The 119,320-nt window shown below is 41.7% G+C and overlaps 3 protein-coding genes across 3 annotated transcripts in view; 1 reads left to right on the top strand and 2 right to left on the bottom strand.

The window, feature by feature from the left end:
- LOC117368373 (zinc finger protein 271-like) overlaps positions 1-12,706 on the bottom strand; it is an 18,029-nt gene extending 5,323 nt beyond the window's left edge. Inside the window, exons 1-5 of the mRNA XM_033961965.1 lie at positions 12,492-12,706; positions 10,527-10,653; positions 5,737-5,850; positions 5,492-5,605; positions 747-907 (exon numbers count right to left, since the gene is read on the bottom strand). Coding sequence (XP_033817856.1) covers positions 747-907; positions 5,492-5,605; positions 5,737-5,850; positions 10,527-10,653; positions 12,492-12,515 — 540 coding nt within the window. The 5' untranslated portion in view covers positions 12,516-12,706. The remainder of the gene's footprint in view (positions 1-746; positions 908-5,491; positions 5,606-5,736; positions 5,851-10,526; positions 10,654-12,491) is intronic.
- Positions 12,707-25,706: 13,000 nt separating this feature from the next.
- Positions 25,707-91,020, bottom strand: LOC117368577 (vomeronasal type-2 receptor 26-like). Its single transcript, XM_033962308.1, has 7 exons — positions 90,983-91,020; positions 75,398-75,595; positions 65,696-65,987; positions 52,894-53,682; positions 37,797-38,003; positions 33,705-33,831; positions 25,707-26,611 (listed from the first exon to the last, which is right to left on the bottom strand). The coding sequence occupies exons 1-7, from the start codon at positions 91,018-91,020 to the stop codon at positions 25,707-25,709; spliced, it is 2,556 nt and encodes an 851-aa protein (XP_033818199.1).
- A 156-nt stretch (positions 91,021-91,176) lies between these two features.
- Positions 91,177-118,570, top strand: LOC117368576 (vomeronasal type-2 receptor 26-like). The gene is made up of 6 exons (XM_033962307.1): positions 91,177-91,394; positions 93,649-93,940; positions 98,107-98,874; positions 108,324-108,551; positions 116,564-116,690; positions 117,675-118,570. Exons 1-6 carry the CDS (start codon positions 91,177-91,179, stop codon positions 118,568-118,570), a joined length of 2,529 nt encoding a protein of 842 aa, XP_033818198.1.
- Positions 118,571-119,320: the final 750 nt, after the last annotated feature.

The following is a 119,320-nucleotide window of genomic DNA, read 5'->3' as shown; positions in this document are numbered from 1 at the left end:
ATTTTATAGACCGGGTCATCAACCAAAAGGAGCTCGACTCGGTTATCAGTAGTTTACACATAAACTTGACAAGGAAAAGTAGGCCTAGAGTAGTTAAGTTTCCAAAATGTTTAGCAAACAAAAAAGTTTTTAGAGCTTTCCGGAAGAAAGCAAAAGGACCTAAACTTCTTAATGTAAGCGGTAAAGCATTCCAGAATTCGGTTAATTTTAAAAGTAAATGAATGACTAACCCCCTCTTCTACAAAACCGCGCTAGCGGTTTTTAGCGCAGAGAGCCGCGCTGAATGGCTCACGCTGCTCCTGACGCTCTTTGAATTCCTATATGACAAAGGTTAGAAGTCAGGGGCATAATTATAACCAGGGCTGTGGGGTCAGAACCATGGAGTTGGAAGCAATTTTGGGTAGAGTCGGAGTTGAAGTCAGTAAAAAATGTACCGACAGACTCTAGGCTTCAAATTAGAAAAACATTATAATATATGGCAAATTTATCATTTACATATATATCTTGGATCTAAAGTACTTGTATACAGCAAAATATATTTGCCACTATTTTACATGCAGAGCAAAAAAATTTAAAGCCTTATATCAGTAGATGTTGGGGGGTCGGAGCTGGTGTCGGAGTCAGAAAGTAGAAAACTAAAGTCGAAGTTTTAGGGTACTGACTTCATAGCCCTAACTCTAAGACCTCGTTCTCACTGTGCCTGGCCCAGAGCAGGCATCTTTCTTGTAGGAAAAGTTAAGTCTTACCTCATAATTAGCTTTAATCCAAGCTTCATCACGGGCTTCGTGCAGTTCCTCACTTGGGCCTGTGGTGGTCAGATTTCCTCTTTCCTCAGATCCCCGAGGGTCAGTCCCAAATTCCTCTTGCCCAAATCGGAACAAAATGTCAGGCTTGACATTGTGGGAGCCTGTTACAGGGAAAATACAGTACAATAAGTTTTTATGTTTAAATGATTTTTATTATTCCAGCAGTAAGAAGCCAATACAAACAGTAGTACCATTCAGGAAATAACATTTTCAACAATATAATCAGTTCCCCTCCCCTCCCCTCCCCAAGAATCCATGGCCAGTCCAACAGCTGAGAGTGGGAATAAAATCTTAAAGATTCAAAAGTCTACTGCGAGCACGCGGTGTGAGGTCCTGCCAGAAGTGCTCCCACACCTGACAAAATTTGCGACCCGGGCCAAGAGTCAAGTCTCCCACCATGCGTCTCTCCAGTGTTGCGTGCACTATCATTAAGGATCTCCATTGTGCATATGACGGGGGATCACGGGAGAGCCAGTTGGCGAGGATGGCTTTTTTTCCCCATCAAAAGGGCTCTGGAGATAAATGCTGACATTCCCCCGGGTTTGGGCAAGGCTATATTATAAAATCCAAATAACGCCCTCGGTTGCGGAAGCCATCGCCTTCCCCAAAGCGATGTGGTATATAGGCCAAGATGTCTCCAAAACTGTTGGATTGCGGGGCAGGCCCAAAACATGTGACTCAAAGATGCGTGAGCCTGATTGCATTTCGGGCATGAATGCGACGCAGTAATCCCCATCCGGCCTGCACGTTCCGGTGGAATGTAAAGTCTAAGAACAATTTTCAATTGCATTTCCCAGTGAGTAATATTGGGTGACACCTTCTGAATGTTCTTCGGGACCCGTTGTAACTGTTGAGCAGTCAACTGGCAAGGCAAGTCCTCAGCCCACGCTGTCGCTAATATATCCAGATTACAATAAGTTTTTAAACAGTTACCCCAGAGCCAGGAAAGAAGGGTGCATCATCAGAAACTTATTCTAGCAAAACCCTGATCATTTTAATACTTTCCCCAAGAGCTGCAAACAGCTCTGTTGTAGACACTGCTACTGCATATACAGTATAGTGTATATGGTGGAAATTAATTTATCAGGAGCTCTTTTGAAACAGACTGCTCTTCATCTTGTTACTATAGATCGGAAATCAGGTTCTGCCTGTCTCCACCCACTGGAAATCTGCTGTAGCAATATGACTGTATGAGACAGAGGGCATCGAAGACAGAAAACAACATAAGAATATAAGAACAGCCTTACTGGGTCAGACCAATGGTCCATCAAGCCCATTAGCCCGTTCTCACGGTGGCCAATCCAGGTCACTAGTACCTGGCCAAAACCCAAGGTGTAGAAATATTCCATGCTACCAATACGGGGCAAGCAGTGGCTTCCCCCGTGTCTTTCTCAATAACAGATAAAGTCTCCTAGTCTTTGTAATTTTTGATGGCGTAAAAAATCGATCCACTTGTACCCATTCTACACTATTCAGGATTTTGTAGACTTCAGTTATATCTCCACTCTGCTTTCTCTTTTCAAAGCCCTAACCACTTTCCTCAAATGAGAGATTCCAATCTTCCTCCTACAATCTCAGGTTCTGAGCTCCACTCCAGTCCCCCAGGTTCCGATCTCCCAATCCCTTCCTGGACCCACCTAAATCCCCTTCTACCTCTGGGACTCAGAAGTGATCTCTTGGGACTACGCAATATTGGTTTCCTTTCACTTCTGTCTGTCGGCTCTGGGTTCAAAATGGTGGAGCTGATTCCCTAGTGGTAGTCTCGCGGTACTACCCTTAGGGGGGTCAACCTTCCATATCAAGGCTTCTCTGGAGAGATGAAGAGTACTTTTCCCTACTATGAAAGGCTGAATCCTAGCAATAGTCTTGTGGAATTACTGGTTAGTGTCAGTGGTGCCATTTTCAACCTGTAACGGGTGAGCAAGAATGTTTAGACAGGTTCCTGGAGGAAATGTCCATAGTCTAGTATTGAATCAGACAAGGGGAAGTTGATCGGCAACATGGAATGTTGCGACCATTTGGGTTTTTGCCAGGTACTTGTGTCCTGGATTGGCCAACGTGAAGATGGGATAATTGGCTAGATGGCCCAATGGTCTGACCCAATACATCTATTCTTATGTTCCTATAAATAATTGGATATATAAGTTTGTGTTCTGCCCAGTTTTTAAGTGCGATATCAGTCACTCAAATATTTTGGTGTCCCTGGGAGTGATTAGGAAGATTAAAGTCAGATCTGTCTGAGAGAGGAGGAAAGGCAGGAGTCCGTCTGCTGGATGGCTTAGTGAGGTCTCTGAATGCTGCAGAAAGAGGCCTGTATGTCCCCAGTCAGCCCAAGGCACGATACCAGTGCTATTATTAAAAACAGACGAGCTTCCACGATAGGATTGATTTTAGTTTTTGGTGGGCAACTGTATGTGCAACATATAAATCTGAAAAGATTATGGCAGAACGTTTAGGGTTTATCAAATCCTTTAATGGGGTTTGGGGGTCCATTAACTAATTTTGTCACATTATAATTAAAGTGATTCTTTATCCTTTATGTTAGATTCCTTTGCACATCCAGGGTGGGTTGGAGGGTGGGGGGTGGAATATTTATTTGGTAGAATAAATTTTTTTTTTTTTATAATATTGATAGTATAATGAAACTATTGGTATCTCCTGCAGAAAAGGAACGCTATTACAAGTTTTTGGCCCGGGCGTATTTTGCCCCAGTTCGAGCCTATCGGGCACATGTGAGTATTACTGACAGTTGCCCGAAGTGCGCGGCCCCGAGGGCCTCTTTGGGACACATGTTTTGGCTATGTCCGGGCATACAAGCTTATTGGAAACGTATTTGCCTACATGTTCAATCCATTTGGAACTGTACCTGGACACCAACAAACACTTTTCTCTTTACGTTGAAATTTATTTTCCGTCCAGGCGCAACAGCGTTTGTTCAAAAGACTATATTCATGGGCCTTAAAACTATTCTCCAATGCTGGCTGTCCTCACATACCCCAACTGTAGCCCATTGGCGAACGCAGATGATTCAATTGGCGGGATATGAACGTCTGGCCATTGCAGACATGAACTCTAAATCAGGTTCATTATATTGACGTCGTTGGATGCCTTTTTGTGCTACTCTGACACCGGTTGTACGCAGTAGACTGTTGAATTGATGTGCTAATTTTATGGCTGTTCCCATGGGAGGGAGTGGGAGGGTGGGTGGGTGGGCGGTTGGGAGATTGACTTGTTAGAGTTGGAAAGTGCTGCCTTGACTCTGTTGCTGGATTGCTTGATTCTTTGTTTTGTTACTTATTTAAATGAATAAAAAAGATTTAAACATAATATTGATAGTATAATATACATCATTACTGTTTATAATTAGGTTAAGAAGGGATTAAAAATTGTTTAATGTAATAATCCTGATGTTAATAATGAATTTTCATATAGTTTTTCTGATTTTTCAATTGTATACATTATAAAGTTCAAAATATCAATAAAGAAAGTTAAAAAAAAAACAAAAAAAACAAAAAACAGACGAGCATGTGTGTGTCTGAAGAGCAAGTACGTGCATCTGTCTGCCTGCCTGCAGCGTTACATGGAGTATGTTTATGTGCATCATTCAGAGAATGTGCACACATGTACCATATATATATTCGAATATAACCTTACATCCCCTCTCCGAAATTCGAGCTCCTTCCAACTCTTCCGAAAACATCTGAAAACTTGGCTTTTCTCAAAAATGTAACACCTTCTCCCTCTCTGGTACCCAAAACCCCCCTTTTTTCTCCTTTACTCTTAACCCACAACCATCCTTTGGAGTTCCATTTTGTCTTAGTCCTGTAAACCGTGCCGAGCTCTACGATCGTGGAGAAGATGCGGTATACAAACCTAAGGTTTAGTTTAGTTTAATATAAACTGAGATTTTTTGGACCAAAAATGGGGGGGGGTCTTGGTTTATATTTGAGCCCCCAATCGCTGAGTCACTTTTGTCCTCCCCCGATGACCAACACTACCGTCCTATAAAAACTCAACCTTCCCCTGATAAAAGGTGCTACTTTCTTCCACAAACCCCTCTCCAGCACTAGGCTTACCGTTCTGGTGCTTGAAGAAGCCGACACCAGGGTTCTGTGCCAGGCCGGTGCGGGGCCTTGAGCTTCTGCGCTTTCTCAAGGCCTGCCACTTCCACTCTCTCCCCTTACCTGCCCCTCTCTACATGTTCCTTTACCTCTTTCCACACTCATGCCTCCTCTTTCTTCCTCCTCCATCCCTTACTCACTGGCCTTTCCTCTCCACCTTCTATATCTTCCCCAAACCCTTTGGTCTCCTATACTTACCCCTTTCCTTTCCACACCAATACTCTTTCTCCTCCCAGCCCCAATGACAGCTCAATAATCAGAGACTACTCTTGCTACACATCAGCCAAGAACGGGGCAGGTTTGTCTGCAGCTGGCTGGACACTGAGGCCAAACCATGATCACCCAAATATCAAATTTTGGCTTATATTTGAGTCCAACTTTTTCCCCCTTTTCGGTTTATATTTGGATCAGTTTATATTCAAGTATATCCTGTATATGTTTCTATGTCTTTCGTTGGTGGGGACAGTCATATAAAAAGAGTTTCCCTTTGCAAATCTGGGCTGGAGTGGAGAATAAGAGCTTCTTATTACATTACATTAGAGATTTCTATTCCGCCATACTTACTTGTTACAGGAGGGTGGATCTGTTCAGATGGCTCTGATTTAGGATGCTCCATGAGGGGGAGATCTTCCTCTTGCTTAACACTCAGTGAAAACACAGATGTTATAATTGGAAGGCCTGTTATGAGAAAGACACCAAAGATATGAGAATACTAAATTTTAAGTCTCCAAATCTTTGATGTGAATGACCCATCTCCTGTGATCCGAAAATGCAGAGCCTTACAAATTCAAAACATTTATAGTACTTACCCTTCATGGGGTCATTCGGGCTTTCTTCTCCCTCCCACTCAAAGAGTTGAGTGGAATATTTCTCATCTTCCTTTTTAAACTTGAATACAACGTTAGGATTAACAATTGAATAGCCTGTTAATAAAAAAGCAGGAAAACCCATTTAAATGTATATGCAGAACCATTGCGGATATTCCATCTGTTTCCTGACAGTGTGTACATGGAGGAGCGTATATGTGTGTGTACATATATCTCGGGGTATCTGTATTGGCCTGACAAAGCTTGGAAAGAAGAAGGAGCTGTGGCTACCATCTGATTAAACCTTGGAAGCTTCTGGTAGTCACTTCTGTTTATGAATCTCCACGATGAAGGCACTGCTGGTGCCAAACTAATCTGTGATATCTGGTTACCGTCTGAAGAAATTACACATTGTACAGTGTAATTGACTGCTGTACAGCTAACCTATCATGCGGAAAGGGACTTGGGAGTTCTCATCCGGGAAGATATGAAAGCTGCCAATCAGGTGGAGAAAGCTTCAGCAAAGGCAAGACAAATGCTGGGTTGCATCAGAAGGAGCTTCATCAGCCGAAAGCCTGAAGTCATACTACCGTTGTACAGATCCATGGTGAGACCTCACCTGGAGTACTGTGTCCAGTTTTGGAGGCCACATTACAAAGGATGTGAAGAGAATGGAGTCGATCCAGAGAATGGCCACTAGGATGGTCTCAGGACTTAAAGACATCCCATATGAAGAACGTCTGGCCAAACTGCGCTTATATTCTATCGAGGAGCGCAGAGAAAGGGGGGACATGATAGAAACATTCAAATACATCACGGGTCGAATTGAGGTGGAGGAAGAAATCTTTTTTCTTACAGGTCCCACGGCGACAAGAGGACATCCGCTAAAACTTAAGGGGGGAAGATTTCATAGTGACACCAGGAAATACTTCTTCACCGAACGGGTGATTGATCGATGGAATAAACTTCCACGCCAGGTGGTTGAGGCCAGTAGTGTACCTGACTTCAAAAGTCGATGGGACAAACTTGTGGGAGGGCTACAAAGATGTGCATGAAAGAGGGGCACTAGGGAGGGAGGGAGGGCTGCTGGCCCTCTTTTGCTGTCATACTCTATGTTTCTATGTTAGAAAGACGTGATAGTTGAGAAGAAGACATCTGAGAGACAAGTCCTCTTTCTGGTCTTCTGTGCCAAATTTTTGTTGTATAGAAAAGGGAGACACATTCCAGCTAGTCTTGCAAAAAAACATTTTGTCTTATAGCAAAGTGAGGCGTCCCTCTATCGTCCCTTCTCTTCAGTGTCTATCTATCCTCCCTGGGAGCTCATCTAAAAAGCTTAAATGTTACCCACTATAGCTACGCTGATGACATTACTATTGTCCTCCCTGTCACCTGCCTATCACTTGCAGAGATTCAAAGAAGGGTGAATGTCACATCAAGTTAAACCTAAACACTGAACCCCCCCCCCACCCCCGAAGTTCTTTCTAGCCACCTCTACCCACTGTACTTTGGACACCCTAACTCAGAGGAAATACCTTTCTCATCACCCCTTCAATTAGAATCCTGGGAGTTCACCTTGATAGACAGCTATCTATGATAACGCAAGTGGACCAAGTTGTACTAAGATCCATAAGAAAATTATTTGATCTTGCACCTTTCCAATTACTAGTCCAATCACTAGTGTTAAGTCTCCTGGATTACTGCAATATTTCATATCACACCACAGGCATTTGCAGAAACTAAGTATCATCCATAACACCACAGTAAGACTAATCATTAACTTGAAAAAATTTGACCACTTAACTCCATTTTACCAAAAACTCCATTGGTTTCCTGTCGAGGGAAGAGTTCTCTTCAAGTCTGGATGCCTCTTCTACAAAGCACTACATGGTCTACTGCTTACTTAAGAGCGGAGAGCATAGCTGGTTTTAAGAAAGGTTTGGACAAGTTCCTGGAGGAAAAGTCCAGAGTCTATTATTCAGAAAGACATGGTTTTAATAATAATAATAACAATAACAGTTTATATACCGCTGGACCGTGAAGTTCTATGCGGTTTATAAGGTTTAGGATTGGACATGTTCCTGGAGGAAAAGTTCACAGTCTGTTATTGAGAAAGACATGGGGGAAGCCACTGCTTGCCCTGGATTGGTAGCATGGAATATTGTTACACCTTGGGTTTTGGCCAGGCACTAGTGACCTGGATTGGCCACATGCTACTGGGCTAGCAGTTTTTAGCACAGAGAGCCGTGCTGAATGGCCCGCCCTGCTCTCGACGCTCATAGGAACTCTATGAGCGTCACGAGCAGCGCGGGGCATTCAGCATGGCTCCCCGCGCTAGAAACTGCTAATGCAATTAAATAGAAGAGGACCTTAGATTACCGCAAATTGCTTCTCTCAGGTCTGCCACTCAAACCTCTCTCTCCCCTTCAATCCGTCCAAAATACTGCCGCATGTCTTACGTTCCACGTGAGCCACCGTCCTCACGTTACCCCTCTCAAGTCATTTCATCGACCTGTATTCGGAAATGGATGGGGGAAACCAAACTCCTCTTACTGACCGACAAGTGCGTTCACTCTGCAGCCCCTCAATATCTCTCCTCACTTATTCCCCATACGCTCCCCTCGTTATTGTAATGCTTTGTATCTTTGGTTTACCGAAATGTCCAGGCTTTACGGGTTGCGCAGAATGCTGCCGCACGTATTATCATGTGGGCTTCGAAATTCGATCGTGCTACATCAGTGGTACGGGATTTCCACCGATTGCCTATTAGTCCACGTGCTGAGTTCAAGGTCCCGTGCTTAATTTTTAAGCTTGTGATAGATGACAGTCCGGTGGTATCGTTGTTGCATTTTTATCAGCCAACACGAGTATTAAGGTCAATGGATAGGATGTGTCTGGATGTGCCAGCTTTGAGTGTGGTGAAGCCCGCTGGGCACCGTAAAATTGCGTTGACGGGGGCAAGGGCCAATGTGCTGGAATGCGTTGCCCTTTGAAATAAAGCAAGCGTCAGGTATTTGGCAGTTTAGGAAAACAAAGTCATTTTGACCGAGCGTTTTCTTCACGATTTAGTTTCTGTTAGATTAATAACAAAATTGCAAAAGCAAAACTAGTTGTTTTAAGGTTTTATAGTGAATTGATTTCAGGGACTTTATGTTTATGATTGCATCAGTTTTCTACTTTATTTTGGAACATTTTTATGTACAAAAATCTTTACACTATATGATCCACTGCAATTTTAATTTTTAAGCTATTGAACTTGACTGAAATGTTTTTTGTACAATGCGTATCACTTAATACACCTATAACAGTTTTAAATTAAGAAGTAAAGATTCATTAGCTTTGCTTAACAATACAAAGCTCAAACATTTGTTTAGCCACATATACAAGGGATAATCCTTACTCATGTCTGATTTTTTTCTGCTTTGTTTGCATTTTCACCATACATAGTTCAGTTCTATCACCATGCTTCCCTTCGCCTTTAAAATGTTAAGTTGTATGTTTTTGTGAGTTTATTTTTATTTTGATGGTTGGATATGCGGACTATAAATTGTTTAAACAAACTCAGTTCATTGGGTAAGTCCCACCTATCCGCACCCTTCTCTTCCACTGCCAACTCCAGACTCCGTCCCGTCTATCTTATTATGCCTGAGTCATTATGTCAGGCTCCGTCTCTAGCTGTATTCAAATCTAGGCTAAAAGCCCACTTTTTTTGAGGCTGCTTTCAATCCTAACTCCCACGCGTCGTAAGATATCTATGTCCATCCAATCGTTCTCTCTGCAAGAAACTCCCCAACTCCTATATGTCCTGTCCGTCTGTCCAAATTAGTTTGTAAGCTCTTCTGAGCAGGGACCGCCTATTACATGCTAAATGTGCAGTGCTGCTTACGCCTTTCAGCGCTACAGAAATGAGGAACGTAGGGAGAGGGGAGACATGATCGAAACATTTAAGTACCTCACGGGGCGTGTCGAAGTGGAAGATGATATTTTCTTTCTCAAGGGACCCTCGGCCACAAGAGGGCACCCGCTCAAACTCAGGGGCGGAAAATTTCATGGCGACACCAGAAAGTATTTCTTCACAGAGAGAGTGGTTGATCATTGGAACAAGCTTCCAGTGCAGGTGATCGAGGCAGACAGCGTGCCAGACTTTAAGAAGAAATGGGATACCCATGTGGGATCCCTACGAGGGTCAAGATAAGGAAATTGGGTCATTAGGGCATAGACAGGGGGTGGGTAAGCAGAGTGGGCAGACTTGATGGGCTGTAGCCCTTTTCTGCCGTCATCTTCTAGGTTTCTATGATGGGTCATTTGGCCTTTATCTGCCATCATGTTTCTATGTTTCTATAATCAGAAAGTTCTATGACATCACAATGCAGGTGTAAAGAGCCTTAGCCTATAGGAAGAGGAGATGCAAATGTTAAGAGCCTTAGCCAATAGGGAGAGGAGGAGAGAGTGGCTGCTGCAGACACCAGAAAGTATTTCTTCACAGAGAGAGTGGTTGATCATTGGAACAAGCTTCCAGTGCAGGTGATCGAGGCAGACAGCGTGCCAGACTTTAAGAATAAATGGGATACCCATGTGGGATCCCTACGAGGGTCATTAGGGCCTAGACAGGGGGTGGGTAAGCAGAGTGGGCAGACTTGATGGGCTGTAGCCCTTTTCTGCTGTCATCTTCTATGTTTCTATGGATATGGGATGGCATCAGATGTCCATGGGACCTGGGGTTTTTCCAGCTCTGATAAAACATTACCCATTCTGTAACATAACTGTACAATAGATGACAGAGAAGGCATATTTACCGTGTGACCTGAGGATGCCATGAATCTCCTTGATGACCTTCTTGTACATCTCTTTCTGCCATTCTCCCAGAATATCCCACTCCATCTCCAAAAAATAAGCAGCGACATCCCTGAACGTGACCGATACCTGGAATAACAAAATAGGACTCCCTAAGACACAGTTTTGTATAATACACTTTCCCCCTCTTCTACGAATCCACGCTAGCATTTTCTAGCATGGGGAGCCGCGCTTAATGGGCCCGCGCTGCTCCCGACGCTCATAGGAGCTCAATGAGCATCGGGAGCAGCGCAGGCCGTTCAGCACGGCTCTCTGCGCTAAAAAACCGCTAGCGCAGTTTCGTAGAACAGGGGGTTTGTTATATGATTTCTGTCAGTGACATCAGATCTTTAGTACATTATATGGTATGAAGAAAGCTCTGTTTCCTTAAACAGATTTCCTGGTCCTTCAAGAAACACTGGGCATCGCTCATCTTGGATGATTCAGCAGGTGGAAGGAGGAGGAGGCGGCAGCAGGAACTGAAGAGGTGGGAGGGGGAGAGGTTGGTGAGTTTGTGCAATGGTGTAGCAAGAGAAGATTGTGCCCAGGGCAGAGTGGCGGCATAGCTGTGCCGTGCACTCCCCAACATTATCAAACCATGCGCCCACCATGATGCGCCGTGATGCTCCCATAATGCATCTTTTTCCGCGTCTCCCACCCCTGGACCAACTCACAAACTCACAGATCAAAGTGTTTTATACTTAATGCATGCATACAAACATAAAACCCACACTAAACATCATATATAATAAAATGCTACAGCGCGCATGCGCTCTCGAAAATTCGTGCGGTGTGGCGCTGTGAGGTGTGTTTCAAGGTAAGCCCTGCAGCAGAATTCAGAGGGAAAACATCAGGGCATAGGCAAAATAAAGAGACAGTGCTTCTTCTCTGCGGCCAGCTCCCCCAGCGGACTAAAAATTCTTCCCAAAAGATACTTCTGTCCAACTCCAGCAACCATTAGGTTAAAGCAAACATGGAAGAACTGCCCAAGGAAGCATTTTCTTTAAGTGCTGGCACCCTGCATACAAGGGGGGGGGGGGAGAGTGTGGCGCGGAGGTTAAAGTTACAGCCTCAGCACCCCGAGATTGTGGGTAGAGAATGACATGGGGGACACATTTTTCTCCGTCCCCGCGGGAACTCGTTTTCTCGTCCCGGCCTCATTCCTGCAAGCTCCGTCCTCATCGGCACAAGCCTCAAACGTGTTAAAATCATGTGTTCGAGGTTGGTGTGGTTAGGTGTCAGGTCAAAAGCGCGCCAGGACAAAGGCGCGCCCAGACAATTGAGCGCAGCGCGGAGGTGTGCGCCGCTCAAAATTACTGTTTTTAGGGCTCCGACGGGGGGTGTGTGGGGGGGGGACATCGCGCCGCATTGTGGGGGCGTTGTGGGGGGTGTGGGGGGTTGTAAACTTCACTTTTTCCCTGTTTTTAGGGAAAAAGTTAAGTTTACAGTAAAATGTGGAGGGTTACAACCTCCCAAACCCCCCATAACGGTGGGGGGGGGGGGTTCCCCAACAAAACCCCCTTCAGAGCCTCTAAAAACAGTAATTTTGAGCGGCGCGCACCTCCGCGCTGCGCTCAATTGTCTGGGCGCGCCTTTGTCTTTCGCGCCGTTGTCTATGAACCGTGTGGTTAAGGCAGAACTTACAGGGAAGGGACAGCAACAAAACTCGCAGGGACGGGACAGGGAAATTGAGTTCCTGCGGGGATGGGGACAAATTTGTGGGTTCAAACCCATGCTGTTCCTTGTGACCTTGGGTGAGTCACTTAACCCCCTCCCCCTCCTTAGTTCAGGTACATTAGATAGATTGTGAGCCCACTGGGACAGACAGGGGAAAAATGCTTGGGAACCTGAATAAATTCACGTAAACCTTCTGAGCTCCCCTGGGAGAACGGTATACAAAACTGAATAAATAAGAGAGAAGAATGTACCAGATCAGAACCCAGGGCAGACATTTTCCTGCTCTTTTCCCTCTGAATTCTACTGCCAGGATGGATTCAGGCTGGAGATGCCCCTGTTTCTGGAAAGATGAATAAGCCAGGATCAGCCTGGGCGGATTCCAGGTCTCGGACCAATTCCTCCTCTCTCTCCCTCTGCAGACCTGGGACTGGGTTTCTGCAGGAGTTTCCAGTTGCTGCTTTTTGTCCTAAATCTCTTCCTCTACGCAGACAGCAGAGCATGCTCAGAGCTCTTCACCACGCCCCCTTGGTGAGGTCATTCAGTAAATCCTGCCTCCTTAAGGTGGATCTCTACAGCTAGCAGGTGCAGGCAGCAGGTCCCATGCTGGACGAACTGATTTTTTAGTCCGCTTGCATCTATGTGGCCTCGTACATCTGACCTGAATCTATCTGATAATTCTGGATCCGGTTATAGTGGGGTTGCAGTGTTTTCAGATCTGAAATGTGATTAAAATCCAAGTTATTTTATTTACGAAACATCATACACTACAAAAAAATCAAAAGTCGTGCACAGCAACGGCAGGTTGTAAAGCGGTTCAAAGTGTTGAGAATGACTTGGCCCATCTCCAAATCCATCGGCAGGGGTCAAGTTAGTCGGGGGCACCCTGTGGCTCAGCCAGAAATGCCTCAAGCTCATCCAAAGTGTCACATAGCCTGGCCGGGAACAGGACCGTAAAGCGAAGTCCCCTGTTGCGCAGCTCCAAGCAGTAAGAGGCCAGTGCCCAATGGTTGGAAGCAATGGCGGGTGAATAGTCTTTAAACAGCAGAAGCTTGGCCCCAACTCGCTCCAGAGATCCTGCTTATAACTTCCTCATGTAAATGGCACGGTGTCATTTTAGAAATCTCTACATGCATGTGCCACCAAATATAAAGTGAGGCTGCTATTTTTATTTTTCCTTAATCTGTATGTGGAAATATACCATAATTAATTAAGGAGAAGTACACCCTAAGTCCTGGCCAAAACAAGCACTTGCCTTTGAACTGATATAAAACCCATATATACGCCATTGTGGTAGAATTCAATAGAATGTGGGATCTCTCAAGGAGAGGAAGAAATAGTTGATGATGCGGATGAGTAGACTGGATGGGCCATTTGGCCTTTATCTGCCATCATGTTTCTATGTTCTATGTAACTCTTGGAGGGTCGGGTTTTGCCCATGGGCCATAGGTTGAACAAAGCCTGGTTTATACAATACACATCTATTTGTGTACCAACTTTATCTAGATGCCAGCCTTGAATATCTGGATTTTATAATTATGGCAGCTAGCATGAAAAAAAACACAACCCATTGACTATCAAGGCTGAATATTAACCCAGTAATGATCAGTGCCCAGGAGCATGCCATATTACGAGGATATCACTCACCAGTTTGGTTGGAGACCTCTCCCTCTGGACAGCAGATGGGCTTTCCTTCCTTGGTTAATTTCCTGAACCCAGGAAGACAACTCAGGCTGCATCTGGACTGCGGAGGAGTCTGAAGATTGAGAATAAATCTGAATCACTTGAAGTATACCTGGATTGTAAATTTCCAAGTGCAGCATTATATTTCTCTCTAAATATGAGCCAATATGAGCTAGAGGTGGCATATTCTTACAGGTGCCAGAGAGGCCAGGAGTGATGGGGCATCTCTCCTGACTGCCCTCCTTAAACCCCATTCAACCACAAAAAATTATGAAGGTAACCACCAGGGGGGTTTGAGGGTCCATGGGTGTGGAGGTTTGGGCTATAGATGAATTTGGACCATAGGGGGAGAACTTCATCCCAGCTCTGCATGGTCTGAAGCTCCTGGATGGTTAAATGATCCCAACAATGAGGTGAGGTTACTCTACTATTTGTTTTAAACCCTTGTTTGATCTACGGTATATTACCACAAGTCGCATTAGACAATTTATATAGTAATGAGATGCAAAACATGCATTCCATTTAAAATCCTTTGTCTAACCTTTAAGACACTTCATTCCAGTCATCTTCCCTATCATCCGTGGTCATCCCTTACACCCCTTCCAAGTCCTTTGTTCCCTTAATGCAAACCGTTTGATTCTTCCTAACCCGAAACAGATCAATTATGAAACTACGAGAACCACAGCTTTCTATTTCATTGCCCCAAATCTTTGGAATGATCTCCCTCCCTACTTCTGTTTAGAAACAACCGTTTTCAAATTTAAGTTTTTATTGAAATCCTATTTCTTTTCTATGACTTTTAACCTGGAAGCCACTTAAGATCATTTCCAAGGAGTCCCAGGTCGGTTTTGAGTTCACAAGACCCAGAAGGGGCCTACGATAATTGGTTTTAATTGGTTTAATTGGCATACTAATTGGCTGTGCCAATTAAAAACCAATTAAAAGGTCATTAAAGAAATGGAGGCACCTAAGGACATCTTCAAAAATAGCACCACAGCTCAATAATTTCACACCATTTATGAGTAGGCAAAAGAAGCAAGTGACATGGAAGGGCATTTTCAATATGATGTCTAAATCCGAGTTTAGATGTTTTGTGGAAGATGCACTGAAATCTAGATCCAAATAGACATTTTGCCGTTTGGTAAAATGGGCATATCATGTTTTTTTCAAAAATGGATGTGTTAGTGTTCAATGTATCTACCTTTTTGAACTATTTTTGAAAAAACCATATCCAAAATAAAAAAATGCACCAACCAAGCTATTGGGATGTAAGAGGGGCCAGAGCAGTGGGGCTCCTTAAGGGGCACTGCAGTGAACCTTACATAAAAAGTCCCAGGTGCACCTCTCACCATAAGCCCCTTATAGTGTCTGGGGAGCCCTTCAAAGCCACCCAAAACCTACTGGTTGAAACTGTACACCACGCCAATAGCTCTTATGCCAACAGGTGGGTAGAGTGGGATTAGGATGGGGTTTGGATGACTTATAATTTCCACTGTAAGTGTGTTGGTTAGAGTGGGATATGGGCCTGGGTCTCCATTTCACTACACAGCCAGCAGGCTACTCCAAGAACCTGCTTGCTGATTTACTAGGACTGGCCATATATTGGCATATAGGCAGGCATGCACTGTTTCATTCACATATTTGGGGTGGGGGGAATGTGTGTGAAAAGGAGTTAGTGAGCACCAAGAACGTGTGTGTGTGTGTATGTGAGGGGGGGGGGGGGTTGGAGTGTCATGCTTACATTCCTCCAGTGGTCATATGGTCAGTTTGGATAACATTTTGATACTTATTTGTTGTTATAACATTTCTAGCCCCAAACAACGAAAAAAGCGCTTATTTCTCTTTAGATTAAATGCTGTAATGGGTCCTTGTGAAAGTTTACCTGTAAACATAAACTATTTACTGGAGTTCAAATGATGCTTTCCCTAGTTTTTCAAAATATGAGATTGTCACTTGCTTCCTTTTCCCATTGGAGGGCAGCACTGAGTAGTCGTGTGTACAGTTTGAATGATAGGGTACATTATTTGAGTAATAGTTTGTACTACTGATCACATTGCCCAAGACATGAAAAAGTTTAAAAACACCAGAATAAAAGAAAAAAAAATGAATAAACCATAAAAGTGGGGTTTTTTTTTTCTACAGTACACAATTACTTCCTAAATTATCTCTTAGTAAACTTAGCCGTGCCTCAGAGACTGAATCATCTAGCAGATATTTTTGTATTGCATCTCATCAGTCGAGCTCTCATTCATTGGCAGCTGGCAGGTGTTTACATTTTAAATAACTTATTTCAATATTCTTTTTTAATTTTTCAAAATTTTTTAAAGAAATAAATATAAAGATTATTAATAAGATAGTGCAAAACTTCAAAGCACTTATCTTTCAGTAGTCAGCACTGGTTCCCAACGGGGCCACCGTTTCACCCGATGTGGCTTCCTCAGGGGAAATAAGCAGTGCCTGAAATAAACAGTTTAGTTTGTTACATTTATTTCTTCCTTACATGGTTGCAAAAGTCTTTAAGCATACTTAAATGAAACATTTAGGTGAAATTTAATGAAGTAACTTACGGAACCAGATTCTCTTATGTCCTCCGTGTAAAGGGGTTTTGAAAATGGCGACAGACTAAAAAGAACGCTCAGGTTTTTAATTAGTGTAGCGCCGCTCCCGGTGCTTGCGTGCATACGTATAAAAACGTGAAAAACGTCATGTTTTTTTCGGAACCATGTGACCCAAGGAGATCCATGGGATCTTGGGCCTTCATTAACTAGAGACAAATATTAACTTGGTTGGAATGCTGGTGCAGGATACAATAACAGAAAAAGATGAAATAACTCAATCACTCTGTACAGTTATTGAGTGGAAATGCTATTTTGGTGGGCCTACAGTTATGTTGGGTGGACCTTCTCAAATTACCCCCACTGCCGCCTCTTCTTCTTACAAGTTCAAGTTTATTGGGATTTTATATACCGCCTATCAAGGTTATCTAAGCGGTTTTACAATCAGGTACTCAAGCATTTTCCTTCTTACCTCCTCTTCTTCTATAACTGGATCTAGCTTTTGCTGCCACCCTTTCCTGCCTACAGCCCAGTAACTCCCCTTCCTGGTGTGCCCCATCTCCTGGGTGGCAGCAGCAACATAGATCCGCTACTTGTGCTGACCCCGCAGGTTTAAGGTTACCAGATTTTACAAATATAAAATCTGGACCCATAGCCTCACCCCCTAGGCCCACCCTGTTCTGCCCAAGCCATGCCTCAGCCCTGCCCCCCCAGCCTCGTCTCTTGCTCAGAGCTGTGTCAGAAGGGCTTCTGTGTATGTGCAGATATGACATGATGACATCACACATACGCATGCATTTGTGTGACATCACTGTGCTATATCCATGCGTGCGCAGAAGCCTTCCCGACGCGGTCCTGAGCTGGAAGCTTTTTAAAATCCGGACAATGTGCCTGGTTTTGAAAAGCCATCCGGACACCTGAACAGTCCTCTAAAAAAGGGGACATTGTCCGGGTAATAGCAGACATGTGATAATCCTACACAGGCTGCCACATCCTGCCAGAAAGAAAGAGAAAGTGACATCGGTGAGGGCAGGGCATAGCAGAGGGAAGTCTTCAGGGCTGGTGTAGGCAGATGATGTGCATCATTGCCCTTACCTGCAAGGGTGATGAGGTACACCTGGAAGGGGAAGGTTTAGCGAGAAGGAGGAATTGCTGGACTGTGGGTCGGCAAGCTGGGCAAATGCTGGGCCCAGATGTGGCAGAGCGGGGAGAAAGGCAACCACTGCTGATTTGTCTTGATTGGCCCTTAGCCAATAATGGGTTGACCTGTGACCTCCTCATAGCTTCGCCACTGGAAGAGACATGGAAGTTGATGAAGAGAGTGAGGGAGAAAGGAAAATGACAGAATTCAGGTCCTCAGTGGAGGTATAAAAGCAGTCTAACCATTATCTCTTCCAAAACTTACAGAGTCAATATTCAGATTGTAGGACAATTGGCCTGAGTGGAGGAGTGGCCTAGAGGATAGAGCAGCTACCTCAACCCTCAGAGGTTGTGAGTTCAATGCCTACTGTAGCCCCTTGTGATTTTGGGAAGTCTCTTAACATTCATTGTCCCATGTAAACTGCTTTGATGGTATAAACCACCCAGCAAAAGCAGCATATCAAGCCCCTTTACCTTTGAGATTAAAGATGGTGCCGACCTTTAACTTAATCCATAGAGTCAGTGCTATCATCTGTATAGGTTAAAGGACTCAATTTATTGATGGAGTGATGGCCTTACTGGAATTATTCATTGAGCTTAGACCTGCTGAATAAATCTGTATCAAGCAGATTTGTATTACTTATTACAAAGCCTTGTGGTTAGGGATCAAATAGGTGGGGTGCAGGATGGTATTAAGGGGGATCCGATTTGCTCTGCTACAAAAGGTGTTGGATTGTCAAGGAAGGAACACAATAGTCACAGACTTCCTTCTGACATATTCCGCCTATTCAGAACAGGAAGTTACATCAGCAGGACGGTTGTGGGGCTGGTGAGAGCAGTGGGTATGAGTCATCCTGCACTAAGGTTACCTTATGGCTCCAAAAAAGGTGGATGGATTGAGACATCTGGGTTTTACTCCAATTGCTTTCAATGGAAATAAAACTCAGATGTCTCAATCCATCCTCCTTTCTTCCATTGTTGGTTTTAGTTATTTATATATCACTTATCAATTGTCTAAGCCACTGTTCTTCAACCGCCGGTCCGTGGACCGGTGCCGGTCCACAGAAAATTTCTGCCGATCCACGCAGGGCCGGCGAGATCAAGTCAGCAGTTAAATTTCCTGCCAACTGCGGTTCCTCCCGACTGCAGTTCCTGCTGACTGCTGTTCCTCCCAGCCTCAGGCGATCAAGACAGGCTGCCAATGTTGGGGCCTTCCCTCTGTGAGTCTCGCCTGTTAGGAAACAGGAAGTTGAAACAAAATAGGCAGGACTCAGAGAGTGAAGGTCCCAACATTGGCAGCCTGTCTTGATCGCTGCCCCTGCCAAGTTGTTGAAGAGGGGCGCGGAGAAGTTGCAAGTAGAACGGAGAGAACTGCAGATACAGGTACAGGTGGAGGGAGATGGTCAGCGTGTGCGAGCAAGATCCTGGGAAGCCTTCACAGTGGCTGTCTCCCCTCCCACCAGCTCTCCTACTTGCCAGGGCAGTGATTTACCGGCAACTTCCTGCAGCAAGTACTGAGAGTTGCTGGAAGGGGAGGAAGCCACTGTAGGAGGCTGGGAAGCTGCTGGATAAAGGGATAGCTGTTACTGGACTGGAGGGAGTTAGAAGGAGAGATGCTGCTGGGAGGGGAGGAGGGAAAGAGATGGGAAGAGAGTTAATGTTGGATAGAGGGAGGAGGGAAGGGAGAAGGAAAAAAGGAAGGAGGGAAGGGAGAAAGAAAAAAGGAAGGAGGGAAGGGAGAAAGAAAAAAGGAAGGAAACAGCTGGCAAGGAAATTACAGGAGGGGAAGGGGTCAGGGTGGAATGGAGAGATCAGATGAGGGAAAGGGGAGAGATAGGAATGAGAAAGTAGAGAGACATTGATGCTGGAAAGGGGGTCAGCAGAGAAATGAGAGAGGGATAAAGATGCTAGATCTGGTGTAGGAGAGATAAAAATGAAGAAGGCAGTGAAGCTGGAATGAATGATGTAAAAAGGAAAGAGGAGGCATAGACTGGATGGACAGGGGAGAGGGGCATAGAAAGAAGTCAGATACATATGGAAGGGGGAGAGGGCAGACATTGGATGGAACGGGCAGATGCTGGATTGAAGAGACAGGGCAGACGCTGGAAGGAAAAGAGTGAAAAGAAGATGAAAGCAGAAACCAGAGACAACAAAAGGTAAAAAAAAATAATTTTTTTTCTATTTTGTCATTAGAATATATCAGATTTGAAATATACATCCTGCTAGAGACATAACTGGGGACTGCAGTATTCTGTTAGCATGATATTTCTATGTAGCATTCTATAATAACTTGGCTTGTTCAGTTTTCTTGATAGTAGAGGGGATATATGTGAAGGGGAGGGGAGACAGGGGTTTTGTTGGTCCGTGCTCTGTATATTTGTATTTATAAAATCACAATTGTTCAAAATATTGTTTCTTTTTATACTTTAATAAAATATGTTCAATATAAAATCATAACTGCGGCTTGTGCAGATGGGATCAGATGGTTTGCGGGGACCGAGCTCGCGGAGATGGGGCGTAAACGGGGTTTTTTAATTTTAGTCCTAGTAGTTTGCCGGTCCACAAAATAATTCTTTTATTTCTGCCGGTCCACGGGTGTAAAAAGGTTGAAAAACACTGGTCTAAGCAGTTTACATTGAGATAGTCATTTGTCCCTATCTGTCCCAGTGGGCTTACAATCTATCTAACATACCTAAGAACATAAGAACATAAGAAGTTGCCTCCACTGGGTCAGACCGAGGTCCATCTCGCCCAGCGGTCCGCTCCCGCGGCGGCCCATCAGGTCTGCGACCTGTGAAGTGGTTTCTGCCTATTTCTATAACCTACCTCAAGTTATATCTGTACCCCTCTATCTCCTTATCCTCCAGGAACCTATCCAAACCCTCCTTGAACCCCTGTACAGAGTTCTGGCCTATCACATTCTCTGGAAGCGCGTTCCATGTGTCCACCACCCTCTGGGTAAAAAAGAACTTCCTAGCATTTGTTCTAAACCTGTCCCCTTTCAGTTTCTCCGAGTGACCCCTAGTGCTTGTGGCTCCCCACAGTTTGAAAAATCTGTCCTTATTCACTTTCTCTATGCCCTTAAAGATTTTGAAGGTTTCTATCATGTCCCCTCTAAGTCTCCTCTTCTCCAGGGAGAACAGCCCCAGCATTTTTAACCTGTCAGCTTATGAAAAATTTTCCATACCATTTATTAGTTTAGTCGCCCTCCTCTGCACTCCCTCGAGTATCGCCATGTCCTTCTTGAGGTACGGTGACCAGTATTGAACACAGTACTCCAGGTGCGGGCGCACCATTGCGCGATACAGCGGCATGATGACTTCCTTCGTCCTGGTTGTAATACCTTTTTTGATGATGCCCAGCATCCTGGGACAATGGAGGATTGAGTGACTTGCCCAGGGTCACAAGGAGCAGTGCAGGGCTTGAACCCACAACCTCAGTAAAACCTGAATCTGTCCTCTTTTCTCTGGAGCTTTATGGTAACCCCTATTACTGGGATTGGCTAGGCTATGCTGAGCAGAGGGGGAGGAGCAATGGTTGTCTGGAAAAGTGGTGAACCTAGTGGATAGATATGATTTGACAGCAAGTCATGCAGTAACTCGGTTATGTTATGCTAGAAAATTTAGGTTGCTGTAAATGATTGACAGTAGGATGACACTGGGGGAGAAGAGTTGAGTTTTTTTTTTTTTTCTCTTCTTTCCTTTCTTAAATTTATTAATAATTTATCTCTTACAAGGTGCTTTGGTTTTATAATACCCTTCCTATTGTTTTTTCCTTTTTTTAATCATACCCAAATATTGTAACTTTTATCCCCATGCCTCAAACTCATGTATGTTTTGTTTTAAATTTGAATTTATTATGTAAGTTTCTTCTATCTAAATTGTAATATGTACATCGCCTAGAATCTGTAATAGGCGATTCATCAAAAACTAAATAAACTTGAAACTTGATACAAGTAGCTGCAATAGGGAACAGGAGGTCTTTGGTGGCCTGAACCCTCTGCCAGAGAGAAGTGGGTTATCCCAGACTGGAATTTCAATCGGGGGCTGAGGAAAAAGAAAAGCAGCTCTTGGTGGTTGAGCAGAGTTTAAGTGAAAGCTTTGGGAGTGGGAGAATGAGCCTCCTGAGAGGGGAGACCTGTTCAGGAACAGAGTTGGGTGAGGAAAACTGCACCTGTGTGTGAGAAAGAGCAAACAGGGAGGTTCGGTTGTGAGTCAGTCCAGCAACAGGGGAGAATCCGAGTGGGATGCTTGCCTGGTGCTAGTGCAGCAGCCCTGGATTGTCTTGCTAGATGGGAAGGGATTGGTGGAGAATGAAGGACTATTTGGACTCTTGTTAATAGCTGCACATTGAGGATTAACTCTTACATTATGGGTGTCCAACCTTGGCCCTCAGCAGATCGGGTTTTCAGGATTTCCCAAATGAATATGAATGAGATCTATTTGCATGCAAACAGATGTCATGCAAATTCATTGGGGAAATCTTGAAAACCTGACTGGATTGCAGCCCTCAAGGACAACCCTGTCTTACATGAACAATATTCAGGATTTATCCCAATCAAATACTATTACCTTCGAGTACAGACTTTGTTGTTTGCTGATGTTCTAGTAAAATATTATAAATTTAAAATCATTTCTGGAATGAGTGCATAGAGAGGAAGAGGAGGTGCCTTTAACCCAGCCCTGGCCTGCACTAAGCTTGACAATCAGAACTCTGTTTAATATATCCTGGTAACCATCCCAAAGAGCTTGGCTAGTGCCCCAGGACTATCCAGAAGGGACCAGGGTTACACACAGATTATCCACTCTTTCTCTTCCCTTCTTTATTCCCCTTCAATCAATTTACTGATCCATTCTCTTGTTACTTCGACCCTAGACTACTGTAATGCGCTCTACCGAGGCATAACCCAGAAGGAAATCCGTCGTCTCCAATTATTACAACATCCCGCTTTTAGCTGGCTCGGTGAATTGTTGCCCTCCCCCTGGGTGGGGGTTCAGTTTTGCCTTCTCGAGCTGCGTATTGGGGCGATACCCTGTAGGCCCCTTTTTCGTGTCTTGTGGGTGGAGGGAAGGGCAGCTATGTCTGCGGAGCTCTGCCATGGCCCTCATTCTGTGTTCCTTTCCAGTGCTGGAACGCGTAATTTTCCTTACATCAGTTCAGCTGGGTGGGGGTCCGGTGTTCCAAGGATGGATCAGTAGGGCTAATGAGATGTTGTGCTTGTGTAGGATGGGTGACCTGCGGTTTAGGGACAATCTTGGGGATTGCATGGTGTGGTAGCTTTCTGGCTGGTGAGCTGGCTTGGTCCGTGGCGGATGTTCTGGTACTGCAATAGTGGTTGAGGTGGCATGGAGTTGTGGGTGACGGATTTGGTTTGCTGGATGGATGGTGAATGTGGTATCTTGTGTTTAGGCTACGATTCCTGGCTGTTTTCTGTATGGGCCATGTGGATTTCCTCGGTTGATGGTAGAGCTGCCGTTTGGTTCAAGGTTCTTGCATTGGGATGGTTTTCCTGCTCCAGAGTTATTTCATCTGGGTTGGTTGTCTACAGAATTGTGTGTTTGTTTGACTACAGGGTGCTCTGGAGAGCCCCTGCGGCTGGCCTATCCTGTGAGTGGTATGGTGTACCTTGGTTTTTCTGGTTTCAGTTCCATAGCATGTCTCACTTTATGGGTTTCTGGGGATTTTCTCCCTTTGGGAGTGGCTGTGCTATATGCAACAGTTGTATGGTCTGGAGCATATTTGCCCTCTGCTGATTCATGGAATGCCGCACACTACAGTCTGGGGTTTGTCATCCTGTCTGGTTTGAGGGGGAGTTCTGAGGTTCACATAGCTGAAGGAGAGTGGCTGTGGGATGCTCGAATGCTTGTTTTGGATGGTTGTTATCTTTGGGGACCCTATGTTGCATCTTAATTGTTTTTTGGGGGGCCTGTAAGTTCTTACAGGGCTGTGGTGGTAATCCCGAGCTACAAGGTTTTGGCTCATCAGAAGATGTCCACACCCAGGCTCATCTGGAGCTGAGCGGTTACTGGGAAGGGAGCTCAGGGGAGCAAATATTCTTTGAGGCAGATGACCTGGAATGGGGGCATGGAGGTCCATGCCTACCCCAAGCTACACTATATTCCGGAAAAATCTGAAAACCCATCTTTTCGATACTTAATCTCCTCCTTCTCTCGATCTCCCTCTCTCTCTCCTACTTCCTCTTTCCCCCTCCTACCTTCCCCGTCCCTCTCCTCCCCCACTCCTCCCGACCCTCTCCCCTCTCTTTATGTCGCCTTGAGCCTGTATAGGTATGCGTGACGCACAAACAGAAGATTTGATTTGTCAATAGCGCAATGTTTGTAGCTCGGGAGGCAAAACAATTGTTAATTGTTTTTTCAATTATACCCTTAATAAACAAAACTGTGGCCTGAATTTGTCATCAATATAGTGTCTGTGGTCTAATGAGTGTAGTCGCTATAGCTGAGGTTGTCTAAGGCTCGGTTTATCAAAGATAAAAGCATCAGTAATTAGGGGGTAAAGGAAGTGGAGGTGGGGTGGGGGTTGTATGGGTGCAACTCGGCCATTCCAGATCCATATGTTAATCTACAAAGTGGCTACCCCGGTCAGTTTGAACGAGCAGTTCTGCAAAATCTATTCACTTCCTGAGACAACTTTCTCTCCAGCTCTCTTTCATTACGCCAGGGTCATTTTTATTCAATATTTAAACTCTCCTAGAGTAATGATCCAGCAGCTAGGGAGTTCCATATGTGAACATATATTGCCTGTTTATCCTCAGAGAAAGCAAAGATACTTACCTGTAACAGGTGTTCTCTGAGGACAGCAGGCATAAATTCTCACAACCTATCCACCTTCCCTAGTTCTCTTTTTCTGTACTGTTGGTCTCATGCATTGATGCAAGGTGGGAAGACACCAGCATACGAGGGCACTATTCAGAAATTTAAAGTGACAATACATTTGGCAGTGTCTGCACCAGGCTTCGTTAATGACATCACTTATATGTGAGAATATATGCATGCTGTCCTCGGAGAACAACTGCTACAGGTAAGTACCCAGCTACCTAGAACTTCAAGTTCAAGCTACGTAGAACTGTCTCCCACTTAAGTAATCTTTCTTTTTAGATTTTCAAAGCTAAGGTAGAAACATGACTTTTTAAACAAGCTTATAACGCCTAAACTAGTTTAAGGGTTAATACCCTATCTCACCATGCTTCTGCTCCCTAAATCCCCCTTTACAAAGCCACGCTACTGTTTTTAGCATCGACCATGGCGATAAGAACTCCGATGCTTATAGAATTCCTATGAGTATCGGACATCTTACCTCCACAGCCGGCACTAACTCCGCTAGTGTGGCTTTGTAACGAAGGGGGTTAATTTCCCTGCTCTTACCCAATTTTCTCCTTCATTTTCCCTTTGTGCGATTAATATTATCTTGTAGTTTTGATAGAACCTCTCTCTTATTTGGGATTATATTCTTACTTTTTTTTTAGGTTGTAAACTGCAAGTTTCCACATAAATAAATAAATGAAAAAATATTCAAACTGTACCAGCATGTCAAACATTTTCAAAACTCACAGACTGTCATTCACTGACTTCTTATCTCTGTTGGGGTGTGTGGTTTGTTCATTCCAAGGTCATTTCCAGACTTCCTTGTTTATCAGTTTGTTCACACATTCATGCTAATAAGATCTTTAATGTTCTTTAGAATGTTTTATTGTATGTTTACAGATATGAAGGCACTTTTTTTTAAATCTAGATTGTTGAGGAAAGGACAGAACCTGTTGTTAAACACAATAGATTTATAATATAATTTTGCTGGAGTGCATGTACAGTGGAGGCAGCCATTTTGGAAATATAGAAACGAACAGCACTTAGAAGTGGAAATGTTGATTTCATGACTTGCCAAAGTCCCTTAAGAGAGACTCCTTAGGAAAGTAGGGTATTGGGATGCAAGGTGGTGTGCTGTAGTTAATTGCAAACTGACTAAAAGACATGAAACAGAGTAGAACTGAACTGACAATTATCTACATGGAAAAGGGTCACTAGTAGAGTGCCTCATGGGAAAATGTTGAGACGATCCAGCATTTGTACAATACTATTCATTCAAGTTTTTTGTTAAATATTTCCTGCTGTTCCTATCAGGTTTCAATAGAATAATGTAGCACTTGGGCATAAAGATACAGCCCAGCAATCCAGCACTAGAGGCCAGAATAGCAAATATCTCCACTGCCACCATGTACTTGCCTTTGGTGCTCAGGTAAGTTGGGATGAAGGAGACCCAGACACTGCAAAACACCAGCATGCTGAAGGTGATGTACTTGGCCTCGTTGAAACTGTCAGGTAGATTTCTTGCTAGGAAAGCTACAATGAAGCTGACACCAGCCAGAAATCCCAGGTAACCCAGAACACAGTAAAATGCAACTATTGACCCTTCATTACATTCAATTAATATTAATCCAATTTCTGATTTCATATTAAGATATGGGAATGGGGGAGCAGTGAACAACCAGGCAAGACACAGAACAGTTTGAATAAGAGAACAGCAAAGGACTATCATAACTGAGACCCTGGAACTCATCCATTTATGGAGCTTGCTTCCAGGCTTGGTGGCATGAAAGGCCGTGACCACAGTGATAGTTTTTGCTAGTACGGAGGAGAGAGAGATGGAAAACGTGATCACAAAAACAGTCTGTCGGAGAAGACAAGTCACTTTTTTAGGACGTCCAATGAATACCAAGGTGCAGAGGAAGGAGAGCATGAAGGAGATAAGGAGAATATAGCTGAGGTTCCGGTTGTTGGCTCTCACTATGGGAGTGTCTCGGTAATAAATAAAGATTCCCAGAATGACAGCAGTGATTAAAAAGAAGACAATGCTGATAAGAATCAAAACTATGCCCAAAAGCTCTTCGTAGGACAGAAATGTTATCATTTTGGGGATGCAGGCATCTCTGTTTGGATTGGACCACTGGTCCTCTGGGCATGTTGTACAGGTATCCATATCTGAGAATGAAAAATATTGTCTCATTAATCTCATAAATAGTTTGAGTTACAGGACTACAAATGAACACTTGTCCCTTATATTAAAGCATATTTCAAAATCAATGTTTAGCAGATAGTAGCAAACATTAGACAAGTAACAATGAGTTTCCTGCAAATCTTATCCTGTTAGAAGTACTTGAGCCTGAAATGTTCATTTTTTAAAGGATGTAAATATATCGGAACACCACTTGCTCAACCATCAATCATATCATGGAAAGTACTGAACTAAGTTGAAAGATACCCAAAAACCTGATATCTTTTAAGTTATGGCAATGAGTTTCAAACACCCTTCACCTTACGGTGTTTACTGGGGTATGAATCTCATCACTAACTCATTACCATTCTTATATCATTCTTATAGTTGTTTGTTGATGGGATGTAGGGTGTTCCACTAGGACATGGAAAGGTCCATTTTAAATTGACCACTGAGATCACAGCTGACACAGATCAGGACATAGGTGTCAGAACGGGGGAGCCACAGGGTCTGTGGCCTTCCCAAAAATTGGCGGTGGCTCTGCTCTCTCACCTACCTTTTCTTTTAGCTGCTTTAATTTTAAATTTTTAGCATGTAACGTATTATTCTTTCCTCCCTCCCTCCCCCAGCAGGACCTTGCAGCATAGTAACATAGTAACATAGTAGATGACGGCAGATAAAGACCCGAATGGTCCATCCAGTCTGCCCAACCTATTCATTTAAAAAATTTTTTTTTTTAGTTTTTTTTTCTTCTTAGCTATTTCTGGGCAAGAATCCAAAGCTTTACCCGGTACTGTGCTTGGGTTCCAACTGTCAAAATCTCTGTTAAGACTTACTCCAGCCCATCTACACCCTCCCAGCCATTGAAGCCCTCCCCTGCCCATCCTCCACCGTGCAAGTCTGCCCAGTAACTGGCCTAGTTCAATATTTAATATTATTTTCTGATTCTAAATCTTCTGTGTTCATCCCATGCTTTTTTGAACTCAGTCACAGTTTTACTCTCCACCACCTCTCGGGAGCTCATTCCAGGCATCCACTACCCTCTCCGTAAAGTAGAATTTCCTAACATTTCCCCTGAATCTACCACCCCTCAACCTCAAATTATGTCCTCTGGTTTTACCATTTTCCTTTCTCTGGAAAATATTTTGTTCTACGTTAATACCCTTCAAGTATTTGAACGTCTGAATCTTATCTCCCCTGTCTCTCCTTTCCTCTAGGGTATACATATTCAGGGCTTCCAGTCTCTCCTCATACGTCTTCTGGCATCTCTCTTCATATCCTGACTCCCCCGTACCTCCTCCCCAGTTGCTGTTATTTTAAATCTTCAGGTAGCCTCAGTGTCAATGAGATCAACCTTCTGCTGTAGGCCTGCCATGAAAATCTTTATTCAATTGCGACTTTCTGTTTCTGCCTAGGTGGGCTGCTGCTGAATGAAGGTTTCTGGGGCAGACTGAAAGTAAAAGGCTGATCTAATTGAGGCAGTGTCTGCCCAAAGATTTAAAATAACAGCGACCAGGGAGGAGGTGTGGAGGAGTTGGGAGGTGAAGAGAAATACCATGCTGCAGGATCTTGCAAGGGGGGGGGAGAAGAACATACACTAAACCCCATGGATTGGGGGTAGGGGGTTGGGAAAACAGGGAGGACAGATGCTGCATGGGCTGAGGGTAGGGGGTTGTGAAGACAGGTAGAACGGTTGCTGGGAGGGTAGATGCAGGGAAGGACAGATGCTGCATGGGTGAGAGTGGGTTGGGAAGGACTCAAAGAAGGAAGAGATGCCAGATACTGGAGAAGAGTGATGGAAGGAGAGAGAGAGAGAGTTGTCAGACCACTTAAAGGAGAAGGGGTGCTGGGAAGGGAGAGAAGGGAGATACTGCCAGTGGGGGAGGGAATAGGAAAAGAGAATTGTTGGACATGATAGTGGTGGAGAGGAGGGAAGGTGAAATGTTACACTGGGGGAGGAAAGATGACTCAAAGAAGGGAAAGATGTCAGATTCTGGAGAAGGGATGGAAGGAGAGAGGAAGAGGAGGACAGACTAGAAGAGAAAGGAGAGATAGATGCCAGACCAGGGAAGGGAAGGAAGAGAATGAGAGAGATGCCAAACCATGGGAGAGGGAGGAGATGGTGCACAGCAATGGATGTGGCAAGGAAGAAAGATAAAAGAAATGCTTCTTATAAATAGATGGGAAAAGGGGTGAAGAAAGACAGAGAAGATGGATAGATAGATGGGAAGGAAAGACATGTAAAAGTAGATTCTGAAAAGAATGCAGAAAGATGGAAGAAAGTTGAATGTTAAAAGTTAATGCCAAAGATGGATGTAGAGCAGAAAGTGTAGGAGAGAAAAACAGCAAATGGATAAGAAGGTCCTGGAAACACAGAGCACAGACAGAAGGAAGTACAACCAGAGACTGGGAAAAGATGATAGAAAAATAAAATCACCAGACACCAAAGGGAGGGAATATGATTTTATTTTTAATGTGTCAGTCTTGAGAATTTATATCTGCTGTTTATATCTTGCACTGTTCATGAAGAAATTAATTGCTTTCCATTTCTCTGGTGTTATAATGCAATGTAGAGTCTGGCATCTTAGGGCTTCATTTGCATATATTAGTTCTTTTATCTCCCCTTTTAGAAAACTGTAGCATGTTTTTTTGCGCCGGACATAGCTGTAACTTTCCCCATGCTCTTAAAATTCCTATGAGCATCGGAGCTGTTACCACGGTCAGTGCTAAAAACGACACTATGATTTTGTAAAAGGCGGGGGTTAGTTTGTGGTCTTGTATTTGCATAGGGGTTATCTGTGTTCTGCATGTATGACCAAGGCCAGGTGTTCTGGTGGGAATGAATGCTATGAAGCATACAGTGTAGTTTAATTTTGTGGTTAACCATTATGCATTGTTACTATGATTATATTGTGTGTATGCAGTATATGAAAAATGAATAGAAACAATAGCATTACAATTAGCACTATTATGGGGGTGGGGTCTGGCACAGAGCTTGGGTGGATTCTGGGGTGGAGCTTGGGTAGGGTCTGGGGTGGAGCTTTTGGGCCCCCCTAAACAAAAAAAGTGTTCTGCTGACAACGGATCAGGACATGCTCAACTCTAGCAGGGTTTTTAAAAATAATATATGTTTTTATTGAAAAGTGGTAAAGAGAACGCATACATGAAATTCAAAACAATCACAAAATACCTTGGGAGGGGGAAGAAACAGGGAGAGATGAGGGCTGGGTTGAGGAGCTTGGGAGGGCTGGGGGGTGAGGGGGAGTTCCATCTACCTTAGCTTAACAAAGAAAAGCCTCCACAGACTCCAACTAATCCAGAACACCGCGGCCAAACTCATCTTCTCAAAAAGCAAATTTGACCATGCCTCTCCACTCCTGTCCAAGCTGCACTGGCTTCCTGTCATCTCCAGGGTCCATTTTAAATGTGCCTGCTTAACCTTCAAGATGCTCCACGGCATCCTTCCACCTCTTATTCCTCTATCCTGGAATTCCTCAAATCCATTCTCCACCAGATCCACGCAAAAATTAAAACTATCCGTCCCCTCCTCAAAGGGTATCTCCCTCGTCGGTAAACTCGGGTCCTCCCTCCACTTCAGAATCGCTCAGCTCTGGAATAGTCTCCCTTCCCCTCTCCGCAACTTGAGCCCCCTTCTACCATTCCGTAAGCTTCTGAAGACTTGGCTCTTCTCCAAAACGTAACCCGTCCCCTCCCTATTATTATCACACCTAACCTCTCTCTTACTTACTTTTATAAACCCACTGGAGTTCCGTTGCTTCCTATCCATGTAAACCGTGTCGAGCTCCACCTGTGGAGATGATGCGGTATATAAACCCAAGATTTAGATTTAGATTTAGATTAGAGTATGTTGGCTATGCCCTTGTAAGGGGACCGTGGAGAATGGGGGCTAGCATGATTAATTGTGTTCATAATTCAAAAAATTTGGTGTGTGGAGAGTAACGCATCCTTCCTACTCTGTCTTATCGTGACCTTAGAATTACAGGGTTCTAAGTGACAATTTTCTGTATTTTTAACTTCCGGGTTCTAGCTGACATGTAGATGTTACAACACTCATGAGGATTTATTGCAACTTAACCATTCCTTCATTTCATAAGAAATTACATGGTTCTATGTACAGAAATTAGTCTATGCATGGGATTACAAGGTTCTAACTATGAGCCAACTTTCGGTACAGTTAGAACCTGACCTGTTTCTTCTTGTCTTCATTTGCTCATTATGTAATTCTTTGCTGGGTTTTATAGAAAGCTCTGCAGGAGATAGACATAGGGGATGCCACTGCTTGCCTTGCATTGGTAGCATGATTTGTTGCTACTATTTGGGGATTCCAGAATCTTTCTACCCTTTGGGGATTCTGCGTAGAATGTTGCTATTATTTGTGGATTCTGGAATCTTTCTACTCTTTGGGAATTCTGAATGGAACGTTGCTACTATTTGGGGATTCCAGAATCTTTCTACTCTTTGGGAATTCTGAATGGAACGTTGCTACTATTTGTGGATTCTGGAATCTTTCTGCTCTTTGGGAATTCTGAATGGAACGTTGCTACTATTTGTGGATTCTGGAATCTTTCTATTCTTTGGGGATTCTGCATGGAATGTTGCTACTATTTGTGGATTCTGGAATCTTTCTTCTCTTTGGGAATTCTACATGGAATGTTGCTACTATTTGGGGATTCCAGAATCTTTCTACTCTTTGGGAATTCTGCATGGATTGTTGCTACTATTTGGGGATTCCAGAATCTTTCTACCCTTTGGGGATTCTGCGTAGAATGTTGCTATTATTTGTGGATTCTGGAATCTTTCTACTCTTTGGGAATTCTGCATGGATTGTTGCTACTATTTGGGGATTCCAGAATCTTTCTACTCTTTGGGAATTCTGCATGGATTGTTGCTACTATTTGGGGATTCCAGAATCTTTCTACCCTTTGGGGATTCTGCGTAGAATGTTGCTACTATTTATGGATTCTGGAATCTTTCTATTCTTTGGGAATTCTGCATGGAATGTTGCTACTATTTGGGGATTCCAGAATCTTTCTACTCTTTGGGATTCTGCATGGATTGTTGCTACTATTTGGGGATTCCAGAATCTTTCTACCCTTTGGGGATTCTGCTTATAAGTCTGCGTAGAATGTTGCTACTATTTGTGGATTCTGGAATCTTTCTTCTCTTTGGGAATTCTGCATGGAATATTGCTACTATTTGGGTTCCTGACCAGTACCTTTGACCAGAATTGAGCACTGTTGGGAACAGAAATGTGGGCTACATGGACCATTGCTCTGACCCAGTAAGGCTAGTCTTATGTTCTTAAGTAGGGAATTAGAAGGGGATAGGGCAGATAAATTGAGGGACTAAGGAGAGAATGACCAGAAGAAATGGGTGCTTTAAAGTTGGTTAGGACCTAAATGCAGTTTTAAAAAAAGAGGGCTTTCGACCTGGATTTCAATACTGCCAGATATGGAGCCTGACACACCGAGTTAGGCAAGTTGATCCAGGCATAGGGTACAGCAATGTGAAAGAAACAGTGTCGGGAGTTGGCCTTAGAGGAGAAGGGTTGCCTGACTAACAGAGTTCTCAGGGCAGATTGTAGACAGAGATACTGAGGAGCGGCAGAGTGAATACATATGTACGAGTCACTACGAAGAGTGTGAACTGAATGTGGAAACGAATGGGGAGCCAGTGAAGGAACTTCAGGAAAGGGGTAACGTGAATAAAATGACACTGGTGGAATACGAGATGTGCAGAATTCTGCTTAACCATGTCAGAGCCTCTCCCACCCAGTTAAGAAGCACCAAATACTGGGTTCACTCATAGCTTATATCAGGCTTGTCAGGGGCCACATTTTCTATTTCGGAGTGGAGGAATAGCCTGGAAAATGGGTTGGCTACTTTTAGAAACAGGATGCTGGTCTTGATGGACCTTCGGTCTCTCCCAGTATAGCAATTCTTATGTTCTTAATGGTTAGAGCACCAGTCTTTGATCCCAGGGAACTGGGTTCAATTCCCACCACAGCTCCTTGTGACCTTGGGCAAATCACTTAACAAAAAACAGAGACAGTACTTGCAAATAATCTTTACAGCACTGTTTTTATCTATTAGCACTATAGAAATGATTAGTGGTATTAATTTTCAGAGGGCCACACCATGCGTGACTACACGAACTCACAGCGTCAAACCTCGGTTTGCGAATGTTTTGCAAGACGAGCAAAATATTCCGCAAATTGTACCTCACAAACCGAGCGTTGACTCGATTTGTGAGCCCGCCACGCGATCCAGCATCCCCTCCGCCCCCGTGATCTGGCATCCTCCGTCCGCGCGCCCAAACACAATCCCTTACCCTGATCTGGCACCAGCACCAATGCACAGGACGTGCTGGTGCCGAAGATTCTCTCTCTTGCCTGGGCTGGGCCTTGAGCATCTGCGCATGCCTAAGGCCTTCTGGTTCTCACTCTCTCCAAGATTCTCGGAGATCTCAGAGAAAGCAAGAACCAGAAGGCCTTGAGCATGCAAGAGGGAGGAGATTCGGACTCCGGCTACGGTATGTCCTGTGCGTTGGTGCTGGTGCCTGTGTCAGATCGGGGTAAGGGATTGGGTTTGGGTGGGTGGGGGATGCCGGATTGCGGAGGGGGAGGAGGGGGGAAGCCATGCTGGTTCAGGGGGGCAATGCCGGTTCTTGGGGAGGGAGGAATTCTCTGGCAGGGGGTGTGTGGAGCAGCAGTGGTGGCCTCAGGAGTGGGGGGTAAGGTGGAGCAGCACCGGTGGCATCAGGGATGGGGGAACGAATCAAGCGAGTTTCCCTTACTTCCTATGGGGAAACTCGCTTTGATATACGAGCAATTTGGTTTACGAGCATGCTTCTTGAACGAATTATGCTCGTAAACCAAGGTTCTACTGTACATCTATTTGTATACTAACTTTATCTAGATACCAGTCCTGAATATCTGGATTTTATAGTCATAGCATCTTGCATTTAAAAAACAAACCAACCATTGACTATCAGGGCTGAATATTGACCCAGTAATATTCAGTGCCCAGGAGAATGTCATATTAAAATGATATCACTCACCAGTTTGGTTGGAGAACTCTCCCTCTGGACAGCGGATACAGTCATAGCAGCAGATAGGCTTTCCTTCCTTGGTTAATTTCCTGGACCCAGGAAGACAACTTGGGCTGCATCTGGACTGTGGAGGAGTCTGAGGATTGAGAATAAATCTGAATAACTTGATGTATCCCTGGTTTGTAAATTTCCAAGTGTAGCATTACATTTCTCTCTAAATATGAGCGAATATGAGCTAGGGGTGGCATATTCTCAGAGGTGCCCGAGAGGCCAGGAGCGATGGGGCATCGCTCCTGGCTGCCCTCCTCAAACCCCCCCTCAACCACCAGCAATTAGGAAGGTAACTACCAGGGGGTTTGGGGGACTTTGGACCATGGGGGGGGGAGGGGGCAGAAAACATCATCCTAGTTCTGCATGGACTGAAGTTCCTGGATGGTTAAATGACCCCAACAAAGAGCTGAGATTATTTTACTATTAGTTTTGAGCCCTTGTTCCACCTGTGGTATATCACCACAAGTCGCATTAGGCAATTAAAATAGTAATGAGATGCAAAATATGCATTCCTTTCATAACCCTTTGTCTAACCCTTAAGACAACCATACAAACTATAAATCAAGAATCTACAGGGGAACCAACACAATTTCTGAATCAGGAAGAAATACTCTACACTGCAAACATGAATCTCCTTCTGATTTTACTGATCTGCCTGTTAAGTGGCAACATCAAAGATGTCAATTCACTCCACCCACAATTGCAACCAATCAACTACCCTGATCCATCTATTTTATACATCACTAACCCACAAGAAAACACAACAAATCACATTAACGCTATCTCAAATAAAAGAAGACAATGAACCACTACCTCTGTCGAACCTACCACATCCGCATCTATTCCCTGTGCATATCTCAATACTAGATCTGTCAGGAATAAAGCCTTCCTAATTAATGATTGGATCATTAGCAAGCAAATAGCCTGTCTTTTTCTAACCAAAACATGGCTACTATTGGAAGATGATCCAATAATAATTGACCTCCTACCAGACAATTTCAAAATCCTTACGCTAAACCGCCCGGGAAAAAAAGGAAGAGGATTAACAATTATTCTTAAAGAAGGCTTTGAGTTCGAATTACTAGATTCCAAAGTGACTGACCAACTAGAAATTTTAGCTTGCAAAATCAGCAACTGTCAGTTAGAAGAATCCCTATCCTGCATATTATTCTATGTCCTACCAAAAAGCTGGCCAAAAGCCAAAGAAGACTTCTGTGAATTTGTCATACATAATTCAATTAGTCCTTCCTGCAGGAGATATAAACATACACTTAGATGAAGAGGACAACACAAACGCGAAAGACTTTAAACACTTTCTATCCCTACTCAACTACAACCTCCCTTTACCCACACAAACACATGAAAAAAGGTCATCATTTAGATGTGGTAGCCATGTCCATTAAAGAAATCCAAGACCCTGTCATCTCTCTACTGAAAGGCTCCGGGTGCCACGATATCTGGTCTGACCATTTTACTTATTATTTCAAGTTAATCTGGTCTTACAGTAAAACTAAAACATGTCCAATGATAAAAAGAGAACACCACACAAGAGGCTATATTAATCCAGAAGAATACTGGTCACACTACGAACAGCAAACGGAGGTAGAACGAATCGATTTCTGGGATTACTGGACAATAACTAGCACATCCATTCTAGATAAAATTGCCCCCAACGTAATAGCAAAAGCAATGCAAACAAATATAACAAATGGTTTGACACCGAACTTCTAAAAACGAAACAACTAGCCCTCGACGAATTAATCCTGCCCTGGATAAAGCAGCAGATTTCTGCCACTCAATGGCCACGTATTTGGTCTTGGAGGATGACATGTACAGCGTCAGCATCTATGAGACAAACTTGGTTTTTTCTGTTGCATAGAGTTTTTTGGACCCCCAGTTTGTTTGCAGAAGTTAGACAGTTCAAGATCTAACAGATGCTGGCACTGTCATCTTGAAATAGGGACACTGGATCATTTGTTGTTTTATTGACCTTTGATACTCATCTTTTGGAAATCAATATGGGGGTCAAATTAATTTGATTTTGGAGTCTTCGATTCCGTTATCTTATGAGGTACATTGTTGTCACCTAAACCTCCATTAGATAGATAGAAAAGCAGACCACTTGCCATAGTAACTGGGATAGCCATGCAAATGGTGACTGGAAAAATTGGGATAGTCTTAACTTCTTTTGATGGAATTCTTTATGTTTATGCTATAAATATGAAAAAATGAATGCAGAAATTTCATGTAATAACAATAATAATAACTTTATTCTTTTATACCGCCATAACCAAAAGTTCTAGGCGGTTTATACTAAAAAGAGCTGGACATTCAGCAAAATACGATGGGAGGGAGGGTACTCGGGGAAAGCAGCCAAGAAAGAGATCTGGGGGTATTGGTGGATAACACAATGAAGCAGGCGGCACCATGTGCAGCGGCCTCAAAAAAAGCGAACAGAATGTTGGGCATTATCAAAAAAGGTATCACTACCAGAACAAAAGAAGTTATCCTGCCACTGTATCGAGCAATGGTGCGCCCGCATCTGGAATACTGCGTCCAATACTGGTCGCCATACCTCAAGAAGGACATGGCAATACTCGAGAGGGTCCAGAGGAGGGCAACGAGGATGATAAAGGGTATGGAGAACCTTTCATATGCCGAACGGTTGGACAGGCTGGGGCTCTTTACCCTGGAGAAGCGGAGACTGAGAGGGGACATGATAGAGACTTATAAAATCATGAAAGGCATAGAGAAGGTGGAGAGGGACAGATTCTTTAGACTAGCAGGGACAACTAAAACAAGAGGTCATTCAGAAAAACTGAGAGGGGACAGATTCATAACGAATGCAAGGAGGTTCTTCTTCACTCAGAGGGTGGTGGACACCTGGAACGCGCTTCCCGGAGAGGTGATAGGACAGAGTACAATTCTGGGGTTCAAAAAGGGACTGGATGATTTCCTGGAAGCAAAGGGGATAACAGGGTACAGATAGAGGTTTACCTTACAGGACATTGAGCGAATAGGGTATGGATATTTTAGGTTAGGTAGGGAACACTTTCAGGTCATGGACCTGGGGAGCCGCCGCGGGAGCGGACTGCCGGGCACGATGGACCCCTGGTCTGACCCGGCAGAGGCAACGCTTATGTTCTTATGTTCTTATGTACAATAATACAGAAAAAAAATGCAAATATTTGTAAAATAGAATTTCAGTATAATAAAACTCACTAAGTAATAAACTTATCAAACAAAGTGGTCTTAATTATTTATTTATTTAAATTAACATGGGGTCCATTGACAAATTTTGATTTGTTTGTTTGTTTTTTTATTTTTATTAAGGATTTAAAAATTATATCCAAGAACAAACTTGTTTGGGAAATGCAGAATGAATTGTACAAATAGGAAATTCAAACAAATAAATTAATCCATAAGGCTTTCTTGACAAATTTTGTTAACATTGATAGCTGGATTATCCTATTCGATTTGCACATCCAGGGAGGGTGGTATTATATTTTATTGTATTAATTGCCCAAATGAAAGAGTTCGGGTTCTTGAATAGGGTGTGTGTGTGTGTGGAAATGTTTTGTTTCAATGATTGTAAGTGCTGTCTTGAAGTGAATTATATGTATAATTCAATGCATTGTTTTCGTATGGAAAATTAATAAAGATTTATAACCCCCCCAAAAAAACACACCCCACTGCAACGTGTCTGTCTTGTTTTATTCTAAAAATGGATGTGTTGGTGTTCAGTGTCTATCTTTTTAAACCATTTTTGAAAAAGCATGTCCGAAAACAAAAATGCACAAAACAAGTGATTGGGATGTTGGAGGGAGAAGCAATTTTAGGAGACCTGACATCCCGACATCCCTGAAGAGCAGTGAGGTACCTTAGGGGGCTCTGCAGTTAACCTCACATAAAAAGCCCCAGTCTTGTAAATATCAGCCTTGGTATTGTTATCTTTATTTGTAATTAGAAGCATCGTATGTGTGTGATTCAGTGTCTTCCATCTTGTTTTTGTGTTACTCAAATCTGACCTGTGTAAATGACTTGTCCCACTCGATCTCCCTTCTCATTGATGGTAAAATCCTTTCCCGGTGGAGCAAACGGGTTATAACTTCCAACGATTTCACTTGACCACGCGCCACTGGGCAGAACGATCATGTTTACAATATCATACCCAATGGTGATATCACCGTTCTCATCAAAAGAGATTTCCTCACCCAGAATGTTCTTAAAGTGGAGGTTCTTCAGATAACGATGAAGCTAATGGAAAAGCAAATTAATTTTAGTGAAATTAATTGCAGGGATACATTGCTAACTTCAAGGACATACAATCTGATCCCGAGTTTACGAATGGGTTTCCTTTAGAAGCAACATGAAAACAGTGAAGTGTTTTCTTACATGTCATTTCCAAAATTAAACTATAGAAAAAAACTGCACTGGACAAGTTGGTCAATTTGTATTTAATTTCCAGCCAGTTTGGTATGTCCTTAGTTTAATCATCTGTTTGGTTCATCTTTGGACTTAAAACCATTTGCATTATTCACACAATGGGAAAAAATAATTTTGCACTTAAGAATGTAAGAACATAAAGAGTTACTGGGACAGACCGTAGGTCCATCAAGCCCAATATCCTGTTTCTAACATTGGCTAACCCAAGTCCCAAGAACCTGGCAAGATCCAAAAAGTAAAACAAATTTTATGATGCTTATCCTAGGAATAAGCAGTGGATTTCTTCTTCCCTCTTTCTCTCTTGTCTTCTTCCCCACATCCATCTTAGTAATGGCTTATGGAATTCCTTTTAGGAAGTTATCCAAACCTTTTTTTTTTTAATTTTGAAACCCTGCTAAGCTAACTGCTTTTACTATATTCTCTGGCAACGAATTCTAGAGTTTAATTTTCTTCTGTTTGTTCTAAATCTTCTGTTTAGCAGCTTCAATACATGCCCCCTCCTCCTAGTAGTTTTGGAAAGAGCAAAAAAGTGACTCAAATCTTACCACATCTTCTCACATCTCTCTTATAGAATAGAATGCTGTGTAGCACCAGCATTCACATCCAGCTTTTGTTATGAGGATTTATACCAGATGTAAATTTTGGCATATAAATTGTGGGTCTCTGGCATTCTATAATACTGTGCCCATCTTTAATGAACACTCCAACCTGCCTAGGCTCTTCCTTTGTCCACACCCCTTTTTCAGTCACCTGCTGAAAACTTTGAATGCACATATATGTTCAAATGTTTTTTATTGTTTCAACAGTAAACACTCAACACAATCAGCAGCATAGTTCAGTAAACAATGATGCAACTACCCCCACTCCCCTTTTTACAAAACTACAATAACAGTTTTATTTATTTATTTTTTTATTAATTCTTTATTCATTTTCAAAAATACATTAAGTGTTAAATATATTCATTCATATTAACAATAAATACATCACTTACAAACAATCATTGATATATTTCATAAATTCTTATCCCTTCCCCTTTCCCATCTCTCCCTCCCATATATTCCATTATCATATAAAACATATAATAATAAACTTCCCCCCTCTCCCTCTACCTTAAGTTGATAAATATAAGGGAAACAAATTCAAATTAATCTTTACAATAACAGTTTTTACCGCAGGGAGGCACGCTGAATGCTCTGCGCTACTCCAGATACTCATAGAAACTCTATGAGCATCGGGAGCAGCATGGAGCATTCAGCGTGCCTCCCTGCACTAAAAATGCTTTCACAGTTTTGTAAAAGTAGGGCTATTTATTTAAAAATTTATAGCCTGCATATCTGACAATTCTAAGTGGGTTATCACCTCACTATTGATACTAATATGAAGCACGTATGAAATATATTTCTATTTTTTTGTAAGACGAATGAACTGTTTGTGAAGTACAGGGTTTCAAGACTAAGCTGGACATGTTCTTACTAAACTGGGATGTACACAGGTGAGGCAGGACTCATTTTAGAGCACTGGTCTTTGACATGGGTGCCGCCGTGTGAGCAGACTGCTGGGCACGATGGACCACTGGTGTGACCCAGCAGCGGCAATTCTTATGTTCTTATGTGTGTGGGGTCGTGAATCAAGTAAATTGCAGACTGGATGTCCGTGTTTAGACATTATTTATAGAATTTCCCTGTAAGTGGAATTTCCATCTATTTCTAAACATTGGCTTCATCCTTTGAGGATGACCAGTGCCACCGCAGCAATGCAGTTCCAAGACTTCAAAAGTGGTATAATGACCCTACAGAAGAAGTAGGCGAAAGGGCACTAAGAGAGGCATGAAGAAAAAAAAGTCACCCTCAGAGAGACAAGAAACAGATGAAATCCCTTAGGCATGGACCAAAGATTATCACTTATCACAGGGTCTGACCCTATCAACCCTTACTTCCAAGGTAGTATCTGCCTCCTTCTACTACCTATAACAACTAGAACCCATCCGCCATTCCTTCTCTGAAACAGACTTCACCCAGATGTTATATGCCTTTGTACTGTCCCGCCTGGACTATTGCAATGGTCTCTACATAGGTCTATTGGCCAAGGAACAACACTGACCACAGAGAGTTTAGAATGCAGCACTGAGACTCCTACAGAATCTTGGCCCTTTCAGCCATATCTCCCCCCACACTGAACCAGGCACATTGGCTTCTAATACACCAACGCTCCATCTTCAAACAACTCATGTTAGTCTTTAAATGCTTCCACAGCGTGACCCGTGACTACATAGAAAGGAAGTTCCCAATCTACCATCCTCGGCAGCCCCTCTGATCACAACTTGAACTCAGACTGTCCAACCCTCCAGCAAACCACCTCCACCTGGAAACAGCCCAGAAGTGATCGTACTCATACAGAATGCTTAAACTATGGAGCCAACTCCTTGCTATCAGGCGAATTGAGAACCTACCGCCCTTCCGGAAGGCAGTAAAGATGCTACTGTTCACGAACCAACATGCTCCCAGTCTGAAACTTTAACTGGCCGGGAACCAGCGCACTTTAGCTCAGGGCACCTGAATCTGTCAGCCCAAACTGTGCTCTTATCTATTACAGCCTTGCAGATACCACTTTATTCCGGGACCAGTGGGCTAAGCGTCTCTGACCGCTAGGTAGTGGTCAATGGAGATCACTCTGAGGAAAGAGAACGGAACTTAAGAACATAAGAAATGCCTTCACCGGAGCAGACCTTTGGTCCATCTAGTCCGGCGACCCGCACACGCGGAGGCCAATCTAGGTGTTCCCTGATGAAGACCTTATTTACCTGTATCCCTCAATGTGATTTGCAAGGAAGTGTGCATCCAACTTGCACTTGAATCCCATAATGGAGGTTTCCCTCACAACCTCCTCTGGGAGAGCATTCCAAGAGTCCACCACTCACTGTGTGAAACAGAACTTCTTGACATTCGTCCTGGGCCTGTCGCCCCTCAATTTCAGTCCATGACCTCTTGTCCGAGTTACATTTGACAACGTGAATAACGATGCTTCTTGCTCTATTTTGTCAAAACCTTTTAGTATTTTAAAAGTCTCTATCATATCCCCTCGCAGTCTTCTCTTCTCAAGGGTGAACAAGCTTAGTTTTCCGAGGCATTTTGTAGCTCAAATTTCCCATACCTTTTACTAGTTTCGTGGCTCGCCTCTGCACCCTTTCCAGCAGGGTTATATCCTTCTTTAGGTAAGGAGACCAGTGTTGGATACTGTACTCCAGGTGTCTTCTGACCATTGCTCTGCAAAGCGGCATTTTGATGTCCGCCGATTTACTCGTGATACCCTTCTTTATCATGCCCAACATCCTGTTGGCTTTCTTTGCCGCCGCTGCGCATTGAGCCGACGGCTTCAGGTTCCTATCTATCAGTACCCCCAGATCCCTTTCCTGTTTGCTCTTGCCCAATGTCACACCTAACATTTTATATTCATGTTCCCTGTTCTTCGTGCCCAGATGCATCACTTTGCATTTTTCTATATTAAACTTCATCTGCCACTTTTCCGTCCATTTCTCTAGCTGGTTCAAATCTCTTTGGAGTTCTTCGCTGACCATTTGTGACCCAACTGACAAGCATAGTTACGTGTCATCTGTGAACTTGCTTATATTACTTGTCGTTTCCTCTTCCAGGTCATTTATGAATATATTGAATAAGATTGGCCCAAGAACCAAGCCCTGGGGCACTCCGCTTGTCACCTTTTCCCAGTTTGAAAACTTCCCATTTATGCCTACCCTCTGCAATCTGTTCTCCAGCCAATTGCCTATCCATCTTAGTATATCCCCTTCAATTCCATGGCTTTGTAGTTTCCTCAGAAGCCTAGCATGTGGAACCTTGTCGAATGCCTTCTGGAAGTTCAAGTATATTATATCCACCGGTTCTCCGCTATTGATTTGTTTGTTCACCTTCTCAAAAAATTGAAGTAAATTCGTCAGGCATGACTTCCCCTTCCTGAAGCCGTGTTGACTAGCTCTCATCAGGTCGTGATTTTCCAGATGTTGCACTAGGCTATCCTTAATTAATGCTTCAACCATCTTCCCAGGAACCGACGTAAGACTCACAGGTCTATAGTTGCCTGGTTCTCCTCTCGATCCTTTTTTGAAGATTGGGATGACATTCGCTATCTTCCAATCGTCTGGTATTCGCCCAGTTCTAATTGACAAATTAGCTAGGGATTATAATAGCTCTCTGATCTCCACCTTAACTTCCTTTAGCACTCTCGGGTGAATTCCATCCGGTCCAGGGGACTTGTCACTTCTTAGTCTGTCGATCTGATAGTATATCATGTCCAAGTCCACATTCACTGTGGTGAGGCTATCCTCAACTACACCCTTGAATACTTTCCGTGGTTCGGGCATTGATGCAGTGTCATCCTTGGTAAAGACAGACGCGAAGAATGAATTTAGCCTATCTGCCATCTGTTTGTCTTCCTTGATGTACCCTTTTCTTCCTTGGTCATCGAGAGGGCCCACTGCCTCCTTTGCTGTTTTTTTCCCTTTTATGTATCTAAAAAAGGGCTTGAAGTTTTTAGCTTCCTGCGCTATCTTTTCCTCATAGACCTCTTTGGCGTCTCTTACCACCTTGTGACACTTCTTCTGGTCGACCCTGTGACTGTTCCAGGCCTCCGTCGTTCGTTCGCGTTTCCATTTTTTAAACGATTTCCTCTTTTCCCTTACAGCGTCTTTCACCCCTTTAGTTAGCCAACTGGTTCTCCTTTGTTCTTATTTTGCCTTCCTTTGGATATCTGCAGAATGTAGAGATTCTGCGCTTCAGTGATGGTATTTTTTAGTAACGACCATGCTTGGTCGACCGTTTTGATTTTGGCTGTCCTTTTCTTGAGCCGTTTTTTAACCATGGTTCTCATGCTTTCGTAATTCTCTTTTCTGTAGTTAAAGGTTGTGGTTTGAGTCTTGGTTCATTTCCCCATCCCGATGCCAATCTTAAAATTGATCCTGTTGTGATCGCTCATCCCTAGTGGGGCCGTGACTTCCACGTCTGTTGTCCTTCCAGTTATGCTATTTAGGTTGCGGTTCCTCTTGTCGGTTCTCCCACCATTTGTTCTAGGAAGCAATCTCCTATTATCTCCAGGAACTTTGTTTCCCTGCCACAGTTTGAGGTTCCTAGGTTCCAGAAAGTTGAAGTCTCCCATGATTGTTAAGTTACCTGTTCTACATTCATGGTTGATTTCCTCTATCATTGCTGTGTCTGTTTCTTCCGTCTGTGCTGGGGGTCGATAATAGAGGCCAATTTTTGTGTCTGCTCCGCTCTGTCTTGGAATCTTTATCCAGAGGGACTCCAGTTTATCCTTTCCTTCCGTCATCCCTTCTCTGATGGACTCTACTCCTTCTTGGACATACAAGGCAATTCCTCCCCCTCTCTGCCCTATTCTATCTCTTCTGTATAGTTTGTATCCCTGCAGTACTGTATCCCATTCATTTTCTTTATTCCACCAAGTTTCGGTAATTCCAATGATATCTATTTCTTCTCTTCTTGCTATTTCTTCCAGTTCCCCCATCTTGTTTGTCAAGTTTCTGGCATTCGTGTACATACATTTGAGCTCCCTTTGTGTTGCTTTCTTGGACTTATTAGTCTTCATAGCCCTTTTTGTATGTTTTTGCGCTCTTTCTCTGTCACTTTCGAATTCAACATGATCTTCCCGTTTATCTGAGCAGTTGTTTGTAGATCCATCTTGGGGATCACCTAATGTCCGGGCCATCGACTGGATGTCAACTGTCGACTCTCCCCTGTTCCTTATTTAAAAGCCTTCTCAATGGTCTTCTTCATGTTTTCAGCCAAGACTCTTGCTCCTTGCTTGGTGAGGTTTTAGGCCGTCGTTTCTACAGTATCTGCTTCTTCCCCAGAATGTCGTCCAGTTGCGCGCAAAGTCGAATCCTTCCTTGTCGCACCATCGTCTCATCCCAGCGTTGGTTGCTCGCATATCATCCTGTCTCTTACCATCCGCTCTCGGTACTGGGAGGATTTCTGAGAAGACCACTTTCACCTCCCTGACCTTCAGTTTTCTTCCGAGTGAGCGGAGTTGGCCCTTCATTTCTTCCCTGTCGTACTTCCGTCCGCTCACATCGTTGGTTCCCACGTGGATAATCACAACAGTGTCCTTTCTCCCGCGCTGTCTATGATCCTGGTGAACCTGCTGGCCACATCCTTCACCCTAGCAGCAGGCAGGCAGGTGACCAGTCTATCTTCCCTTCCTCCTGCGATGTGGCTGTCCACATTGCGTATGATGGAATCTCCAACGATGATCCCTGTCTTCTTTATTTGGGTGTTCTTAGGAGATCGTAAGTCTGTATCCAAGGTTTAGGGGGTGAAGAGCTTCTGTGCATGAAAGAGGAGCGGAACTTTCCAGCACAAGGAAACTGATTTGCTATCTTGTTATCACCCAAAAATGTCTTATCACACAACACTGCTAATATCATGACCACAAACTGCTCTAGAAACACCCCCTCGCAGAAAATCTTGTCAACAACTAACTAACTTGCACAGATTTTATTCCCTTGTTTTGATTATACATGTTAGACTTCTTTTTTTTTATGTTTCTCCCCTCTCCCTTTGTAAATAATCTGTTTTGGAATTAAGTTTGAATTAAGGGGGAGATTGTGGCGTAGTGGTTATAACTACAGCCTCAGCACCCTGGGTTTGTGGGTTCAAACCCACACTGCTTCTTGTGACCCTGGGCAAGTCACTTAAACCCCATTGACCCAGGTACATTTGATAGATTGTGAGCCCACCGGGACAGACAGTGAAAAATGCTTACGTACCTGAATAAACTCATGTAAACTGGTCTGAGCTCTCTTGGGATAACAGTATGGAAAATTGAATGAATAAATAAATAAATTTAAAAAAAAAATTCTTTATTGATTTTCAAGTGATGACAGTGCAATACTGAATGTATAACAAATAAAAAAAAAGCACATTTAACTTACAGATATTCAAAGTAATCATTTTCCTCCAACCTCTTTTACTTAATCAATAATATAAATACACTTAATCTTCCAATACCCCACTCTTATTTAAAGTAGTAATACATTCCACCCCCCTTCCCTCCCACCCTGGATGTGTATGGAAATCAGAAAGAAAATAAAGAGAAATGACAACTATATAGAAGCAATAAAAGCTGTCAACAGGCCCCACACCAATTTACGGTAAATACCTTATTATTCCCTAACATCTCAGCATTCATTTTTTATATTTGTAGCTGGAGCATAAGTTTTCCCACCAAAAAGGGAAGTTGAGGCGATCATAGTTCTTCCAATTACGTGTAATCATCTGCATGGCAATCCACGTCATAATTAAGAAAAGCTAAACTAAACTAAACCTTAAGTTTATATACCGCATCATCTCCACGGATGTGGAGCTCATCACGGTTTACAAGAACTTAAAATATAGGAAGAGAAGGGGGGGGGGGGGGGAAGGGTTACATGAACTTATCAATAGAAGAGAAGAATAAGGGGATAGAATTACATTTTAATGAAAAGCCAGGTTTTCAGTTGCTTGCGGAATAATTGGAGGGAGCCCAGGTTCCGCAGCGGGGTAGAAAGTTTGTTCCAAAGACCTGTGATTAACTAGGTCTCAAAACATGAAACAGACATAATGGGGACAACCAATCAGGAAGATGATCCATGAGCTCTGGAAGGACCCAGTCCATACCCTGACGCATTATATAGGCCTGATGGTACCTATAAAAGTTTGGGAAATTTACCCCACCTGCCACAATTGATTTTTGTAAAGATACTAAAGCAATTCTAGCAATTTTTCCTAGCCAAACAAATTTAGTAAGTATACTATACAGTTTCTTATAAAAGGACCCCTGAAAAAACTCTGGTAACATACCCATTCGGTAGCAAACCACAGGCAAAAAATCATCATTTTAACTGTTTGAACTCTCCCCCACCAAGACAGATGTAAAGGGTTCCAATGCTCACACATTTCTGTAACTTTCAGCAATAAAAATTTTTCATTTACTTTCATCATCTCTTCCACAGTTTTATGCATCCAAATACCTAGATATTTTATACCCTCTTCTGTCCATATAAAAGGGAATGAATCAAATAAACCTTTTGGACAATATACATTTAGTGGAAGAACTTCCGATTTATTCCAATTTATTTTATATCCAGAAAATTTACCAAATCGGTCAATTAAATCCAGTAAATGCAGGATGGTAGTTTCAGGATTCCTCAAATGAAGTAAAATATCATCTGCATAAGCAGAGACTTTATATTCCCGACCTGCATAAGGAATACCCTGTATTTCCTCTGCCTGTTGAATGGCCAACAGCAAGGGTTCCAGTACAATGTCAAAAAGCAGAGGAGATAGCGGACACTCTTGTCTAACTCCCCTCTCCAGGCAGAAATTTTCTGAAAAAGTATTATTAATATACATTCTAGCAGAAGGGGAACTATACAAGGTTTGAATCATTTGTATAAATCCAGAACCAATACCAAACCAATCCATTGCTTGATACATAAAGGTCCATTCCACACAATCAAAGGCCTTCTCTGTATCCAAGGACACAGAGAAAGCCGGATCTTCCATGGCTTTTGTTAAATTTAGCATGTGAAAAGCCAATCTGGTGTTATTTGAACAATGTCTTTGAGCAACGAATCCCGTTTGATGCAGACCTATAATATAAGGGAAAGCCTTTGCCAAACGCAGAGCCAATAGCTTGGCAACAGTTTTCCATCTACATTAATCAAAGAAATAGGCCTCTAATTTGAAACCAACGTAGGATCTTTATTTGGCTTCGGCAAAACTATAGTTAAAGATTCTGCCAATTTAACTGCAATACAACCTTTAATTAGTTGAGCCTGATATAAATTTAAAATATGAGGTAATAGGGTAATTTGGAAAGATTTGTAAAACTCTACAGTGAAACCATTACCACCTGGAGCAGAACCAACTCCAAGGGACTTCAATGCTGTTTGAAGTTCTTTCATTAATATAGGCGCCTCAAGAGTTCCCCTTATATACTCGGGAATTATTAGTCCCTTTATTAACTTTAAGAACTCTGTACCCTCAAGTTTTTTATTTGAATAATGCTCAGAAGAATATAAGGCTTTATAATATATCAAAAATTGTTTTAAAATATTTCCAATTTGAGAATGGGTTTCCCCCTTCTCATGTACAATAGCAACAATCTTCCTGCTTTATTCGAGTTTCCATAATACAGAGCTTTTGGGAAAAAAAATCTTTCCTAGCCATTTGTGAGGAAATCTCATTGTACTTATATTTAGCTTTCAAAAGGGCTTGTAAATTAGTTTGCTCCCATCTCAAGGACAATTGTGATTCCAGATCTTTTATATTTTGTTCCAAATCAGAATATTCTTTTTAAGTTTTTTCTTAATGTCTATGCCAGATTTTGTAATCCGTCAAATCAATGAATCTGAAACAAAAATATAATCTATTCTCGAAAATGATTTATGCACATGGGAGCAAAATGAAAATTCCCAAGCATTATAATGAAGAATCCTCCATATATCTTTTAAACTACAAGATTGTACTAAATTATCCAATCCCATAGATTTCATAAGCTTTCTTGGTTGTTTATCCAACAATGGATCCATGACAGCATTAAAGTCCCTGCCACTATTAAATTAGAAGTGGCCAGTGGCAGAATCAACTGTTGAAGAGCTTTAAAAAATTCAGCCTGATTTGAATTAGGAGCATAAACATTAAGAAACTTCAGAATAACTTTTCCAGAGCTCAAGTCAACTTGAATCCATCTTCCCAAAGGATCAGCGCTGATTACCCTGACTGCAAATTGGCATTTTTTATGTACAAGGATAGCCACCCCAGCCTTATTCCCAACAGCAGGATCAGAAACACTATGTTTGACCCACTCACCCTCCAGCTTCGCCAATTCAACAGCAGACAACTGTGTCTCCTGTAAAAATATATATCTGCTTCTTGTTGTTTAAAAAATATTAAGAATTTTTTTCCATTTTTATGGGATTGTTGAGCCCATTAACATTTAAGGAAAACAACTTTAATGTCATGGATAAATTTTAATTGATTATAACCGTAGAAGATGAATCAAAAAAATTTATGTTTATATATCTCCAAAAATAACACATAAGTATCATTAGGCCATTACACATCCAGAACCCATTACAACCCCCTTGCCCTCCCTCCACCCCCTCCCCATTAGATAACATGACCACTTGGAAATACCCATATAGACTAATGAATAGAAGCTCCCACTAGATAATATTACACATTTCCTCACATTACCAGCAACTTAACTTTTTGAAAGTCTAATATTAAATATTATTCAATTAATATTTACCCTTGTTTATAAATATAATAAATAATTTGAATACAACCCATATTATACAGTTTAAATATTATCATGAATATTGATCTAACAAATTGATAAAGTTAAAAATAGAATATGAAACTCATTTACTTTTTGAATTTATATACTGAGATCCCTCTGAAACATCAGACTCAAAAATCTAAACTTAAAACCAACTATTATCCCCCTTTTCTTTTACTCACTACAACATATAAATATGTGAAATACAGAAATAAATCCAGAAAATGAACTACTATTATAAGTTAATGAAATTTCAAATATCAGCCTCAAATTTAATTTTAATTGGTTAATCAGAATCTGTGCTCATATACAGTAATTCTGACTGATTATCCAGCTCATAGTATCAATGCTTTTTCCATTTTTCTGTTTTGAAAAAGAGCCTCTTAACTGACCAGAAATGGCTCCTGGCCAGTTAAATTGTCCTTTTGAGACTAACTGCTAATTTTCAGCACAATCTATAGCGTTGCATATGCATTTCAGCGCAATAGAAATGATAAGTAGCAGCCGGGCCTATGTTTCCAGAAGATTTGCAAGGGCATCAGGCTGCCAAGTGGTATAAATTAATATCTGAATATCTGAATAAAAAACCTAAAACAAGCCTAAAAGACATTTGGAGCATTGAGATAAAGCAGCAGATTTCTGCTACTCAAAGGCCACGGATTTAGACTTGGAGGATGAGATGTACAGCGTCAGCATCTAAGAGAAAAACTTGGTTCTTTTCGTTACATATAATTTTTTGGACCCCAGTTCATTTGTAAAAGTTAGATAGTTCAAAGTCTAATAGATGCTGACTGACACTATCATCTTGAAATAGGGACAGTGGATCTTCTGTTGTCCTATTGTTCTTTGACACTCAACTTTTGGAAATCAATATGGGGACAAATTAATTTGATTCGGGAAACATCTATTCCATTGTCCTTCAATGTGGTAATCTGTGGGACATTGTTGAAAACTAAACCTCCATTAGACAAGTATAAAAGCAGGCTTTTAATTATTATGACAGGGATTGCCATGCAAATGATTACAAAAAATTGGAAAAATTGGGACAGGCTTAATTTTTCCTTTTGGTGGGAAACTTTATGCTTATGTTATAGATATGAAAAAATGAATTCAGATATATTGGGTCATAATAAATTATTTAATAATAATAATAATTTATTGTTTATATACGCCAAAGCCAAGTTAGTTCGAGGCGGTTTATAATAAAGAAGAGCTGGACATACAGCGAAAAAAAACAATGAAGTCTTTGAGTACAATATAGTGCAGTGCAAAATAAAAGAGCTGGAACATACAGTGAAAAAACAGAAACAAGAAGGCTTTGAGTGCATGACTGTTTGTATAGAGTGAGGTAACATTGTAGGGAGGGTTTGCCATAAGAGTGAGACAATAGGGAGCAGGTCGTACTGTGTGGGGTAAGCAGTGAAGGGTTTGGGAGATTTTGGTCAAAAGGAAGTAGGTCGAGAAGATTTACAAGAAGGGTAGGTCATACAGTGTGAGAAAGCAGTGAAGACTTTAGGCATTCCTGGTCACGAATCGGTTGAACAGGTTGGTTTAGATTAGTTTTCTGAAATTTAAAACAACATGGGGTCCATTAACGAATTTGGTTAATTCAGATTAGTTGTATAGTGCCTTTATTTTCTATTTGATTTGCACATACATCCGGGGGGGGGGGGGGGGGGAATATATTTTGTATTATATCTTGATTGGATATAGTGGAAGGGAGGGGGGAATATATTTTGCATTGTTATTGATCGAATGTAAGTACTGTTTATGATAATACTTGTATGAAAATTCTAATGCACTTTTGAACTTGACTTGAAAATTAATAAAGAATTATAAAAAAAGAAATGATAAGTAGCAGTAATAGTAGCGCTTTGCTGAAAATGTCCAGTTAGATCTAAACTCAAAACTAGTTTTTGGGGTGTTCCGAGGGTGGGGTTGGCTCTTGACCAGGTAATCAGCGACATTCGGCACTAAACCAGCCAAGAGAACTGCATAAGTAGGACCACATAAAAGTCAAGTTTATCTTTAAGCACTGCCAGGCTTATCCAGCTTAAGGTTGAGGACGGCGATGGTTTTGTTTGTGGTGGTCTCATGGGTTAGCTCTGACTTGTAAGATGATGTGGAATGGTCACTTTTTAAGATATAATAACTAGCAGGTATAAAATTTTGCACATTAAGTTGTTTAAGAAAAGGGCAGCGGACATCACAACGGTCGAACAAGCATGGTCCCTACTAAAAAATACCATCACTGAAGCGCAGAATCTCTACATTCCACAAATATCAAAAGGAAGGAAGAATAAGAGCAAAGGAGAACCGGCTTGGCTAACTAAAGAGGTGAAGGAGGCGGTAAGGGAAAAGAGGAACTCATTTAAAAAATGGAAACGTGAACAAACAACGGAGGCCTGGAAGAGCCACAAGATTCACCAGAAGAAATGTCACAAGGCGGTAAGAGACACCAAAAAGGTCTATGAGGAAAAGATAGCACAAGAAGCCAAACATTTCAAGCCTTTTTTTAGATACATTAAAGGAAAAAAGCCAGCAAAAGAGGCAGTGGGCCCTCTTGACGACCAAGGAAGAAAAGGGTGCATCAAGGAAGATAAACAGATTGCAGATAGGCTAAATTCATTCTTTGCGTCTGTCTTTACCAAGGAGAATACTGCATCAATGCCTGAAACAGGGAGAGTATTCAAGGAAAAAGTTGAGGATAGCCTTACCACAGTGAATGTGGATCTGGACATGATCAGATCGACACACTAAAGAGTGACATATCCCACGGACCAGATGGAATTCACCCAAGAGTGCTAAAGGAGCTTAAGGTAGAAATCGGAGAACTGTTACAATCCCTAGCTAACTTGACAATTAGAACTGGGCGAATACCAGATGACTGGAAGATAGCGAATATCATCCCAATCTTCAAAAAGGGATCAAGGGGAGAACCGGGAAACTATAGACCTGTGAGTCTTATGTCGGTTCCTGGGAAGATGGTTGAAGCACTGATTAAGGATAGCATAGTGCAACACCTGGAAAATCACGACCTGATGAGAGCAAGTCATCACGGTTTCAGGAAGGGGAAGTCATGTTTGACGAATTTACTTCAATTTTTTGAGAAGGTGAACAAACAAATAGACAGCGGAGAACCGGTCGACATAATATACTTGGACTTCCAGAAAGCGTTCGACAAGGTTCCGCATGCACGGCTTCTGAGGAAATTACAAAGCCATGGAATAGAAGGGGATATACTAAGATGGATAGGCAAATGGCTGGAAAACAGATTACAGAGGGTGGGCATAATTGGGAAGTTCTCGTACTGGGAGAAGGTGACAAGCGGCGTGCCCCAGGGCTCGGTTCTTGGGCCCATCTTATTCAATATCTTCATAAATGACCTGGAAGAGGAAACAACAAGTAACATAATCAAGTTTGTAGATGACACAAAACTATGTCGGGCAGTTGGGTCGAAAAAGGACAGTGAAGAACTCCAGAAAGATTTGAACCACCTAGAGAAATGGACGGAAAAGTGGCAGATGAATTTCAATATAGCAAAATGCAAAATGATGCACTTGGGCAGGAAAAACAAAGAATATAAAATGTTAGGTTTAGCATTGGGCAAGAGTGAACAAGAAAGGGACCTGGGGGTATTGATAGACAGGACCCTGAAGCCGTCGGCTCAATGCGTAGCGGCGGCAAAGAAAGCAAACAGGATGCTGGGCATGATAAAGAAGGGAATCACAAGTAGATCGGCGGACGTCATAATGCCGCTTTACAGAGCAATGGTCAGACCACACTTGGAATTCCGTGTCCAACACTGGTCTCCCTACCTAAAGAAGGACATAACCCTGCTGGAGAGGGTGCAGACATGAGCCACGAAGATAGTAAAAGGAGTGGAGAATTTGGACTACGTTAGTAATTTTATTGTTGATTTTAATTTTTTACATATTAAGAGTACACCTCCTTGAATGTTAGAATCCATGAAAATACATGAGTGCTTAGTTTAAGAAAGGGTGTACTACCTCAGTCTAGTATATTTTTCTAATTTAATTTTTCTTATTATTATTTGCCCATCATCCACCTTGGATCCCATTTGAGGACTTGAGTAGAGATTAAGCTTATATTTGATGTTTTTGATGTTTTATAATGTCTATTTACTCATTATCTTGCTGAATTTCCTTTTTGTACAAGTTATGCTTGATTATATTGAAAATTCAATAAATATATATATACAAAAAAAAAAAAAAAAAAGAAAGAAAATACTGAAGTTACAGAAAAAAGTAACCATGAGCAGAAAACACCAGCTCCTACTGTCTCACTTGTAGGAAGATAACTGGAAGTCAGAGGCCCAAAATCAAATTACCTTCCACGGCACGAAATCCAAAAATCTCTCCCTTTCTCCATTCCATAGGGTGGTATTTCCAGGACTAGATGTGATCATGTCATGCAGTGCATGCGCCAGGGCGTACACAGCATTGAAGGTGTTATAGCTCTTCTCATCATTTATGACATCACAGTATAAGACGATTCTACCTTTTTTGTTTTCGCTGCAGGATCTTTGGATGCTCTCAGGGCACTTGTCATTACACAGGTCCTTCCACCACTCCTCTATGTAATCATCACTTGGAAACATAGCAGGATTCACCTCACGGACAAATCTGTGAAAGCTTGGAATATTTTTCTTTCCCACAGTGAAAGTTAAGCCTTTAATCTTCTCACCTTCGTATGAGGCTTCCATAAGTCCCCATTCAGCAATGGTGATCCAAACCTTTCCTATTTTTGAGATGATTATTTGTGTTATATATTCTATGAAATCTCTATGACAATATAAAATAATCACTTTAGTTGAACATGATTTGATGATCTTTTCAATATTTATAATATGTTGAGGATGCGAATTCAAGGCGTGATTGAAGGTTTCAGTGAATTCGATGCAACCTCCACTCTTCTCAATCCCTTCTCTCAGGAACTGCACAGCCCTCATGGTGTTGTCATCATCAAGTGCAATTATACCGACCCAGGTCCAGCCAAAATGCTTCAGCAACCTGATTATCCCATCGCAAAGGTGAAGCTCATTGGGAACAGTCCGGTAGAAATTAGGAAACTTAACCGTGTCACTCATGAAAGGATTCCCTGAGGTGAAACTAATCTGCTGAAAAATAAAAGATTGAATTAATCACCACCTTTGGCATGTGAATGTATGTTACAGTCACTTGTCAAATATTTAGAAGATGATTATATTGTTAAGTGAAGCTGTGGCCTAGTGGTTAGAGCAGTTGCCTTTAGCACCCTGAGGTTGTGAGTTTGATCCTAGGCTCCTCCTTGTGAATCTGGGGAAGTCACTGCTTCTCCTGTTACTACTGTCAGGGCTCTACTCCGACTCAATTGCTTTGAGTCAGGAGTTTGCATGCAAATGATTTGCACCTCTGTGCAAACCATTTGCATGCAAAAAAGATAGTGAACCAATCACTGTTTTAAAATCGGCTAGGAATAAGCCAACAGCAATTGACTCCCTATATTTAGTGAATCTGGGCCTTAGTCGCTCCATTGCACCATGTACCACACTTTGATTGTGAGCCTGTCAGGGGAAATATATTGACAAAATATATTGACAACTGCTTTGGGTGATTCTTTTCATGGAAAATAAATAAGAGAGGAGAAGAAAAAGTATGAGATGAGAAAGCCAGCTGGAATGAAGTAGCAGAAGATCTGAACTGAACTCTTAGGGAGAGAGAGCAGAGTAAAATGGGGCTGGTTGCTTCTCTTTCTTAAATTCAATCATACAAAAGAACAATAAAATTAGAATAATAGCAGAGGTACTGTGTTTGCCCAAAAATAAGACCTACCCCAAAAATAAGACCTAGCATGATTTTCAGGGTAGGTCTTAATATAAGCCCTACCCCCAAAAATAAGCCTTAGTCGTAAGCAGATGCGCTTCCTCTGGACCCGCCCCCAAGAGAGGAGCGTCAGGCCAGCAGCAATCACAGGCTGCATTGCGGCCTTCTCTCTGGGGTCTTCTGTGTGCCGCGTTACTGATGATGTCATCAGTACACAGAAGGCCCCAGTGAGAAGGCCGCGAAGCAGCCTGTGAGTGATGCTGGCCCGACACTCCTCTGCCGGAAGGTATTTATGGTCGTGGTTAGCGGGGATCGGTTGGGAGGGAAGGATGGAGGGTCAGTGGAGGTTCAGTGGTTTGGCTGTGCGGCAGTGGTGGTGGTGGGTGCTCAAGGGTTCTGCTGCATGAGAGATGGGATGGAAGGATAAAAGTTGGGCAAGGGTTCTGCTGCACAAGGGATGGGTGGGAGGGAAGGATGGAAACTGGGCAAGGGCTCTGCTGCATAGGGGAATGGGAGGGATATAAACATGCAGCAGAGGGAAGGTACAAGAGGATGGGTGAGAGGGGAGGAAAGATGTTGCACATGTGGGGGGAAAGGAAAGAGAAAGAATTGGGGTGAAGGAGAGGAAGGAAGAGATGATCTTGTATATGAAAAAAATAAGCCCTACTCGAAAATAAGACCTAGTGCCTTTTTTGGGACCCAAATAAAATATAAGACACTGTCTTATTTTCAGGGAAACAGTAGTTTCTTTCTCAAGTTTCCCTCTATATGCTTAATTACATTGCCAAATACTTAAAATATGTATTCTTTGAACCAGATCAGTTAGAAAGACTAATATTACAGTAGATGTGGAAGCTAATATTGGAGCATCAGGTCTGGGTTAATTTGCCAGGAACTGAATGATAGGTTGTGACTGGTTTCGATGATGGGTGATTTTTTATTTTTCCTTTTTGTTTTGTAAGATTATGGGTTTCTTTTTTGCTTCCTTGCTGTGGACTTAGTAGTTTGTTATTGTACTTGTTATAGTGCTTATAGAACTTACCTTATTTTTCACTCCATAAGACGCACTTGACCATAAGATGCACCCACCTGTAGAGAAGGCTTTCAGGGGGGTCAGGCAGGCAGGCCTTCAGGGGGGACAGGCCTTCAAGGGGGGTGGGACAGGCCTTCGGGGGGGAGACAGGCCTTCAAGGGAGGTGGGACAGGCCTTCAGGGGAGACAGGAAGGAAGGTCTTCAGGGATGGGATGTAGGCCTTCAAGGGGGGAAACGTCTTCAGGGATGGTGGCACAGACCTTCAGGGGAGGGGGCCCTGGTGTAGAAGTGCACGGAGGGAAGGGGGGTTCAAAGAGACATGCATATGCCGGACTTTGGGGGGGGGGAAGAAATAATGGGTCTAAAAATAGAGGAGAGGGAGAGAGGTCATGGACAATGGGATTTAGGGAGATAAGGAACAGAAAGGGAGAGAAGTTGGACACAAGGGTTGGTGTGGAGATACTGGATAGGAGGGTAGTTTTGAAAAGAAAGGGAGAGATGGTGGACCCTAGGGTGGTGGGGAAGGAGGAAGAGATGCTGGATGAAAGGGTAGTTAAGAAAAGGTGGATCTGTGGATGGAGACAAAAAAAAGGAAAGATGCCAGCCCTCTGGGGGAGGGAAGGGAAACGGAAGGGGAGGACAGAAATGGCAGATGGATTGTTAGCACTGAGAAAGAAGAAAGAAGGAGACCCTGGCAAGCAAGTTATCAGAAGACAACCAGAGCCTGGGACCGACAAGATTTGAATAATGACCAGACAACAAAAGGTAGAAAAAATAATTTTATTTTCTGTTTTGTGATTACAATATGTCAGATTTGAAATTTATCCTGCCAGAGCTGGTGTTAGACTGCAAATGTGAGCTAGGATTTAACAGAGAGAAGAAAAGTCCTTTTTGTTTCTTTATTTTGTTTACATCACAGCGCCAGTGTGATTAGGAGAAGCCAAAGGGGGTGAAGAAGCTATAAAATAAACCCACCAGGATGTTTGAAAAAACCACCCAATTGGGCAGGAAAATCGAATCGAATCGAAAAACCAATTCAATAGGCTGAATCGAATCGAATCAAAATTTTTTCCCTGAATCGGGCAGCACTAGTAGGTATGTCTAGTGGCAGCCAGACAGCCAGCTCCCAGCCCCCAGCCAGTGCCAAGCCAGCCAGCCCCAAGACAGCCAGCCAACCAGCCAACCCACCCCAAGCCAGCCAGCCCCCAGCCAACCCCAAGTTAGCCAGCCAGTCCCAAGGCAGCCAGCCAACTAGCCAGCCAGCCCCCAGTCAACCCAGCCAGCCAGCCAGTACCAAGCCAGCCAGCCAGCCCAAAGTCAAAGCCCCTTCGCAGTATCTTTTTTTTGGCATCCCCGCAGTCCAGCGTACTTTTGCACTCCTGCCTCAGTTCCCCTGCTCTCTTCCAGCAGCGTCAGCAGCACAGCGGTACACGAGGCTGGCACGGACTTTTTGTGTGCCTGTAGGTCCCTCCCTGTACTCCGAATGGCTGCCTGTCAGTTCTCGTATCGTGAGAACAGGGCTACTGAGATGAGCACCTGCTTTTTTAAAATGATGCTGCATCATCGATGTATGTAAATCTGGACAAGCAACCAGTACATCCATAGACATCTGAGTACACAGAGGTGGATATGTAGCTAATTCTCTACAGATCCAACTAGATGAAGGCAGAAAGAAGGTGTGTAAACCATGGCATTCGAATCATTTATGCAAGGAAATGAACTCTTAGAGAAGACTGTTGGCGGTGGGACTGTACGTGGGAAATTTGGGCAGGATGCACAGTTACACAAGGAAATGATAGAATTCTATTATTTAGTCAAGAAAATCTAACATCTAGGCCAGTCTAAGTGACTACACTTTAAGGACTAAATTCTACATAGGGTATCTATAAACTCTATGCATTATTCTATAATGATGTAATATTTATAGAATACTACTTAGGCCTGGATTCTGTAAACAGTGACTAAATCGGTAGGCCATGGTTTTAAAGGCCTATTTTATCAGGCCTTTTATTTTCAATGAGGGGATTAAGTGACTTGCCCAGGGTCAGAAGGAGCAGCATGGGTTTGAACCCACAACAACAGGGTGCTGAGGCTGTAGCTTTAACCACTGCGCTACATATGATTCAGACATTCAAATACTTGAAAGGTATTAACATAGAACAATATCTTTTCCAGAGAAAGGAAAATGATAAAACCAGAGGACATAATTTGAGGTTGCTTCTATCTTTATTTTTAAACATAATTAATCTTATCCTATCAATTTTAAATCTTAATGTCTTTTTTATACAACAGGATGTACTCATTTTTTTACCATTTTGTATTTTACTGATTGTCCAGTTTTTTTCTCTTTTGTGGAAACCGCCTAAAATTCTTTTGATTAAGGTGGTATAGAAAAATAAAGTTATGTTATGTTATGTAGATTCAAGAGCAATGTTAGGAAATTCTACTTTACGGAGAGGGTGGTGAATGTCTGGAATGGCTCCCGAGAGAGGTGGTGGAGTGGAAAATGGTGACGGAGTTCAAAGAAGCGTGGGATGAACACAGAGAATCTAGAATCAGAAAATAATAAGAAATATTGAAGAACTAAGGCCAGTACTGGGCAGATTTGCACGCTCTGTGTCTGTATATGGCCTTATGGTCGAGGATGGGCTGGGGAGGGCTTCAATGGCTGTGAAGGTGTGGCTGGGTTGGAGTGAGCTATGATGGAGACTTCAGCGGTTGGAGCCCAAGCACAGTACCAGATAGAGCTTTGAATTCTTGCCTAGAAATAGCTAAGAAGAATTTTTTTTAAAAAATTTTTTTACAGTGAATCAGGTTGGGTCTTTATCTGCCGTCATCTACTATGTTACTAAGCTATGTTACTAATGGCGCCTAAGGTCTTCTCTGCTCCTAACCATGTCTACCTTCTTTCTAAAAGAGTTTTGATTCCGGAACTTGGAGGCACAGCATATGGCAGGTTGAAGTTTGAGCTCCCTCTCTTGGACTTATTTAGTAGGAAATATTTATATGATATCCTCTTATTTTATCATATTTGGAAGAATAATTTTTGAAGATGACTTCTGTTAAACAATAGTCCCAAGAGAATTTAGGAATATCTACAGTGAAACCAAAAAGATTAAAGGAAGACTTATAAACGGTCAGTGGAATATCATCCTCACTTGATGCTTTGGATGTTATTGAAATATTGGATAAATTGGAAAATATAAGTGTAACAATGGTGGAATTGAAGCAAGAAATAAATGAATTGAAAATTAGATATCATCAACCATAGAATGAACAAAATGGAAAACAGAATTGAGATTTTGGAAAAAACACAGATTGAAAATAAAGAAGATCATAAAAAAATGACTACACTGCAGCAGAGATTAATTGATCTTGAAAATTTTTTCAAGAAACAGAACTTAAGAATGTTTGGTCTTAAGGAAGGATATGAAGGAAAAAATATTATTTCCTTTTTGAAAGATACAATCCCAAAGATTCTTTCAATAAAAACAAAAATTCCTATTGAGATAGAAAAAGCACATAGAATTGGTACTAAATCCACGCAAGGTGAGCCAAGAACAATTATATTTAAATTACTAAGATTTCAACATGTTCTGGACATTATTAAAGCAGCAAATGAAGTTAAGAACTTTTCATATAAAGACTCTAAATTAGCAATAGTTCCAGACTTGGCTAAAGAAACAGTTATATTAAGACACAAGTTAGATAATTTGGTACAAAATTGTGTTTTACATGATATATGGCGAATATTTCATTTTAATGATCGGGAATTTTCTTTTTGTTCCCAGATTCATAAATCTTTTTCTAGAATAGATTATTTATTTGTTTCAAATTCCTTAGTTCAACAAGTAACGCAAGCTTCAATTGATCCAATCATTCTATGTAATGTAATGTAATGTAATTTATTTCTTATATACCGCTACATCCGTTAGGTTCTAAGCGGTTTACAGAAAATATACATTAAGATTAGAAATAAGAAAGGTACTTGAAAAATCCCCTTACTGTCCCGAAGGCTCACAATCTAACTAAAGTACCTGGAGGGTAATAGAGAAGTGAAAAGTAGAGTTAGAGGAAAAATAAAAATAAAATAAACATTTTAACAAGACAGCATTGATCTAAATACTTTGGAAGGTAGAAGAGAGGAGAGAAAGGAATAGAAGCAGAAGGGGGAGCCGTTGAACAGTAGAATTCTGGAGAAATTTAAATGATAGAAATAGAACAAAACAAAGACAAAAGGCAAAACAATAGATAAGATTAAAGATAAATCATAAGCTGATCATGGAGGGGTATGGATCAAAATAAATTTAATTGATCAAATGATTAATAAATTAAAATGGAAATTTGATAATACATTGCTTGCAGATCCCAATTTTGTTGAGAGAATTAAGTCAAAAATTAATGAATACTTTCAATTTAATAATACTGCAGATGTCTCTATAGAAACAATTTGGGATGCATTCAAAGCTACCATAAGAGGACAAATTATTTCCTTTTCAACATGTAATAAGAAACAAATTAAAAAACAATTCTCTAATTTGGAACAAGAAATAAAGAGATTAGAATCAAATTTAATGAATAAATGGGATAATTCTACTTTACAAGATTTATTAAAAATTAAAGGACAATATAATGAGATTTCTTCTACATTGGTAAAAAAAGACTTATTCTCTCAACAAACAATGCACTATGGAAATTCGAACAAGGCGGGAAGATTATTGGCGAATTATTTAAAAGTAAAAAAAAGAAGAGCAAAAATAAGGATGGTAAAAGATGAAAAAGGAAATACATCTTCTCAAACGGATGTAATTCTAAAACAGTTTTTGAAATTTTATAAGTCCCTGTATTCTTCTGAGCCTTATTCAGAGAAGGAAAAAGCAGGGTTAGAATTTTTAAAGTTAAAGGACCAAAAATTCCTGATCATATAAAAGAAAGTTTAGAGAAGCCTATATCACTAAAAGAATTGCAAGCAGCATTGGGATCCCTTAGAGTTGGATCCGCTCCAGGTGGTGATGGTTTCACAGTAGACTTTTACAAATCTTTTCAAATTACCATTTTACCTTATCTATTAAATTTGTATCAAACACAATTAAATAATGGCAGTATTAAAAGAACTATGACAGAATCAGTTACTATAGTTTTGCCTAAGCCAAATAAAGATCCCACATTGGTTTCAAACTATAGACCTATTTCTTTAATAAATGTAGATGGGAAAATTTTGGCTAAAACATTAGCTTTGCGTTTAACTAAGGCTCTTCCCCATTTCATTGGTATGTGTCAGACTGGATTTGTAGCTCATAGACATTCTTCTAACAACACTAGATTGGCCTTACATTTGTTGAAACTATCCAAAGATATTAAGGATCCAGCCTTCTGTGTTTCGTTAGATGCTGAAAAAGGTTTTGATCGAGTGGAATGGTCCTTTATGTAACAAGCAATGGAATGGTTTAGAATTGGATCAGGATTCATACAAATGATTCAAACATTGTATAACTCCCCTGTTGCAAGATTATATATTAATAATAAATTTTCAGAGATATTTAATTTGTGGAGAGGGGTTAGACAAAGTTGTCCATTATCTCCTTTGCTTTTTGATATACAGTCAAACCTCGGTTTGCGAGTAACCCAGTTTGCGAGTGTTTTGCAAGACGAGCAAAACATTCTGCAAAATGTGGTCTCGCAAACCGAGTGTTGACTGTATATCAAAAAGCAAAGGAGATAATGGACAACTTTGTCTAACCCCTCTCCGCAAATTAAATATCTCTGAAAATTTATTATTAATATATAATCTTGCAAGCGATAAGCACCCCCCGATAACCGGCATCGCTCCCCCCCGCTCGCAAAGGGCCCCCTCCCGCTCGAATTGGCACCCTCCCTCGAGATCAGGAACCCCCCGCCCGACCAACTTTAACTCACCCCCCCTTTGGCATCGGCACGCAACCCACAAGTGTTGGTGCCGCTTGAAGATCTTCTTCTTCCCAGTCTCTGCCGGCTTTGAGCATGCATCTGCGCGTGCTCAAGCCCTTCTAATTCTCCCTCTCGCCGAGAATCTCGGGTTCCCTGAATGGAAAAATCTTAATAATCAATATAGTTTAGAATTCCTATGCTTTCAGGCAGACTTACCGCACAGTGGTACAAATTAATATCTGGATTATTGAAAAAAAAAAAACAAGAAATGGTCTTAGAGATATTTGGAGCTTTGAAATTAAGCACGAAATTACGGCATCTCAATGGCCACGGATTTGGTCTTGGAGGATGAGATGTACAATGTCTGCTTCTTTGAGACAAATGTGTTTTGTTTTGTTTTTTTTGCTACATAGAGCTTTCTGGACCCCTGTTCGGTTAAAAAAATTAGATAGCTCTAAATCTGATAGATGCTGGCTTTGTCATCTTGAAGCAGGGACTTTAGATCATTTGTTATTCTATTGTCCGTATATATTAGAATTTTGGAAATCAATCTGGAATCAAATTAATTCTTTGTTAGAAAATCATGTGGCCTTATCATATGACACAGTTTTATTTGGTATAGAAATGAGAGCAAAGAAACAAATATCATCGAATAATAACAAATTATTGTTAATTTTAACTGGGATTGCCATTCAACAGATCACATCTAATTGGAAAAATTGGAAGGGTCTTAATTATTGCTTTTGGTGGAATTCTGTTTGTCATATACATAAAATGGAAAGGGTGTTAGCTGTCCAAAAAAGGTATTTTAACAAATTTCAAAAAGTGTGGAGGCCATTGATGGACTATTGTAAAGATTAAAAATATTCTTCTCTGAATAAAATGTTTAAGATATTAAGGGAGGGAAGGGGGGAGGGGGGGGAGGGAGGTGGGTATTTTTTGATTATAATTAAATTAATTCATCTTTATAAATGATTAAGGAAAAGATTTATTATATTAATTTATAAGAACAAATTATAAGATGTCAGTTGTATTTGAAAGGTAAAATGTTATTTATATTGATTGTACTTGATTTGAGTTGTGAAATGAATAAAGTTTTTGGGAAAAAAAAAGAGTTTTTAATTGGTTTTAAACACCGCAATTACCACACCAATTAAAGCCAATTAAAACCATTAAGTTAGATGCTTGCAGGCGATATCAATACATATAAGGGCACATAACTTACGGCGCCATCTACAGAATATAGCCCTTAATGTCTGGGAAATGAGACTACATTTAGGTGTGGCCATGTATACGAACTGAAAGTGGTGCAAATTCTTATGGTTAACTGGGCTTAGATCCCACCTTATTCGATAACTACCCGCGCAACTTGAAGGAAAGACCTATGTTAGCCCCTACTACAAACTGCTTCACTGGCTACCAATGGAGGCACGAATAATTTTCAAGTTCTCTTGCATATGTTTCAAGCTGGTTTGGGGACTAGCTCCTAGATACCTGCTACCTCACTTCACTCTATACAGTCCTACGAGACAAACCAGAAACAGCAACCTATTTGCATACCCAAGCATTACCGGCTGCAAATACAAAACCTTTTATGTACCAATCTAACAAACAACAACACTGGTTAGACAGCTACTTAAATGGAGCAAGATTGACATATAATGCCTTTAGAAAAGTCATAAAATCGGCCTTATTCAACAGAATTGTCACCTAAAAAAGTATCTACACCTAACACTACATATGTCCACTCCTGCTTTCAAGTCTGAAATGTCTAAAATTATATTTTGCTGCCTTTTTAAGACTCTGTTTGCTGTATTTTCACTGCCTTTTGTAAGATTCTATACGCTGTATCCCGGACCCTTTGTAAGATTCTATATGCTTTTTGTAAGTTTCTATATACTGTATCCCAGACTTCAACATATTGTAACTCGCTGACTGTCCAGCTCTCTTCAGTGTGAACCGCCTAGAAGTCTCACGACTATGGCGGTATAGAAGAATAAAGTTATTATTATTATTATCTACCAATGACCCTCCCATTTCTGCAGTCCCTTTTTGGACTCACAGGTAAAATCTAGGAATGGGTCGCAAAGTTTAATTTTTCACACTTTTTATACAATCTGGATGTAAATATGTTCATTTGTGGTCATTTGTGGTGGTACTTTCTCAAGAATAGGCTTACAATAGGTGACATTATAGAGTTAAGTTTCAAACTTATTATAAATTTGATTAATTGCTTATTCAAAATTCTAAACGATGTACAAATCAATAAAACTACAAATTTCTGGGGGAAACAAAACAAACGAATAGAACTAACCTGACAAAACATATTAAACAAAAGGAAAGGATAGGAAAAGAAATACAAGTTGTTGATAGCAAATAAGACACGTATGGGAAAAAAACAATAGGAAGGGAGAGAGTAATGTCTTCAAAAAAGTTATGAAATGGGATTCAATTGGGGCTCCTAATCAAGTTTTCTAGCTATCAAATGCTTTAACTTGCTCTTAAATCTGTACAAACTTGCATGCCTCCATGGGACATTATCAAAATTATTTTGCAAACTTATGTGTAGATTTGGCATGGCAAATACCCACATCTTCATTGAACTTCTGGTGGGGAGAATAGAGTATTTTTTCCTTTTCATGGATGAGGAAGGATTAAAAGAGAGCCAACGAGGTCTGGCAGTCTCTGGTCCAGTAGTTTAACCTCCAGGTATTATACCCAAAAGAGAAAGGACCTTACGAGGGCTAGGAAGTTTCCTCTCATCCTTCTTATAGTGAATCTGAGACAAATCAGGTGTAAATACTTCCGTGGAGGGGCATAATCGAAAGGGACGTCTAAGTCCGTTTACGTCCATCTTGCAAGTCGTCCAAAGTTAAAAAGAGCCTAAGACACATTTTCGAAAATTGTCTAATTATACGTCCTGCCGATCTGATTGTCCAAACTGCTAAATCGTCTATCTTTATACCTCATTTCCATCCAACTTTCCGTCCAAGTCCAAAACGCCTAGAACAAGCCCTGTTGGATGTAGGAGTGGTCTGCAAAGTGATGGACTGCACACCCAGACATGCCACCTAAATAGTGGGGTACCTTACAGGGCACTGCTGTGAATTTCACAAAAAGGGTGCCGTGGCTTCTCCTCACTACAGCTCTCTTATAGGTGACAGTGAGCCCCCCCCCAAACCACCTCCAGAATCCCCTAGACCCACTTATCTACCACCCCAATAGTCCTTATGTCTGCAGGAGCTACTTATATGCCAGTCAAAAAGGGTTTTGGGGGTATATAGGGCAGTGCACATGTTTAAGTATCAATGCAGTGATTACAGGGGCTTATGGGCATGGGTCCTCCTCTCTATGGGTCCCTAACCCACCCCCAAGATGACATGAGCTGCCTCTGAGCTAAACGACTAGGCTTTCCTATGCCAGGCGGCCAGGTGATGATGGTCTGGAGGTTGAAATTTAAAGTTGTAAATAAAATTTTTATGAGGGTGGGGGGAGATTGGTGATCACTGGGGTAGTGTTTGGGGGTCTGTTTTATGTGTTTGCAGTGCTTATCTGGTGAGTTTAGGTGGGTTTTTGTGACTTAGACCATGTTTTACATGGTCTAAGTCACAACGTCCAAGTTCCGTTGATCCTGGGCTGTATAACTTTCGGTTATACATGCTGTACGACTAAGTCTAAGCCAGCCCACATCCCGCCCAACTCCTGCCCTCGACACACCTCCCGAACTGCCCGTTTAGCTTTGGACGTTGAGCGGCACTATGAAGGCCTAGGTCATTTAGAAATACGTCCAAAACCCGTTTTTATTTTCGGTGCTTGGATGTTTTTGAGAAATGTTCATCCAAGTGCCGACTTAGGCCAGTTTTTGGACGTTTTTCTCTTTCGATTATGAGCCCCTTAGGCTTTGCAGAGCTCTCTACAATTTAAAAATGCACTTCCTTATCTCTAATATCTACACTTCATATAATAAACCTTTTAACCATCATGTAGGTAAGGGACATTTTAAAACAAATGATGGATGGGGTGAAAGAGCATGAATAAATCACTCCAAACATTGTTCCCACATTATGCATATTTACCTGAGTATTCTGGCCCTTACAAATAACTCGTTTACAAGACTCAGTGGTATTTTCTAATTCTTAAAGCTAAATTCCACTGTCTTGAGTGATTAATAACCTGAGCCCCCTTTTACAAAGCTTGACAGCACGGGATGACATGGTAAATGTTTTCACTCCTATAGGAATTGAATGGGCATCGGATCATTTGACGCGTAGCACTCGCCTGCGTGGCTTTGTAAAAGGGGACCTTGGTTTCAATTGGCTGAACGTTGATGTTCTATAAGGAAAGTTTGAAGAAGAGGATATGAAGTGAAATCAAAGATGCTCCCTGACCTGTGGGTAGTGGTATATACTGGAGAAGCTGTAAAACTCACTCGATCGCACAGACGGAAGACCTTCAATGACAGCAGCCAATGGACCAGAACTTTTGCAGCTGTAGTTTGGGACCCCGGTGTCCATTCCTGAAAATATATTTATAGCAGCTCTATACATTAATAACAAATCAGTATAAGGTTCACAAAAGTGGAATCCCAGGGTGAGATTGGGTAAGAGCTCCGAGCTGTTGTTAATCTCCTCCACCGCAGACACAAAAGCCAGGAAGTTGAAATACTTCAATGGTGAAAGACTTGAAGGACAATAAATGACAGATAATATGAAAAAATAGCATCAAAATAAAAGATATAGAAAGATATTAAGGTTAGAAACATTGCTCAAGGTTTAGCAGAAATTAAATGGGCTTTTCCCCCCATCTTTCTCCCTCCTCCCATATGTTTTCTATTCTTCAACCATGCTCTCAGCCCACAGCAGATAAATGCACATCCTACACAAATGTATACAGCCTTAATCACGGGATCCTAGCACCTCTGTGTTTTTGTATGAGCCAGCAGACGTTTATTGAGGAAGTGATAACAGGGATGCTATGATTGGAAGTACCAGTCAATGTTCCCTGATCTCACCAATGAAAAGAGCGCCGGACCTGAGCTTGAAATTCATATCCAACGCAGGTAGAGTTGTGTCCCAGACTGTGAGGAATAGGAAAAGATACATGGGAAGAAATGGTAGAGATGAAAGGTGGGGTAATGAAAGGGGAAAGATTTAAAAAGAAGGGAAGAAGTGATGAGATGGGAAGAGAAGATAGGAGAAGTCAAGCAGAGAGGGAGAGACAACCCCCCCCCCCCAAATGCTGACCTCTCTTGTACCCACACGATCCTCATTCTCACATCACAGTAAATACGTGTTTCTAGCTTTGACAACTTTTGCATCCAGAAATCCTTCTAACATTTCATATCATGATCAATCAAAAGAAAACTTGCACGCATATTACAGATAGGAGCTCATCCATGATGCTACTTACATGCCCTGTCCTACTATATTGGAGGAATATTCGAAGGATTCTTTTACAACTTGATAATAGTTCTTCGTAGTTAATGAGTCCCCCAATTATGATGTCTCCATCTCTATGGTATCCATAATCTGGTTGTACTGTTTTGAATCTCTTGAGTGTGCACTGACACTTTGCCTTCTTCGAAAGGATGTCACAGAGCACCAACATCAGAAGCAGCTCAGCTTCCATCTTTAAAATAACGAAAGATCTTCTGTGAAAATGCTCTCTCTTCCTCCTCCAATTGACCGTCTTAGGCATAGCATGGGATGCTTTATGGCTCCCGATAGTCTTCGCCAATTGAATATTTGAATGATAGATGCACAGAAGTAGATATCTGCATTTATACCAAAGGAGAAAGACAGTGAAATTACAATGCTGATGTTGAGATGACTGCTCTATTTCTAGCTGAGCTCCAACACCTCTGAGGACACCAGATGGTCTCTGCTGTGCCTTAATGCTCAGAGGTCAAGCCTTAAGGAACATCTGCTCCTGTCACCTATATTTACTATGAAAATACAGGTTGTTTCTTTTAAAAATAATCTTATGGATCTAGTGACTTAATTAACTAGAGAGAAATATTTATTTGATTACAATGCTAGTGTAATATAGCGCAATAACAGCGCAATATGATGCAATACAGTGATAACATGAAAAGACAAAATAGCCCATTCACTCTGCACAGTTATTGAGATTCTGGTCATATCTGTTTTTTTTGGATGGACCCACATCTATGTTGGTCTTCTCAAACTACCACCAATGCCGCCTCCGCTGCCACCACACTTTATCCTGCATTTTGCTTCTTCCCCTAGATCTGCCTTTTGCTGCCTCCCTTTCCTGCCCACAGCCCATCAACTATCTCTTCTGGTGTGCCTCAGCTCCTGGGTTGCAACAGCAAGGGAAGTTTGCAGAGCTAGTGCAGGCAGAAGATGTTCATTGTTTGGCCTGCTTACATGGGTGATGTGGTATACTGGGAGGGGTGAGGTTTAGAGAGATGGGGAGTTGCCGGGCTATGGATTGGTGAGTCGGGTAAATGCTGAATCCAGATGTGGGAGAGAGGGGAGAAAGACGGCCACTACTGGTTTGTCTTAGATGGGCCTGAGCCACTAATGGGACCCCCTTCACCTAACGTAATATAACCCTGTGGTATTATATATAAATACAAACAATAAGAATAGAATACCACTCCAGCAGACTCTACATCTCAGTATACTCAAATTATTCTTATGTAATTTTTATAGAAATTTAGTAATAAGTTTTTATAAGTTTTTTTTAAACAAATTTTTATATATATAGTTATCTAACCAAATGGCCTCAGAAATGGAGCCTACGCATAACGACACAGTCATCAACTGGAAAATCTGCGTAGTTTTTTTTTTTTTTTTTTAACCAAATGGCCTCAGAAATGGAGCCTACGCATAACGACACAGTCATCAACTGGAAAATCTGCGTAGTGTATAAGCTCCTGCTCCAATCATTGGCCTCTACTCTAACAACTTATTTACTTGCTAATTTTACTTAATAGAGCAGCCCCACACCTTATAGTGCTAAAGACTTAATGACATTAAATTGGGTACTCAATATCAGAGTTACTGTGTGTAAAATCCACATTTGAAAAACTCGACCAAGCAACTTATCTTATTAGTTGAGTGTTCTTCATAATCCTTCACCTAGCCAGAGATCACCCTTACCCCTCTCTCCCCCCTTGCAGGACCTGGTGCTTACTCACCCAGCAATGCTGTAACATTCCAGGCCATTGGCAGCGTGAGTGAAGTAAACACTTTGGGGATCATAATTGAAACGGAAATACGTCTAAAAACTGGCCTCAATCGATCAGTGAGACAGGTCGTCCAAGTGATGATAATCGAACTGGGTTTTAGACGTATTGAAAAATGACCTAGGCCTTCATAGTGGTGCTGAACGACCAGAGATAAAAGGGGCGTATCAGGAGGAGTGATGAGGGTGGGATTTGGGCAGGACGTGGCCGTCCTAGACTTAGTTGTTCTGCATGTATAACCGAAAGTTTTACAACATTGACAAGACGGAACCTGGACGTTGTTGACTTAGGCCTTCTAAAACCTACGTCACAAGAAGGTATCCAAAGTGACCAGATAAGCACTGCAGACAAAAAGCACAGACTCCCACACACTGCCCCAGTGATCACTAACCCCCCACCCCCATAAAAATCGTAATAACAACTTTACATATCTGCCTCCAGAACATCAGCAGCTGGCAGCCTGGCATAGGAAAGCCTAGTAGAGCTGCATAGAGGTAGCTTAAGTGGTCTTGGGGGGTGGGTTAGTGAACCATGGAGAGGAGGACCCAGGCCCATAAGCCACTCTAATCACTGCATTCATGGTGAAACATGTGCAGCCCCGCTCCTGCAGCCATAAGGGCTATTGGGGTGGTGAATAGGTGGGTGTAGTAGATTCTGGGGATGCTTTCCAAATCACAATCTTTAAAATGCTCTTCAGATCAGATACCACATTCATATAATCCACATTCCCTATCGTGTCAACTGACGAAACTCCAGTCTTGATGGACCCTCAGACCCACCACCGAGTACCTTAACTTCAAGTGCATTGAATCCTCATTGATCCTGCTGAAGTTATGTAACATATTTTATATATTTAAAGTTTAATATTTTTTTCTCTTATTTATTCATAATTAGAATTACAGGTACTTAGTTTTTAGTATCTCTCCTCCTTGGTCGCCGACGCGTTTCGCTTTACTTTTTCAAGGCGGAGAGATACATTGTGATATTAGCATTTGCATATTTTTTGATACACTCAGTAGCAATGCATGTATGACCGCCACACACACTCTCTGTGCTCATTAACACCCTTTAACCGTACCTCCCTCCCCCCCCAAATATATGAATGAAACAGTGCATGCCTGCCTGTAAGTCAATTTCAGATATTATGGCCAGTCCTACTAGATCAGTGAGCAGGTTCCTGGAATAGCCTGGTGGGTGTGTCGTGAACTATAGAAATGGAGACTCAGGCTCATATGACACTTAGTAACATAGTAGATGATGGCAGATAAAGACCCAAATGGTCCATCCAGTCTGCCCAACCTGATTCAATTCAAATTTTTTTTTTTTCTTCTTAACTATTTCTGGGCAAGAATCCAAAGCTGTACCCGGTACTGTTCTTGGGCTCCAACTGCTGAAGTCTCTGTCAAAGCTCACTACAGCCCAGCCACACCCTCCCAGCCATTGAAGCCCTCCCCACCCTATCCTCAACCAAAAGGCCATATACAGGCACATACTGTGCAAATCTGCCCAGTACTGCCCTTAGTTCTTCATCATTTAACTATTATTTTCTGATTCTAGATCCTCTGTGTTCATCCCACGCTTCTTTGAACTCCGTCACCATTTTCCTCTCCACCACCTCTCTCGGGAGCGCATTCCAGGCATCCACCACCCTCTCCGTAAAGTAGAATTTCCTAACATTGCTCTTGAATCTACCATCCCTCAACCTCAAATTATGTCCTCTGGTTTTACCATTTTCCTTTCTCTGGAAAAGATTTAGTTCTAGTTAATACTTTTCAAGTATTTGAATGTCTGAATTATATCTCCCCTGTCTCTCCTTTCTTCTAGGGTATACATATTCAGGGTTCCAATCTCTCCTCATACGTCTTCTGGTGCAAGCCTCCTATCATTTTCATCACCCTCCTCTGGACCGCTTCAAGTGTTCTTATGTCCTTCACCAGATACGGTCTCCAAAACTGAACACAATACTCCAAGTGGGGCCTTACCAATGACCTGTACAGGGGCATCAACACCTTCTTCCTTTTACTAGCCATGCCTCTCTTTATACAGCCCAGCATCCTTCTGGCAGCAGCCACTGCCTTTTCACACTGTTTTTCACCTTTAGATCTTCGGACACTATCACCCCAAGGTTCCTCTCCCCGTCCGTGCATATCAGCCTTTCATCTCCCAGTATATACGGTTCCTTCTGATTATTAATCCCCAAATGCATTACTCTGCATTTCTTTGCATTGAATTATAGTTGCCAGATATTAGACCATTCCTCTAACTTTTGCAGATCCTTTTTCATATTTTCCACTTCCTCTTCGGTGTCTACTCTGTTACAAATCTTGGTATCATCCGCAAAAAGGCAAACTTTCCCTTCTATCCCTTCAGCAATGTCACTCACAAACATATTGAACAGGATGTGCCCCAGCACCGAACCCTGAGGGACTCCACTAGTCACCTTTCCTTCCTCTGAGCGACTTCCATTAACCACCACCCTCTGGCATCTCGGTCCTTCTCCAGGATTCTCTGCCGTGAACACAGAATAGACGTATTTGTTTAGCACGTTTGCTTTTTCCTCATCACTCTCACATATCGGTTCCCAGCATCTTTTAGTTTAGCAATTCCATTTTTCATCTTCCTCCTTTCACTTATATATCTGAAAAAAATTTTGTCTCCCTTTTTTTTAAAAAAAATACATTTTTAGCCATTTGAGCCATCCAAACCCCATCCTAATCCCATTCTACCCACATATAGGTGTCACCTGTAGGCATACAATCTATTGGCGTGGTGTACAGTTGGGTTCAGTAGGTTTTGGGTGGCTTTGAAGGGCTCCCCAGACAATATAAGGAGCTTATGGTGAGATGTGCACCTGGGACTTTTTATGTGAGGCTCACTGCAGTGCCCCTTTAGGTGCCCCACTCTTCTGGCTCCTCCTACATCTCAATCGTTTGGTTTGTGCATTTTTATTTTGGATGTGCTTTTTTCAAAAATAGTTCCAAAAGGTAGAAACACTGAACACTAGTGCTGCTCGATTTCTGATTCAAATCGATTCACCGATTCACTTCGGGTGAATCGATTCAAATCGATTCCCTTTTTTTTTTAAAAAAAAGGGCCTCGCCGATTCGGTGCCCACAGATTGGATGCTGTTGCTTTGGGGTGGGGTTATGTGTGGCACGGCTTGTGTCTGAGGTGTGCGAGTGGGTGTTACTCTTGCTTTTTCTTTTCTCCTTCGGGGAGAGAGCTGGTAGGGGATTGGTGGGCAGTCGTGTGGGTGGGTTAGTTCCCCCGCTTCCTATGGTGGCTTGCAGCTGGTGAGGAAAATGGTGGGCGAGTGTGAAGGTTAGGTCCCCTTGTACTAAACCACACTAGTTCCTATGAGTGTTGGGAGCTTCACACAGCATTCAGCATGGCTCCCGGCGATAAAATCCACTAGCACAGTTTAGTACAAGGGGGCCTAGTCTAGAAACGGTTCCACGCCCCCCCCCCCCCCCCGTCGTTATCTGTCACCGCCATTATGGTGAAGAAGCCCGCAAAAGAGCAGGATGAGGTCTGGAGGTCGGCGAGTACGGGAGCTGGGCTCCAGCCTGCCCAACTGCCACTGCTTTGAGTGTGAGCAACGAGGGGTGACGTACATTGACATCACCGTGGGACGCTTTGTGTGTACCTTCTGCTCCAGCTTCTTGTGAGTATCATCTAATACGGTAGGAGTCCCAGGGTATTAATATTCATCTCTGCTTGCTTGCCTCGTGCACCTTCAGCATCTTGACTGGTAATAGGACTTATGCGGTTCCTATGTGCATTCCTTCTTTCCCTATGATAGTAATGCAACTGTCTGTTCAGCAGTGCCCTTTCTGTGAATTCTAACAGTATTGTCCATATATGTCCGTGGAAAAAAACAGAATGTATATAGTTGGTGACAAAAAATTCAAGTGGAGTCATCCACATTACACCCTATCTACAAAAATTTAAAAAGAGCTGCCATAAATTCTTCAGAGGAAATAGACCGGAGTACTTAAATTATTCCTTTGGGGGAGGGGGGGAAGAAATACAGAGGAGAGGGAGAGAGATGATGGACAATTGGATTTAGGGAGGGAAGGATCAAAGGGAGAGAAGTTGGACACGAGGGATGGTATGGAGGGGGTTGGGGACAGAGATACTGGATAGGAGGGTAGTTGGGAAGAGAAAGGGAGAGCTGGTGGACCCTGGGGTAATTGGGAAGGAGGGAGAGATTCTGGATGAAAGGGTAGTTGAGAAAAGGAGAGATGGTGGGGTCCATCGCTGCAGCTGCGGGGAATGGAGATGACAAAAGGATAGATGCCAGACCTCCTGGGGAGGGAAAGTAAATGGAAGGGGAGGACAGAGCTAGAAGGTGGATGGTTAGCACGGAGAAAGAAGAAAATGACAAATGGGCAGGAGACCCTGGCAAGTGAGTTTCAGAAGACAACCAGAGTTTCAAGTTTCAAGTTTATTAACTTTTTAATATACCGACCATCACAAAGTATCTGGCCGGTTTACAATAAGATTTATAAAAATTTTAAATATAAAATGTAGTGAGTGAACATTAAAGACATAGTTTGACTAACATGAACGTGCGGATAGGAGGGAAAGGGAGGGGGAAAGTTACATATTTTGGAGAAGAAAGGGAAAAGTGGGGATGGGAAAAAACATATTGGATAGGATCGCTTTTTTAAAGCGGTTGGTTGCATGAATTGGAATCGGAAGAGTTTAAGAACAAAGAAAATGGGAAGAAAAGAGAAAAAAAAAAAAAAAATTAGAAGAGGCAAAAGAAACTAAGAAGAGGCAAATGCATCTTGAAATAGAAATGTCTTCAAATTGATCTTGAATTTATCTAGATGTTGTTATTCTCTAAGTTGTTGAGGTAATGCATTCCATAATGTAGGGGCAACAACTGTAAAATTTATTTTTCGAGTATTATAGAATTCTTTGATAGAAGGGATTCGTAATAGTTTTTGGTCAGTAGACCTCAGAATTCGTGGAGAGCTATGGGGGATAAGTAGTTTATGAAGATATAAAGGCTGGTGTGTGAGATTTATTTTGAAAGTAAGCAGGATGGGACCTGGGACCAACATGATTTGGATAATTACCAGTCAACAAAAGGTAGAACAAATAATTTTATTTTCTATTTTGTGATTACAATACGTCAGATTTGAAATGTGTAGCCTGCCAGAGCTGGTGTTAGACTGCGAACATGAGCTAGGATTTAACAGAGAGAGGAAAAGACTTTTTTGTTTGTTTATTTTGTTTACACCACAGCGCCAGTGTGGGTAGGAGAGGATAAATGGGATGAAGAGGCAATAAAATAAACCCAATAGTATGTTTGAAAAAACCACCCAATTGGGCAAGAAAATCAAATCGAATCAAAAAATTGATTCAATAGGCTGAATTGAATCAAATCAAAATTTTATTCCTGAATCGGGCAGCAGTACTGAACACTAACACATCCATTTTTGAAAAAAACCCAAGATATGCCCAATTTCCCAAACTGCAAAATGTCTATTTGGAACTAGATTTATGTGCGTTTTTCATAAAACATCTAAATTCAGATATAGACATCATATTGAAAATACCCCTCCATGTCACTTGCTTCCTTTCGGCTATTCATAAATGGTGTGAATGATTGTACTGAGGTGCTATTTTTGTAGATGCTCATAGGTCTGATTCTTCCTACTTTACTATTGGTTTTGAGCCCTTGTTCCACCTGTGGTATATCACCAAAAGTCGCATTAGGCAATTAAAATAGTAATGAGATGCAAAACATGCATTCCTTTCATAATTCTTTGTCTAACCCTTAAGACACTTCATTCCATTTGTTTGATGACCTTTTAATTGGTTTTTAATTGGCACAGCCAATTAGTGTGCCAATTAAACCAATTATCTTAGGCCCCTTCTGGGTCTTTGATCTCAGTGGTCTATTTAAAATGGACCTTCCCATGTCCTAGTGGAACACCCTATCTCTAATCAATAAACATAAGCTGGATACCACCAATGACACTACACCTGCTTTGTGTAAGAGATATGGGGTCCTTTAAAAAATGAACATTTCAGGCTCAAGTACTTCTAACAGATAATGCAGGATAAGATTTGCAGGAGGATCATTGTTACTTTAATGTTTGCTACTGTCTGCTAAAAATTGATTTTGAAATATGCTTTAATATACGGGACAAGTGTTTATTTGTAACTCAAACTATTTATGAGATTAATGAGACAATATTTTTCATTCTCAGATATGGATACCTGTACAACATGCCCAGAGGACCAGTGGTCCAATCCAAACAGAGATGCCTGCATCCCAAAAATGATAACATTTCTGTCCTACGAAGAGCTTTTGGGCATAGTTTTGATTCTTATCAGCATTGTCTTCTTTTTAATCACTGCTGTCATTCTGGGAATCTTTATTTATTACCGAGACACTCCCATAGTGAGAGCCAACAACTGGAACCTCAGATATATTCTCCTTTTCTCCCTCATGCTCTCCTTCCTCTGCACCTTGGTATTCATTGGACGTCCTGAAAAAGTGACTTGCCTTCTCCGACAGACTGTCTTTGTGATCACTTTTTCTATCTCTCTCTCCTCCATACTAGCAAAAACTATTACTGTGGTTATGGCCACCAAGCCTGGAAGCAAGCTCCAGAAATAGATGGGTTCCAGGTCTCAGTTACGATAGTCCTTTGCTGTTCTTTTATTCAAACTGTTCTGTGTCTTGCCTGGTTGTTCACTGCTCCCCCATTCCTATATCTTAATACGAGATCAGAAATTGGATTAATAGTAATTGAATGTAATGAAGGGTCAATAGTTGCATTTTACTGTGTTCTGAGTTACCTGGGATTTCTGGCTGGGGTCAGCTTCATCGTAGCTTTCCTAGCAAGAAATCTACCTGACAGTTTCAATGAGGCCAAGTACATTACGTTCAGCATGATGGTCTTCTGCAGCATCTGGATCACCTTCATCCCAACATACTTGAGCACCAAAGCCAAGTACATGGTGGTAGTGGAGATATTTGCTATTCTGGCCTCTTGTGCTGGATTGCTGGGCTGTATCTTTATGCAGGCTGAACCCTTTATTCTGCTGAACCCTGAGAGGAACAGCAGGAAATATCTAACAAAAAACTTTAATGATTAGAATTTGTAGAAATAATGAAACATTCCAATGTTTCTCCATTATTCAGCACAGATCCCAGTATAGACTCTTGGGGCACTCCACTAGTGTCCTTTCTCCATGTAGATATTTGCCCATTCAGTTCTACTCTCTAATCTAATCTAATCTTCCATTTGTGAGTCGCACATATCTATACATGCTCAAGGCGACAGATCAAAGAGGAAGTGGAGAGTAGTAGGGGAAGGGCGCATGTAAAATTCAGAGGAGGAACCTAGAAGTAGGGGGGTGCTATATAGAATTGAAGACAGTTAATTGTCAAATAGGTGAGTCTTCAGGGTTTTTTTCTAAATGTAGACTAGTTTGTTTCTTTCCTGATGGTTTCTGGTAGGTCATTCCAGGTATTCACACCCAGATAAGTTAGCATAGAGTGGAAAATTTGTTTGTAGTGGAGGTATTTTGTGGATGGCTCCTGTGTTTAGCTATTTTCAATTAACAACATTCCAATACTCTACTTTCCTAAGGAGTCTCTCTTATTCCAAGACGCATACCATAGCATCTAAATATTTCCTATCCAACAGCTAGCAGTATAAACACGAGCCGCTTTTAAGAAGCGATCCCCATTCCTGGTGTTTTATCCCCCCTCTTTCCTTTAATTAATTTGTTTTTAATGATGTAATTATTAACTTTCCCCTCCCCCTTTCCCCTCAAGCTCATGTTCGTATTTGTAATTTGTTTATTTAATGTTCAAATTTCCCCCTCCTACTCCCCTACCAAAATTTATTTTAACCTTTTTCTTAGCATTGTAAACCAGCCAGGTGCATGACGATGGTCTATTAAAATTAATTAAACTTGAAACTTTAGGGTCTTTGGCAAGTCATGAAATCACCATTTCCAGTTTTAAGTGCTGCTCATGTCTATATTTTCAAAATGGCTGCATCATTGTACATGCTGACAAGTCTACAAGCATTCTAGGATAACCTTATTCTAAATCTATTGTATTTAACAAAACGTTCTTTTTTTTTTCTCTCACAAATCTAGAAACAAAATAGCCTTCATATCTGTTAACATACAATAAAACATTCTAAATAATATTAAAGATTTTATTAGTATGAATGTGTGAAACAAACTGAAAAAATGTCTGGAAAACAAGGAAGTTTGGAAATGACCTTAAAATAAACTAGTAAACATCAAGTTACCACCTGAATTGGAGAAATTCAACACACAAGTTCCTCAGAATGCCACACCAGATATACGTGTGGTAGCCGTCCTCATAGGAACATAGTAATGTGTGAATATGTTATTTTATAACGTTTCATAACGCTTATAAAGTGCAAGTGCTTCAATAAGTTATATAATGGTCATTTTTAACAAGGATTTAGCATCTTGCTAAGATTTTGAACTGCTCTGCTCTCCCTATCCCCGACCCTGATGAAATTATGAAACGCGTCGGTGGGAATTGAGGCAGACCCAGTTTCACAAAGCTAAGTATTGCTTTTGCAGTAGCTCTTAAAAAATGACCATTATATAACTTATTGAAGCACTTGCACTTTATAAGCGTTATGAAACGTTATAAAATAACAAATTCACACATTACTATGTTCCTATGAGGACGGCTACCACACGTATATCTGGTGTGGCATTCTGAGGAACTTGTGTGTTGAATTTCTCCAATTCAGGTGGTAACTTGATGTTTACTGGGATTTCAGGATTGTCTTTTGTGTGCACATTTAGACTTTGAGCTTAAAATAAACTAAGCGCATCCCCCACAGAGCATGAGACAAGAGAATGGCAGTCTGTGAGTTTTGAAAATGTCTGGATATTTGCTATACTTCTCAATCTGACAATGCAGGTCTAAATGGTTTACAGCCTGAAAAACAAGGAACGAGTTCCAAATAATATCAGATACCCAAAGGAAAAATGAGGGAGAAAATTAGGTAAGAGGAGGGAAATTAAGTGGGGATTCAGGGAGCAGAAGCACGGTGCCATAGGTATTAGTCCGCGAACTAGTTTACGTATTATAAGCCTGTTTAAAAAGCCATGTTTTAAGCTCAGCTTTGACATTATTAAGGGGTCCTTTTATCAAGCTGTGGTAGGGGTTTAAGGCGCGTTAAACTGCCTGCCGCGTCAGCCGCTAACGCCCGCTTCGAGCAGGCGTTAGTTTTTTAGCCGGCCGCAGGGGTTAGCGCGCGACGAAACGTCCGACGTGCTAACCCCGCTAGTGTGGCTTGATAAAAGGACCCCTAAATGAAAGATTACTAAGTATGTTTGGTGGAAGACAGTTCTAGATAGCGTTCTGGAGAGCGTGGCGCCGTAGTTAAAGCTACAGCCTCAGCACCCTGAGGTTGTGGGTTTGAACCCATTCTGCTCCTTGTGACCCTGGGCAAGTCACTTGGGGCTCCTTTTACTAAGCTGCGATAGCATTTTTAGCGTGCGCAGAATTGCTGTGCGTGCTAAACCCACGCTACGCGGCTAGAACTAACGCCAGCTCAATGCTGGCGTTAGCGTCTAGTGCGCGTGGCAATTTATCGTGCGCTAAGCGCACGCTAAAACCGCCATCACAGCATAGTAAAAGGAGCCCTTAGTTCCCCCATTGACCCAGGTACATTAGATCAGTGTCTCTCAACTTCTTCAAGCCAAGTACCTCCTAAGTATAACAAATATCTAGTACTGCTGCCCAAGCTCCGCCCTTGACCCCACCCCTAAAATAATAGTACTAATTGTAATGCGATTTTTTTTCCATTCATTTTTCATATACACACAATATAATCTTATTAATACATAATGGTAATCACAAAATTAAAAAAAACCCACAAAGCACACTGCATGGAGAGAAAATGTGAAGCATCATTTATATATATATATTTTTTTTTCCAAAGAGATCAAGGCAGATGTCTTTAAAATATGCAATGTCATCTCAGTAACAGCAATAGAAAAATAGACAAATTTAGTGCAAAATAAAGATAGCAGATATAAATTCTCAAAACGGACAGTTTGGCAAGGAAGGGTGGGGTGGGGGATACAGTATTAAAATGGATTCAGTCTTTTTTTACTAGAGCCGTGAATTCATAGTAATATGCGGTACCCGTGTTTCTGATATGATGGGAATGACGAAGGGAGTTCCGCAGGGGTCCTCATTGTCTGCCCTTCTGGTCAGTATTTATATATTGCAGCAATAGAGAAGGTTTTTCAGGAGCTTGGAGTTCATTGCCCCATGTATGTGGATGATATCCATTCCCCCCCCCCCCCCCTAGTAACTGAAGGAATACATTTTGTAAAGAGGAAATTGACTGAGTGTATGGAGCGCATAACATCGTGGATGCATGGCAATAAATTGGTTCTGAATATAAGAAAGACAGAAGTGATGTTTGTTGGAAATGATGAAATCTTGTGAGGGTTGGGAGAGTTGAAAATACGAGATGTAAGAACATAAGACCATAAGAACATAAGAACATAAGCAATGCCTCTGCTGGTCAGACCTGAGGTCCATCGTGTCCAGTACTCCGCTCACGCGGCGGCCCAACAGGTCCAGGACCTGTGCAGTAATCCTCTATCTATACCCCTCTATCCCCTTTTCCAGCAGGAAATTGTCCATTCCTTTCTTGAACCCCAGTACCGTACTCTGCCCTATTACACTCTCTGGAAGCGCATTGGCTAAGGCTCTTAACATTTGCATCTCCTCTTCCTATAGGCTAAGGCTCTTTGCACCTGCATTGTGATGTCATAGAGCTTTATGGTTATAGAAACCTAGAAACATGATGGCAGATAAAGGCCAAATGGTCCATCCGCAGCATCCACTATCTCCTCCTCTCCCATAAGAACATAAGAATGCCTCCGCTGGGTCAGACCTGAGGTCCATCGTGCCCAGCAGTCCGCTCACGTGGCGGCCCAACAGGTCCAGGACCTGTGCAGTAATCCTCTATCTATACCCCTCTATCCCCTTTTCCAGCAGGAAATTGTCCAATCCTTTCTTGAACCCCAGTACCGTACTCTGCCCTATTACGCCCTCTGGAAGCGCATTCCAGGTGTCCACCACACGTTGGGTAAAGAAGAACTTCCTAGCATTCGTTTTGAAACTGTCCCCTTTCAACTTTTCCGAATGCCCTCTTGTTCTTTTATTATTCAAAAGTTTGAAGAATCTGTCCCTCTCTACTCTCTCTATGCCCTTCATGTGGTTTTCACTTTGGCATCACCCATTAAGGGCTCCTTTTACGAAAGTACACTAGTGTTTTTAGTGCACGCACCGGATTAGCGCCCGCTAGTCGAAAAACTACCGCCTGCTCAAGAGAAGGCGGTAGCGGCATTTTAGCGTGTGCTATTCCGCGCGTTAAGGCCCTAACGCGCCTTCGTAAAAGGACCCCCAAGATGTTAGGGGTGATTGTGGATGTGCAGCTTTCGAGGCAGACACATATTATGCAAGTTGTTAAAGGAATAGTTTCTCAATTACGATCGCTGTCAAGAGTGAGAAATAGGATGTCTACATTAGATTTTCAAATTGTGGTGCAGAGCTTGGTATTGCCCAGACTGGATTTTTTTTCTACTCTTTATTGTTTGGTATTGCAAAAAATAAAGTCAGGGCACTCCAAGCTGTGCAAAATGCATTGGCAAGAATGATTATGGGGGTGGCATGGAATGACCATATAACGCTGGTACTGAAAAGTCAATGTAGAATTGATCACAAAATTTTGATGGTTGTTCACCAGGCGATCTATGGGGTAACACTGTGGTATTTAGGGCAGGCACTGAAACAATACATACCTTCTAGAACGTTAAGGTCAGAATCTGCCGTGAGGCTATCAATAGAGGTGCTTGGTGAAGCTCATTACAAAATGAGCCATTTCTGTGGTGGGTCCTCTGAAATGGAATGCTTTGCCAGGATATTTGAGGCTAAGACATAAGAAATGCCTCCGCTGGGTCAGACCCTAGGTCCATCGCGCCCAGCCGTCCGCTCACGCGGCGGCCCAACAGGTCCAGGACCTGTGCAGTAAATTTCTATCTATACCCCTCTATCCCCTTTTCCAGCAGGAATTTGTCTAATCCTTTCTTAAACCCCAGTACCGTACTCTGCCCTATAACGTCCTCTGGAAGCGCATTCCAGGTGTCCACCACACGTTGTGTAAAGAAGAACTTCCTAGCATTTGTTTTGAATCTGTCCCCTTTCAACTTTTCCGAATGCCCTCTTGTTTTTTCATTTTCTGAAAGTTTGAAGAATCTGTCCCTCTCTACTCTCTCTATGCCCTTCATGATCTTGTAAGTCTCTATCATATCCCCTCTAAGTCTCCTCTTCTCCAGGGAAAAGAGTCCCAGTTTCTCCAATCTTTATCTATCTCTCTCTATTTCTCTCTCTCTTTCTCTCTGTCTCCCTTTCTCTCTCTCTGTCTCTCTTTCTCTCTCTCTCTGTCTCTCTTTCTTTCTGTCTCTCTCCCTTTCTCTCTCTCTTTCTGTCCCTCTCTACTCTCTCTATGCCCTTCATGATCTTGTAAGTCTCTATCATATCCTCTCTAAGTCTCCTCTTCTCCAGGGAAAAGAGTCCCAGTTCCTCCAATCTTTCTCTATCTATCTCTCTTTATTTCTCTCTCTCTTTCTCTCTGTCTCCCTTTCTCTCTCTCTGTCTCTCTTTCTCTCTCTCTCTGTCTCTCTTTCTTTCTGTCTCTCTCCCTTTCTCTCTCTCTTTCTGTCCCTCTCTACTCTCTCTATGCCCTTCATGATCTTGTAAGTCTCTATCATATCCTCTCTAAGTCTCCTCTTCTCCAGGGAAAAGAGTCCCAGTTTCTCCAATCTTTCTCTATCTATCTCTCTCTATTTCTCTCTCTCTTTCTCTCTGTCTCCCTTTCTCTCTCTCTGTCTCTCTTTCTCTCTCTCTCTGTCTCTCTTTCTTTCTGTCTCTCTCCCTTTCTCTCTCTCTTTCTGTCCCTCTCTACTCTCTCTATGCCCTTCATGATCTTGTAAGTCTCTATCATATCCTCTCTAAGTCTCCTCTTCTCCAGGGAAAAGAGTCCCAGTTCCTCCAATCTTTCTCTATCTATCTCTCTCTATTTCTCTCTCTCTTTCTCTCTGTCTCCCTTTCTCTCTCTCTGTCTCTCTTTCTCTCTCTCTCTCTGTCTCTCTTTCTCTCTTTCTTTCTGTCTCTCTCCCTTTCTCTCTCTCTTTCTGTCCCTCTCTACTCTCTCTATGCCCTTCATGATCTTGTAAGTCTCTATCATATCCCCTCTAAGTCTCCTCTTCTCCAGGGAAAAGAGTCCCAGTTCCTCCAATCTTTCTCTATCTATCTCTCTCTCTTTCTCTCTCTCTTTCTCTCTGTCTCCCTTTCTCTCTCTCTGTCTCTCTTTCTCTCTCTCTCTGTCTCTCTTTCTTTCTGTCTCTCTCCCTTTCTCTCTCTCTTTCTGTCCCTCTCTACTCTCTCTATGCCCTTCATGATCTTGTAAGTCTCTATCATATCTCCTCTAAGTCTCCTCTTCTCCATGGAAAAGAGACCCAGGTTCTCTAATCTCTCGGCGTATGAGAGGCTTTCCATCCCCTTAATCAGTCGTGTCGCTCTCCTCTGAACTCTCTCGAGTAACACCATATCCTTCTTAAGGTACGGTGACCAATACTGGACGCAGTACTCAAGATGTGGACGCACCATTGTCCGATACAGCGGCAGGATAACTTCTTTCATTCTGGTTGTAAAGACAAGGGTGTCAGGTCAAAAGCGTGCCGGGACAAAGGCGCGCGCAGACAACTGAGCGCAGCGTGGAGGCGTGCGCCGAAGAAAATGACTGTTTTTAGGGGCTCCGACGGAGGTGTGTGTGTGAACCCCCCCACTTTACTTTATACAGATTGCGCCGCGTTGTGGGGGCGTTGGGGGGGTTTGGGGGATTGTAACCCCCCACATTTTACTGAAAACTTTACTTTTTCCCTAAAAACAGGGAAAAAGTTGTTTCCAGTATAATGAGGGAGGTTACAACCCCTCAAACCCCCCACAACGCCGCCGCGATCTGTATTAAGTAAAGTGGGGGGCTCCCCAACAAAACCCCCCATCGGAGCCCCTAAAAACACTCTTTTTCTTCGGTGCGCACATCCATCTTGCGCTCAGTTGTCGGCGCGCGCCTTTGTCTTCCGCGGTTTTGTCTATGAACCAAAGACAAGATGTCTTGTAAGAAGCAACTAAAAACATATTTGTTTGTGAAAGCTATAGGAGAATCCACACTCCATTCACACACCCTCTAATCAAAAACGTCAAACAAGAAAAAAATGTACAATGGCCTCCTGGCCACTCAAGCAGCAAAACTAGACTACCAATTCTCCAATTTACTGATCACGACCCCAGACTACAAAACCTTCAGAAAATAAATAAAAACCCTGCTATTCAAGAAATCCTTAAAGACAAACTAACGCAGCAAGATCATCTCAGTTCCAAATAGCAACCCGCTCCACTCCATAATACCACGGGAAATGTCCAGATAACTTCTTATGTATTCCTAAATGTCCAAATAACTCCTTGTGTAATCCGCCTTGAACCGCAAGGTAATGGCGGAATAGAAATTACTAATGACAATCTGTTTTATGAAGTCTTATTAGCCATGTGCTAGTTTTAGTAAGTTAGACAACTTTGGAGGTGTGAGTAGATAATGTTTTACTGATTATGTGTGTATACATGACTATGTATGTTTATTTTGTAAACCGCTTAGATCTTAGAAGGTGTAGAAATTTTTTTAAATGAATAAATGAACACATTTCAGTCACTAAATTGAAAATAAAATCATTTTTCCTATCTTTGTTGTCTGGTGATTTCATTAGTCTCCAGTTGCACTTTCTTTCTTTCTGCTTCCTGCACGCTTTCTCTCCTCCAGGCCTCAATCCCTTCTCCAACCAACATCTCTCTCTGTCCCTCCATGAGTCCAACTATTCTTCCTCTCTCCTCCACCCCTATTGGCAACATTTCTCCCTCTCTCATTGACCTACAGATAAGATTGACCTACAGATGAGATAAAGAAGTTTATCTTATCTGTAGGTCAATGTGAGTTTAGTGATTAGAAAATTAATCTTTGACTGTTTTTTAAGTTTGTGGATCTAAATAACAGGAGAAACGTTTGTCTGTTTACAAAGATGGATGTATGGCAGAAAGTGAAGGGAGAAAAACAACAAATGGATAAGGTGGCCCTAGATACATAGTTAAGAGCACAGACAGAAGGACGTGCAGCCAGAGATTGGGAAAGATGGTTTGAAAACCAAAATCACCAGGCAACAAAGGTAGGGGAAATTATTTTATTTTCAATTTAGTGATTGAATTGTATCATTTTTGAGAAATGACATCTGCTGTCTATATTTTGCACTGTTCAGGAAGAAATGCATTTGTTTCTTTCTCTGGGGGTTGTACTGCATGCAGAGTCTTGAATCTTAGGGTTTGGTTTGTATATATTAGTACTTTTAGTTTGTGATCCTGTATTTGCTTAGGGGTTATCTATGTTCTGCATGTGTGACCAAGGCCAGGTGTTCTGGTAGGAATGAATGTTGAGAAACATACAATGTGCTTTGTGTAGTTTAATTTTGTGGTTAACCTTTATGTATTGTTAATAAGATTATATTGTGTGTATACTGTATATGAAAAATGAATGGAAAAATGGTATTACAATTAGTATTATTAGGGGGTTGGGATCTGGGGCAGAGCTTAGGTGGGATCTGGGGCGGAGCTTGGGCGGGGGTTTGGGGCAGAGCTTGTGGGCCCCCCAACAAAAAAGCGTTCCGCTGCCTATGTCTCCTTCTGTTACCCCTTTCCGGCACAATGCCACATTTCTCCCTCCATCACTATGTTCAATATTCTTCCCCTTTAATCTGTACCTCTGTTCCCTCTCCTCCACCATATCCAACATTTTTCCATCTCCTCCTTCTCTCCCCCATGCATCTCTACCTCAATCCTCTCTCTCTCTCTCTCTCTATGCCCAACAGTGGTCCTCTTCCTTCCGTTCCATTGTCTGGCATCTTTTTCTTCTTCCCCTCCCCATTCCCTATCCAGTGTTCTGGTATCTCTCCTTCCCCCCTCCCATGGTCTGCCTCTCTATCTGCCCCTTCCCTGTCCTCCCCTGGAGGTCTGACATCTTTCCTTCCCTTCCCATCCCCATGGCCCAGCATGTCTCTTACCCTCTCCATGTTAACGCCCCTGTGGGATCTGGTGCTTGCTCATCCGATGCTGCTGTAACTCTTAGTTTCAAATTTAAAATATATTTGATTAATCACTTATCAGTTTTGCTAAGCGATGTACAATATAAAATGGGAAAAACAAAATTGAAAACAATGTACAAAGACTGAGGACTGACAAACAAGAAATGAAAGGGTAAGGGTTGAACTACAATAAAGTCAAGCAAAGTAGGGAAGGGAGAAAACAGAGGGGGGATTTCCTTTCTGGATAACATTTCTGTAGAGAAACCATTTTCTTGAGGGATTGAGATCAATGCTCAAAAGTATCTTTCAATAAGAAGCATTGTAAAGCTCCCTTGAATTTATCCATGTTTATTTCCTCTCTGATATGATAGGGTAAAGAATTCCAAATAAGCAGAACAGTAACTGGAAACATAGTTGCGCATTGAGTAATAATAATAATAATAATAATAACAGTTTATATACCGTTTATATACAGTTTATATACTGTAAACCGCAATACCGTTAAGTTCTATGCGGTTTACAGAAGATTAGTGGGGTACAAGTTGAGTTGACGTACAAGTTGAGTTAACTTAAGGGATGTGGGAACAATGGAGAGAAAGGGCAAGAGAGGGGAAGGAGGGAAGTGGGTCAGCTGTCTAGGTATTTCAGGAATAGGTGAGTTTTGAGGCGTTTTGAGTACTGACCATCTTAAGGGATGGGACGAAGAAAAGATGTTGTGCAGAAGATTTAAGGACTCTAGAAGGGGTTTGAGGGATAAGCATTTTATCTATAAAGGCTGGTTCCCGTGTTTTATGCATTTTAAATGTAATTAATGCAATTTTATACGATATTCTGTGAGACACAGGGAGCCAGTAGGGTTTTTTTTTTAAAGTAAAGGGGTCACATGATTGTATTTTTTTTGAATTTGTGATAATTTTAATGGCTGCATTTTGAATCAGTTATAGACGCCTAATTTCTTTTTGCAGTATTCCATTGTAGAGGGTGTTACAATGGTCAATTTTGGATATGACTAGTGAATGGATGAGTAGATTTAAAGAAGACGGCTCAAGAAGGTTAGCTAAGGATCTGATCATTCGAAGTTTGAAAAAAACAGTTTCTGACCACTGCCTCAATTTGATTGTGGAAGATTAATTTTATTGTCAAAGATTATGCCTAGGATTTTAGTAGAAGAAACCTCGTTAATGGTAGTGTTGTTAATTGAGATTGGAGAGGAAAGTTGAATGCCGTCTCTCCATGAGCGCACTTTAAATTTGAAAGAACTGCGCTGGATGTATGAGTTAAACAACATGCAACCTATTGGTTTAAATGAAACAAGTGACTGGATGGTCTCTCCATGGGAACAGAAGGCAGTTTGTTTTGGCAAATTACTGATAGTGATTAATTTTGGTTTGAAGGAATCGATTTTTATTTATAGGGTCAACAGGATGGATGAATTGAATGTCGTCCACCTAGGCATAGGAGGTAAAGCCTCTATATTGGCATAATGTCAATAATGGTGTGAGATAAATATTAAATAGTAACGGAGAGAGAATTGAACCCTGTGGAATGCCAAAGTTATTTGAATATATTTTAGACTTAGATTGATTAAGAGTAACTGTAGAAGTACAATCTGAAAAATAGGAGTGGAACCAGTCTAGGGCCTGTCCCCTGTTATCCACCGATGATAATCTTTTCAGGAAAAGTTGATAATCGATTGTGTCGAAAGCTGATGCCAGATCCAGTGAGATGAGTATGACCGATTTGTGCTGATCAAGGAAATATTGGATTGAGGATATTAATCCTAATAGGGAGTGTTCTGTAGAGTGGTTTAATTGGAAGCCTGTCTGATTTTTTTCTGTAGAATGGTTTAATCAGAAGCCTGTGAGAATTGATTGTGCATCACTTTTCTGATAATTTGGCCATGAAGGGAAGATTAGAGATAGGCCTATTTTTTTATTTTTATAATAATTTTTATTAACATTTTAACAAAGAATATAGACCATAGTGGGCGACACACGTGTGTCCTGCACAGTGGCCCCGGGTACAGCACAACAAGTCGCAATTGTCCCCCACCCCCCCTCCCACACAGCATCACATATTCAGCAAGTAGCTACGGGCTCTGGGAGACAAGCTATCAAACACAGGGGACCAAATCTGTAGAAACCGCTGCCAGGCGGCCGGAGAGGCTCTCTTGATCGAGATGGGCCTATAATTTTCACAGTCTTGTTTGTTAGCTTTTGGATTTTTTTGTTATGGGATGAATAGTTGAGTGTTTCCAAGAGTTTGGAATGAAGGAAGTACTTAAGCTCTCGTTGACGAGTTTGGAGATGAACTGTCCAAAAATAGTGAGGAATTTTTTTCAAAATTAATGGAGGCATTACCTCAGTTTTAGACCCTTTGGGGTTAAGAGATTGGATAATTCCGCTTTATGCTTGTTGGACTGTAATGAAGCGGAGGAAGGAACTAGCGGTGAGCCTGGATATGACGGTCTGGAGTGCATGTTTGGCTTCAGGACCGGGGAGCCAGGTGGAGGAAACGGGAGAGGACTGGGGTGCAGAGTGGTGCTCCGGGTGTATCATTACTTCATCCACTGGGACTATGTTTAGTTGTTCCTCTGAGCCCACCTCCTTTTCTGATCACTGTATGGAGGTCGGTGCCTGTGTCGGCAGTGACCAAGCCTCTTGTCATCCCGGCTTTTGGCCCTGCTGTCTTAGACCTACAAACATACCGAGAGTCACCTGCCAAGCTTCCAGCGGCGTCAGCACACACCGTCAATCAGATCCGGGCGGCTTTCCCGCAGAGGAGAAAATCCTGCAATCACCGTGAGCCTCATCTAGGGCAGCCTCCTTGGATTGAAACCGTGGATTGAAGACAAAGTTTTATTTTTATTTTTCATCCAGTTTATGATCTATCTTTAATCTTATTTATTGTTTTGCCTTTTGTCTTTGTTCTGTTCTATTTCTATCATTTCAATTTCTCCAGAATTCTACTGTTCAACGGCTCCCCCTTCTGCTTCTATTCCTTTCTCTCCTCTCTTCTACCTTCCAAAGTATTTAGATCAATGCTGTCTTGTTAAAATGTTTATTTTTATTTTATTTTTCCTCTTACTCTACTTTTCACTTCTCTATTACCCTCCAGGTACTTTAGTTAGATTGTGAGCCTTCGGGACAGTAAGGGAATTTTCCAAGTACCTTTCTTATTTCTAATCTTAATGTATATTTTCTGTAAACCGCTTAGAACCTAACGGATGTAGCGGTATATAAGAAATAAATTACATTACATTACATTACATTACATGGACCATTTGGCCTTCATCTGCCATCATGTTTCTAGGTTTCTATAACCATAAAGCTCTATGACATCACAATGCAGGCAAAGAGCCTTAGCCAATGGGAAGAAGATATGCAAATGTTAAGAGCCTTAGCCAATAGGGAGAGGAGGAGATAGTGGATGCTGCAGAATTCTACTGTTCAACGGCTCCCCCTTCTGCTTCTATTCCTTTCTCTCCTCTCTTCTACCTTCCAAAGTATTTAGATCAATGCTGTCTTGTTAAAATGTTTATTTTATTTTTATTTTTCCTCTAACTCTACTTTTCACTTCACTATTACCCTCCAGGTACTTTAGTTAGATTGTGAGCCTTCGGGACAGTAAGGGAATTTTTCAAGTACCTTTCTTATTTTTATTCTTAATGTATATTTTCTGTAAACCGCTTAGAACCTAGCGGATGTAGCGGTATATAAGAAATAAATTACATTACATTTACAGCGGTTGTATAAATAGAGATTAGAGCGCCATTTCCGTTCAAGCGAGCGGAGTTGGCTTTGAAGAAGGGCTAAGTCGGAATTAAACCAAGGATTTTTAGTTTTTTTAATGGAAATTGTAGAATTGGCCTGAGCCAATAATGGGTCTCCCCTTTACCTATCCGGAGTCCTCCCCCCCCCCCTGCAGGATCTGGTGCTTACTCACCCAGTACTGCTAAAACTCTTAGGCCATTGACAGAATAAGTGAAGCAAACACGCTGCATTTTGCGCTCCAAGAAAGCTTCTGGGTCACCAAAGACAACGGGGCTCATAATCAAAACAGAAAAACATCCAAAAACCGGTCTAAATCGGCACTTAGACGATCAGTGAGACAGGTCGTCCAAGTGTCGATAATCAAACCGGGTTCTAGACGTATTTAAAAATGACCTAGGTCTTCATAGTGCTGCTGAACGACCAGAGATAAAAGGGGCATGTGAGGAGGAGTGTCGAGGGTGGGATTTGGGCCTTCCTAGTCTTAGTCATACTGCATGTATAACCGAAAGTTTTACAACACTGCCTAGACGGAACCTGGACGTTGTGACTTAAGCCATCTAAAACCAGGTCTAAGTCACAAGAAGGTATCCAAAGTGACCAGATAAGCACTAAAGACACAAAGTACAGACCCCCACACACTACCCCAGTGATCACTGACCCCCCCCCCTAAAAATCGTAATAACAACTTTACATATCTGCCTCCAGAATATCAGCACCTGGCAGCCTGGCATAGGAAAGCCTAGTAGAGCTGCACAGAGGTGGCTTAAATGGTCTTGGGGATGGGTTAGTGAACCATTTAGAGGAGGACCCAGGCCCATACGCCACTCTAATCACTGCATTCATGGTGAAAAATGTACACCCCCCAAAACCCTTTTATACTGCCATATAAGTGGCTCCTGTAGCCATAAGGACTATTGGGGTGGTAGATAGATGGGTCTAGAAGATTCTGGTGGTGATTTGGGGAGCTCATTATGACCTATAAGGGAGCTGTAGTGAGATGTTTATGTGGGATCCTTTTTGTGAAGTTCACAGTAGTGCCCTGTAAGGTATCCCACTACTCTGGTGCCATGTCTGGGTGTCCAGTCCATCACTTTTCTGGCCCCTTCCACATCCAAAAGGTCTTTTTCTAGGCATTTGTGTCTTGGACAAATTTTTGGATGAAAATGGGTATAAAGATAGACGACTTAGTGGTCTGGGCGATCAGACGGCTGGACATAGAGTTGGACGATTAAAAAAAAAAAAAAAAAAAAGAAAGAAATTGACATAAACAATATTAAATGAAACTTGGATCATTTAAACTGATTACTCTGGTACATTGTTAGAACTTGCACCTATTATGTCTTATTTCCTTTTCCTGAACTAATGTCTTCTCAACTTCTATTTTATTTCTGATGCATTCAGTCATTTATGACCATTATTCCACTGTGGATGCACTTCACATTTGTTAATGACATTGTTATAATGCGCTCCTTGTTGGAGCACGCATATTGTTGGCTTTGTATTTCATCTTTTATAAAATCAATAAAACTTTTTGAACTAAAAAAAAAAAGTTGGACTTATTTTTCAAAAATGGGCCTTTTCCCGTGTCTGACTTTGGGCGACTTGTGACTTAGGCCCATAACGGACTTAGATGTTTCTTTTGATTATGCCCCTTCACGTGTTTACTTCACTCATGCTGCCGATGGTCTGTAGAGTTATAGCAGTGCTGGATGAGTAAGTACCAGATCCTGCAAGGGGGAAGGGGGAGGGAGAACTCCAGATAAGTGCAGGGGGGGACTCATTATTGGCTCAGGCCCATCCAAGACAAATCATCAGGGGTCATCTTTTTCCCCTGTCTCCCGCATCTGGATTCAGCGTTTACTCCACTAACTAGCCCATAGTCCGGCAACTCCCCCTCTCTCTAAACCTCCCTTTCTCAGTGTACCATATCGCCCTTGCAAGCACGGCAAACAATGAAAATCCGCTGCCTACACTGGCCCTGCAGACTTCATTTTGCTGTTGCCACCCAGGAGCTGAGGCACACCAGAAGGGATAGTTGCTGGTTTGTGGGCAGGAAAGGGAGGCAGCAAAAGCCAGATCTGGGGGAAGAAGCAAAATGAAGGATAAGGTGTGGTGGCAGCGGAGGCGGCAGTGGTGGTAGTGTGAGGAGACCAATATAGCTGTAGGTCCATCCAAATGGGCTATTTCATCTTTTTCTGTTATCATCAACTACATTACACTGTTACGTTATTACACTGTATTACACTAGCATCTAATCATATTAATATTTACCTCTAGTTAAGTCACTAGAGCCATAAGATTATTTTTTAAAAGAAACAACCTATATTTTCATAATAAATATAGGTGACAGGAGCAGATGTTCCTTAAGGCTTGACCTCTGAGCAGTAAGGCACAGCAGAGACCATCTGGTGTCCTCAGAGGTGTTGGAGCTCAGCTAGAAATAGAGCGGTCACCTCACCATCATCATTGTAATTTCACTGTCTTTCATCATTCTCCTTGGGGGGTAAATGCATTTCCCATTTATCATTCAAATATTCAGTCGGATAAGACCATCAGGAACCATAAAGCATCCCCTGCTATGCCCAAGAAGGACAACTGAAGGAGGAAGGTTGAGCATTTTCACAGAAGCTCTTTCATAATGTTAAAGATGAAAGCTCAGCTGGTTCTGATGTTGCTGCACTTTGACAACCTGTGGAAGACGGCCGAGTGTCAGTGCACACTCAGGAGAATCAAAACATTTCAGTCAGAACATGGATACCACAAGGATGGAGACATCATGATTGGGGGACTCTTAACTATGGAGATCATATCTCAATATGAAATAGAAATCTTCAGAGAACCCCCCTTTTTAAAAGGAAGTAGCTTGTAAGTAGCATCATAGATGTGCCCCTATCTGTAATATGCTTGCAGGTTTTATTTTGATTGATGACGACATGAGCTATAGATGTAGCTAACACATGTTAGAAGGATTTCTGGATGCAAAAGTTGTCAAAGCTAGAAACACTTATTTACTGTTGATTTATTCCATGTTATGCCTAGTATGAGTGATGTGTGAATGAGGATAGTGTGGGTACTAGAGAGGTCAGCATTCATGGGGACTAATGCGGTGGAGTTTGGGGCTTGTCTCTCCCGCTCTGCTTCTCTTCTTTCTCTTCCTTCCAGCAGTCACTCCCCTCTCTTCTCATCACCTCTTCCCTTCTTTTTAAATCTTTCCCTTTTCATCTCCCCTCCTTTCATCTCTGCTGTTTCCTCCTCCCCTCCCCCTATTCCTCACAGTCTGTGACCCAACTCCACTTGCTTTGGATATGAATTTCTAGCTCAGGTCTGATGTTATTTTCATTGGTGAGGTCAGGGAACATTGACTGGTACTTCCAATCATGGCATCTCTCCCTGTTATTACTTCCTCAGTAAACTTATGCTGACTGCTACATAATTAAGGGTGTAGAGTAGAGAATGACACGGGGGAAAAAATTTATCACCGTTCCCGCCCCATCCCCGTGAGCTCGGTCCCTGTCGCTGCCCTGTCCCTGCTAGTTCAGTCTCCGTCCCTGCCCTGTCCCCACAAGCTCAGTCCCCGTCCCCACCCTTCAAACTGTCAGATCCCATCTGCATAAGCCTCGAATAGTTATGATTTTATACTGATCTTATTTTATTAAAGTATAAAAAGATAAAATATTCTGTATAATTGTCATTTTATAAACACAAATAATACGGAGCAAGGATCAACATAACCCCTGTCTCCCCTCCCTGTCACAAATATCCCTTCCACTATTGTGAAAACTGAACAAACCAAATTACTACAGAATGTTACATATAAAAGTCAAGCTAACAGAATACTTCATTCATACATGGCAGGAATAGTGTTAGGGGAGTGCAACTAGGGCAACTGCCCCCTGGTCCGAGAGAGAGCCCTAAGCCAGCTGGCAGCTAAAGAACCACAGCCTGGGCTTTGCGGTCTCCACTTATGTCTAATACCAGCTCTAGCAGGATACATATTTCAAATCTGAAATATTCTTATCACAAAATATAAAATAAATTAATTTTTTTCTACCTTTTGTTGGCTGGTAATTTTATTATTCAAATCACATTAGTCTCAGGATTTGGTTTTGGGTTCCTTCTGTCTTCATTGTGGCATGGCTGGCTCCTGAAGGTAAAATAGGCGCAAAAAGAGCCGGGGAGGAGATGCCGAGTCTTACACGGGCGCAATTTTTTTTACCACAAGAGTAAGACTTTTCACCGCTCCCACGGGATGGTAAAAGATCTTGTCCCCATTCCTGCGGGGTGGTGAAAGGTCTTGTCCCTATTTATGTGGTAAACCAGTTGCAAATGTCTCCATTCCTGCGGATTTACTATGGTGACCACAGTGTACTGCGCTAAACAGTCACCGTTTCATTCTCTAGTGGCTGGAGGAGTTGTTGTACAGTGAGAGATTAGAGAAACTGGGCCTCTTCTCCTTTGAAAAGAGGAGGCTGAGAGGGGACATGATCAATACTTTCAAGATAATGAAGGAAATAGACTTAGTAGATAAAGACAGGTTGTTCACCCTCTCCAAGGTAGGGAGAATGAGAGGGCACTCTCTAAAGTTAAAGGGGGATAGATTCCGTACAAACGTAAGGAAGTTCTTCTTCACCCAGAGAGTGGCAGAAAACTGGAACGCTCTTCCAGAGTCTGTTATAGGGGAAAACACCCTCCAGGGATTCAAGACAAAGTTAGACAAGTTCTTGATGAACAGGAACGTACGCAGGTAAAGCTAGTCTCAGTTAGGGCACTGGTCTTTGAGCAGACTGCTGGGCATGATGGACCACTGGTCTGACCTAGCAGTGGGAATTCTTATGTTCTTATGTAGTGTAGAGTTCATGGAGAGGCAAAAAACCAAAAATAAACCAGAGGTGCTAGGGTCCAGTGATTAAGACTGTATGCATTTGGGTAGGATGTACATTTATCTGCTGTGGCCTGAGCGCATGGTTGAAGAATAGAAGGAGGGAAGGAGGGAGAGAGATGAAAAAATCCATTTAATTTATGCTGGACTTTGAGCACTGTTTCTAACCTTAATAGCTTTTTGCATCTTTGATTTTTAGGCTAATTGTTTCATATTTTCTGTCATTTATTGTCCGTAAAGTCGTCCACTATTGAAGTATTTCAAGCTTCTGGCTTTTGTATCAGCGATCGAAGAGATTAACAACAGCTCAGAGATCTTACCCAACTTCACACTGGGATTCCACATTTATGAACCTTACAACAATTTATTATTAATGTATAGAGCTGCCGTGGATTTATTTTCAGGAATAGACAATGGGGTCCCAAACTACAGCTGCAAAAGTTCTGGTCCATTGGCTGCTGTCATTGAAGGTCTTCCGTCTATGCGATCGAGTGAGCTTTACAGCTTCTCCAGTATATACCACTACCCACAGGTCAGGCAGCATCTTTGATTTCACTTCCTATCCTCTTCTACAACCTTTCCTTATAGGACATCAACCTTCAGCCAATTGAAACCAAGGTCCCCTTTTACAAAGCCACGCAGGCGAGTGCTACGCGTCAAATGATCCGATGGCCCATTCAATTCCTATAGGAGTGAAAACATTTACCACGTCATCCCGTGCTGTCAAGCTTTGTAAAAGGGGGCCCAGGTTATTAACCACTCAAGACAGTGGAATTTAGGCTCAAGAATTAGAAAATACCACTGAGTCTGAAATTCTTCTTATTATTTTTCTGACCCTGGTTAACTAAAAGTTTTCACTGTAGGCAGAAACCAGTTTTGTAAACGAGTTATTTGTAAGGGCCAGAATATTCAGGTAAATATGCAGTAGGAGAGAACAATGTTTGAAGCGATTTATTCATGCTGTTTCACCCCATCAATCACTTGTTTTAAAATTTCCCTCCTTACTTGATGGTTAAAAGGTTTCCTATAGGAGGTGTAGATATCAAAGATAAGGAACTATATTTCTGAATTGTAGAGAGTTATGTAGTGCGTAAGGAAATATTTATACCTGCCCTGTCTCAGAGTCACTCTGTTTGCTGCCAATAAGAAGGATGAGAGGGAACTTCCTAGACCTCTTAAGGCCCTATCTCTTTTGGGTATAATTCCTGGAGGTTAAACTACCAGACCAAAGACTGCCAGACTTCAATGGCTTTCTCTCTTTTTTTTTTTCCAGGAAGGTAGGGGAGGGGTTTAAATCTTTTTTTTATTAGAGACAACCAGAACAAAGGCAAGGGCACACTGTAATTTGTACAATAAAATCTACCCACCATGGAGGACTGTACTCTTATATCCTCCACAGTAACACCAAGATTCCCTTATCCCAACCTAGAACCCCTTACCCCCACCCACAACAACGCACAGACTGGAACAAGAACTTATACAGGGATGGCAGTATACAATTGAAGTCTATTAAATATACATCTACGACTCTCTGGTTTCTCCAATCTCTCAGCGTATGAGAGGTTTTCCATCCCTTTTATCAAGCGAGAGGGTTCAGAGGAGAGCGACACGCTTGATAAAAGGGATGGAAAACCTCTCATACGCTGAGAGATTGGAGAAACTGGGTCTCTTTTCCCTGGAGAAGAGGAGACTTAGAGGGGATATGATAGAGACTTATAGGATCATGAAGGGCATAGAGAGAGTAGAGAAGGACAGATTCTTCAAACTTTCGAAAAATAAAAGAACAAGAGGACACTTGGAAAAGTTGAAAGGGGACAGATTTAAAACGAATGCTAGGAAGTTCTTCTTTACCCAACGAGTGGTGGACACCTGGAATGCGCTTCCAGAGGGCGTAATAGGGCAGAGTACAGTACAGGGGTTTAAGAAAGGATTGGACTATTTCCTGCTGGAAAAGGGGATAGAAGGGTATAGATAGAGGATTACTGCACAGGTCCTGGACCTGTTGGGCCACCGCGTGTGCGGACTGCTGGGCACGATGGACCTCTGGTCTGACCCAGCAGAGGCATTGCTTATGTTCTTATGTTCTTATGGAGAAAGAATGTTCAAATATGGAGTCTGCAACTTCGTCGAGAAGAATAAGCCAACCGAACTTCCCAGCCCATCAGCTCATGCAGCCCATTTCTCCAATACCAAAAGGAGGGTGGCTTGGGAGAAAGCCAGTGAAAACCAAAAAAACTCTGTGGAGTGACGATGTTCCCAAATGGACTTTATTTGAAAGTATCAAAGTTCCAAAGGTACACTAAAATCATCCACATAAAAGTAAATCATCCACATAAGAGCCTTAAAGGACCTAGTCCGCTAGGAATACAGGACCCAACACGGTCCGCGTTTTGACAAAAAGTCTTCTTCGGGGGTCCCTGGGGGTCCTATAGAGGTGTGTACGTGGGAAACAATTGTGTGCAAATGCAAGCAGTGTCTCACTTCCGGTTCACCACACAATTGTTTCCCACGTACACACCTTTATAGGACCTCCAGGGACCCCCGAAGAAGACTTTTTGTTGAAACGCGGATCGTGTTGGGTCCTGTATCCCTAGCGGACTAGGTCCTTTAAGGCTCTTATGTGGATGATTTACTTTTATGTGGATGAAATTATTTTATGTGAATGATTTCAGTGTACCTTTGGAACTTTGACACTTTCAAATAAAGTCCATTTGGGAACATCGTCACTCCACAGAGATTTTTTGGTTTTCTCTGGATTTTCTTCTTTGTGGATATTTTGGGGTCAATTCCTTTTGTTTTTTTGGGAGAAAGCCAACAATACAAGATACATTTCTGCCCCAAAATAAAACATTTACTAAGAAACAGTTTTTCTGCAGAGGTATACACAGAGAGCAGAGAGAAATGAGCGAGTAACATTGAAAGGGCCGAAACAGGAACGGGCACTTGCAGGAGCTCCCGCAAAAAGGACGCCAGAGCTCTCCAAAAATCCAGGATCCCCTCACAACTCCAGAGACCATGAAAGTAAGAGTTCACCTCAACAGAGCAGCCCCCACACAACCGAGTATCAACACAGCCCTTATAATAGGCTTGACTTTGAGAAATGTAAGCCCGTAGAATTGTGCGGTAACGTCAATTCAGGCCTGCAGTACGTTTCAACACTCCTAGCAAAAAGTCCCCTCTAAGAGCCCTCTCCAAGTCATGCTGCCAGGCCTCCAAAATGGAAGGAAAAGCCCTGGGAGGACTGAGATCCATAAGCTGTTTTTGCAAGTAAGAGATCGAGACCCTCGTTTACGAATCCGCCTCCAGTACATTGTTTGTTGACTTTATGTGTGTGTATGTTTTTTAATGAATTTATGATGTTAGCAATAAAATTCTAAATATATTTATAAATCATATTATATATTGATATTGTTTCACTTTATTACATTAACATAATGTTAGAATGAATTAAGAGTGTAATTTTCAGAGAGGATTCTTTGTGGGGTATATGCGTTTATATGTGAATCCTTCTTTTGTTTTTGAATTTATTTTCTCTCAGTTTTTTTGGTTATCTCTACCTAGTTAACCACAAAATGATGGGGATCACTCTTACCATCAGAAGAAATGAATAAATGCAGGGTCTATGGGATTTCCTCAGCAGCAAGAAGGTCACAATGTGGAGGGGAGAGATTACTGTATTTCCTTCTGTTTCAAAATTCTTTTTTTTTTTTTCAAAAAAAAAAAAAAAAATACTTATAGATAAGTACAATAAGAAACTACTAAGTCCACAGCAAGGAAGAGAAAAAGAAACCCATTAGCTTACAAAACAAAAGGAAACAAAAATCACCCATCATAGAAACCAGTCACAGCCTATCATTCAATTCTTTAAGAAATGGCAGGGAAATTTCTGATTGAAAACAGAAGGAAGTCAGAAAGTGCTTGTATCAAAAAGTAAACTGACCTCACTTAAAACCTGTCTATGGAGTTTGCTCAAAAATTTGGAAGTTGCTCAGAGACGTGAAACTCTTCAGGGAAGGTATATACCTCCCCAGTATGGGTACAGAGTATACCTTCCAGTCATTGCAGCTTTTTCAATAATGATCAAGCTCCAAACCAGGGAAATTTAAAGAATATATCACAGTCTTTTAAAACTATTTCAAAAATGATGGCATTCTTTGTTTGTATGTTTCATGAAAGCAAACATCACTTGAAATAGGTGACTTATAATGCTATTACTTAGCTTTATGAAAAGTTTGGGGTCTGTACCCATACTGGGGAGGTATATACCTTCCCTGAAGAGTATCATTCAATTCTTGGCAAATTAACCCAGACCTGATGGTCCAACATTAGCTTCCCCATCTATTGTAATATTAGATCTGAATCAAAGAATATACAGTATATTTAATATTTGACAATGTAATTAAGCACTTAGAGGGAAACTTGAGAAAGAAACCATCATTATTAAACTAAACTGAACTAAACCTTGGGTTTATATACCGCACCATCTCCACGGATGCAGAGCTCGGCACGGTTTACAGGAAGTTCTTTTGTTTGATTGACTTTTAAAAAAAGAATTAACCAGAATATGAAATGGAGAAAATATACTAGGCCACAACTCCACGTAACAGTATAATCATCTTCTACATATTTGACAAGTGAATGAAACGTACTTTCACATGACAAAGGTGGTGATGAATTCAATCTTTTATTTCTCAGCAGATCAGTTTCACCTCAGGGAATATTTTCATGAGTGACAAGGTTGAGTTTCCTAATTTCTACCGGACTGTCCCCAATGAGCTACATCTTTGTGCTGGGATAATCAGGTTACTGAAGCATTTTGGCTGGACCTGGGTTAGTATCTATGCACATGATGACGAAAACAGCATAAAGGCTGTGCAGATTCTGAGAGAAGGGATTGAGCGGAGTGGAGGCTGCATTGAATTTGTAGAAACGTTCAATGAAAACATTTTTATACAGACTACAAATAACTTTGAGATCATCCAATCATCTTCAACTAAAGTGATTATTTTCTATTGTCATAAAGATTTCATAGAATTTATAAAAGAATTTATCATCTCAAAACCATCAGGAAAGATTTGGATCACCATTGCTGAATGGGGAATAATCGAATCCTCATCCAAAGAGAGAATGAAATCCTTAACTTTTACTGTGGGAAAGAAAGATATTCCAAGTTTTCACAGATTTGTCCGTGAAGTGAATCCTGATGTGTTTCCAAGTAATCCATCCACAAAGATATGGTGGAAGATCCTGTGTAAAGACAAGTGCCCTGAGAGCATCCATAGATCCTGCAGCTATAATGAAACAAACAATTTCCACTTCGACTGTGATGTCATAAAAGATGAGTACAGCTATAACACCTTCAATGCTGTGTATGCTCTGGCGCATGCACTGCATGACATGATCACATCTAGTTCTGGAGCCATCAACCTAAGGAATGGACAAAGGGAGGATTTTTTGCCGTGGAAGGTAATTTGATTTAAGAACATAAGAATAGCCTTACTGGGTCAGACCGTTCTCACAGTGGCCAATCCAGGTCACTAGTACCTGGCCAAAACTCAAGGAGTAGCAATATTCCATGCTACCGATCCAGGGCAAACAGTGGCTTCCCTCATGTCTTTCTCAATAACAGACTATGGACTTTTCCTCCAGGAACTTGTCTAAACCTTTCTTAAAACCAGCTACACTATCCGCTCTTACCTCATCCTCTGGCAACGCGTTCCAGAGCTTAACTATTCTCCGAGTGAAAAAAAATTTCCTCGTATTGGTTTTAAAAGTATTTCCCTGTAACTTCGAGTGTCCACTATTCTTTGTAATTTTTGATAGAGTGCAAAATCAATCCACTTGTACCCTTTCTATTCCACTCAGGATTTTGTAGACTTCAGTCATATCTCTCCTTAGCCGTCTGTTTTCCAAGCTGAAGAGCCCTAACCATTTTAGTCTTGCCTCATATGAGAGGAATTCCATCACCTTTATCATCTTGGTCGCTCTTCTTTGAACCTTTTCTAGCGCCACTATATCTTTCTTGAGATAAAGAGACTAGAAATGAACGCAATAATCCAGATGAGGTCTCACCATGGAGCGATACAGGGGCATTATAACATTCTTAGACTTGTTAATCATCCCTTTTTTAATAATTCCCAGCATCCCGTTTGCTTTTTTGGCTGCTGTCGCACATTGGGCAGAAGATTTCATTGTATTGTCTACGATGATACCCAGATCCTTTTCTTGGGTGCTAATCCCCAAGGTGGACCCTAGCATCCGGTAACTGTGATTCAGGTTATTCTTCCCAATGTACATTACTTTGTATTTGTCCACATTAAATTCAATCTGCCATTTGGATCCCCAGATTTCCAATTTCCTAAGGTTTGCCTGTAATTTTTCACAATCCGCATGCGTTTTAACAACTTTGAACAGTTTAGTGTAATCTGCAAAATTTAATCACCTCACTCATCGTTCCAATTTCCATCATTCCAGTAAGTTAAATTTCACCGATTCTAGTACAGACACCTGTGGCGCTCCTTTGTTTACTCTCATCCTAATGAGAAAAATGACCATTTAACCCTACCCTCTGTTTTCTATCTGATAACCAGTTCCTAATCCACAACTGAACTTTGCCACCCATCCCATGACACTTTAATTTTCTCAGGAGCCTCTCATGAGGAACTTGATCTAAAGCTTTCTGAAAATCTAGATACACTATATCAACTGGCTCACCTTTATCCACATGTTTATTCACACATTCAAAGAAGTCCAGCAAATTGGTGAGGAAAGATCTCCCTTGGCTGAACCTATGCTGAATCCATCTCATTAAATCATGTTGTCTATGTGTTCCACAATTTTATTTTTTTATAATTGTTTCTACCATTTTGCCCGGCATTGAAGTGAGGCTTACCGGTCTGTAATTTCCCAGATGTCCCCTGGAGTCCTTTTTAAAAACTGGTGTAACATTAGCCACCCTCCAATCTTTAGGTACTACAGATGATTTTAGTGACAGGTTACAGATCACTAACAGCAGGTCAGCAATTTCATGTTTGAGTTCTTTTAGTACCCTGGAATGTATACCATCCGGTCCTAGCGATTTATCACTTTTTAGCTTGTCGATTTGGCTCAGTACATCTTCCAGATTCAGCAAGATTTCTTTCAGTTCCTCTGCATCATCACCCTTGAAAACCATTTCCAGTTCAGGTAGATCTCTTACATCTTCTTCTGTAAAGACTGAAGCAAAGAATTCATTCAGTCTTTCCGCTATGGCCTTATCCTCCCTGAGCGCCCCTTTTGTTCATTGATCATCCAATGGTCCCACAGGTTTTCTGTTTCTGATGTACCTAAAAAAATTGCTATGAGTTTTTGCCTCTTTTGCAAGTTTCTCTTCATATTCTTTCTTAGCTGTCTTTATCAATGCTTTGCATCTAACTTGCCAGTGCTTGTATTCCTTCTTATTTTCTTCATTCAGATCCTTTTTCCATTCTTTAAAGGATTTTTTTTTGGCTATAATAGCCTCTTTCACTTCACCTTTTAACCACTCCGGTTCTAGTTTCATCTTCTTTCCACCTTTGATGATAGATGGAATACATCTGGTCTGGGCTTCTACAATGGCATTTTTAAATAACATCCACGCCTGGTTTACATTCCTAACATTTGCAACTGTTCCTTTTAACTTCTTTTTAACCATTTTCCGTATTTTATCATAGTCGCCCTTTCGAAAATTAAATGCTCCTACAGTAGATTTCTTTTGTGATGTTACTCCCGGTATCAGCTCAAATTTGATCAAGTTATGATCAATGTTTCCTAGTGGACCTAACACAGTTAAGAACATAAGAACATAAGAATTGCCACTGTTGGGTCAGACAAGTGGTCCATCGTGCCCAATAGTCCACTCATGCAGTGGCCCTCTGGTCAAATACCAGCGCCCTAACTGAGACTAGCCCCTGCGTACATTCTGGTTCAGCAGGAACTTGTCTAACTTTGTCTTGAATCCCTGGAGGGTGTTTTCCCCTATGACAGACTCCAGAAGAGCGTTCCAGTTTTCTACCACTCTCTGGGTGAAGAAGAACTTCCTTACATTCGTACGGAATCTATCCCCTTTCAATTTTAGAGAGTGTCCTCTCGTTCTCCCTACCTTGGAGAGGGTGAACAACCTGTCTTTATCTACTAAGTCTATTCCCTTCAGTACCTTGAATGTTTCGATCATGTCCCCTCTCAATCTCCTCTGTTCAAGGGAGAATAGGCCCAGTTTCTCTAATCTTTCACTGTACGTCAACTCCTCCAGCCGCTTAACTATCTTAGTTGCTCTTCTCTGGACCCTTTTGAGTAGTACCATGTCCTTCTTCATGTACGGCGACCAGTGCTGGACGCAGTACTCCAGGTGAGGGCGCATGGCCCGGTATAGCGGCATGATAATCTTCTCCGATCTGTTCGTGATCCTCTTCTTTATCATTCCTAGCATTCTATTCGCCCTTTTTGCCGCCACTGCACATTGCGTGGACAGCTTCATTGACTTGTCGATCATAACTCCAAAGTCTCTTTCCTGGGAGGTCTCTCCAAGTACCGCCCTGGACATCCTGTATTCGTGCATGAGATTTTTGTTACCTACATGTGAACTCCTGTTCCATGTCTTGCATTCCACTAAGGATCAAATCTAAAATAGCACCCCCTCTTGTCTGACTACCAGTTATCTTCCTACAAATGAGAAAGTAGGAGCTAATGTTTTCTGGTCATATTAATTTTTTTCTGTAACATCAGTATTATCACATTTGAGGTGGTGTAATGAAAATCAACAATAAAATTACTAACACAGACAAAACTTAAACAACTTAATTTGCTAAATATTATACCTGCTAGTTAATATATCTTAAAAACTGACCATTCCGCATCATCTTACACATCATAGCTAACCCATGAGATCACCACAAATCGAACCATCCCTGTTCTCAACTTTGAGGCGGATATGCCTTCTGAAATAGCAGGCTTATTAGGCCACTTTTAAATGGTTTCATATCCAAGCCCAACATTTTTAAAAAATTGGTGTGGTAATTGACCAACCAATTTTCAGCCAATCCAAAAAAAAAAAATAAAATAAAATTACCAATTAAGGGTTGCACACGGAACTCTTAGGATACTTAGTGATGTCTAAGTCGAAGTCCCTATGTCGGATGTCCCTATGTTGGATGTCCCTATGTCGATGTCTAAGTCGAAGTCAAAGTCCCTATGTGGGATCCCTATGAGGGTCATGCCAAGGGATAGGGTCACTAGGATATAGACTTGAAAGAGCAGGTCAGTAGAGTGGCAGTATAATTACAATTATACTTAAGGGGGTCAATAGACTTAAAAGGGAGGGTCAATGGTGTGGGCAGACTTGATGGGCTGTAGCCCTTATCTGCCGTCATCTTTCTATGTTTCTATGTTTCTATGAAGTGCTTAGTGACACACCTAATAATACCTACCTAGTTAGAGGTGTGTGAGATAGGCACCGGTATATTAGAGCAGATAGAACCTGGCATAGTGATGCATAAGGGCCAGATTCTATAAAAGACATTTAAAGTTAGACACCTGGATCAGTATACTTAGACAGTTTGGGCACCTGACTTATCAATTAGGCTTAATTGGCACTATTAATTGATAATTAAATTAAATTGCAATTAAAAAAACAATTTATTAGATGGCAGGCACCCAACTTCATTGATGCCTACAAGTTCCAGGTAGGCGTGCTTAGGGGAACAGATCATGTGCGAATCAGGGCAGATCATGGATATACTTTCACTTAGGCTCTCTCATTTAGGCCAAGATGGTGTTCATGACCCCAGTAAAGGCATGGATTGTTTAGCTGGGTCTGAGTATTTGAAGTCCTTTTCCAAGCATGATTTTCTATATATACCACAGGATCAATTACGAGCTACAGGAACAGTATACCTGTGTTATAGAAAATTGAGACTTTTTTTTAATACAATGCTACGGGGGTTGAGAACACCTATGCTTTAGGTTCTTTTTTTATTTTTTTAATAAATCTTTATTCTTTTTCAAACTTAAAACAGTGCATATAGGAATACATACAAAATATTTGAAAAACAGCACTTATATCTTTCAATCAAATACATGAAAATTATTCTCCCCCCTTCCCCCCCATTTCAATGTAATCAAGAAAACCAAACAATATTACTTCCATATTTTTCAGACAACAATCCCAATATACTGTCTCTCTCCCTCCCCCCACCCCCTCCCTGGATGTGTAAATTATAACCAGAAGTATAGGGGAACACCATTCAATTAGAATCAATAGACCCCCCATTCCCGTTTAAACCATTTGTTACCCCCTTGTTCAAAAATCATTTTTTTGTATCTGTAACATAAACATGACGAATGCCACCGAAAAGTAAAATTTAATCGGTCACAGTTTTTCTGATTTTTTTGTAATCATTTGGATGGCTACCCCAATCATAATACCCAATAATCTATTTTTATGTCTGTCTACTAGAGGTGAAGGAGATAACAACATCCCACAGATTACCCCATCCTACGATAGTGGAACCGTAGTCTCCAGAATCTGAGTAATATGTCCCCATATAGATCTCCAGAAGTTAAGTATCAAGGGACAAAAGAAGAGCAGATGATCCAGTGTCCCTATATAAAGATGACAGTGCCAACATCTATTTGACTTAGAACTATCTAATTTTTGTAATCTAACAGGGGTCCAAAAACTTCTATGCAACAATAAAAAACCAAATTTGTCTCATAGACATCTCATCCTCCAAGACCAAATCCGTGGCCATTAAGTAGCAGAAATCTGCTGCATAATCTCAATGCTCCAAATATCTCTCAAACTTGTTTTTGGTTTCTTATTCATATAACCAGATGTTAATTTATACCGCTGCATGATGCCCTAGGAAGTCTGTCCGGAAGCATAGGACCGGCAAGCTATACTGATTTTTTAGATTTCGCCAATCAGGGAACCCCTTCTGAATGGCTTGCTTCAACTCCAACTACTTATAAATTTGAGACTTTGAAATACCAAATGATAGTTGCAGTTGTGAAAAATCAAGCATTTTCCCATTTGATAAAACATCATATAGTGTACGTATCCCTGCCTGCATCCAATGCTTCCGGAAGAACTTAGACTCGCCAATTTGAATCTTGGAGTTTAGCCATAAGGATTGACACGTGGATTTCTCTACTGGAATATCGGTTAAGTTGTTAATAAATTTCAAGGTTTTCCAGGTGTCACATAAAATACTATTGTCCTTAACATAACTGGATAACTTGATACTCAACCGTAATGGGGTCATAAGTTGCCACTCTAAATAAAGCCAATCATGGAGATGTTCCATGAGCTCAGGAAGGATCCATTACATACCCTGACACAGTATATAGGCCTGATGGTACCTACAAAAGTTTGGGAAATGTACCCCACCCGCCACAATTGGTTTTTGTAAAGATACTAAAGCAATACGAGCAGTTTTACCCAGCCAAATAAATTTGGTGAGAATACTATTCAATTTCTTATAAAAGGATCCCAGAAAATAAACTGGCAACATACCCATTTGGTAGCAAACCATAGGAAAAATCATCATTTTAACCATTTGGACTCTCCCCCACCAAGACAGATGTAATGGGTTCCATTGCTCACACATTTCAGAGCAATAAGGATTTTTCATTTACTCTCATCATGTCTTCCAACGTTTTTTGAATCCAAATCCCTAAATATTTTATACCCTCTTCCTTCCAAAGAAAAGGGAATGAGTCAAATAATCCTTTTGGATAGTGTACATTTAGCGGAAGAACATCTGATTTACTCCAATTTATTTTATATCCAGAAAATTTTCAAAATCGGTCAATCAAATCTAGTAAATGTGGGATGGTAGATTCAGGATTCTTCAAATGAAGCAAAATATCATCTGCATAAGCAGAGACCTTATATTCCTGACCTGCATAAGGGATACCCTGTATCTCCTTTGCCTGTTGAATAGCTACAACATGGGTTCCAGAATAATGTCAAAAAGCAAAGGGGATAGTGGACATCCTTGTCTAACTCCCCTCTCCAGACAAAAACATTCTGAGAAAGTATTATTAATATATAATCTGGCAGAAGGAGAACTATAAAAGGTTTGAATCATTTGAATAAATCCAGATCCTATACCAAACCAATCCATTGTTTGATACAAGAAGGTCCATTCTACATGATCAAAGGCCTTCTCTGCATCCAAGGATACAGAGAAGGCTGGATCTTCCATAGCTTTTGTTAAATTCAACATATGAAAAGCCAGTCTGGTGTTGTTTGAAGAATGTCTTTGAGCAATGAATCCCGTTTGATGCATACCGATAATATAAGGGAGAGCCTTGGCCAAGCGTAAAGCCAATAACTTAGCCAGAAGTTTTCCATCTACATTAATCAAAGAAATAGGCCTGTAATTTGAAACCAGCATGGGATTTTTATTTGGCTTTGGTAAAACAATAGTTAAAGATTCTGCCATAGTACTTGTAATGCAACCTTTAGTTAGTTGAGCCTGATATAAATTTAAAAGATGAGGTAATAATGTAATTTGGAATGATTTGTAAAACTCTACAGTGAAACCATCACCGCCTGGAGCGGACCCAACTCTAAGAGACTTCAACGCTGCTTGAAGTTCTTTCAGTGATATAGGCGCCTCAAGATTTCCTTTTATATGTTTGGTCCCTTGATTTTTAAAAACTCTAAACCCTCAATTTCTTTGTCTGAATAAAGCTCAGAAGAATACAAAGCTTTGTAATATTTCAGAAATTGATTTTAAATATGTCCAATTTGAGAATGAGTTCCACCCTTCTCATCTTTAATAGCCACAATCTTTACTTAATAGCCACAGTCTTTACTTACTTTTTTTTTTGTTTTGAAGTAATTAGCCAATAATCTTCCCACTTTATTCGAGCTTCCATAATACAGAGCCTGTTGAGAAAACAAATCTTTCCTAGCCAACTGTGAGGAAATCTCATTGTATTTATATTTAGCTTTCAAAAGGGCCTGCAGAGTAGTTTGTTCCCATTTTAAGGCCAATTGTGACTCCAAATCCTTAATATTTTGTTCCAAATTGGAAAATTCAATTTTAAGTTGTTTCCTAATGTGTGCCGGATATGAAATGATTTGCCCTCTCATTGTAGCTTTAAAAGCATCTCACAATGTTTCTAAAGAGATTTCCTCTGAGGCAATAAGTTGAAAATATTCCTTCATTTTTAACTGAAATTCCTCAAGAAAGTTTGAATCTGCAAGCAGTGTATTATTGAATCTCCAAACAGGTCTAATACCACCTTGTTCAGCAAATTAAATTCAATCCAAACTCTAGCATGATCTGATAAAATAATTGGGTCTATGCTGGCATTTGTAACCTGCTGAGTTAATTGATCTGAAACAAAAATATAATCTATTCTTGAGAATGATTTATGTACGTGAGAGCAGAAAGAGAATTCTTGAGCATTAAAATGAAGAATCCGCCATATATCTTTCAAGCCACAGGACTGTACTAAATTATCTAAGCCCAATGATTTTATTAGTTTACTGGGTTGTTTATCCAGCAATTGATCCATAACAGCATTAAAGTCCCCCGCTACTACTAAATTAGAAGAAGCCAGTGGCAGAATCAACTGCTGAAGAGTTTTGAAAAATTCAGCCTGATATGAATTAGGGGCGTAAATATTAAAAAGCATCAGAATATCTTTTCCTGAGCTCATGTGCACCTGAATCCATCTTACCACAGGATCTGCTGAAATTACACTAAATGCAGCTGAGCATTTTCTATTTTCTAGGATAGCCATCCCAGCCTTCTTTCCCACTGCATGAGCAAAACAACTATGCTTAACCCACCCCCCTTCCAACTTTTTCGATTCAATGGCAGATAGGTGAGTTTCCTGTATAAAATATATGTCCGCTTCCTGCTGTTTTTTAAAAAAAAATTAAGGTTTTTTTTTTTCTTTTAATAGGATGGTTCAGTCCATTGACATTCAATGAAAATATTTTAAAAGCCATTTTAAATGTTTATACCATGCTACTAAATATTTTCCTGATTCCCTTTTGAATACATAAATAAGTAAGAGATCCCTCCACATCCAGGGTCCCAATCTAAATATATTTAATTGATGTCTCATTCACCCCAAAAAACAAAATACCATCTTATAATTCTTACACTTTCATACAGTCATATGTTGTTTGAAAATATACGTTTAAGTGCATATTGATGGCGATGTTTGTATGATGCTAGATAGTTAAAAATCGATGAAATCTGACTGGTTAGGTAACAAGAGCTTTGTGTAACTGTTCCCAGCATTAGCGAATAAACCCTCCCTGACGAGGAAGTTGAAACTCAGCTTGAGTTGGAGGCAGGAGACAACTGGTAACAGCGGGACATGACTTTAACTGGAAGAGAAGCTGCAAGGCTTCAGAAGATAAGCTTTTAAAGGATATAGCACATAAGCACTGAGCACTTTAATTTTGCACTGGGTTGCAGCTGTGCCTAATAAGAAATGGAATTCAGATGAAAAAAATCTTGAGTGGGAAGACTTTAAAGGACTGTGAACATTGAATCAAAGTGAGGAAGCTAAGAGCTGCCTGAATTTCTAAGAACTTAAACCCATGAGCTTTTGACTTAACAGAAGCTGAATAATACTTTGAGCAGATTTATGGTTGCAGCCGCTTCTTGGTTCACTGAGCACTTTAGCATGTATTGAATGAATTTAATGTATTTTAAGGAAAGTTGAATTTTAAGGAAAGTTGAGATTTTAAAAGAAATATGTTTAATAAAGATGATTTAAATTTAATAAGAGGGCATTATATATATATATATATATATATTGCTTCTAAAGGAAATCCATTTGTAAACTCAGGATCAGATTGTGCTTGAAGTTAGTGATGTAACCCTACAATTATTTTCACAAAAATTAATTTGCTTTTCCATTAGCTTCATCATTATCTGAAGAACCTCCACTTTAAGAATGCTCTGGGTGAGGAAATCTTTTTTAATGAGAATGGTGATCTCAGCATTGGATATGATATTACAAACATGATTTTTCTGCCCAGTGGTGCATGGACAAGTGAAATAGTTGGAAGTTATAACCCGTATGCTCCACCAGGAAAGGATTTTACCATCAATGAGAAGGCAATTGTGTGGGACAAGTCATTTACACAGGTCAGATTTGAGTAACCCAAAAACAAGATGGAAGATGCTGAATCACACACATACGATGCTTCTAGTTACAAATAAAAATAACAATACCAAGGCTGATATTTACAAGACTGGGGCTTTTTATGTGAGGTTCACTGCAGTGCCCCCTAAGGTACCCCAGTGCTCTTCTGGAATGTCGGTATGTCCAGTCTACTAAAATTGCTGTTCCCTCCTACTCCCAATAACTTGATTTGTACATTTTTGTTTTAGACATGCTTTTTTTGTAAATAGTTCAAAAAAATAGACGAACTGAACACCAACACATCCATTAAAAAAAAAAAAAGAGACATACATTTAGCAGTTTTGAAAATGAGCATCTTTGGTACTAGATTTATGTGCAGTGGCATAGTAAGGGTTAGCGTGCCCCTCCCCCACTCTCTTCCCCCTCACCGCTACCACACCCTTTCCCCTTCCCTTTCTAACCTCTCATGTCAGTGTTGGCTACTGCCAGGGAAGTATAAAAGGTATGGGGGAATGCAACGGGTGCAGGTGTGTAGCAAGGAGAGGAGGGGTGCAATGACCTTTGCAGGACCATGCCCAGGGTGGATCGCACCCTGTTATTATGCCACTGTTTATGTGCATCTTTCGCAAAACATCTAAACTTGGATTTAGAGGTCATATTGAAAATGCCACTCCATGCCATTGCTTCATTTTGCCACCAGAGGGCAGAGTAATATGCCACATTGCTTGGTTGTTTGCACTATTGAATAATAATATGTCTACTCATAAGTAGTGTGACTTATTGAAATATTGTGCTTAATATTTGACTCAAGCGACACAGATAATTGACATAAGTGATACTAGGTGTCAAACTGACAACGCCTGTGTTGTTTAGCACTTTGTCAATTTGACGCCAAGCATCACTTATGTGAAAGAGTCATAGTACAGTACGTGCTTAATATTTGAGCAATAGGGTTCACTAATAAACAATAGTATGCACCATCTGAGCCATGGCCAGCATTTGGGTGGGTGGAAGCAATGCAAGTGCCCCAGAGCTCCAGGGGGGTCCCCATAAGCCGGGATGCTCTTCTATTCTCCTCACCTGGTTCTAAAGCCCCCTCATATTTTAAAGTGCAAAAAGGTCGCTTACATAACTGTGATTCTCTAGCACTGCTGGTAGATTCTTCAGTGCTGTTCTTCTGCCGTGGTATGCCCAAGTGGAAACAGGAAGTTGATTTGGAGAGGTCAGACCGCGGCAGAGGAACTGCACCAAGGAAGGTGCTAGTGGCACTAGAGAATCACTGCCACACCAGTGACCCCTTTGCATTTTAAAAAGTGAGGGGCACTTTGGAGCGGGATGGGTTGAGAAGGAAAGGACATCTCAGCCCACTGGACCCCTTAGAGCAGCTGACTTTTAAATGAAGGGAGCTATGCTGCATTACAGGGCATTTGGTGGATTCAGGGGGATGGGAAGGGGGGAGAGGAAGTAGGAGATGCTGGATGAAAGTGCATTTGGTAGGTGGGGAAATCACGGGAGGGAGCAGGAATGAAAGGACTGGTGCTGCTTGTTTGGGTAAACAGTTAAAAACAGGTGCTGGGGCTAAGGGGTCTAAGAGGTAGCACAAGAGGAAGTGTAGGAGCAGGGTGCATGCTTCCTCTTCTTCTTCTGACTCTTCTTCTTCTTCCACATCATTGTCTTCCTCACTGATTGTGGTGCTGCACTTCCTTCTATCTGTGCTCTTAACTGTGTATCCAGGGCCACCTTATCCATTTGCCACTCCAGCAGAAGCAAGATTCCTTGCTCCATGCAATGTGTTATGATTAAAATTCAAGCACCTTTCCAGCGACGTTGTACCGTTGTTGTGGCACCTTGCTGAAGAGCTTATGAGCACATTAAAATATTTAAAAGCCTTTAAATGTTACATGATGATATTATTTGAGAATCTTGCCCAGTATTGATGAGAGGGGGTCTTTTGTGTTTTCTATACATCCATCTTTAGCATTAACTTTTAACATTCAACTTTCTTCCATTTTTCTGCTTTCTTCTCAAAATTTACTTTTCCATGCCTTCCCTTCCTATCTATCCATGTGTACCTCTCCTCCCTCTTTCTTCTCCCCTCCTCCCATCTATCCATAAGAAGCTTTTCTTCTTATCTCTTCCATGTCGCACCCATTGCTATGCACCATCTCCTCCCTCTGTTCCCCTTCCCCTCCATCCCTCTCCCATAGAAACATAGAAACATAGAAGATGATGGCAGAAAAGGGCTACAGCCCATCAAGTCTGCCCACTCTGCTTACCCACGCCTTGTCTATGCCCTAATGACCCAATTTCCTTATCTTGACCCTCGTAGGGATCCCACATGGGTATCCCATTTATTCTTAAAGTCTGGCACGCTGTCTGCCTCGATCACCTGCACTGGAAGCTTGTTCCAATGATCAACCACTCTCTCTGTGAAGAAATACTTTCTGGTGTCGCCATGAAATTTTCCGCCCCTGAGTTTGAGCGGGTGCCCTCTTGTGGCCGAGGGTCCCTTGAGAAAGAAAATATCATCTTCCACTTCGACACGTCCCGTGAGGTACTTAAATGTTTCGATCATGTCTCTCCTCTCCCTACGTTCCTCGAGAGTGTAGAGCTGCAATTTGTTCAGTCTCTCTTCGTACGAGAGACCCTTGAGCCCCGAGATCATCCTGGTGGCCATCCGTTGAACCGATTCAATTCTGCGCACATCTTTACTGTAATGTGGCCTCCAGAATTGCACACAGTACTCCAGATGAGGTCTCACCATGGCCCTGTACAACGGCATTATGACTTCAGGCTTTCAGCTGACGAAACTTCTATTGATACAACCCAATATCTGCCTTGCCTTAGATGAAGCCTTCTCCACTTGATTGGCAGTTTTCTTGTCTGCACTGATGATTACTCCTAAATCTTCAGACTTATGGTCCCCCACTTATATGGTCTGGCATCTTTCTCTTCTCCTTCCCATAGCCTGGAATCTATCTCCTCTCCCATGGTCTGGCATCTCTCTCTCCTTCCCTCCCTCTTTCTGAGGTCTAAACTCTCTCTCCTCTTCTTTCTGCAGTTTGGCATCTTTCTCTCTCCCCTCCATTCCTTCCCATTCCAGTGGTCTAACATCTCTTCCTTCTTTGGGTCATCTCTCCTCCCTTCCAGTGTAACATTTCTCCCTCCCTCCTCTCCACCACTATCATGTCCAACAATTCTCCTTTTTTCTTCCTTTCCCCATATACATCTTCTCTGTTTTCCTCTCATGCCACAAACTTATGTCCAACAATTCTACGTTCCTTTTCCCTTCCCCAAAGCAGCATTTCTTTCTCCCCTTCCCACTAGTCTACCTATGAATCTCTCTTTTTCTCCTTTCCTAACCCCCCATGCATTTATCCTTCCCAACCCTCTCCCTGTATGTGCAGTATCTGTCTTCCCAAACCCCTGAGCATCTGTTTTCCCTGCCTTCCCAACTCCCTACCCCCTGTACCCAGCCTCTCCCTGTCAGGATCTGTACCCAGCCGCCTTCCCTCCCCCCTCTGTAAGGCACTTCACCTAGCCCCTCCCTCCCTTCCTCTCTCTATCAGGCTCTACAAACAGCTCCCCTTTCCTCCTCCCCTGTTAGGCACTGCACCCAGCCCCCTCCGCTGTATGGCTCTGCACCCAGCCCCCTTCCTTCCCTCCTTCCCCTATCAGGCACTTCATACAACCCCCTTCCCTCCTCCCCTGTCAGGCACTGCACTCAGCCCACTCCCCTGTCAGGGTCTGCACCCAGCCCCCTTCCTTCCCTCCCTCCCTCCCCTGTGAGCCTGTATACCCAGCCGCCCCCCCATCAGACTCTGCACCCAGCCCCCCAGTCAGGCACTGCACCTAGCCCCATTCTCCCCATCATGCACTGCACCTAGCCCCCTCCCCCTTTCAGACTTTGCAACCAGCCACACCCTTCCCTCTGTCAGACTCTGCACCGAGGCCTGTCCTCCTACCTCCTCTGACCCTGTGGGCCAGCAGTGCAGCGGGCAGGAGTGAGCTTTCCTCGCTCTTGCCCCGCTGCTAACCCAGTCGTCCGCGGCTGGTTTCTTCTGCCGCTGAGCTGCAATGAGTGGGAGCACACTTTGGCATGCCTGCTTGGTGCTCAGCGGCTTCTTTGACTGGCTCCTGTGAACTCTTGTGTCATAGCACCTACAGTGAAGTCCCACGCCCTGATGCAGCTTACTTGCAAAACGCCCAGCTAGCTACTGTCGGCAGTGGGGGGACACAGTATCAACATTATACTATATTAACAATGTAAACAGCACATCAAGTCGAGCTAAGATAAGTTATTGATTCATTTTTGACCTCTCACTGAGTTTGAATACATATTGAAGCATTATTTGCATGACTGTGAAGTTTGCTTGAGCAGGAGGTTTTTCAGCCCATGAAGTTATTTCCCTATCTAGTATGCTTTTTCAGCTTTGCGCTTGTAAGCATACGGGGATCTGAGGCTTTTCCTCCTTTACTGAGGTTACTTTAACTAGACAAAAGAAAATGATATATACCAGGAGTACATTTAAGACATACTTTACAGTTTTTTGATATAAGGAAGGCATTTTTGGAAGATTAAGTGACTTACCCAGGGTTACAAGGAGCAGTGTAGGATTTGAACCCCTAACCCCGGGGTGCTGGGGCTGCACCACACAGTCTCCACAGGTGTGGCTTTCTTTGGTGTTGCAAAATGTTATTAAGCAACGGATAGTAAAAAATACTATCTGGTTGAAAGATTGATTGATATGATAGATATAGCACCCTTGAATTAGATCACAAGTTTTGTGCATTGTGCGATTAATTGGATCCAGTCATTCTTGAGACTGGCTGGCATTTGGGGCTGAGCTGATTCGCAAGATTATGTCATACTCCTGGCATATGTGGACTCGGTATTAGATGCTTAACAGAAATTTGGAGGCTCAACTATGATGAGGCCTTCTGTGATAAAATGGAGGAGAACCTGCACATGTCCTGTGGGTACTTTGGACATTAACTTATGGTTGACGCACATGGCATTTAGGCCAGGAGGGGTTACCATGTGGTCAACCGAATGATCTGGTGTTCTGGGGCAGGTCCGGGTGCTTTCGGGGCTGGTGTTGGAAATTTAATAAGTCCATTTGTCCCAGCGGTCTCAAACTCAAACCCTTTGCAGGGCCACATTTTGGATTTGTAGGTACGTGTAGGGCCGCAGAAAAAATAGTTAATGTCTTATTAAAGAAATGACAACTCTGCGTGAGGTAAAACTCGTTATAGTTTATAAATCTTTCCTTAATTGCTTCTGATAATTTCAGCTATACACAGCTGAAAGCAGTGCAACATGCAGAAAGTGAAGTTTGGATAGTTTTTCTCTTTCTGCATGTTGCACTGCTTTCAACTGTGTACAGTATAGCTGAAATTATCAGAAGCAATTAAGGAAAGATTTAAAAACTATAATGAGTCTTACCTCATGCAAAATTGTGATTTAGATTCTAATCTAAAGTATCAACTGCAAGAGACAAGATTTTGGTGTAGTCCTCTAAGATTTTTTGTAGAGGGGAGAATCATTATCCGACTTGTGCCTGGAAAACTTGTGCCTTAAGTGTCTGGTGGTCACGTCCACAACCGCCTTCAGTTCTCACCTCCTCCAGCACCGGACACAACCGCCATCTTACATCAAGCAGTCACCGCCAGGAGAGGTGCCGAATTTCGTGAGAGTTCACGAGATTACGTACACACGCACAAGCTGCACTGCCTCCTATGGTTACCTTACGTTCCGGAACGTTGCCCGCCTCGCTGCTGTAAACCTCACTGAAGTGCTTTCCTGCGTCTGTACGCGATTGTCCTCTCCACTCCGCCTCACAATCGCGTACAGATGCAGGAAAGCGCTTGCATGAGGTTACAGCAGTGAGGCGGGCAACATTCCAGAACAATGGTAACATACCAAGGGCCTCAAAATAGTACCTGGAGGGCCACATGTGGCCCCCGGGCCGCGAGTTTGAGACCACTGACGTGTCCCTACCCTGGCTGCAAGTTCAAGCATGTCTTTGCCCAGTATGTGCAGGGACATTCTGCTCTTAAATGCCCGAAGAGAGGTCCCAGCTTGTTAAGATAGTTGCTGACTTATAAATGGTGTTAGGGTAGAGCCTTTCACCGAAGGAGAAATAAAAAAAAATGATAAGTTATGATTAGGACAACCTTAGAACGTAAACAGAAAACGATCAATCACATATTTGGACATTAAGTCATGCAAAGCTTTATAAAGGAATCAGCCAAGCTTAAATAAAACTCTGCCCTCCACTGGGAGCCAAGGCAGTTTCCGATAAAATGAAGTCACATGCTCAAACATTTTCAGATTAAAAATCGAACTAACTGCTGCATTCTGAACAATGCACAATTTACGAAAAAAGGGTTTACTGTCCTTCTAAATAAATTATATTGAAATAGGCTGATTGCTCAGGTAACTGGAATGGCACATTGCCAAAATAAGACCTAAAAGAGCTAAGTTAGCATAGCATAAAAAATCTCTTGTGTACAAAATGATTACCTTGCAGCATCATTGACAAATTTCTATTACTTTGCACTCCAAGAATTCTAATAGAAGAAACCATGGCATTAATAATAATAATAGCTTTATTTTTTTAAACTGCCGTACCACAACAGTTCAGAGCGGTTTACAGAGGAAAAGACTGTACAGAGACAGCGATGTTACATACAAGACATTCAGATTAGTTTAGCAGTTGGGATTAGTCAGGTATATCCAGAAGCATATCAGGGATACAAGGCAGGGAGGGAGTCAGAGGAATTTGTCAGAGATAGGTTTTAATTGATTTCCTGAAAGTTTGGTAGGAGGGTGAATTCGAAATGAGGGTGGTTATTCCATTTGCCTGCTTGGAATGACAGAGATCTATCAAGGAATCTCTTGTAGATGCAGCCCTTTAAGGACGGGAAGGCAAACAGGTAGGCATTACGTGTGCGGGAGGGGCCTGAGAATTCAAAATGATCTGACAGGTAGATAAGGGAAGAGCCTGTTAAGGTTTTTTGAAGCAGAGGCATAAGACTTGATATCAAGTCATAAGACTTGATAACAGTGCTATTTTTAGAGGTGCCCTTAGGCACCCCCATTTTTTAAAATTACATTTTAATTGGGTTTTAATTGGCACAGCCAATTAGTGTACCAATTAAACCAAATAAAAATAAATGAAATTAGGCAACAATAAGAGGCACCTAAAAAGAGGTGCTGTTTTTACAATCAGGCCGCTTGTGTGTCTTGTGAACTCAAAACCGGCCTGGGCCTCCTTGGAAATGATCTCAAGTGTCTTCCAGGTTAAAAACCATAGAAAAGAAATAGGATTTCAATAAAAACTTAAATTTGGAAAAGGTTGGTTCTAAACAGAAGTAGGGAGGGAGATCATTCCAAAATTGGGGGGCAATGAAATAGAAAGCTGAGGTTCTTGTAGATTCATAATTGGCCTTTTTCGGGTTAAGAAGAATCAAATGGTTTGCATCAAGGGAATGTAGAAGGAGTATAAGGGATGAACAGAGATGATAGGGAAGATGACTGGAAAAAAGTGTCATGGGTTTGACAAAGCATTTTGAAAGGAATGCATGTTTTGCATCTCAAGACTTATGGTGATATAACGCAGATCGCATTAGGGCTCAAAACTGATGGTAAATTAACCCCAGCACTTTGCTGTCTTATTTTAGCATCCAGGAGCTTTGGACCATGCAGAGCGGAGATAAAGTTCTCCCCCCCCCCCATGGTCCAGATTCCTCCATAGCCCAAATCCCCCTCTCCTGTGGACCCTCAAACCCCCTGGTGGTTACCTTAATAATTCCTGGTGGTTGATTGGGATTTGAGGAGGGCAGCTATGAAAAATGCTGCATCACTCCTGGCCTCTGTGGCACCTCTAAGAATATGCCACCCCCTAGCTCACATTGGCTCATAACTAGAGAGAAATGTAATGCTGCCCTTGAAATTTTACAAACCAGGGATAGATACTTCAAGCTATTCAGATATTTCCTCAATCCTCAGATACCACCACAGTCCAGATGCAGCCCAAGTTGCCTTCCTGGGTTCAGGAAACTACCCAAAGAAGGAAAGCCCATCTGCTGCTATGACTGTATCCACTGTCCAGAGGGAGAGATCTCCAACCAAACTGGTGAGTTATATCATTATAATGTGGGTCAGTATTCAGCCTTGACATTCAATAGTTGTTTTTTTAAGACTGGCTGCCATGACTATAAAATCCAGATATTCAAGGCTGATATCCAGATAACGTTATTACACAAATAGATTTATTTCTATAAACTAGGCTTGTTCAACCTATAGCCTGTGGGCAAAACTCAACCCTTCAAGAACTATATAGAATATAGAAACATGACGGTAGATAAATGCCAAATGGCCCATCCTGTTTCTTCCTTTCCTTGAGAGATCTCATTTGCCTGTCTCACAAGCTGTTGAATTCAGACACAGTCTTTGTTTCTACCACTTCTACTAGGAGCCTATTCCATGTATCTACCACTCTTTCTGTAAAAAATTATTTCCTTAGATTGCTCCTGAGCCAATCACCTCTTAACTTCATCCTATGCCCTCATTCCGGAGCTTCCTTTCAAATGAAAAAGACTCACCTCATGCACATTTATGTCACTTGGGAGGAGGGAGGGAGGAAAGAATAATACATTACATGCCAAAAATTTTAAATTAGAACAGCTAAAAAGGAGGTAGGTGGAGCAGATCCACAGTCAATTTTTGGGGAGGCCACAGCCCCTGTAGCCCACCTTTCCAATGCCTATATTCTGATCTGTGTCAGATGTGAGCTCAGTGGTCTATTTAAAATGGACCTACCCATGTTCTAGTGGAACACCTTACGTCTAATCAAGAAACATGAGTTGGATATTGTCAATGACACTACACCTCCCTTGTGTAAGAGATATGGGATCCTTTATACAATGAACATTTCAGACTTAAATACTTCTAACAGGATAAGATTTGCAGAAAGCTCATTGTTATTTGTTTAATGTTTGTTACTGTCTGCTAAAAAATTGATTTTGAAATATCCCATAATATAAGGGAAAAATGTTCATTTGCAATCTTGTAAATGATACTATTTATGAGATAATGAAACAATATTTTTCATTCTCAGATATGGATACCTGTACAACATGCCCAGAAGACCAGTGGTCCAATTCGAACAGAGATGCCTGCATCCCAAAAATGATAACCTTCCTATCCAATGAAGAGCCTCTGGGCATAGCTTTGACTCTTATCAGCATTGTCTTCTTTTTAATCACTGCTGTCATTCTGGGAATCTTTATTTATTATCGAGACACTCCCATAGTGAGAGCCAACAACCGGAACCTTAGCTATATTCTCCTTATCTCCCTCATGCTCTCCTTCCTCTGCACCTTGTTATTCATTGGACGTCCTGAAAAAGTGACTTGCCTTCTCCGACAGACTGTCTTTGCGATCACTTTTTCCATCTCTCTCTCCTCCATACTAGCAAAAACTATAACTGTGGTCACAGCCTTCCAAGCCACCAAACCTGGAAGCAAGCTCCGGAAATGGATGGGTTCCAGGGTATCAGTTACGATAGTCCTTTGCTGTTCTTTTATTCAAACTGTTCTGTGTCTTGCCTGGTTGTTCACTTCTCCCCCATTCCTATATCTTAACATGAAATCAGAAATTGGATTAATATTAATTGAATGTAATGAAGGGTCAATAGTTGCATTTTACTGTGTTCTGGGTTACCTGGGATTTCTGGCTGGTGTCAGCTTCATCGTAGCTTTCCTGGCAAGAAATCTACCTGACAGTTTCAATGAGGCCAAGTACATCACATTCAGCATGCTGGTGTTTTGCAGTGTCTGGGTCTCCTTCATCCCAACTTACCTGAGCACCAAAGGCAAGTACATGGTGGCAGTGGAGATATTTGCTATTCTGGCCTCTAATGCTGGATTGCTGGGCTGTATCTTCATGCCCAAGTGCTACATTACTCTGCTGAAACCTGATAGGAACAGCAGGAAATACCTAACAAAAAACTAGAATTATTAATATTTGTAAAAATAATGGACCATCTCAATGTTTTCCCATTATTCAACACAGATCACAGTACAGACCCTCGAGCCACTCCACTAATGACCCTTCTCCATTTAGATAATTATCCATTCAGTTCTACTCTCTGTTTCTTGACTTTAGCTAGTTTACAATTAACAACAGGGTACCACCTTGCATTCCAGTAGTCTACTTTCCTAAAGAGTACCTCATGAGGTAATTTGGCAAGTCATGAAATCACCATTTCTATTTCTAAGTGCAGCTCATGTCTATATTTTCAAAATGGCTGCCCCTACTGTACATGCTGAGAAGTCTACAAGCACTCCAGCACAAACTTATTCTAAATCTATTGTATTTAGCAAAAGGCTGTGTTCTTTTCTCTGCAATCTGAATAAAAAAGGGCATTTATATCTGTTTACATACAATAAAACATTCAAAAGTACATTTAAGATATTAGTATGAATGTATGAAACAAACAGAAAAAATATCTGGAAAACAAGGAAATATGAAAATGACCTTAAAATGAACTAATAACATCCCTCATAGAGCATGATACAAGAAGCCAACTAATGGCAGTCTGTGAGTTTTGAAAATGCTTGGCATACTGACACAGATTGCATATTTATTTATTTAGAAACTTGTTGTACCACTCAATCTGACAACGCAGGGCTAAGCAATTTATGACCCAAAAAAGAAAGAAAGGATTTCCAAATAGTAAGAAAGGGGAGAGGTTGTATCAAG

Source organism: Geotrypetes seraphini, chromosome 10 (assembly GCF_902459505.1).
Source record: "Geotrypetes seraphini chromosome 10, aGeoSer1.1, whole genome shotgun sequence".
Taxonomy (NCBI): Eukaryota; Metazoa; Chordata; class Amphibia; order Gymnophiona; family Dermophiidae; genus Geotrypetes; species Geotrypetes seraphini.
Note: the sequence above shows the minus strand (reverse complement) of the source record. Positions and strands in the feature narration are given on the sequence as shown.

Excerpts from the sequence above, each read along its gene's own strand:
- LOC117368576 (XM_033962307.1), top strand. The coding sequence starts at position 91,177 with ATGAAAGCTCAGCTGGTTCTGATGTTGCTGCACTTTGACAACCTGTGG. Across the intron at positions 108,552-116,563 it reads GGGACAAGTCATTTACACAG|ATACCACCACAGTCCAGATG; the intron begins GTCAGATTTGAG and ends CTCAATCCTCAG. Across the intron at positions 116,691-117,674 it reads AGAGATCTCCAACCAAACTG|ATATGGATACCTGTACAACA; the intron begins GTGAGTTATATC and ends TTTCATTCTCAG.
- LOC117368577 (XM_033962308.1), bottom strand. The coding sequence starts at position 91,020 with ATGATGAAAGACAGTGAAATTACAATGATGATGGTGAG. Across the intron at positions 65,988-75,397 it reads GGCCTCATTGAAACTGTCAG|TCTTTCACCATTGAAGTATT; the intron begins GTAGATTTCTTG and ends TTGTCCTTCAAG. Across the intron at positions 26,612-33,704 it reads AGAGTTCTCCAACCAAACTG|ATATGGATACCTGTACAACA; the intron begins GTGAGTGATATC and ends TTTCATTCTCAG.